We start from the raw sequence: 121896 nt of genomic DNA, 5'->3' as shown, positions 1-121896 counted from the left end.
AAATCTAGTGAGGTCAAAAATAAAATGCTATAAACTGTGATGTAATCCCAAACTGAGGCCATAAAAATGAGGCTGGATGAAGCAGAATGGCAAATCAGTGATACAGAAGACAAGATTATGGAAAATAATACAGCTGGAAAGAAGAGGGAAAGAAAGGTAATGGGCCACGAAGGTAGGCTTAGGGAACTCAGCAACTTATTAAAACATAATAACGTTCATATCACAGGAGTCCCGAAAGATGAAGAGAGCAAAAAAGGGGCAGGTGTTTTGAACAAATTATAGCTGAAAACTTTCCTAATCTGGGAAAGGACATAGACATCAAAATCCAAGAAGCACAGAGAACTCCATTTAATTCAACAAAAGTCAACCATTGCCAAGGCATATCAGAGTCAAATTTACAAAATACAGACAAGGAAAGAATCCTGAAATCAGCAAGGGAAGAAGTCCTTAACCTACAAGGGAAGACAGATCAGGCTCACAGCAGATCTGTCCACAAAAACGTAGCAGGCTAGAAGAAAATGGCAAGAAATATTCAATGTGCCGAATGGGAAAAAATATGCCGCAAGAAGTTTTTATCCAGTGAGGCTGTCATTCAGAATAGGAGCAATAAAGAGTTTTCCAGACAAACAAAAACTAAAGAAGTCTGGGAGCACTAAGCCAACCCTACAAGAAATTTTTAGGGGGACTCTCTGAGTGGAGAAAAAAAGACCAAAATCAACAAAGTCTGGAAAGGAACACAGAAAATCTCCAGAAACAGCGACTTTACAGGCAATACAATGGCACTACATTCTTATCTATAAATAATTATTATGAATGTAAATGGACTAAGTGTCCCAATCAAAAGACATAAGGTATCAGAATGGATTAAAAAAAAAAAAAAGACCCATCTATATGCTGCTTACAAGAGACTCACTTTAGACCTAAAGACAGCTGCAGATTTAAAGTGAGAGGATAGATAATGCTCTATCATGCTAATGGACATCAAAAGAAAGCCAGGGTAGTCGTACTTATATCAGACAAACCAGATTTTTTAGAAAAGATTTTTATTTGTTTATTTGACAGAGATAACAAGTAGGCGGGGGGGGGGGGGGACCAGACTCCCTGCCAAGCAGAGAGCCCAATGCGGGGCTCCATCCCAGGACCCTGGGATCATGACCTGAGTCGAAGGCAGAGGCTTAAACCCACTGAGCCATCCAGATGCCCCCAGACAAGCCAGATTTTTTTTTAAAAAGACTATAATGAGAGATGAAGAAGGGCATCATATCATAATTAAGGGGTCTATCCGTCAAGAAGATCTAACAATTGTAAATATTTATGCCCCCAATTTGGAAGCCCAAATATATAAATCAATTAATAATAAACATAAAGAAATGCATTTATAATAATGCAATAATAGTAGGGGATTTGTACACCCCCCTTACAGCAATGGACAGATCACCTAAGCAGAAAATCAACATGGAAACAATGGCTTTGAATGACACACTTACTAGATATACTCAGAACTTTTCATCCTAAAGCAGCAGAATACACATTCTTTTCAAGTGCACATGGAACATTCTCCAGAATAGGTTACATACTGGGTCACAGGTCAGGCCTCAATAAGTACAAAAAGTTTGAAATCATACCATGCATATTTTCAGACCACAATACTATGAAACTTGAAGTCAACCATAAGAAAAAATTTGGAAAGACTTCAAATATATGCAGTTAAAGAACATAAAGAGCCCTACTAGGGGCACCTGGGTGGCTCAGTGGGTTAAGCATCTGCCTTTGGCTCAAGTCATGATCCCAGAGTCCTGGGATGGAGCCCCACATCAGTGCTCAGTGGGAAGCTTCTTTTTCCCTCTCCCTCTGCCTGCTGCCCCCCATGCTTGTGCTCACTCTCTCTGTGTCAAATAAATAATTAAAATCTTCATATGATCTCCCTGATATGGGGAATTTGAGAGGCAGGGTAGGGGGTTTGGAGGGTAGGGAAGGAAAAAATGAAACAAGATGGGATCAGGAGGGAGACAAACCATAAGAAACTCTTAATCTCACAAAACAAACTGAGGGTTGCTGGGGGTGGGGGGGTTATGGAGAGGGTGGTTGGGTTATGGACATTGGGGAGGGTATGTGCTATGGTGAGTGCTGTGAAATGTGTAAGCCTAACGATTCGTAGACCTATCCCCCTGGGGCAAATAATACATTATAGGTTAATAAAAATAATTTTTAAAAAATCTTAAAAAAAAGAACATCCTACTCAAGAATGAAAGGATTAACCAGGAAATCAAAGAAGAAATTAAAAATCACATGGACGCAAATGAAAATGAAAACATGACAGTTCAGGGACGCTGGGTGGCTCAGTCAGCTAAGCATCTGCCTTTGGCTCAGGTCGTGATCTCGGTGTCCTGGGATTGAGTCTCACATCAGGCTCCTTGCTCAGCAGGGAGCCTGGTTCTCCCTCTGCCTGGTTCTGCCTTTGCCTGCCACTACCCCTGCTTGTGCACGCTCTCTCTCTGACAAATTAATAAAATCTTTTTAAAAAATACAAATAAAAATAAAAAATGGAAATACCATATGATCCAGCAATTCTACTTCTAGGTATTATCAAAAGAAAACAAAATACCAATTGGAAGAGATATACACACCCATATATTCATTGCAGCATTATTTACAATAGCTAAGATATAGAAGCAAATTTAGTGTCCATTGATAGATGAATGGATAAAGATGTGTCAGATGTGTGTGTGTATTTATATATATATGTGTATATATATATATGTGTGTGTGTGTGTGTATACACAAAACCATTTGCAACAACATGGATGAACTTAGAGGGTTTTATGCCAAGGAAAATAAGGCAGACAGAGAAGATTTCACTTCTATGTGGAATCAAACAAACAAACAAACAAACAAAACAAAGCAGACAGAGACTCATAGGTACAGGAAGCAAACTATTGGTTACCAGAGAGGGAAGGGTTGGGGGTGGGTGAAATAGGTGAAGGGAGTTAAGAGGTAAAAACTTCCAGTTATGAAATAAATAAGTCATGGAAACATAATGTACCGTATAGAGCATGTAGTCAGTAATATTGTAGTAACTTTGTATGGTGAAAGATGGTAATGAGATTAATGGGGATCATTTCATAATGTATAAAAATATCAACTCACTATCATGTACATTTGAAACTAATAGGGTATTGTATGTTAGTAACATTCAATAAAAATTTTTAATAATGGTATGAATTCACCATTGTTTTAAACAGTCCCCTATAGATGAGTATTCTAGTTATTTCCAATAAATTGTGACTACAAACCATGCTGTAATTATTAGCCTTGTGCTCACAGCATTTTATACCTATGCAAGCTGTCTTTAGGGTTCATTTCTATAAATGGAATATCTGGGTTAAGGAACACATGCATTTGACATTTAGGCAGACATTGCCAAATTCCCTTCCACACGCTGTCATCATTCTTTGTGCTCATCAGTTATTTCTGAGAATGCCTGCCAGTAGAGTGAGTTGTCAATATATTGGATTTTGCCACTGTGACAGGTAAGAAATTTCATTACCATTTCAGTGTCTGTTCTTCCAGATTTTTCCTGTCTATGTGCATACGTTAATAAATTTCTGAGGCCACCTTCGTACTCCTCCTCAGCCTCAACTCCTGCCTTTCCTTTTCCTCCCCATCAGCAACATCAGCTACCATTTATATCATTCCTACTACTGGCCGAGCTAATAGAAAACAGTGACATGTAAAACTTGGCTCCAAAGTCCTCTCTCTCCTCCACAGTCACGGTGTGTGAAACAGCGTGCAGTTCCATTGAGTTCATCTGGGAATCATTTCTCTTTCAAACGGTTCCCGATGGATCCAAGCCAGATGTCACAGTCTCAACACTTTTATGATTGCATTTAGCTCACTGATTTGTGATTATTTGCATTGCTCTCCTAGGGTTGGGGATGTGTGTTAGCATAGGAGCTCAATAAAATATTTCACGAGTGACACACCGAGTGTGAATGCCTAAAATGTCGACAATGGCCTCGCGCCCAAACAGGACAAGATCCGTCTGTCTTGGGAAGCAGCAGCCTTCGCGGCTCTCTCGTCGCTGGTCCGAGAGGGCCCCGCCCTCCAGCCCTCGATTCCGCTCGCCCTTCTGCCCTACGGCCACGCCTCCATCCCCGCCCCCATCGTCCCGCCCCCCCGCCCCGCCCACCATCCCTACGCTCCTCCCTCTAGGCCCACTTCCACGCCCGCCCTCCCCTCCACCCCGCCCACTGCCCGCTCTGGCCCTCCACGCTCCTCCTCCTTCGACCGCGCGGCTCCGGGAGCGAGGACGCTCCGGAGCCGAAGGAACGGCCCTAGACCTCTGCGCCCGCTCTGCGGCTGACGTCAGCACGCCGGGAGGGGTGGAGCTGGGAGAAGACGCGCGCGTCGAGAGCGTGGGCTCGACTGTGAGCCGGGGACCCGCGGCGCGGTTCGCTGGCTGCTCCGACCCGGTTCCCGCGACCCGAGTCCGTCCGTCGCCGCCTGTCCCGCTGCAGAGCCGCGCCTGCGCAGCGCCCCCGGCCCGAGCAGGCGGCGCCGGCGGCCATGGCGCACCGCTGCCTGCGGCTGTGGGGCCGGGGAGGCTGCTGGCCCCGCGGCCTGCCCCCACTGTTCGTGCCTGGCGGCCGCCTGGACCCCACCGAACGGTCCTGCCTCCGGACGGTGAGTCCCGGGGGCCCAGCGCCCTCCGGCCCCCGCCCGGCGCGACCCTCGGGCCTGCTTCCGGCCCGGGAGAGCAGGGCGTCAAGGTCACCGGCCCCTGGGCGCGCTCGCGCCTGTCCGGGCGTCTGGGGCGGGTTCCTCGCGCGAATGAGGCCGCGTGCGCTGCGTGTTCCGTGCCAGGACGCCCAGCGTTTCAGATCGATTTTATCCCGTGGTTCCCGTAAGCACGCTGTGCGTGTCAAAGCCTGGGTATAGAATTGGATTTTTGAAAACAGAATCAAATACTTGTGCGTCAGGGAGCTTCAAAAAGAATATCCGGGAGGGCCCTCTGACTTCATTCAGGACGAACCCATTTTACAGATAGAGCAAATGAGACCTGAGAACGTTAAGGAACTTGTCAGTCGTATCTCCAGTATAGGTTACCTTACTTTCACCTGCTCTCATGGTATTGGAAAGTAGCAGCTGTTGTGCGTGTGTTTAAGGGTTGGCAGCGTGAGCCTGATCTGAAAGCACAGGTTTTGGAGGTAAGCTACTCAGCCTTTCTGAGCCTCCATTTCTCCATCTGTAGAATGGGGCTATTGCTGCCATTCTGGGTCTGGCACATAGTAGATAATACATATTAACTATGATTATTAATAACATCATCTCCTCAGAGTAGAGAATGTGCTTTTTGTTGTATAAGAAGGCCTGTCTTCAGTTGGAGGCTGTTCTTCTGTTGGTAAGGAGCAGATAACAGGGCTCCCACGTGTGGGCTGTGGTAGTACGTTTTTCTGAAGTGATGATAGCCTGTTCTCACAGAACAGCAGCAGTAATCTGTCAAGTAAAGGTTCATGTCATGGGTGGGTAGTCAGTATCACCTATTTTAGCCACATGGTCTCTTGCTGTCTGCCGGTTTTCTAGAGACCAGCCTTAGCATTGGTTTACTTAGGGCCAAGGGGCAAATGAACACGGTGGTTAAGGCCCAGAGTCAGTCACAGGAACCTGTCACTTACTAGCCAGATGCCTTTGAGGAAATTATCTCAGCCTCTCCACTTAAAATGGAGCCTTCATGATTTTCTTTGAAAATCTTGCCAGTCTTGGAGTATCTTCATCTCTGTCTTACACTACTGACCTGCGCTAGGCTTAACGTTTGCATCACATCGTGTTGCCATCTTATTATGCCCTCTCCTTTTGTCCCTAGTGAATATTGGACTCTGACAAGTAAGAAGCAGATACGGATCTGCTCTTTGATTTTGCAGTTATGATGTCAGGAATCTTACCTGAACACCTTTTCTCTTTTGAGTGGCACTGTTGTCCTGTGAGTCTTGGATGCTTAGGTCTAAGGAAGTCCCCTGTGCTGACAGCAGTAGCTGATTGATCAGGGGTCTGTGACACATCCCTGGTGTTGCTTAGAAGATCTCTATGGGGACATTAGGGCATTGCTAGGGAGTCTGAAAGAACAGATTTGCCTTTAGGTTTGTGCCACTGTTAAAGGTCAGACACAGAAGAAGTATGATTCTCACAATTTTTCCGGGGAAAAGATTTTGGTATGAGATGTCCATTCTCAGATTTTATGCTCAGAGGAATAAGGACTGATGAAAAAGCTGCTAAACGGTGCTCATATTGGCAAACCTAAAAGCTAATCCTCTAATATGAGGTGCTCTAAAACTTAAATTTTGTGAGTTGGTATTTTTTCTTAGCCTTTGAATGGGCTTGGGTTAGATAAGCAGAGAAAAGTTTCAGTGATGGTGCCCTTAGAGAAAATAACCTCAGCGTTAAAAGCAGGTTCAGGATTGTTGCTAGAGGTATTCCGGGTCAACACGATTTGAAGATAGAAGGGAGTTTATTGGTCAGTAAATGTTTATGGAATATATGCCTTAAGCCCGATTCTGTACTTTACAGTGACAAAAAGACTTACCTTATATGGTGATGTAAAGAACCCTTACTCTCCAGTGGCTTTCAAAATAATTGGAAATGGTAATTTAAGTCAAAGTATCACCATACGATTTTAACAGTGCTTTTACATACATAACTACATTTGATCCTCATGATGGCATCCCTGGGAACTAGCTGTTTTCTCCTATTACAGATGTGTAGCTGAAGTTCCTAACATGAGATGTGTTAAAGATGTTCAAAAATTGAGATTTCTGGCTTTAACAAAATTAAAAGTTCTGACACCGTCTGCCTGGTAATTACAGGTTCTTTGAATCCCAGGCCTAGATGTTGCTTTTCTTAGGACGTCCTTAGGTCCCTTGAACATGTGATCACTTCCTCCTGTGCTACCTCTGTACTTGCATGGGCTTGGAGGTTTTGTAGTGCTGGTGTATTATACCATCCTTTAATAGATCTGTCCTCAGGACTCTCTCCCTTACCCTTCTGAGTTTCTTGGAGGTAGGGATCGATTCTGACTTCCAGACCCCCAGCACTTAGCAGCGCGTGGCCTGGAGTAGATGGTTCAGTGGATCATTGTGACTTACTGTTGCCTTATCCACCTTGCCTAACAGGTCATTTTAATCTTAATGGATTTGGTATTGGAAAAGCTTTATTTACTTTCTATACAGTCTTACTTATTATTAGTGGTGTTTTCTTAGGCCAAGTGCTCCCAGGGGTCAGGGAGGGCTTAACACAACAGAAGCTCCAAATTCTGTCAGACCAGCATTGCTGTCAACCAAGATCGGTGTCAGTGTTTCTGTCCTATTTTGCTTTGTAGCATTGTGTATTAATTTGAAGTTAAATCAGCTCATTCTTTATTACTTATTGACTTTTTTATTCACATCCCATAAAATTAATCATTTTAAAGTGTACAATTCAGTGGTTTTTAGTATATTCACATGGTTATACAACAATACTACTATCTAATTCCAGAACATTTCATCATCCCCAGAAAGAAGCCTTGTAACCAAATTAGAGTCACTTCCCATTTGTCTGCAGCCAGTTCTCTAGTCCTAGGCAACTGCCAGTCTACTGTCTTTGGATTTGTCTATTTTGGATATTTCATGTGGGTGAAATTACATAATATGTGGTTTTTGTGTCTGGTTTCTTTAAGTTAACATAATGAGCATAATGTTTTTAAGGTTTATCCATGTGGTACCATGTATCAGTGCTTTGTTCATTTTTTATGGCTGAGTACTATTCCATTGTTCAAGTATACCACATATCAGCACTTGATGGACATTTGGGTTGTTTCCACTTTTTGGCTCTTGTGGATAATGCTGTTATGAGCATTCATGTACAGGGTTCTGTGTGAACATGTTTTCCATTTTCTTGGGTTGGAGTGGACTGACCAGATCACATCGTGACTCTGCATGTAACATTGAGAATGCTGAACTTTTTCAAAATGGCTACACTGCTTCCCATTGTCACCAGTTCCTGGCGGCTCTGCTTTTTCCACTTTCTCTACATTCTCACCAGCACTTTTAATTGTCTTTCTGATTATAGTCACCCTGACAGATGCGGATTTGTGTTGTTCTCTTCCCCCCATCAGACCACAAATGAGGCAGTGCTGGTGGAGACTAATACAGATGAACTTCTCTGTAAATATTCTCATCTGTATTTAAAAGTTTGTTCTCAAAAATGATGAATTTTCACTTTGCCAGGGGATAGGATTTCTTGAAGTTTTTCCACTGCCACATTTGGATGTATCCCCTCAATGCACCTTGCTTTTAATTGTGAACCTAAAAAGTTAACAGGGAGTTTGTTCAGCTTGTTTATGTTACACTTCCAATTTACCTAGACAGTATTTAAAAAATAACTTTATAGCCAGTTATGTTATTTAAAGCAGAGATGTGTCTGTAATGGGACTTGCATAACCTGCATTCTCTCCAGGATGACAATGTATCAGGTATCTTCAGCAACTGTTACTAGTGTAAGGATTATCAGTAATGTGGACCATAACTTCCTCATCCTGGAATGAAGATGAATTTACAAGCACTGCTGTCATGATTTCAGGTGAATAGTTTTGGTTTCAGGTGAATAGTCTTGCCGTTTTATAAACCCTGCAAATGAGATAGCATGAAGGAGCAGATTTTCTATATCAGTTTGTCTTTTGAGTGCTACAAATTGTATAAACAATGCCAAGGTGAATGTGCTGGTGAAGAATAGTAATTGGGCCACAGTTCTAACTCAGGCAGGATTTTGAAGTGTTCTTGTCTTCCGGATCATAACTTACGTGTCTTGGTTCAGGTGATGGAAATAGAGAGGCACAGTCCCAGGCAACCAAAGTCCTCCCCTTCAAAGGGCGGAGTCCCCTATGGTAGTGTGTAAGCACCTGTTGAGGGGAGAAACATTTCATTCACTTTGAGATACTAGGAAAAGAAGTCCTTTCAAATGTTTTATCTTGATATAACTTTTATGCTTTCATGTATATGTTATGTTGCAGCTTTATCGATATGCTACAACTCAAGCAACAACCAGCAGAAATTCTCTTTTGACAGATGTAATTGCTACTTATCAAAGATTCTGTTCTCGACCTCCAAAAGGTAAACACACTCAGGTGTGATCGTAATGTTGTATAGTCTGTTAAAAATGTGCCAGGAGTAGAGTGTCTGGGTGGCTCAGTTGGTTGAGCATCTCCCTTGGGCTCAGGTCATGGTCCTGGGATTAAGCCTCATACCAGGTGTCAGGCTCCCTGCTCAGTAGGGAGTCTGCTTCTCCCTCTCTCTTTCTCTGCCTCTCCCACCTACTAGTGCTCTCTCGCTCTCAAATAAATAAAATTTAAAAAAAAAAAAATGATGTGCCAGGAGCAGGTGTTTACTAATAGATGCATAGCTGTTTCAGGTTGACTCTTAAACTTCTTTCTCCTGTAAACCACCCCCTACCTACTTCTGTCTGATTGCAGTGATGAAAATGTATTCCATTCAATTTTAACACTTTTGTAGGTAATGAAATTGGCATGCAAATGAGGCTTTTTTTCTTTATCACCTCAGGTTATTTACGCATTGAATTACTTCTACACATGAAATGCTGTGTTTTGAGCTTTAGCGTTTTAATGGTGTATCAGCTTTAAAAATGAACATGCATATATGAAACCTAATGAATTTTAGTTTGAGGGTGTGTTTTTTTTTCTTTCTCTAACAGGATTTGAGAAATACTTTCCTAATGGAAAAAATGGGAAAAAAGCTAGTGAATCTAAAGAAGTTACAGGAGAAAAAAAAGGTACCTTTTAAAAAGATTATGTTTAAGCTTACTACTTTCCTCTAGTATATAATGTTGTTGATCATTTTCCCTGAACAAAGGAAGTGTTCTCCTAAGGCAGTTGTGAAGTCGAAGGTTACAATACATGCAAAAGTCTACAGACCCTGTGTTTCATTTCACCTTACTTTTCTGTTCATTCTTGTCATTTTCAAATTGAATTAATTTAAGTGCACCTTAGAGATATTGATCAGTCAGTATCAGTCATATTTATTCCTTTTATTTTTAATGTTATGTTAGTCACCATGCAGTACGTCATTCTTTTTTGATGTAGTGTTCCAAGATTCATTGTTTACATATAACACCCAGTGCTCCATGCAGTACATGCCCTCCTTAATACCCATTACCAGGCCAACCCATCCTCCCACCCCACTTCCCTCTAAAACTCTCAGTTTCTCAGAGTCCACAGTCTCTCATGGTTCATCTCCCTCTAAATGCCCACCCTGCCCCCCTGCGCTTAATTTTTACCTACCTTCTCCCAGTGTCCTCCATGCTATTCTTTATGCTCCATAGGTAAGTGAAACCATATGATAATTGACTCTCTGCTTGACTTATTTCACTCACCATAATCTCCTCCAGTGCCATCCATGTTGATGGAAAAGTTGGGTATTCATCCTTTCTGATGGAGGCATAATACTCCATAGTGTATATGGACCACATCTTCCTTATCCATTCATCCGTTGAAGGGCATCTTGGTTCTTTCCACAGTTTGGCTATTGTGGACATTGCTGCTATGAACATTGGTGTGCATATGGTTCTTCTTTTCACTACATCTTTGGAGTAAATACCCAGTGGTGTAATTGCCAGGTAAAAAGGTAGCCTTATTTTTAATTTTTTGAGGAACCTCCACACTGTTTTTTAAAGTGGCTGTACCAAGTTGCATTCCCACCAATAGCGTAAGAGGGTTCCGCTTTCTCCACAGCCTCTCCAGCATTTGTTGCTCCTTGTCTTGTTAATTTTTGCCATTCTCACTGGTGTTAGGTGGTATCTCAGTGTGGTTTTGATTTGAATTTCTCTGATGGCTAATGATGATGAACACAGACAAATGTCTGTTAGCCATTTGTATGTCTTCTTTGGAGAAGTGTCTGCTCATGTCATCTGCCCGTTTTTTTGACTCGATTATTTGGTTTTTGGGTGTTGAGTTTGAGTTCTTTATACCTCTTGGATATCAACCCTTTGTCTATAGTGTCATTTGCAAATATCTTCTCCCATTCCGTGGGTTGTCTCTTTGTTTTGTTGGCTGTTTCCTTTGCTGTGCAGAAGCTCTTTATCTCGATGGATGAAGTCCCCAAAGTTCATTTTCGCTTTTGTTTCCTTTGCCTTTGGAGAAGCGTCTTGAAAGAAGTTGCTGTGGCCGATGTCAAAGTATCATTTGAATTTAACTGCAAATTTTGTCAATATATTTTACACATCTAAATCATTTTTAAAATATTTAGAAACCATATACATGCATATGTATCTGGCACATATTTTGATATAGTGCAGTGTTTTTCAGAATGTTCCTCAGAACCTGTATGAGCTTGGGTTTCAGATAGGGTTTCTTAGAGCTTGGTGGCTGGGACGACTGTGTAGACCCTGAGTCTCCTGTTCCCATTTCACATGTGCAATAACATTTAGCACAATGCCTGTCATATTTCAGTTGGCATCTTTGTTTTTAGGGAAATGTCAGGAAAATTATAATACAGTCTTTGTTTTTTTGGGTCAGCCAATGGAAAAGCTTTATTTTAACAACCACATACAGAAGGTGGGTTTTACTTACTTATTTTTATTTTTTTAGTAATATATAATGTATTATTTGTTTGAGGGATACAGGTCTGTGATTCATCTGTCTTACACAATTCACAGCACTCACCATAGCGCATAACCTCCCCAGTGTCCATAAGCCAGCCACCACATTCCTCCCACACCACCCTCCACTCCAGCAACCCCCAGTTTGTTTCCTGAGATTAAGAGTCTCTTATGGTTTGTCTCCCTCTGTGGTTTCGTCCCATTTCATTTTTTTCCTCTTTTCCCCCATGATCCTCTGCCTTGTTTCTCAGATTCTACATTTCAGCAAGAGCATATGATAATTGTCTTTCACTGATTGACTTATTTCGCTAAGCATAATATCCTCTAGTTCTGTCCATGTCATTATAAATGGCAAGATTTCGTTTTGGGGGGGCTTTTTAATGGCTGTATAGTATTCCATTGTATATATTTACCAAATCTTTATCCATTCATCTGTTGATGGGCATCTAGGCCCTTTCCATAGTTTGGCTATTGTGGACACTGCTGCTAAACATCGGGGTACACGTCCCCTTTGGATCACTACGTTTGTATCTTTGGGGTAAATACCCAGTAGTGCAATTGCTGGGTCATAGGGTAGCTCTATTTTCAACTTTTTGAGGAACCTCAGTACTGTTTTCCAGAGTACAGCCCTTGTTTTTAAATGAACTTGGTTCTAGTCAGAGAGACAAATACATGTTCAGAGAATGCAGGGAGTGAAAGCAAGGCCAGGGGCTAAGAGAAGGGAGCAGCACTAGTGTGGCCTGACTGGAGACATGGGCAGTTTGTATGTACAGTGTTTCCCAGGGCCATGGTGGCTCATCTTTTTATCTTGGTTTGGGGGTAGATTAAGGATAATAGGTCCGTTTTTGAAATAGAGCCTTTTGTGTTACATTTTCCACATGTGTTACACTCCTGTCCCGGTAGTAGGGAGTCTTCAAAAACAACTTTAGAAACGCACTGTACTTTGTTTCCCGGCCCTGCACCTCATTACAGGTAGGGCTTGCTTCTCTCAGACCCTGCCTCACCTAAGACAGATGTGCAGAAGCCCCTTGTGTCCGTGATGGTGGGGTGACCACGTCAGGAACTCTGTGCTAGGTAGCTGCAGCCTCCTGTCCTGCACAGTAGAGGGGTCGCTGCACGGTGGTTGAAGATGTTGGAGTAGTAGTTGTGATTCTATGAGAGGATAGAAAGTGGGGTGGCGGGATGTTAATGGCGTATTGGTTTCCCAGGGCTGCTGTAACAGAGCTGCACAGCTGGGTGTCCTGAGCAGCTCAAGTACGTGTCTCCCAGTTCTGGAGGCCAGAGATCCAAGCTCAGTATGTTGGCAGGGTTGGTTTTGTCTGAAGGTCACGGGGGAGGATCTGTTTCAGACCTTTCTCCTTGGCTTATAGGTGACTGTCTTCTCCTTTGCTGCCTTGTCTCTGTGCATTTCTGATTTTTTTTTTATAAGAATGCCCATTATATTGGACTAGGATCTACCCATATGATCTCATCTTAAACTTGATTATTTTCCCCTGAAGACCCTATTTCCAAGTAAGACCACAGTGGGCTAGGACTCTCAACACATGAGTTTGGGAGAGGACACATTTTCATCCCGTAACAGAGACTAATTTCAGATTGTTGCAAACTAATTTTAGTGGGTAAGGTTTTTTGTTTGTTTTTTTGGGTAATTATCAAAATCATGCCTCGCTTACAGAAGAAACTGTGACAGTATTCAGTTCAATGGAGTGGGAACAGGGAGCACCTCCTTTCTACCTACAAGTGGGAATTCAGAAATTCGTTTACGTTCACCTCAAACACAACTCTGTCACTCTCTCAATGTCACTTAACACTACAACCAGTTATTTACCAAGTTTCTTAAGCTACACTTTTTTAAATCTGTAAAATGGGTACAGTAGCATACTCCCCCAGATGTCGGCGTATTGTGCAGGTGTCACGGGATAGTGTGTGTAAAGTGCTGGCAAGCTTCCTCAAATGCTAACTCTCTGTCAGTCTCCTTTCTCACTGCAGACTCATCAGTTGCCATAAGCTATTTCGCAGGAAGTCCTTTTTTTGGATTTGTATAAGGTTTTGATTTTTTTCAAAGACTGAAACTTCCCTCTATTTTTTGATACTACCCTATAAAATAGGGAAGATGACATTATTCACATGTTACTGTTCCTATCTGACAAGAGCACAGAGAGATTAAGTAAAATCTCAAGGTGTCAAGGTGATTTGGAAACAAAACTGGATTCCAATCCCAGATATGCTTCTCATTCCTCAGTCAAGGTCAGAATGTGTTCTAAAGCCACAGTAACAACAAAATTAACGCTTCTGTCTCCCAGGAGTATGGCTGTTCTGTGCTCAATTATTTTTATGCTTGGTTTAAATCTAGTTGAGGTATAGGGTTAGATTGCCTTACAGAACTTCGATGTAACTATCAAATAATGAAGCTAACATTTAGTGTGGCCTGGTGAAAGTCTGCCTCCCTTGTTTTATAGTAACATCAAAGACATATATCTGAGTTGCACAGAGTGAAACAGTATTTCCTTCAGACTCATCCAGACTTTGAATACCAAGTGTTGTCACAACACTGTAACACACAGGCCGATTCCAGAATTTGCTGGTTGATGAGTACCTGAGACAAGGGCTGCTGAAGGGTTTCCTATTCCTGATTCCCAGAAATAAAAGGCCTGCGTGTATTTCTAAGCATACAATACAACACAGAGGTCACAGCTATTAATAGTTGGCTCTGGGTATATCTTAATGAAAAAAGATCAACAAGTTATTGTAAGAACTTTTGTAGTAAGTCTTTTATTAAACTATATTAATGGAAACTTTGTTGAGAGATATAAAATCTGCTGTGTTGGTATATGTGCTCTCTGTTCATGAACAGAATCAAAGCCAGCTGCTGCCTCACGCCCTTCTGGAGGAGGAGTTGGTGGTGGTGGAAAACGAGGTGGCAAGAAAGACGATTCTCACTGGTGGTCCAGATTCCAGAAGGTGTGATTCCAAACTGGGTATTAATTTGGAGGGTCTGGGGTGGCCGCAGGAGAGGTTGGTAGGGATTTGTGGCCAATATAGCCTAGATTATGTTTTGTGACATTTCAGTCTTGACAGAGACTGTCTCCTTCTTTGCCCAGGGTGACTTTCCATGGGATGACAAGGAATTCAGGATGTACTTTCTCTGGACTGCTCTATTTTGGGGTGGAGTCATGTTTTACTTCCTGTTCAGGAGTTCCGGGAGAGAAATCACATGGAAGGACTTTGTCAATAACTATCTTTCCAAAGGAGTAGTAAGTATTTTATGGGAGCGGTGGTTTTTAGTGGTTTCAAAGGTGAATTCAGTAGATTGCACCAATAAAGTAACAGTCAGCTAGTTATGCAGCTTGTCCATTGTAAAGTTACTATTTTCATCTTGATTTCTTTCTTTTTCTTTTTTTTTTTTTTAATTCTGGAGAAAGTACTTGCAACCAAGAACCCTGTTTGTTTTGGTCCAGTAATCCCCACATATACCACAAAATCCTTTTCTTTTGCTTCTGCTAGAACCTAGCTTTTGTCTTGCTCCCGCCATCCTCCATCTACTTTTCCTGTGTGCTCCTTGGTCACCTCTTCCCCCCTGCTATAGTGTGCCAGCCTCTCCTGGCTCTTTTATGCCTCCAGGGCTCTTAATCTCCCGTGGCTTTAGCATTGGGTAAGTAAGGGGCAGCGGGTGTTGAAAGTGAAAACAGGTGGGCTCTAAGCCCAGGCAGGGCTGCTCAGGAGCCTTTGTCATACCAGCAGGTCTGTACCCAGTGAGACTATATTCCAGTATCTTTGAGATGCTGTGGACTGTAAGACACGTTACTTTATGTATTCCTGCAAAAAATTTAGTAAGCTGCCAGTGAAACTATAAAATAATACCGGTGTCAAACATACCCTAATTTCTCAAGTTAAAATATAAAAAATGTCCACCTTAGAATTGATTAAATGAAGTGATAGTGAGAGAACCAGGCTGCTGTGTCACTGGGGAAATTTAACCTCTTGGTACTGGGCTTTTCATCAAAGAACATGGATAAAAATAAAGGTGAGATAGTGATACTGGTAGCATAAAGAATCAAAAGTTGTTTTTATTTTTTTTAAAGGTATTATTTATTTGAGAGAGAGAGAAAGTGTGCAGGGGGAGGAGCAGAGGGAGAGGGACAAGCAGATTAGCACCGAGCGCAGAGCCCAACTCAGGGCTGGATCCCAGGACCCTGAGATCACGATCTGAGCCTAAATCAAGAGTCAGAGAGGTTCAACTGACTAAGCCATCCAGGTGCCCCTCAAAGGTTATTTTTTCTTTAGGATTTTATTTATTTATTTGCCAGAGAGAGAGAGAGAGATCACGAGTAGGCAGAGAGGCAGGCGGGGGGTGGGAAGGGGGAGCAGGCTCCCCGCCGAGCAGAGAGCCCAGTGCGGGGCTTGACCCTAGGATCATGACCCAAGCCGAAGGCAGAGGCTTAACCCACTGAGCCACCCAGGCGCCCCTCAAAAGTTATTTTTAAAGGTTGTACAGTAAGGTGAGTATGGAAAAAATGGAAACAATTATTGACTCAGATTTTTGAGGCAAATGTTTCTTGTGGAAGCCAAGATATTTATGTATATATCCCAGATGTTGGGAGAGCCTGCTTTCTAAGGAGTGACTCGTGTATGTGTGTGTGTGTGTGTGTGTGTGTGTGTGTGTGTGTGTGTGTGTAGGGGGCTGTAGCCATCCTTCCGAGTGTGGTGAGAGGGCCTTGGGGGAGATTCTCCAGAGAGGCATCTCCTTTTGACCCCCTGGTTCTTTGAAATCTGTCTGCTGTTGTCCCAGAAGTTTTACGGGGAGTAGTCACTCCTTTCCAGATGGCGTGCCTTTAGGAACGGATAGTCCCCTGTCCCAGCTCCTCCTGGAATTACCCAGGGCTCCCTCACTTTCCATTTTTGACTTGTACCTTTCAGACTTCTGCCAAAGTATGCTTAATGACAGCAGGAAGCAAGCCTCTTCCAGAGGGCTCATGCTCCAAGTCAACTCTGAACTTCGGAGTGAGGATTTTAGTGTTCTTAAGAACCCTGTATAGTTGGGATGTTATAGAAAAAAAAAATAAAAGCTTATTTCATTTTATACCCATAGAATGGCAAAATGAAAGTCTTCTAATAGCAAGTGAGACTGAAGACCAATAGGAATATTTTGTTGTGCATTGTGAACTGGAGAGCAGGTTCACAGTGTCTAGTAAAGTACGTATATCACACAGCCCAGCCTTACTGTATCTAGCTACAGGTACACATCCAGAGATATTTTTGAAGATGTGCCTAAGAGTGTATATGCAGGACTGTTCGTAACAGTATTATTAGAGGTAGCAAATGTTTTGAAACAGCCTAAATGTCTATTAACAGGAGAATGGATAAATAACTTGGGGTGTGTGCATAAAATGGAATACTGTGCCGAACTGGCTGGTCAGCAAGGGTGTATCTCACAAATACGAGAAGAAGGGGGAAAAAAAAGTTGCAGAAGAATATATACCAAGCAGGACTGTTTTTAAAGTCCTAAAGACAGGCAACAGCGAGTGTATATTTAGGGTTTCATCTGTGCGTGGCACAAGCACCAGGACATGCTTTGGAACAGTCAGCACCTAACGCCGAGAATGGCCATCTCTGGGAAGGGGATATGACTGGGGGCTTCAACAGTGTTTGTGACGTTTTTATTTTTTAGCTTGGAAGGGGAGCATGGGTTTGTCATGCTTCTTTGTGTGCTTAAAATAACTACCATGCGCGGTTTTAATGTGCTTGAGAGACCATCTCAAGTCTCTTCTGTAAATTTATGTCTGAATATTTAACTTTTTAAAATTCCAGGTAGACAGACTGGAAGTCGTCAACAAGCGTTTTGTTCGAGTGACTTTTACTCCAGGAAAAACACCTGTTGATGGGGTAAATGATTTTATTAATTGATGTGGATTAGCTATAAATTAACTTCTCAGATCTAGAGTTGAAAAGCAAGCATTCGTCACATTGCAATAGCTCTGTGCACTGGAGATTCCAGAATTAGGCAGCACAGTGATTGCAAATTTCACTACCATGAGTGAAGATGTGAACGCTGTGTATGTAGCTGGGTTACAAAAACTGGGTCAGCTTTGGTTTGGTTTTGGTAATCATTTGGCTGTACATTTAGGAAACCGTGAAATCCATTTTTCAGTGTTCTGGTATCTATGATTTTTCAAGACTGAGTAAACAGTTGTTTGGTTAGGGAAAAACTGTTAAATCTGAATTGCTTATGTTTTGAGGTAGGTTTTTTCAGGTTGGTTTAAGAAGCATTCTGATCATCTCTCTCCCAGTTGTTATGTGATATTGGATTATTTTGACTTAAATTTTTTTCTGATTTCAAAAAGAATTTGTATATCTGGTCCAACCAGTTTGAACTCTACTATAGACACCCTAGACCAGGTCGAGGGGATTGTGGGGGAGGGCAGCAGAGGGGCAAATGAGGTTCCCAGGGGTCCCCAGCCTTCCATGGGCCTGCCTTTGAGGGCTATCCCTAGTCCCTTGGTGTTCTGCTGTCTTACCACCCTCCCCCAGGACCAGATCTCTTTACCAGGTTGCATCCCTCCTTCCAGATGATTTTGGGGAGACACTTAAGGAAAACTAGAACTGATGGTGACCCTCTCTTTCTGAAGCACATCAGTAAATAGAGGAGTATTTGTAAAGCTGTATGGCTCTGGTATTTCGGTCACTTGTAGGAGTACTTTTACCTGCCTTCATTTCTGCCCCTCTCCCCATTCTCTTTACCTTATGATGAAATGTGCATTAATAACCACGCTACTTTTTTTTCCCCCCAGAACTGTTCCTCAGAGTTTTAGTGCTGGAAATTAAATTGGCACTCCTTTCAAGAGGACAGTTTGGCAGTGTATTTATCAGCGGTTTTGAAACACACACTCAGTCATGTTGCTTCTAGGACTGTATCCTAGGGAAGTAAGGATACATGTAAAGATGTCTATGCAAGGATGTCCTCCAGAATGTTGTTTCTAGAGCAGAAAATTGGAAATCGATAAATGTCCACAGTAGGCCCCTGGTTATTGTTAGGGGCTCCTCATTTCTCTTTAGTCTTGCCGCTAGAGCAGTGGCCATAAACATTTGTGTATTGAAATTTATACTATTTTATTATAAATTGCTTTATTTTTGTCTCTCCTTTATATCGCAGTTAAGGTTTTATATGAATTTCAGAATTGTGCGTGTTTTAAGATCATAAAGGGGATATTATGAAATCTTGAAGGAATGGCATCAGAATTGCTAATAGTGTTTGTCTCTGAGTGTTGAGGTTACAGATGCTTCTTATTTTCTTTGTATTTCCTTAGTTTTCTACAGAGGGCATGTATTACCTGTTTTATTTATTTATTTATTTTTAAAGATTTTATTTATTTATTTGACAGAGAGAGAGAGATATCACAAGTAGGCAGAGAGGCAGGCAGAGAGAGGGGGAAGCAGGCTCCCTGCTGAGCAGAGAGCCTGATGCAGGACTCGATCCCAGGACCCTGAGATCATGACCTGACCTGAAGGCAGAGGCTTTAACCCACTGAGCCACCCAGGCGCCCTTACCTGTTTTATTTAATAGAAGACTTTATTTTGAGCTTTCAGAGGCAGAAAATTTTCAGTGTCCTGCTTCTAGAGTAGCAGTATCAGTTGCTGTGTTGTATAAGCACAGGCTTTGCACATTAACTCTCCTCTTGACTAGCTCTATGACCTAAGTCCCCTAAGCCTGGGTTTCTTTACTGCTAAGATCAGAACCGCAATAACAACTCTTTAGGGTTTAGTGCTAAATGAGATCATGGGCATCAGTGGCTTTTCGAACTTCAGTATCTGAAGAATCACGTGGAGGGCTAGGAGCCACCCTCAGAGCCCCTTAACTAGATCTGGTCTCCAGATCTGCTGCTGGTCCTTTATCTGCCCTGATTCTCTAATAGGAGTCATGCGTCTAGCACAGTGTCCAACTGGAAACAGGCGCTAAGTAAGGGAATGCTCAGTCACACGTACTTAACCTGTTACTGGCTTGTTGGGGGCTTGTAACCACAGGAATTTTGTAGCTTTGAAGTGAACAGCTTAGCAAGGACCGTTGTTGTATAATATAAAACTTAAGAAAAAAGTACATGTATTACAAAACTTACTCTCCATCTTTTGTTTTTCGATACTTGGAGAGAAATACCAGAGTGATATCCTCCACTTAGTAGCACTGGTTGGTGGGAGGAATATGGGATGACATGTTACTCTCTTCTGTGAATTGTCTGAGTTTTATATCCTAGATATATTATTTTGATGAACAAAAAAACCACTTTTTAAAGCGATTACAGGTTTAAGGAGGAACAGAGTCTTTTTGTGGTATAAAATGCAACTACTACTTGCTGAGTGCTTAGAGTGGGTTTTGGTGTATTAGAAACTCCGTAAGTGTGAGTTGTTGTGGTAAGTAGGTGTGTGGTTGTGGAAAAGGGCCGTGTGATGTGCCAGTTAGGGTCCCTGGCTCAGGAGCCAGACTGCTTGGGTTTGGATCCAGCCTCTTACTAGATTTGTAACAATGAGCAAGTGAAGTCACCCCTGTGTAGTTTTCTCGTCTGTAAAATGGGGACAGGAAGAGGGCTGATCGTCAGCCAGTAAACATTGAGCACAGCGGGGAATACTTATGTGCTGGTGCTGGAGGGTAAGTAGCCATTGCCTCAAAGCCTTCGGCTGTTCCTCCCTAGGGCCTCAGTAACTCGCCAGATCAGGTGAATAGGAGAGTAACATCTGGCACAGCGAGGTACGCCTCTGTTGTCGTAGGCTGGTGGGGGTGCCTTCCTAATGTTCAGATTTTGAATGTGACTTCTGACGATAGAACCTACTTCTTAGGGGATTTCTGAAGATGGAAGGAGTTCATGTATCTGAGGGACTAAGAGGGATGCCTGACATTTAGTAAGTGCTAAGTAAACTTTAGCTGTTGTTATTGTGTTATAGTTGTAGAACCACTAAGGAATATTGCTTAAGAAATGCTTATTGGCAAGGATTGCCAAGTGTTCTCACTGAGTGAAGCTTAATTGCTACATCATTAAAACCAGTCTTTTATTATCATTGGGTTTGTTTTTTTCAGTTTCTAAATTTTCGGTATTTCTGAGAAATCCTTTAAAAATTGAACCTTCCAGTAAATTAAACTTTGCTTCCCTTTTGTTCTTAGGATATTTTGTTTTTGTGTTTTTATAGCAATACGTCTGGTTTAATATTGGCAGTGTGGACACCTTTGAGCGGAATCTGGAAACCTTACAGCAGGAATTGGGCATAGAAGGGGAGAATCGGGTTCCCGTAGTCTACATTGCCGAAAGTGATGGGTAAGAAGACTGTTGACCAGGCCTTGTGCAGCTCACTGTGTGTTCCGTCACCAGGTGGGGGTACAGACAGCATTCTCAAACAGGCCTTTCTCAGTGTAGCCAGACTTCTTGTAAATCATTGGTAATTTACAGGGTTTTGCTCATGACTGATTTTCTACACATTCATATTTATCTTTGATTAAGCAATAGATTGGGGTATGACCATCCTTTAGTAGGATTTTAGCATAAAGAGTCCTTTTGTGTGAAAGAGTGGCGTCGCCATCTTTTAACCTTCATTTACATTTATGTTTCAGAGTTCCTCAAGAATTTTAAGTAGCTCTTATTCCTTTCTTGTCAGAACTTGCTTCTTCTCTTAGGGCTTGTCTTTAATATAACCACTTACGAGTCTTAGTCTTTCAGGAAGGGCCCATTGATTTTAAGAGTCACTTGTCTTTCAGTTCTTTGGGGATCATATTGTCTTTGGATACTTAGCCACATACTACACTGGGTAGATTTCCTCACGGTTGCTTCATTCGCATTGAGGTGTACCTCATTATGGAGTTACCAGTTCAAGAGCAAAAGTAGAAAGAAATCTTAAATTTTCTGAATATGTAAAAGAGCAGAAAAACAAATTGCTAGTGTGCTAATCGAGCTGATGTTTACTCTGTTTTAGAGACTTTCTTACGTCTCAGTTTCTGCAGACCTAGTTTCCCTCCATTATTTAGATCCACATAGCTATCGGGGTGGTTTCACATAGGCTGTGTCACTTAGCCGCCAGGGCTGTTGTATGATCAGTTAACTTTGCTGCTGAAATGTTACAGAAAGTTTTGTTGCACCATTTTTTAAACTTTTACTGTCAGTGTGTATTTTTTTGCCCTCTAGAAATAAACCAAAGGTAGTTTTCACGGTTCTTACTGCCTGCTGTAGGGGCATTTAAACTAGTGTAAAAAAATGAAAACTTAGAAAGTAGATCCTGGTTTTGGTTTTTGTTTTGTTTTTGAGCTAACTGGTCTACAAGGTTTTGACCCAAATTTCTTTGGGTAAGTTCAGCTAAATTGCTTATATTAACCGATACGAGTACAATCCTTACCCATGACTGTTTTGAAATTTACTAAGGCAAAAGGCATCCCCCAGCTTTACGTCCTCTCTGAGCAGGGTCGTCCAGAGCAGGCACGAGTCTGAAGGACAAGTGATTGCTCCCCCGGGAATCAGGCTCTTAAGTCTGAACAAGCTGCACAGCACTCATCAGGCGATAGCTGTCACCATTGTACACGGGACTTTGGAAGCTGATCTGCTGTTAACTTGGCAAGGATTTGATGTTTGGAAGACATCTCTTTAGAATAAGTCAATGTATTCCAATAAGAGAACTGGAATTTCTGCCCAAGCTAACACCAGATCATATTAAAAATGTTAAAATTTTTAAGTAATTCAAAGAAATGTTTTTGAGCTGTATATATAATGATAGTAAATTACAGTTAGGTCTGTATTGTGTATAAATGGTGATTATCGGGGTAGAAAGAAAATCTCAGTAGACATCGCATAAAGAACAGCTTTATCTTCGGTCTCATCTTCTGCAATTCTACATCAGCGGTATCAAGGCACTAAGGTTCTCTTCGTGCCTTAGACAAAATCTTAGAATAATTCAGTTTTTCTAAAAATAGAAAATCTATACAGTTAATATCCTAAGCAGTTATCAAAAAGTATATCTTACAAAACATTTACAAAGCCAAAGGTTAACAGACTTAAAAACATGTCAGTGTTGTGTGTGGTTTCCTTCAGCTCGTTTCTCCTGAGCATGTTGCCTACAGTGCTCATCATCGCTTTCTTACTCTACACCATCCGAAGAGGGCCTGCCGGGATTGGCCGGACAGGCCGGGGGATGGGTGGACTCTTCAGTGTTGGAGAAACCACTGCCAAAGTCTTGAAGGATGAAATAGATGTGAAGTTCAAAGATGTGGCTGGCTGCGAGGAGGCCAAGCTAGAGATAATGGAATTTGTGAATTTCTTGAAAAACCCAAAGCAATATCAAGATCTAGGAGCAAAAATCCCAAAGGTAAAGTGAACTTTCAGAAGATTATTTTCAACTGATTAACCCAAAAATCTTTTGAATTACTTCTTGATCTCTAAAGTTATAATTTTGTGAAGTTTGATGACTTAGGATAAAGTATCTGTTATTCTCCTTCTATCTTACCAGTCTTTGCTTGTTATTCCAGGGTTTTTTCAGGTCATTTATTCTGTGGAAATGTTTCTGCTTGCAATACAGTGTGTATATACCTGGAAAGATTTGTGTTCTCTCCCCTTGGAAGCCTTCCCTGATTTGCCTTTTTTGTTCCTCCAGTCAGATTTAGATAACCCATCTCTTGGCAAGTGTGCATGAAAGCACATTGTCCCCTGCTGTCACCCAGTTATCTCTCCCTGAGCAACTCTGAGCACACTCTGCCTGTGTGTGGCACCTAGACTCAAACTCACACAGGATTTGGTAGAGAAGAGATAGGCAACACTAATTCAAGTCTTCCCCCCATCCGAGGACTGCTGACGATGGGTTGGGCTTACTGACCTTTGTACTCCAAGAGCCAGGCTCAGTCTTTAAGTAAAAGAATCCAGAATGCTTCATTATTTAAAAAATCCATTAATAAAGTTTCCTTTAAAGGAATCCTTTGTAAAGGAAATCATGATTTCCATGTCCTACCTATATGGATTAAAAAAATCATATTTGATAATTTTTATAATTGGTTGTTAGTTTCTTAGTACCTGTGTGCATCGTACCTAAGCATCTCCACAGCTTAAATAATGCTGCTGTTCGAGCAAGCACATTTTCTCTTTTTAACTATGTTCACAATTAGTCATTAGATTTTTACTTCATTTGTAAAATGTTAAAGGGAAGAAAGTAAGCAAAATGTAATTTGGGAGTGTGTTGTTTTGTGTCTCCTTGACTTACTTAAGTAAACCTCAGTTGGTTTATTAGTAGATATTCAGCCTAAGTCTAAAGGTCTGGAAAAACAACACTAAAAGTCTTAGAAAACAGGCGAAGAATTTAAGATTTCACACTTACTAAGTTTTTAAAATGTCTCTAAATAATCCTTTTCTTACTAATATAAAAATGTTTTGCCATAGTTCAGATGTTTTAAAGAACATTTAGTATATGTCAGTAGAGTTTATAGACAGATTTATATTTCAGAATTGCCTGCGGATATGCAATTTACTTGTCTGAAATTCTAGTTAAAGATACTTTCCTTTTTTATATCTGAAGGGTGCCATTCTCACCGGTCCTCCAGGCACTGGGAAGACACTGCTAGCTAAGGCCACAGCTGGAGAAGCCAACGTCCCTTTCATCACCGTTAGTGGATCTGAGTTTTTGGAGATGTTTGTTGGTGTGGGTCCAGCTAGAGTAAGTCTTTTGTTCTGTTACAATGGCACAGCTTCCACACTCTTCCCCTGAGCGTCCCCCCAAATATGGAGTTGGTAATGATGACCCTGCCCCAAACTAGTGCAGTCTGTTAATTGGGTTGTCTTTTGACATTGAGTTGTGAGAGTTCTTTGTATATTCTGGGTAGTAAATCCTAACCAGATACATTATTTGCAAATAATTTCTCTCATTCTGTGGTTTGCCTCTTCTCTTTCTTGATAGTGAAGCACAAAAGCATTTAATCTTGATGAAGACTAGTGTATCCATTCTTTAATTTTTTTTTTGCCATTGCTTAGACTTTGATATCATTTTTAAGAATCTGTCACCAAACTCAAGGTCATAAATACTCACTCCTATGTTTTTGTCTAAGAGTTTTATAGTTTTAGCTCTTACATTTAGGTTTGTGATCCATTTCGAGTTAATGTGGCATAAAGTGTGAGGGTCCACTGTCACTCTTTTACATGTGTGTATCCAGTTTCCCTAGCACCATTTGTTAAAAAGACGATTTCCCATTGAATGGTCTTGGCATCCTTGACCAAGAATAGATACATGGGTTTAGCACCTGCACTCTCAATTCTATCCCATTGACCTGTATGTCTGTCTTTATACCAGTACCGCAGTCTTGATTACTATTGCTTTATAGTAAGTTTTGAAATCAGGAAGTGTGAGTATGGATTAACTTTTAAAGCAGCACTTAAATTTTTCCTCTTGTGTATTTCATTAAATGTTCAACTTTTTTTTTTAAACACCTAGGAGGGGTAAAGTGCTATCATAGTTGTCTTTCCAGACATCAGGATACAACATATAATCAGGTGTTATGTCATCAACTGGCAGCATTTAAAAAACTTTTTTTTAATTTTAATTTTTTCAGTTAATGGCAAATGTGTTAATGATACATCATACTACTGATGGCATCTTAGGTAGAGTAGGTAGATTCATATGGGTCTTGTCAAGCAGCTCTAGGGGAGTCTGAAGGTGTTGTGTTGCTGATGTTGGACTGTGGCATCTGATATGGGCCGGAGCATTGGGGGTGACTGACGACAGGAGAGGAGCTGTGGGTGGTGGGAAAGCAGTGAATCTAATGGAGCGGAGACCGAAGAGGAGCTGGCCGTCAGAGAGGCTTGAACCCATGAGCAGGCCAGACCGATGGGAGGGGGTCAGAGTAGACTGGGAAGCTGATTGTATAGGAAAACCTTGGCAGTGCTGGCCGTGGCAGAGCGGAACAGAAAGTGATTGAAATAGGTGCTTCAGGGGACCAACCAACCAGGAACCACTGAGAAAATAATGTCCAGTGGGGGTGGGGTGGAAAAGGGAGAAATCAGGCCCAGGGAGTACTATAACCAGGAGGGTAATGTCTCTGCCCCATATTGAGAACGTCCATGAGCAGGGGTTTTCCAGCAGAATTATTTTGGCAGTAGTCACAGCATATGAGGTAGACTTCAACTCTCACGGGCCTGGAAGGAAAGACAAAAACCCTTTCCAGTTGAGAGCTTTGCAGGGTCAGCCAAATTAAAATTTAGGCAAGAGGGTGAAGGAAGTATTTAGGAAAGAGTGTGAGATGGCTTATTGATCACATATCTGGAGTTGAGTGGGGGAGGGCCTAGGTAACATGAGTTACCCTAGAGGATATGTTCAGAGAAGTAGAGCTGTGAAAACCTGGAAGTCCAGGGAGGAAAGGGTGATGGGGAGAATTGGACTTTGGTGAGTGAGGGGAAGAGGAATGTGAGGCATAGGAGATTGTTTCTGAAACAGAACTCTTGGCGGGTGGAAAGGTGTGGGGGCAGCCATTCCTTCAACCCACCTGAACTAGTGGCCTGAAGGGACATGTTCAGTAGGACAGAATATAGGTGCGGGGGCCCTCACACCTGCTCCAGCAACAGCAGGGCTGAGGGCGGGACACTGTCTAAGGCTGCGGGGTGATCCCTATGGGGGTGTGGCTCAGTCACTGCCTTCGCTGTGTGTGTGTGTACTGCCTAGATCTGTTAGTGAGTGTCTGCTTGTTAGCAGCTGCCTTGGGCATGAAATGCAAACCCCAGAGTAGTTTGAACTTTTAATCTGAATATAAAGTCTACAGTTCTACAGCATTATCTTTTTTTATTTTTTAAAGATTTTATTTATCTTATTTATTTGACAGAGCAAGCCAGAGAGCACAAGCAGAGGGAATGGCAGAGGGAGAGGGAGAAGCAAACTCCTTACTGAGCAGGGAGCCCGACGCAGGGCTCGATCCCAGGCCCCTGGGACCATGACCTGAGCTGAAGGCAGAGGCATAACCATCTGAGCCACCCAGGCGCCCCTACAGTGTTAATCTCTTTGTAGGGCAAAAATGTGTAGTATTAAGCTGCTATAAAAATAACAGATATTGTTAGTGCCTATGATATATACAGTATCTTACGATACTGTAGAAATAATGTTTGCTTACCTTAAGACAGTTACCTACCAACTTTATTTGCCACTTCCTTGCTTATAACTTTTTAAATATGTACTGTACAGTATAGTATGTTAACAAAAATATTTCCTATTAGATGGAAGCATGATGTTTATTTTAGTAGGAGGAAAATAATATTCACTTGTCAAGTGACTCTAGTGTTTATATTTTTATCCAGGTCCGAGACTTATTTGCCCTTGCTCGCAAGAACGCCCCCTGCATTCTCTTCATTGACGAGATAGATGCCGTGGGAAGGAAAAGAGGAAGAGGCAACTTCGGGGGGCAGAGTGAGCAGGAGAACACACTCAATCAGCTGCTCGTGGAGATGGATGGTGAATATTCAAGTCTTTCGTATTTTATTTTATTTTTCTTGGTGTAGAACATTTATTCCATGAAACACTCAAAGTGTAGGTCAGAGGGAAATAATTTTAATCAAAGCATTATATGTTTTCTTTCTTTTTTTAAAAAAATTAATTAATTTATTTGACAGACAGAGATCACAAGGAGGCAGAGAGAGAGGGGAGGGGAAACAGCCTCCCCGCTGAGCAGAGAGCCTGACATGGAGCTTGATCCCAGGACCCTGGGATCATGACCTGAGCCGAAGGCAGAGGCTTTAACCCACTGAGCCACCCAGGTGCCCCTACATGTTTTCTTTCTACATATCTTGCTTTGTATTAGGAAATGACATTGCGGTCCATTTCACTAATGGATCACAAAAGTATTTACAAGAAAATATTAAAATGACTCAAACACAGAAGGCAAGATGGGGTGCAATAAACTTTTTTTCAGAAATCGCTACCTCAGTGCCCACCACACACTAGAAGAGAGTGAAATAAATAACAAGGTTCCCCTCAGTCACAAGTTTCCAAAGAATTGGAAAAGGGGAACAAACAGGATGAAAACGGTGTATGAGAGGGAGAGGATGTTAGCACTGCTTCAATAACCAGTCCGTTCTGAACGAAGTAATCCTCTCGTAGGTGCAGTAAATTCTGAACAGGGCTTAAACTTTAGGGCTTAAACTATCCTAAAGTTTAATTTAAGAATACCTTAACAGTCAAAGTCACTCTTTCACTGAGTGTAGTAAGAACCTCTTTCCCCAAACCACTGATGCAAACAGAAACCTGCTCCGGCATTAAAAGCTGTCGCAGTAGCTCTTCCATCCCTTTCATGGAAGCTTCAGAAATATCATCCTTAGCCTGTGCTGAGACAGGAACAGGTGGACCAGATTTGGGAGCTGCTTTGGCTAGAGGCACATCCTCTGACTTTCTTTGAGGAGCAGCAAATTTATTCTCCCGATGTACCCTCAACGCAGTGGGCACAAATCAGATAATTTCTGCCTTGGGATTAATGATCTGTGGCTTGGCGCTGATGGTTGCCGTGGCTTTCTTCTCATTGGTGGCTGCACTTGTATCATCCACCTTGGGTCGCTGAATCAAGTTGGGGGGAGCCCGGCAAAGGAGCTGGTGGGACAACGTAGGGCAGGTCCAAGTGGAGGCACCAAAGGTGGGTGCTTCATGCCGGGACTTGGTGGATGGATACCTGGAGGTGCAGGGGGAGGTGGCCTTGATGAGGGTCCCTGAGGAGGAGGTCCAGGAGACCAACCTGGAGGTGGGCCTGGGGGAGGGCCAGGGGGCTGTCCTGATGGTGGACCTGGAGGCAAAAGTCAGGGTAAAGATCCTGAGTCCCGGCATTCCAGGTGCTCTCAGGAATGGAGGAGCTCCCGGAAGCGGTCCAGGAGGTGGTCCTGGCATGGGAGGTGCTTGGGTCTGAGAAGGAGGGACAGACTAGAGGGAGGGCTGGCTGCGGTGATGTGCCATCAGAAAGAGATTCCTCTTTATGCCATTTTTGTGATTGCTTTTCTGCTTCAGAATCGTCAGAATCGTCCTTGTCCTCATCCTTGGAAAATTCTTCTGCTTCTTGTCCCTCAGGGATTTCCTCTTCTGCCATTTGAAGCATCATGGCTTGAAGAGGGGTCAGCTCCTTCGTGTTCTTCTTCTTCCTTGATTTTCCAGGCCTATGTATAAATCTTAACTCAGACCTGACTTTTTTTCTTCATTGTTGTCTCTCATCATCAGGGTACGCAGATTCACCGGCTTCACTCTCCCCATCTGATCTCTCAGTGTCACTGTCATCAGTACAGTCCTCATGCTTCTCTTGATCCGTGTCTTCAGGATACTGGTCATCTTGACTATTGTAGGAAACCTCATCATCATGACCCCGTTGAGCAAGTTTAGGGCTATTTGACATGTCTTCCTCCTGCCTACAAGGGGGAAGATCTAGGGCAAAGCCCCCTTTATGGCCATACTTGGGGAAGACTTGAGGTGGTGGGCTGGGGGGGGCAGGAGGTTTTCTGCCAGGGGTAAACTTGGCACATCATGTCCGAGAAGAGGAAGTATAGAAACTGCCCATGTTGGAGGTCATTGGCTGAGGTATTTTCAAGGATGGAGGGTGGCTGGACACCAGGAAGTGGAATGTCCTGGATCAAGATGCTGGAAGGAGCCTGTGCCAGAGCTGGGAAGGGAATGTTCTCCACTTTCACAGGCTGAGCATTCCGGACAGCATCAAAATACTGGCTAAGTTGAGCCCTCTTCTGTTCATATTCTACTTTTAGCTTTCTCAGTTCTTTGTAAATGTCTGAATTCTCATTTTCTTAGAGTCGTAGAATAGTATATTCAAAGGTCTTACCCAGCTCTTTACGCTTGTCTTTCAGCACCTTCGCATTTAACTGTGGTTGCTGCATGAGGTTAAACTCCCTTTCATCCGGGGCGCCTGGGTGGCTCAGTGGGTTAAAGCCTCTGCCTTTGGCTCGGGTCGTGATCCCAGGGTCCTGGGATCGAGGCCCACATTGGGCTCTGTGCTCAGCAGGGAGCCTGCTTCCCTTCCTCTCTCTCTGCCTGCCTCTCTGCCTACCTGTCTGTCAAATAAATAAATAATCTTAAACTCCCTTTCATCCAATTTCTCCATGTCCTGGATAACCCGTTTGGGATCCTTCGACTTCAAAGCTATAGCTCTTACCGTCATGCACTGTTTTTGTTCTTCTTTAATTCTCTCTTTGGGCTGCTTTTCAGGATTGGTCTGTGGCGTTCATAAATTTTCCACTCTTGGTGGATGATGTAGATCTCCGTCCCATGTTGACAACTTGTATGGTTTACTTGTTCATTAAAACAAAACAAAAACAAAAAACAAAACACTTCTGCTGGGCTCCTGGGATTGTGAGAAGTGGGGAGGGGAGGATTCTCTGCCTCTTCTACCTCATAGGGGCCTTCACCTCTGTCTGCCAGTCAGCCACCCAGCCACTGCCATCTTGAAGGTCTTCCATACTTTAAACTACACTCTCTAATTGTTTTCCACGTATCTAAAGTGAGGGGATGCCTGGGTGGCTCAGTCCGTTGGGCGTCTGCCTTTGGCTCAGGTCATGATCTCAGGATCCTGGGATTTGACCCCCATTGGGCTCTCTGTTCAGTGCGGAGTCTGCTTCTACCTCTCACTCTGCCTGCTGCTCCCCTGCTTGTGCTCTCTCTCTCTGTCAAATAAATAAAATCTAAAAAAATTAAATGAGAATCCTTATGTTGATAGTATAAATTTTTTTTTAAAGATTTTATTTATTTATTTGACAGAGAGAGATCACAAGTAGGCAGAGCAGCAGGCAGAGAGGAGGGGGAAGCAGGCTCCCGGCTGAGCAGAGAGCCCGATGCGGAGCTCAATTCCAGGACTCTGAGACCATGACCTGAGCCGAAGGCAGAGACCCAACGGACTGAGCTACCCGGATGCCCCAAAATATCCCTTTTTAAAAAAGTTCTGTACCAGTACACATAATAGCAAAATATTCTTACCTAGCAGCCTGCCATAACTTCATATTGGTATTAAGGTGGTGTTTGTACCTGGTGTTGAATAAGAGAAAAATTGGTGAAATGATCCACAGAGGAATCATAATTCCATTCTTTTTTTTTTTTTTTTTTAAGATTTTTTAGATTTATTTGGGAGGGGAGGGGCAGAAAAAATCTCAAGCAGACTCTGAGTTAAGCAGAGTCCAACATGGAGCTCAGTCATACGACCCTGAGATCATGACCCAAGTGGAAACCAAGAGTCAGATGCTTAACTGACTGAGCCACCCAGGTGCCCCTCTTTTTTCTTTTTTTTTTTTTTTGGTTAAAATTTATTTATTTTAGAGAGTGAGCATGAAGTGGAGGGTGGGGGAAGGATGGAGGGAGATGGAGAGAGAGTGAATCTCGAGCAGACTCCCTGTGAGTGGGGAGCCCGACACTGGGCTTGATCTCACGACCCTGAATGACCTGAGCCGAAATCAAGAGTCAGACGCTTAACCAGCTGAGCTGCCCAGGTGCCCTGATAGTCTCATTCTTAAAACCATTTATGATTCTGAAACATCAGGAAAACCCATGCATAAACAAGTGTAAATTGGGCAGATTTTGAATACTCCTCTTAAGAGAGCAGCAATCTTTCCACATTAGTTAGCTTTTTCTTTTATTAGGAAAGCTAGTTTGTAGAATGTAAGAATGCTCCCTGCTGTAAGATACATGAATGCTGTTGTGTGCTCAGAGAGGGCAGTACAGTGCTGAGTATTGAACTGCTTTATATGACTGAGCTGGCCATTGTTCAGGCACTCCTCAGAGATAACTGCAGGTTCGGTACCAGACCACCGCTGTAAAGAGTGTTATAATAAAGCGAGTTGAATGTTTTGGTTTCCCAGTGCATATAAGTTAGGTTTACACTATACAGTAGTCTAGTAAGTACAGTAGGTGTCTAAAAAAAGATGTACCTACTTTAATTAAAAAGTGCTTTACAGCTGAAAAATGCTGACCCTTATGTGACCTTTTAGTGATTTGTAATCTTTTTGCTGGTGGAGGATCTTGCCTCTGTGTTGACAGCTGCTGACCGATCAGGGTGGTGGCTGCTGAAGGCTGGATGGCTGTGGCAATTTTTAAAATTTATTAGAGAGAGCGCACAAGTGGGGCAAGAGGAGGGACAGAGGGAGAAGAAGGCTCCCCACTGAGCAGAGAACCCAATGCAGGCTCCATCCCAGGACCCTGGAATCAAGTGCCCCTCCCCCCACTTTTTTTTTTTTAAAGCTCTTGTTTTGGGGGCACCTGGGTGGCTCAGTGGGTTAAAGCCTCTGCCTAAAGCTCATGTCATGATCTCAGGGTCCTGGGATCGAGCCCCATGTCGGGTTCTCTGCTCAGCGGGGATCCTGCTTCCCTCTCTCTGCCTGCCTCTCTGCCTGCTTGTGATCTCTCTCTCTGTCAAATTAAAAAAAAAAGCAAAAAAAAAAAAAAAAGCTCTTGTTTTTCAGTAATCTCTGCACCCGTTGTGGGGCTCGAACTCGTAACCCCAATATCAGGAGTCTCATGCTCTACCAGCTGAGCCTGCAAGTGCCTTACTTTACTGTAATTTCAACAGTCTTCACGGCACCTTTACCGGGAATAGATTCTTCACTCATCCATAAGAAGCAACTCCTCGTCCATTAAAGGTTTATCATGAGATCACAGCAATTCATTACCTCTTCAGGCTCCACTTCTAATTCTAGTTCTCTTGTTATTCCCACCACATCTGTAGTTACTACCCCCACTCAAGTCCTGAGCCCCTTAAAATCATCCATGAGATTTGGAATCAGCTTCTTCCAAACTCTTGGCAATGTTGATATTTTGATCTCTTCCCATGAATCACAAATGTTCCTAATGGGGAATCCCTCCTTCCTTCCTGCTATCTATAGCAGCAACAGCCCAACAAAATGTATTTCTTAAAAAATAAGACTTGGGGGGGGGCGCCTGGGTGGCTCAGTGGGTTAAAGCCTCTGCCTTCAGCTCAGGTCATGATCCCAGAGTCCTAGGATCAAGCCCCATATTGGGCTCTCTGCTCGGCAGGGAGCCTGTTTCCTCCTCTCTCTCTCTCTCTCTCTCTCTCTGCCTGCCTCTCTGCCTAATTGTGATCTCTGTCAAATAAATAAATAAAATCTTAAAAAAAAAAATAAAAAAACTTAGGGGCCCCTGGGTGGCTTAGTGGGTTAAAGCCTCTGCCTTCGGCTCAGGTCATGATCCCAGGGTCCTGGGATCGAGCCCCGCATCAGGCTCTCTGCTCAGCGGGGAGCCTGCCTCCCCCTCGCTCTCTCTCTGCCTGTCCCTCTGCCTACTTGTGATCTCTTTCAAATAAATAAATAAAATCTTAAAAAAAAAAAAGACTTAAATGTTCAAATTACTCTTTGATCCATGGGCTACAGAATGGCTGTTGTGTTTGCAGGTGTGAAACAACATTAATCTCTACGTCCCCATCAGAGCTCTTGGGTGACCAGGGCATTGTCTATGAGCAGTAATATTTTGAAGGGAATCTTTTTCCAAGCTGCTGTCTCAACTGTGGGCTTAAAATATTCAGTAAACCATGTTGTAAACAGATGTGCTGTCCTCGGGCTTTGTTGTTCCATTTCTAGAGCACAAGAAGAGTTAGCATGATTCTTTAGGACCTCAGGATTTTCAGAATCGTCAGTGAGCTCTGGCTTCAATGTAAAGTCACCAGCTGCGTTAGCAACAAACAAGAGAGTCAGCCTGTCCTTTGAGGCTTTGTAGGCAGGCATTGACTCCTCCTCTGTAGCTATGAAAGTCTTAGACGGCATCTTCTTCCAATATGAGGCCGTTTGTCTACATCGAAAGGTGTTTAGTGTCATCGGCCTCTTGAACTGTCTCAGTGAGACCTTCTGGATCACTTGCTGCAGCTTCCACATCGGCTTTTTCTTCTCATCTTGCCCTTTTATGTTATGCAGCTTCTTTCCTTAAACTTCATGAACCACCCTGTGGCAGCTTCCAGCTTTTCTCTTGCAGCTGCCTTACCTCTCTCCGCCTTCACAGAATTGAAGAAACTCAGGGCCTGGCTCTGGATTAGGCCTTGGTTCAAGGGAACATTGTTGCTGGTTTGCTCTTCTATCCAGACCACTCAGACTTTCTCCATGACAGCAATTAAGACTATTTTGCTTTCTTGTCATCGTGTATCCACTGGAGTAGAGCTTTAATTTCCTTCAGGAACTTTCGCTTTGTGTTCACTCCTTGGCTAACTGCTTGGCACAAGAGGCCTAGCTTTCAGTCTGCAGTCTGTCTCAGCTTTCAACGTGCCTTCCTTACTGAGCTTAATCATTTCTAGCGTTTCATGTAAAGTGAGAGACACACAACTCTTCCTTTCACTTAAACACTTTGAGGCCTCTGTAGGGTAATTAATTGGCCTGATTTCAATATTGTTGTTTCAGGGAATGGGGATGCCCAAGGAGAGGGAGAGAGATAGGGAATGCCCAGTCGCTGGAACAGTCAGAACACACACAGTATTTATCAATAAAGCTCACTTATATGGATGCAGTTTGTGGTGCCCTAAAACTGTCACTATAGTGACATTAAAGATTACTGATCACATGTCAATGCAGCAAATATAATCATGAAAATGGGGTGCCTGGGTGGCTCAGTTGGTTAAGTGTCTGCCTTCAGCTCCTGGGCTCGAGCCCTAAGTCAGGCTCCCTGCTCAGTGGGGAGTCTGTTTCTCCCTCTGCCTCTCCCGGACTTGTTCTGTCTTTCTCTCAAATAAAATCTTTTAAATAATGATAATAATAATAATAATGAAAATGTTGAAATACTGCAATTACCAAAATGTGATAGAGACACAAAGTGAGCAAATACTGTTGGAAAAATGGCACTGATAGATTGGCTGAAACTAGGGTTGCCACAGACCTTCAGTTTGTAAGAAACACAGTATGTAGGGCGCCTGGGTGGCTCAGTGGGTTAGAGCCTCTGCCTTCGGCTCAGATCATGGTCTCAGGGTCCTGGGATCGGGCTGTGCATTGGGCTCTCTGCTCGGCGGGGAGCCTCCTTCTCTTCCTCTCTCTGCCTGCCTCTCTGCCTGCCTCTCTGCCTACTTGTGATCTCTGTCTGTCACATAAATAAATAAAATCTTTAAAAAAAAAAAAAGGAGGGGCGCCTGGGTGGCTCGGTGGGTTAAGCATCTGCCTTCGGCTCAGGTCATGATCCCAGGTGGTCCTGGGATTGAGCCCCGCATTGGGCTTTCTGCTCAGCGGGGAGCCTGCTTCCCCTTCTCTCTCTGCATGCCTCTCTCCCTACTTGTGATTTCTGTCTGTCAAATTAAAAAAAAAAAAAAGAAAAAAGAAAAGAAACACAGTATGTAAAAAGTGCAGGAAAGCGGAGTGCAGTAAAACAAGGTCTGCCTGTATCCAGACAAAGAAGGTAGAGCTCTTCCTTGCTCTGTGGTGGTCAGTCTGTGTAGAGCCGTGTTTTTGGGTACCAGTACCAGAGCTCTTTTGGGACCAGGGTCCTGAGGGTGAAGGCTCTATAGCCAAGGCATTGATATTTGCGAAGTGGCTGGTAGAACCAAGCAAGGTGAGCCTGGCTGAGAGGTTGGAGGTGGAGTTCCATACTTGTCATCAGATATTCATTGGGTTGTCCCGTGACCCAGGGAGGTTAGACAGATTGTTTACAAATTTAATCGTATTGATTTTATTTTTATTTTTTAAAAATTTTACTTACTGGGGAGAGAGAGCCAGTGAGCTTAAGCTGGAGGAGGGACAGAGGGAGAGAATCTCAAGCAGACTGCACTGAGCGCAGAGCTCAACATGGGTGGGGCTCGATCCCAGGACCCAGAGATCATGACCTGAGGTGAAATCAAAAGGCTGACACTCAACTGACTGAGCCAGCCAGTCGCCTCTAATCTCACTGGTTTAAAAATATTTAAAAAATGATGAAGGTCCCTGGGTGACTCAGTCAGTTAAGCATTGGCCTTCAGCTCAGGTCACGATCTCATGGTTCTGGGATCAAGCCCAGCCCTTGGCTCCCTGCTCAGTGGGGAGTCTGCTTCTCTCTCTCCCTCTGCCCCTCCTCCCACTCATGCACTCTCACTCTTGGGTGCATACTCTGTCTCTCAAATAAATAAAATGTATATTTAAAAAAAATTTTTTTAAGCATTTAAAAAAAATGGACAACATATTCTCAATTATAGTTATATGAATTAAAATCTTTCATATTTGTGTTTAGAAAAATGATGCTTTATTAAAGCTTTAAGTCTAGCATTTTTGTTATTGTCTCTTTAGGTTTTAACACAACAACAAACGTCGTCATTTTGGCAGGCACCAATCGACCAGATATTCTAGACCCAGCACTGATGCGGCCAGGGCGCTTTGATAGGCAAATCTTTATTGGTGAGATGATCTTCATTGGATTCAGTCCAATTCTTTTGAGGAGAGATGTGACTGTTTCACTGTGATTTTTTTCCCCCCTTAAAAATAATTTTTCAAGGACCACCTGACATAAAAGGAAGAGCCTCTATTTTCAAAGTTCACCTCAGACCACTAAAACTGGACAGCACCCTGGAAAAGGAGAAATTGGCCAGAAAACTTGCATCCTTGACTCCAGGGTTTTCAGGTGAGTAGAACAGAGCCTGCTGTGTGTTAGAAGTCCTTTAGGTCAGAGACATTTGCCAGATACCAGTTTACTTTTACCTCTCACCTTGGGCCTCTTCAGTGTATAATTATACCTTTTTATTGTGGGAAATTTCAAACATGTGCAGAAGTTGAGAAAATAGTGTGATGAACCCCTCTGCATGCATCACCTGTTAGCTTCAGGAACAATTATTAATTCATGGTGAACCTTCCTCCATACCCCACCCTCTTCCTTCTGCCTCTGGGTTATTTGTATGTGGGTTTTGGGTTTTTTATAGTTGTTAAGATTCATTTATTTATTTGTTTGAGAGAGCGTGCACGTGAGCCCTTGGTTGAGCAGGCAGGCAGAAGGAGGGAGAATCTCAGGCAGGTTTCCCAGTGAATACGAGCCTGCCGTGGGGCTGGATCTCACCGCCCTGAGATCACAACTGGAGCTGAAATCAAGAGTCAGACACTCAGGGGCGCCTGGGTGGCTCAGTGGGTTAAGCCTCTGCCTTCGGCTCAGGTCATGATCTCAGGGTCCTGGGATCGAGCCCCGCATCAGGCGCTCTGCTCAGCGGGGAGCCTGCTTCCCCTTCTCTCTCTGCCTGCCTCTCTGCCTACTTGTGATCTCTCTCTGTCAAATAAATAAATAAACTCTTAAAAAAAAAAAAAAAAGACAACCAACTCAGCTACCCAGGTTGCCCCATGAGGTTTTTTTAAACTTTGTTGAGACAAAATTCACATACCATAAAATTCATCTGTGAATTGTAAAGTGTACGATTCAGTGGTTTTTCATGTATTTACAAGGTTACACTGTAACTACTGTAGTCTCATTTTAGATCATTTTTATCACTGCAGAAGAATCCATTAGCAATCACTCACTCCACCCCCAGCCCTAGGCCACCCCTCACCTACTTTCTGTTTCTATTGATTTTCCTATTCTGGACATTTCATACAAAAAGAATTACACAACATGTGATCTTTTCTGCCTGGCTTCTTTCACTTGGCGTAGTGTTTTCAGAGTTCAGCCGTGTTGCAGAATGTGTCAGCACTCTGTTCCTTTTTCCGGCTGGATAATGTTCCATTGTGTGGCTAGACCACATCTTTATCCATCATTTGTTTCCATCGTTTGGCTCTTAGAGATAATACTGATTTGAACGTCGGTGTCTAGATTTTTGTGTGGATGTACGTTCCATTCTTCTGGTTATATACCTAGAAATAGTGCTGCTGAATCACTTTTTGAGGAGCTACCAAACTGTTTTCCAGAGCGGCTGTGCCACATTCTCGCCAGCAGTGTCTGCGGGTTCCAGTTTGCCACATTCTTGCCAGTGCTGGTCATTGCCTGTCTTTTTGATTGTAGCCACCCTGGTGGTGTCTCAGAGTTTTGATTGGCATTTCTCTAATGACTAGTGATGTTGAGCATCATGACATGTGCTTATTCCAGAGTTTTTACAGGTAAAATGTGAGCCTTTCTTAAAAAGGAACATGTGGAAAGTCTGAGAGGGTTATATACGGAAGTGTATGGTTAGAAGGTAGGCATCTTAAATGTCCCCAGGTCCTAATCTTTTTACTTGTTTTTATTCTTTGGTCTTTGGAATTTATAACATTTCAGTGTTTATCGAGTACATACACGTGTTGTAACTTATTTGAGTTAACCATATACTTTATCTGAAACATGAATTTTAAGAGACTTATGGGGGCACTTGGTGGCTCAGTTGGTTAAGTGTCTGCCTTCGGCTCAGGTCATGATCCTGGGGTCCTGGGATCCAGCCCCACATCGGGCTCCCTGCTCTGCAGGGAGTATGCTTCTCCCTCTTCAGCTCACCCCTTGACCCCCGGTCATGCACTCTCTCACTCTCGCTCTCAAATAAATAAGTAAATAAATAAATATTTTAGGAAAAGACTTACGGATATAGAAAGCATTTGGCAAGCTTCACATACTTAACTTTTGTTATTTAATTGAGTGCACTGCTTATGTTTTCATTATATTTCAGCATGTTGCCTAATATTCACATTAGTCACTCTCCCAGCATAGCTCATAGAACTAAGTTAATTAATGGGTATTTTTAAATAGTTAACTATTGTATGAGCCATATTGCCTATAAAAGTAGCTGCCCGTAATTATCTGCTGACTACTACTAATACTTGCACCTTAGTTCAAAGGGCCAGGATTGTACTACGTTATTCTGAATAATGCTAGAACATTATGAATCATATGAATTATATGAATTATAGTTATAATTCAGTTATGAATCAAACTGAATTATATTACATTAAACCTTTTTTCAGTCTATTGCTGGTTGAGAAACTGAATGTGGTCATCCATAATGTGTGACTAATCAGTCCGAGTGTATTTGGTGGGTAAGCTGTTCTGCACATTTGTTTTGTAGGAGCTGATGTTGCTAATGTCTGTAACGAAGCGGCTCTGATAGCTGCGAGACACCTCTCAGATTCCATAAATCAGAAACACTTTGAACAAGCGATTGAGCGAGTGATTGGTGGTAAGCAAACTGACTGTACCTCAAGTCAGAAGTCTGATAAAATAAGTTTGAGGCCATGGGTTTCTCTGTTTTGGCAAGATCTAGAAGCAAAGTCTTGCCCAGCCTGGGGTTACCATGCCCCTGCTGTGTTCCCTCAGTGCTGTGAGGGCGCCCCCCCCCCCCGCCCCTGCCACAGTCTGGTAGAGGTGGATGCTGTTGGTTTGGGGGAGTCTGAGACAGACAGCATCCCACACCACACCTGACATGTGCAGCAAGCAGCAAGGTGTCTGCCCCTGAATTTTACTGGTCTAGTGTTTTGAAAATGCTTGGAACCTTTCTGTTTTAAATTGTATTGCATGATTTAAATGTGCTCTCTGCTACGGGGATATATATAACATGTTTTCCCTGCTTTCTAGGGAGCTTATAATTTAAATACCTGTAAAAAGCTAGCAGTTCCAGAACTAGCAATTCCAGAACTTGGGCATTCAAAGAAATGAAGGGCACTGTGGTCAGGCAGGGCTCTGCAGAAGAGGCAGGATTTAAACCAGGCTCACCTGAAAGAAGAGGTTGGTGTCAGAGAGGCAAGAACAGAAGGCGGTTGGTAGCAGGGGAGGGAAAGTAAACCAATCAGGCTTAAGTTCCTTTGAGAAGGGAGTAAAGCTGGAAATAACTGCTTGGGTCTAGATTTTAGAAATCTTTGAATGTTAAGGTCAAGGGCTTTTTAAACTCCTGCTGTGTGTCCAGTATTGAACTAACGTGGGATTTTTCTGGAGTCATTGAGTAGCATAATCGGTGATATTTTAAATAAAAGGAGTCTTGGGGCGCCTGAGTGGCTCAGTGGGTTAAAGCCTCTGCCTTCAGCTCAGGTCATGATCCCAGGGTCCTGGGATCGAGCCCCGCATCAGGCTCTCTGCTCAGCGGGGAGCCTGCTTCCCTTCCTCTCTCTCTGCCTGCCTCTCTGCCTACTTGTGATCTCTGTCTGTCAAATAAATGAATAAAATCTTTTAAAAATAAATAAATAAATAAAAGGAGTCTGACATTGAAGAAGAGGGAAGCATCAGAAGGCAGAAAACCTTGTAGTCATTAACGTGAGATAGTGGATTTTAGCATAAGTGGTCCCAGTGGTAATAGGCCAAAAACAAAAGGACAGTCTCACTGGCCTTGGGAAGAATGGAGTGCTTCAAGAGGCAGCCAACTTGGCAGAAGATGAGATGGACAGAATTGGAGATGGGGCAGGCTGTCCATGTGGAACTCTGCAGCACCCCAGCACCACAGGGTGTGGTTCCCATGGCGTGGAGGTGGGTGAGAGCGCTCCGGGGGACAGGCCCACACAGTAAACACTGCCTGCATTTGGTGGCAGAGGGGAGAAAAGTGAGCCAGCAGAATCATCAGAGCTTGTGTATCACGGGCCCGGAGAGCGCATCAGGGAAAAAGACAAGTAGATGCCATGAAAGGAAACCCAGGAGGTCAGAAGAAATGGAAGATAAGGGCAAAGACACATTTATAAAGCACTTGTCAGTGGGATCAAGTGATGTGAGACCATTGAGGATGACGACCTTGGATTTGGCAATGAGATTCTTCTTGGTGACTTCTGACATGACAGTTTCAATTGAGTGGATGCCAAACTAATGGAGATTCCAGCAAGGATCTAGAGGCTAGTATAGCAGTGTGCCTGACCTGGATTAGGTGCTACCTAAATAACCCTTGAATGAATGAATGGACTACTTATTCTAGAAATTTGTTATTGAAAGGAAAAAATCTAAGTTGACGGAGTTGTTAGTGGAATTAAAGCAGTTCACTGTAGAGGCAGGTGAGAGCCGCGTATGTGTCTGTGCCTTTTAGGTGGGGGGAAGAGTCAGTGCTCAGTGTGAAAGACATCAAGGTGGCACACCCAGGAGGGGCCTCACTCTGAGGTACACAGACACCCGCTTGCAGCTCAGCTGCCGTAAACCAGCCACGAGCCGTTGTTCTGTAATAAGCCTCCTGGGAAAATGAAAACTTCCAGGGAGAAACTGGGGCGGGGGTTGGGGGGGTGATCAGAGTTCTTGTTTTTCTCATATAAGCAAGAACTGCTCGTCTCTACTTAGTAACTCACCTTTTGTCAATCTCTGCCCTTCTAGTTCTGTTATTGTCTTGGGTTAGGTCTTTCTGACTCAATATGTTATCATTTGAGAAATTCTGTCAGATGTGTTACCTTGAACACAACAAAGCTACTTTTGTCACAGTGTGACAATTTATGTTAGTATAAATGGGGTAGTTCATTTCTGTGGTACAAAGGGGCAAAAGGAGGTTTAGTATCCACCTTGATTCAGGCCAGAGAAGACTTGGATCTGGACTACGGGGTCCACCTGCTGTATAGTCAACACAGGGGGTGTCTCTTGGGTTTATTTTCTCAGTCTCACCTGCTGCTGGCTCTTGGAACCCCCTGGGTCAGTTGACTAGTGTGGCGGGTACCATAGCATTGGCCTGGCCAGCTTGCTGACTAGGTATTTTCACATCTTCAGCCGGCTCCGTTCCTCCTCTCTTGCATGCTTTCCATCAGGAACAGGCAGCAAGCAGTCTCCTGCATGTTTGTTTGCCCAGTGCTTGTTAATTCCAAGGACCTGGATTAAAAAGGAGATCATTCCAGACCTCTTTGTCTTCTCTGAATTTTATGTTTTAAGTTGACCTAAGTGCTGAATTTTATTTTGCATTTCTATTTCCCAAAACAAGTTAGATGGCTCAAAAGAGTGGGAGAGTTAGGAAGAAAGTGGGCCTCGGGGTCGTGAATGCATTTTGCAAGTGGCTGGGTGTATTTTGGAGTTGGTCTTTACTTTAAGCCTGACCGTGGTTGGGAATTTACAAATTATCATAGGCAGCTTAGTCGCTAAATCACCTTTTAGATAAGGCAGTGTGTAGATTGTATAACTGTCTTTTTATGTCGGTGCCACTGAGGCAGTGGTTTTCTGATGTTTCGATGTTATTTTATCAGGCTTAGAGAAAAAAACCCAGGTTCTGCAGCCCGAGGAGAAGAAGACCGTGGCGTACCATGAGGCAGGTCATGCGGTTGCCGGGTGGTACCTGGAACATGCAGACCCACTTCTAAAGGTAAAGCGGTTTGTGCTGAACAGTAGGCCAGCCAGCTGATCCTGTGAGCAGTTACCTGAGGAGAAGATTGCATTCCCACAAAGGATAGGTACATAAAATTCGGCCAAGACGTCTGGTAATGATGGTGGGATGAAGGGGTTATATAAACCCTCCTGCAGAGAAGTTACAAAGTTTGGAAAGAAAATTGGAAGATTGTTATTTAAAGGGACAGAACAGTGTCCAAAGCAGACCAAAGCTGGAGGAGAGTTTCCTTTTGCAAACCAGTAGCTGCAGTGGGTTAGAATTGGGAGCTCGTGGCTTCCTTGCCTGAGGGGTTTTTTCTAGGGCCACAGTGATGGAAAAAGCTGGTCTTACCTATACATTGAGGTGGCAGAGGAAGGAATTCAGAATTTGAAGAACATTGGAAATTTAATAGGAAAATCCTGGAAGCAAGAAAGCAACAGAGGAGTTAGTCCAAGTAGAAATTGCCCAGCTCCCTGGCTCACCACTACACTGTGCCTGCACAGGAGAACCCAGAGAGCCTGGCAAAAAAGAGAACAGAGGCCAAAGGGAAATCTCCTGAAAGATGGATGCACCAAGTGAGATTGGTAAATTTTTGCTTTTTCAACTGAGTGCGGTCCCCAGACTGGTGCAGCACAAGCAACAGGAAGCCATAATCTGACTTGCGGTGTCAGAGGACCTCTGGAAATGGAGGGAGATCCCCCCGAAGCAAGGGGACCACAGAGAAGATAACATTAAAGTGTGTGGAATAGGGGTACCTGGCTGGCTCAGTTGGTGGAGGGTACCACTCTTGTTGACCGTGGAGTCTTGAGTTCAGGCCCCATGTTGGGGTAGAGTTCACTTTAAAAGAATATATAAATACATACATAAATGACCACCCTAGATAATCTGCAGAGAAGTGGCTAGAACCAGTAAGGGAAATTAACAAGTTACAGAATTCAGGATCCATATACAAAAATCAGTTGTATTTCTGTATATTAGCCATGAACAATTAGAAAATGAAATTTTAAAAAATTCAGTTTCATTTACAGCAGCATCTAAAAACATGAACATGGCCAGGCCAAATGTATGTAGGGATACATTTATTGAGGTACTTGTAGGATCTGTACACTAAACGAAACAAAACCTAAATAAAAATAGAGATATAGGGACACCTGGGTGACTCCGTCTGTTAAGTGTCTGCCTGTGGCTCAAGTTGTGCTGGGATCAAGACCCACATTGGGCTTCCTGCTCAGCGGGGAGTCTGCTTCTCCCTCTGCCTCTTCTTCCACTCATTCTCTTGCTTGCTCTGTCAAACAAATAAAATCTTAAAAAAAGAAAGAAAGAGATATACTGTGTCCCTGCAATGTTATGATCACCGTTCTCCCCAGATTCATGTATAGTAACAGTGCAATCTCCGTTTTAAACGTAGCAGACTTTTTTGGAGAAATTGATAAGCAGATCTAAAATTTATACAGAAATCAGGTCAACTAGAATAGCCAAAACAGTGGAGTTCGAAGGAATTACACTGCCTATTTTAAGACCTTGTATATAGCTAGAGTAAAGAAGATTAGTATTGCAGAAGGGACTGAACAGATCAGTGGGTTGGAATAGAAATAGACCCAGAAATAGACCCTCACACATAATCGACTAATAGATTTTCAGCAGAGATCCCAAAGTAATAATTTAAGGTGGGGAGGATTGTCTTACCAACAAACGATTCTGGCAACTCAGTGTTCATGTGGGGGGAAAAAAGCTAACATTGACTCTTAGATCATATGTAAAAAATTAATTTGAAATAGATTATAATAGCTGAAACAATAAAGTTCTGGAGGAAAATGCAAGTCAAAATCTTTGTAACCGTAGATAGGCAAAAATGTCCTAGTACGCAAAAAGCATGAACCACAAAAGAAAAAGTTGATAAATGGGATCTCAGCAAAATTGAAAATGTTTTGTCTTTGAAAGACACTATTAAGAAAGTAAGAGCAAGCCACATACTCTGGAAAAACTTGGAATATAGGTATATGACAAAGGACTTGTACCTAGAATAAGTTAAAAAAAAAAAAAACTCTTAAAACTCAAAAATAAGCAACCCAGTGAAATCATGGGCAAAAGATCTGAAGGTATACAAATGGACATTAAGCACATGAGGATACTCAGTTTCATTAGTTTTTGGGAAAGTGTAAATTAAACCACAGTGAAATACCACCACATACCCACTGGAATGGCTGAAGTTAAAAAGTCAGTCCTAAGTGTTGGCGAATGTCAGTCTAGCTGGAGCTCTCATCCGTTGCTGATGGGAATGTGAAATGGTATAACCATGTCGAAAAACAGTTTGGCAGTTTCTTATAAAGGTAAACACTTCTGTACAACCAACCAGTCTCCTATATAATCACTCAAGAGAAATAAAAACATGTCCACACAAAGACTTTTACTGCTTGATCCATAATAGCAGTAAACTGGAGACCGCCCTGGTGTTCCTTGAGAATGAAACGGATGTTTGGTTTGTTTACACAATGGAATGCTACCCAGCAGTAAAAATGAATGAACTATTAATACACCTGGCAGTGGGGGCAAATCTCAGAAATGGTGAAGGAAACCAGACACAGTAACATACATACTGTAGGATTCCATTTATATGCACTGCCGGAAATTGTGACTAATCCATAGGGACTGGTCACACATCTCCAGCGCCAGGGCTGGAGTTGGTGGGGCTGGGAGCGGGGGTGGGAGTAGGTAAGACTGAGCAGAAAGGGGTACAAAAGAACTTTGCAGAGCAAAGACAAGATTTTCTGTCTTTGTTGTGGAGGAGGTTGTGTTTGTCAAAACTCACTGGACTATCACCTAAAATATAAACTATCCCTTAGTAAAGCTGATTTTTTAAAAATTTAAGGAATTTACTCTGTTGCAAAAAGCACTAGGAGAGAAAATAAAGGCGCTGAGCATCTAGGTCTGCCTTCCCCTTCGTCCTGTAAAGGAGGATATGGCTGGGGCTCCGTGAAGTTGAATGGCACCTAGCCCATATTTGAGCTGTCAGGAGTCTTCCCTCACCAGCTCTCCTTCCATCAGGATCGAATAATTTCAAGTGTGTTTTATAAAAAGACAAGAAATACTTTCTAGAACTTCAAGGTGAAGTTCTCCTAGGAGAAAATATCTCCCCAAATAGTCAACAGCTGCTGGATCTCGTCTTGCCAAGGCTAATGTGTTGCCCAGCTGCTGTGTTTGTGTTTCAGCAGCGAGCTTATTTATGTGCAGATAAACACCCTGGTCAGCATTTGGTGATGGAATCCCCAGCATCTTGTGTGTTTTCTACTTGCCAGGTCTCCATCATCCCTCGGGGCAAAGGACTGGGTTATGCTCAGTACTTACCCAAAGAGCAGTACCTGTACACCAAGGAGCAGCTCTTGGACAGGATGTGCATGACCCTGGGGGGCCGGGTGGCGGAAGAAATCTTCTTCGGGAGAATTACAACCGGTGCCCAAGATGACTTGAGAAAAGTAACCCAGAGTGCCTACGCTCAAGTAAGTGGATGAAATGGGGGGTTTCTTCCTTGCTCTTCCACATTTGCACAAGAAATGGACATTTGCTGTTGGCTCTAAAACAGTACTGTTGTGTTGAACTGGCTTAGGCTTTTCAGGCAAGAATTAATTCCTAAAAGAAACTTTTTTTTAGTAGTGTAACAATTAAAGTTTACGGATTTCTCCTGCTCTCTGAAAGTCCAGCCTTCCTATGAAACCTTTTGGGAGCCGAAATGGCTGAAAGCAAAGAAGCACTTACTGTTAATTGATATGGGAAAATTTCTGAAAGTTCCCAGACTGCAAAACTAGCCTCTGGTGGACCGCTCTGCTTCAGGACACAATTTCAGTGGGGCTGCAGTGCCGCTCACTGCCCCGGGGGGGCGTGCCGCCTCTGTCGCAGCTGCTGCAGAACCCGTGCGGAGCGCTGTTTTCGCCTTTTTTCATCAAAGGGAAACTCCTCTTTCAGTGTCACCCAGTTAGCAGAAGCAGGTGCTGCTGGAGGCCATAAAAGCAGAGTGGCCCGAATAAACTTTCGAAAGACGGGATACATGGACCAAGAGTCTCTAAAGCATATGTGCAGAGTTCAAAGCTCTGTTACAGGCCTCTGATCCCACAGTGCGGCATTGCCTGTACCCTGGGCTGTCCCTAAGAGCATCCCTTCTTCGTGCCCTCCCTTCCTGCTGGACCAGCCACTCTCCTGACTTGTTATTGTCATACCCACATTTTCCTTACCTATCCCTGGGGCATACATCCCCAAACAATGTAGTTTTGCTGTCTCTGAACTTAAATGACTTTCTTTGGAAACTCCTGTTACCTACCTGTATGTCAGCTCTTCTGGTCTGTCACTTTTTCAAATCTTTTTTGAGAGTGAACGAGCAAGAGAGCGTCTCTTTAAAAAAAAAAAAAAAAGTGTTTTGAAAAAGATTTGACGGGTCCCTGGGTGGCTCAGTCCATTGAGCGTCTGCCTTTGGCTCAGGTCATGATCCCAGGGTCCTGGGATCAAGCCCCATGACAGGCTCCCTGCTCAGCGGGGAGCCTGCTTCTCTCTCTGCCTCCCACCACCTTGTGTTCTCTAGCTCTCTCTCAAATAATAAAATCTTTAAAAAAATAATAATGATAACAAATACGGCTTCCTGATTTCTGAGTTCTCTTGGCTGTTTTCCTATTCTTCACTTTTATCTGGGCCTTTTAGTCAATTTGGATTTTCCAAATTCCAGAAACTTCTTAATGTGGGGCATTTTAGTTTTGGGGGCTCATAGGGTCCAGGCTTGACCTGGTGGCTTCAGGGAACAGGAAAATGCAAACGCCCTTCCAGGATCACTTGTTCTCAGGTTGGCACACTGCCCTTTCCAGGAAGAGCCTGGAGGGCTTGCGTTTTAAACTCTTCAGTCTGTCAGAACCTTCTTGCTTCTTTACCTCCCCTCATGCAGGGAGATATATCTTGCAGGTTTCATAGATGTTGTCTGTGGGCTTCTTGTCTTGTGTCCCTAGTTGAGTAGTTTAAAATGCTATCCGTTGCTGCACTGTCTACATAGAACACCCCATCCAGTCAGCCAGCACAAGGCTGCCATGTAAACTTTGCCCAGTTAAAGAGTGTATTACAGGGGTGCCTGGGTGGCTCAGTGGGTTAAAGCCTCTGCCTTCGGCTCAGGTCATGATCCCGGGGTCCTGGGATCGAGCCCCGCGTCGGGCTCTCTGCTCAGCGGGGAGCCTGGTTCCTCCTCTTTCTCTGCCTGCCTCTCTGTCTACTTGTGATCTCTGTCTGTCAAATAAATAAATAAAATCTTTAAAAAAAAAAAAAAGTAGTGTTACAGCGAAGTGTGTGGCATTAAGGCCGGTATGAAGACTTAGTGCCATTTTATAAGTCTGTCAGTGAAACCAGATGCGCACCACTAATCATGTGTTCTTTTTCAGATTGTTCAGTTTGGCATGAACGAAAAGGTTGGGCAGATCTCCTTTGATCTCCCACGTCAGGGCGATATGGTTTTAGAGAAGCCTTACAGCGAAGCCACCGCAAGACTGATAGATGATGAAGTACGAATACTTATTAATGATGCTTATAAGAGAACAGTGGCTCTCCTCACAGAGAAGAAAGCTGATGTGGAGAAGGTGGGTGCTGGTTGTAGGAATAATTTTCTACGTGGTTTTGCCAAAAAAAAAAAGAAAAAGGCTAAAGTGATGGATGTACTGTTTGGGTTGCTTTGTAGACATTAGCGTTTCCTGTGACTGGCTAACTCTTGGGTTCCTTTCTTCATTCTGGTTCTGTGTCTGCTCTGTCTCCGTGAGGAGGTGGGAGTGCAGGATTAATGGGATCTGCTCATAGCCACAAAACACACAACTGAGGCATTCCCTCCCCCCTACCCTGTGTTTTACCCGTACTCCTCAGTAAGGAGCAACAGTGGACTGACAGGAATTTACCGTTGTCTTTCACCTCTGGAATAAACAGGTACTGATGAAAGTGCAAACAAAAGCTAGCCCACATGAAATTGGCACATGAAAATTACCTTTGGTTTAATTATGAGCTTTGCAAGTAAACATGCTCTGTGTTTTCTGTCCTACTTCATATGACACCACCTACCAAAGGAAGGGTTTCCTTCTGAATTCAGTGGATTTCTTGCATCCAGTAAACTCTTAATTATTCAGAATCCATGCAACTCAAAGCAGAGTTTTTTTGTTCTTTGAACATTCCATACTCCTAAAGCACAAATGAGAAAGGCTTTTAGGAGGGATTGATACAGATAAAAGTATATTCCAAGATATGCTCTTCCATCAGGCAATCCGGAAGGATCTGTGATGTCTTCTCACAAAAGTGCCCAGTGCAGGCTGAGATTGCTGGCTCCCTCCACACTGAAAAGCACCCACAGGACCTTGGAGAAAGGGAGATCCAAGTGGTCAGCAAAGGCTTCGTGTAGAAGATAGAACTTAGGTTGTATGTGGAAGGGTATGTGTGTATAGATAGATATGTATAGATTGTATGTAGAAGGGTAGTCAAGTTACAGTGAATGAGTTGAGGGGAGCAGATGGTGGCGTGGAGGCCTGGGGAGCAGGAAGTGTGTGGGGAGCAGGGCAGGGCTGAGCGGAGAGTTGGGGGGAGGGAGCTGCAGCACCCAGCTTCTCAAAAGCTAGCTAGAAAAAGTTTAGAAACACAGTTTTAGAAATAAGAGTGACCTTCAAAATGATCTGATCCAGCCCCTTTGTTTTAGAGCGAGGAGTCCTTTAAGAGTGTTGAAATGATGAAGTCCGTCATTTGCCGGAGTGTGGTAACAGTGTACCCGCCCAGGGGAGTGGCAGAGACTGCCGCTGTGGGGCTCAGCCCTCCCACGGTGCTGGAACTAGCAGTGGAAGTAGGGCAAAGTCCCATCTGAAAAAAACTGGGATTTATTGGTTAAATGCACAGAGTGAATGAGAAGAAAGCCCTTGAGATGACTCCTAGTGGCAGACATGGGGTGGGGGTCACTCTTGAACCCAGGAGAACACGGGCTGTGGGCATTTGCAAATGAAACATGGACAGCAGGTCCAGGCTGGAGATAGGATCTCTTGGTGGTCCCCCCATAGCCAGTTGTGGAAAAGGAGGACCTGAGCTGTGGAAGACAGTGGAGGAGCTCCCTCGAGACCCCTGGCTGCAGGGGGACAGTGTGCATACATGGATTCAAGAGGAAGCTTCCATGTGCACGCCATAGGTGCCAAACAGTTTCTCCCAGTTGTCTGTCCTTCTGCATGTACAGTGCGTCTACTGACAGTGGTAACAAAGACGTGTGTGGGAAAGGGAAATTGGGTCAGCGGAGTGAGGATCTTGAAACACTGCAGAGCTCTGAAGTACAATTTGGCCCATTTGAGAAATTTAAATCTGTGAAGGGCAATGTTGAGCCAGCCAGGAGATAAGGAGCCGTCAAGAGGAGAGGTGGCCGGAGACTTTGCTGCTAGGACTAGTGTCCTCCAAACTATGGGCCTCACTTTACTCCTCTGCTGGACAGGACAATACAGAAGGGCTGTGCTTTCGGAGAATAAGAGTAACCGGCTAGCATCCACCCCGCATCTCATGTGCACCAGGCACTGCTGGAGATGGCTGAACTTCTCGAAAGCTCCCTGCAGCCTCAGGACATTGAAACATTATCATCCCATTTTACAGAAGAGGAAACTAGTACAGGCAGAGGTTAAGTAACTTTGCTTAAGGTTATGCAGTTGATAAGGAGCAAGACCAGGATTTGGACCCAGTGTCCTTCCTGCCTGCAGAGCCCTTGCCGTTAACCTCTGACCAAGCCTGTGCTGTTGAATGTGGCTGGTCCCAGTTGAAGTGTGCTCTGAGCACATTGGGTCTTGAAGACTTGCTATGAAAAAAAAAGAATGTAAAATATCTCAATAATTGTTAATGTCATTACAGGTTAAAATGATACTGTGTTTGGGGGCATCTGGGTGGCTCAGTCCGTTGAGTGTCTGACTCTTAATTTCAGCTCAGATCATGATCTCAGGGTCACAAGATCGAGCGCCACATTGGGCTCCGCGCTCAGCTCAGAGTCTGCTTGACATTCCCTCTCTCCTCTCCCTCTGCCACCCCCCCCCCACTTTCTCGCTCTCTAAAATAAATAAAATCTTTGAAAAATGATACTGCATTTGATATATCGGGTTAAATAAAATATCGGGTTAAATAAAATAAATAACATATTATTGCCGCATAAGTGGTTACCCACAACTGTGTAGTAGGCAAATTGAGAATTGATGGTGGTCTGAAAGACAACCTGGTTGTGTTTTTAACACAACCTGGTTGTGTTTGTGTTTTTATCTCTTAGAAATAAAGACAAAAATATATATGGATAAAATATGACAGCTGAGATTTTCTTCAGAGTAATCTAGGGGGTAGAGGAGACAAAAATGGCTCTAAGTTGGGGACTGTCGCTAGTGGCTGCATGGGGATTTGTTACCATTTTCTGCTTTTGTGCATATTTGCAGTATTCTGTAGTAAGGGTTTTAAAAGCTGATAAAACAGCATAAAATTGTTCTATTATTTGGTATCTTTAAGAAATGGCATCTAGTATAGAAGTGCAGATAAGTCAGATTTCTAAGTAGGGAGTTACCTTAGGAAATATATCTGTTTTATGAGGTCAGTTGATATTTTAACCCACTTTGCTGTTTTTTGTAGCGGTCAGATGCTCTGATAACCATTGTCCTGCCCCCAACACCCTCACTCACCTCCATACACACAGCTGGTCAGGTGTCCTGGTGACCTGTTAAGATGTGTACTGTCAGTTTGTGGTTTAAGCATAGAAATGACTAGAACTTCAAGATTCATGTTTTCATATAAACCTTCCTGGCTTCCTTTTGTATCTCTGCCCTTGTCTTTATTTTTCCCAACTAACTTTTTAAATTTCTTGCTTACCTATTTCTCCCCTTTCCCCCAACTTGCTCTCTCAGCCACTTTTGTAAGTGTATAATGTATCCTTCCAGAACTTTTCTTATGTACATATAAGTACATAAAAAGATATATATTTCTCTCCTTTTAAAGGCAAATGTAGCATACCATAAAAGGTGTGCATCTTGCTTTCCTAACTGAATATGCCTCTCCAAGCTGTATCTAGAACAGATTCTTCATTACAGGTGCATAATTGTTCATTGGGTGACTGTATCAGAATGCATTTAGCCCCTCACTTACTGGTGGACATTTGTTTTTCCAGTATTTTGTGTCTTTTACTCTAAAATCATGGGACCTTGTCTGTATCTTTTTCAGTGGTCTTAAATTCTGTTTTGGAGTTGGGTTAGCTATAAGTAAAAAAATCATTAGCTTTGCAAAGATTTTACTAAGTTACTGTGTTTAATGGGAATTATTCATGTTTCAGGTTGCTCTTCTATTATTAGAAAAAGAAGTGTTAGATAAGAATGATATGGTTGAACTTTTGGGCCCCAGACCATTTGCGGAAAAATCTACCTATGAAGAATTTGTAGAAGGCACTGGCAGCTTGGATGAGGACACTTCGCTTCCAGAGGGCCTTAAAGACTGGAACAAAGAACGGGAAAAGGAGAAAGAGGAGCCCCGGGATGAGAAAGTCGCCAACCAGATCCAAGAAGGGAGACCATTTTAGCTTGTGCCTTTGTCAAGGTCGACTCTGGCTCTCTCAGAGGAATAAGGACACTGTGGGGTTGATCGTAACCATCTGCTGACCTGGTTGAGATGGTGGGAAAGAGGGGTCCTTAGTCCTCAGCCTCTGAAGTCACAGCCTGGGTGGCAGGGTGACTTTCTGAAGACCCAGGAGAATGTGTCCCAAGCCCGCCAGGCTCTTGGACAGTGTCTGGGAGCATGGAGAGGGCACCCAGCGCCACTTCCTCCGCCATCCGTGGTGCCGGCTGGTGTGTGTCGGGCATCGACCGACCATCCATGGAGGCTCCCCAGTGTGGGAGAGGTGTATTTTTCTCTTCCCATCACCCACTCTTCATTCCTGTTTCCCTTCAGAGTTTCCCTCTGTGGATGAGCTGTGAAATTACATTGGAGCCCTGATAAGAATATTTTAATTTGACTTAATACTTAAAAGATTGAATCCAGATCACATGTTGCTGTTTTAATGGAATGGTTTTCTACAGAGAGCTGTAACATATCTACAAATATGAATGTATTATGTAAATACGGCTTCTTTACATCAAAAATAAAGTGTACTGTACTTTTTTCCTTCCGAACTCAACAGCGGGTCACTGTTTTGTGCTTGGGGTATTTTCTTTTAGAAAACCTAATGGGAAGGAATCAAGTTTTCTAACTTTGAAGAGAGGAATCCTTTAAGACCTCGGTCCTGCTGGTTCTTACCAGCTCCCCCAATAGGCTTGGTAATTTCCAGAGTCCTACATTCTGGAATGATGAACTCTGGATATAAAGTACATTGAAAAAAAAAGTACATTAATAAGAAGTCAGTGCAACAATCTGTGGCAACAGCATTGGTTTAGAGCCTCACGAGGCCGGTCGTTCCTGGCTTCTGGGTCTGGAAGTCAGTGTGGCATCAGAGCAGGTCCGGCAGGCTGTCCCACGCCATCCTGTTGGGTCTCGGTTACTTCAGCTTGCCTCGTGTGTTCTTGATACAGTTAAGTACGTTGTGGGAGCAACAACTTCTCAGCCTTCAGACACACATACAGGTGGCACCCCCAGGGCAGCACGGGACCAATGGGGAGGGCGGTGGCATGGGCAGGCTGCTCTGTCCCAGGACCGCTCCTCCGGATGGAGCAGAACAGCTGAGCTCCAGCTCACTGCACCACTGCACCGTCTGCAGACGCCAGCAGCTCTGTTCTGGGTGCACAGGAGCCCTCCGCTCACACTGCAGTCACTCAGCGCCTCTGGCCAGTGACCTGCAGATGTGACAGACTTACTGCCTCCCTTCCTCAGAGGATGTCTGTGGGAGGTGATTCAGTGAAGAATTATCTGGAGACGGTTAGGATTCACTTGACCATCAGGATGTCAGTGTGCTGTTCCCCACACAATCTGGAGACGAGGAGACTACTTCCTCGCGCTACTGCGAGGAGAGGCGCCTGCTAGTGCGGAGGTCTGGTAGGCCTTGGCTGTGAGGCCCCCTGAGTGGAATGATGCGGGATGAGCCACTTGAGTCAGGTTTGATTTAGTGAGAAAAGGGACAAAGCCATGCATGAGATGGTTGGTCAGATGCTAACTCATCTGCATTTCGAATTCAAGCTTGCGGAGTCTTGAGAGGGCAACCAGAATGGCCTGGAAGAACCACCACCGCCACCCTTGGGTTTTCTGATCTGCACAAGGAGGCCTGCAGCCCTGTGGTGGGCAAGACCCATGTTGGCTCCCACGTGGAGCTTGACTCACACCAGGGGCTCACAGCATGCATCCTTTCTCTCTTCCAAGGTCAGTCACACCTGGCCTATTTCCAGGGTAGATGTGGTTAGTAAGATACTTCAGATTTCTGCAGAAATGGGGCCTGTTTTCACCACAGTTCAAGTCACGCTGCCATGTTTAGTGAGTCCCTTTCTGTGTGCCCAAGGTTGGGGCTCAGCCCAGTATAGTTAGTTATTGGGTGTAAGCCACGGCATCACAGAGCTCAGGCCTTCTGTCAGGTGGGGGAGCTAGGTTACACTGTGGGGTAAACCCCAGACCAAAGTGACTCCAAAGGACAGTCCTTTCTTTCTCACTCCTTGTTCAACAAAGGTCAGAGGGGGCTGTGCTCAGCAGTTCCTGGGACCCAGACTGATGGAGAAATCTGTCAGAGGCAGATGAGGGTTGAGCACTAGCATTTAGACCCTTCCACCTGGAAGAGATGTGCTACTCACATTCTCTTGGCCAAAGCAAAGTCATGTTCACAGCTAACTTCAAAGGGGCAGAAAGGAGAAATAAACCAGAAACTGGTAAACAGCAATGTCTGCTAATTACTAATAGGACTAGCCTGGTCATGTCCTATGGAGTTTGGCTTTACAAGACCTCTTACAGAAGTTGTGTCAAGTTACCGAAACTGTAAAGTGGTGATTTGTTATATAGAAAATAGCCCTCAGCCTCCACACTGAACTTGAGCACTTCGGAAGGAAGCACACAGCTCTCTGAGCTGGCCCTGCCAGGTCCCCCCTCACCCACCAAGAGCTTGCGTGTCCCCCTGGCTCTGGCTGGAAGCCTGGAGGCCATTTTCTGTAGCTCCTCTGATGAATCTTGGCCCAACTGTTGGGGAAGGCTGGGACTTACTAGCCCAGACGTGACCCGGGAAGATGAAAGATTCTGTGGGAGGGCTAAGTGTTGGTTGCAAAAGGGGACTACGGGCTTTTATTTACATGTGTGCTACTCAGATGCTCAGGAAAATTCTGGCTGCCACCCGTAAGGTCTGCAGTTCAAGGAAAACCCTTCCTCTGAGCTCATTCACTGAGTGGCAGGAGCAGTTCACCCCAGAAAGAGACAAGGTACCCAAGTAACCATTATTTAACAACACAAAACGAATCTTTCAGGGAAACAGGCTGGAAGAGGCAAAGGAGCGGTTTTAGTGTTTTATTATGAATAGGCTGTTGTAAAGTTCCATATCGCATTTTCAGTATAAGGCAACACTGCACAGCTTCAGGTTTCATCACAATGGATGAAAAACACTGTTTCTAACTTCCTTGCTAATTCTCAGCATGGTTGAACACTTGACAGAAGGTGCGGTCAATTCATTGCGCCCTCTGTCGATGGCCTCTTTATCTTTTCAAGTCCTCCAGTAGAAAATTGGGTAGGACTGCCGATTCTCTGCTATTCCGATGTACTTTCTTGGTTCAGATGACTGACGGTGCAATTTTGTTGCATTGGTGAGGGGCCTATGCCCACATATTTAGAGCAGAGCACCACGGGTGGCCATCAGAGTCACGATGCTCCGGAGTTAAAGAAACATCATCTGATTTGTGGTATGTGAGACTGGGATGCATCTCTATTCGTTGATCTCCTCTTCATCGTCCTCAAAAGCTTCCTCGCCATCGTTGGCCGTGGCTTCTTGATACTGCTGGTACTCGGACACCAGGTCGTTCATGTTGCTCTCTGCTTCTGTGAACTCCATCTCGTCCATGCCCTCGCCCGTGAACCAGTGCAGGAAGGCCTTGCGCCGGAACATGGCGGAAAACTGCTCCGAGATGCGCTTGAACAGCTCCTGGATGGCCGTGCTGTTGCCGATGAAGGTGGAGGCCATCTTGAGGCCACGCGGCGGGATGTCGCACACGGCCACCTTGACGTTGTTGGGGATCCACTCGACGAAGTAGCTGCTGTTCTTGTTCTGGATGGCCAGCATCTGCTCATCCACCTCCTTCATGGACATGGGGCCCCGGAAGACAGTGGCCACGGTCAGGTAGCGGCCGTGGCGCGGGTCGCAGGCGGCCATCATGTTCTTGGCATCGAACATCTGCTGGGTGAGCTCGGGCACCGTGAGCGCGCGGTACTGCTGGCTGCCGCGGGCGGTGAGCGGTGCGAAGCCGGGCATGAAGAAGTGCAGGCGCGGGAAGGGCACCATGTTCACAGCCAGCTTGCGCAGGTCGGCGTTGAGCTGGCCCGGGAAGCGCAGAGAGGTGGTGACCCCGCTCATGGTGGCCGACACCAGGTGGTTGAGGTCTCCATACGTGGGGGTGGTCAGTTTCAGGGTGCGGAAGCAGATGTCGTACAGGGCCTCGTTGTCGATGCAGTACGTCTCGTCGGTGTTCTCCACGAGCTGGTGCACCGACAGCGTGGCGTTGTAGGGCTCCACCACCGTGTCCGACACTTTGGGTGAGGGCATGACGCTGAAGGTGTTCATGATGCGGTCAGGGTACTCCTCGCGGATCTTGCTGATGAGCAGCGTGCCCATCCCAGACCCCGTGCCCCCGCCCAGCGAGTGCGTGAGCTGGAAGCCCTGCAGGCAGTCGCAGTGCTCACACTCCTTCCTCACCACATCAAGCACCGAATCCACCAGCTCGGCCCCTTCTGTGTAGTGGCCCTTGGCCCAGTTATTGCCTGCGCCTGTTTGTCCTGGGACAAAGCACAAGAGAGAGGTACACGATTTCAGTAGGTCTGCACAGGGTTGGGGCGACAGGGGGAGCTCAATCCTATTCATGCTTATAAGAGGGTGATGAAAACAAACACATCTTTCAGCCCCAAACAACTGGATGGGAAGCAGCATTGGAAACAGGCGGAGTTGGCTCATTTTTCTCTTCTGTTTCTGGGAGAAATCAAAAGGCTTTGCCACCAGGACTTACCGAACGTTGCCTCTTATACGGAGAGGCACTTGTTTTAATCCAATAGACTTGGAAAGAGTTGGGGAAATGGAAATACTAGTTCCAAAACAATTTTGCCAATGTAATTTTTTAAAAGATTTTATTTGTTTATTTGACAGAGAGAGAGCACAGGCAGGGGGACCAGCAGGCAGAGGGAGAGGGAGACACGAAGCTCCATCCCATGACCCTGGGATTATGACCTGAGCCGAAGGTAGATGCTTAACAAACTGAGCCACCGAGACACCCCCGCCAATATGATTTTTCATTTAAATGTTTTAAATAATTTTTACTGGAAAGAATTTTTAGGTTGAAGCTTAGCTTATCCCTGTTATAAAAAATGTAAGTCATATACTCTAATTGGCAAAGACAGTCCTAATCATCAGAGCAATCCTCCAAACTGGACTTATTTTCTTAAAAAAAAAAAAAAAAAAGATTGCATTTATTTATTTGACAGAGAGCGAGCGCACAAGCAGGGGGAGCAGCAGATGGAGAGGGAGAAGCAGATTCCCCGCTGAGCAGGGAGCCCAACGTCGGGCTCTATCCCAGGACCCTGGGATCAAGACCCAAGCAGAAGGCAGACTCTGCCAACAGAGCCACCCAGGCGCCCCTGGGCTTTCTGTCAGAAAAACATGACTTTTTCAATCCAAATGAATACGTTAATACACATTTCAAGGATAACTAGAAACACCACTTAGAACTACATTCTAGAGCACACTGTAGGGTAAATGATGAAAAGCAGTGAAGTCAATGCTCAGTGCTGACCTCCTCAAGCTCATGATGAACATGGTCCCTTTCCCCCACCTCCATGCCTGGCTTTGCCCCTCGGACATTGAGATATAATGTATCTATTTAGTAATAAACTTATCAAAACAAAGTGCTGCTGTTGCTCCTCATTTTAACTGGTAACAAGGCAATGTAATATACAGCCCAAATCACGAATTACTGAAGAAGCAAGGAAGATTATGAAAAGGCGTTGTGTTTATTTAGTAAATTGGTGTATATCAAATCTAGCTCTTAAAAAAATGTATAAGCAATTAAAAAATAAATCCATTAGCATCCCTCTCAAACTTTCCCTGCTTATTGGATGAAAAGGACCAGGATGCACCATAGGAGCTGGAGAGTGACCTGATTGCGTCAAGTGGACATAGAAAACAAGAGACCCCAGGGCTGTTTGTCCTTCCGATCTGAGCTAGGACAGGGCTGGAATCCTACTGGAGAGACTCCTCTCCACTTATTCCAAAGACGTTCACTCGATTTTTGTCTACACCCAGCTGGTGGCAACAATCCACAACCACCATCCAGTGACCAGCTTCTCCGCTCTGGGCTGGCAGGTCCATACCTGACACGGGGCACACCAGTGGGAAGCCGAGCCCGAGAGCTGTAACACCACTCGGGTTGCCTCCCAGGAGTGGCCCAGCGCTACATCAGGTAAGACAAGCAAATGGGAGACATTTGTGCACTTCGCGCTGGGGCCCTCTTACTGAGCTCTGCTGCTGGTCCCCTTCTGGATTCTGCCGTGGACTGTGGGTGTGGCCTTACACAAGGGCCTACTTTTGGAGGAACGGGTGTTATCTCAAATATCCTTGAGTCTTCTACAGCATTTGTCAGTGCTAAGCACTGTGGGTGTTAAGTGGAAATCTGTAAAATAAGAAAAACCACCAAAATCCTGTGGTTCTTCAGTAAGCTTAGAATGTGGACTACTAGTACTTGTATCGCATACAAAGGGATACGCTCCTAAAAGATCTATAGACGTCCTTACAAATAGATAAGGAAAATGGTAACTTTTGGAAAAACGGGCAAAGGATATCAACAGTTTACAGGGAAGGAAATGCAAACAACTTAAATATTTGATGCATTCTTTATAAGAGAAATGCACATTAAAACAAGGAGATGCAACGTCCCCCCTGTGAAACTGACAGATCAAAAAGCTGGCAAACCCTGTTGGCCAGAGCTGGGGAAAGGCCCCTCCGTACACTGGGGCTGTGCGGAAGGCATAACACAAGGACCAGCCTCTCTGGAGAACAGTCTAGCATATCTTTCAAAATTAGCCCCCTTAGGCTCAGCAATTTCACTTCTAGAAATTCTAGACAGGTGTATGCGCACAGGTGGAAAATGGCATGCAGAGAAATACGCGCTGAGGAGCAGTTTGTAATCCTAATAAAGAAAAAAGGAAACAAACCTAAATCTCTTTTAACAGAGGACTGGTTGAATCCGTGATGGTTTCTATGCAAAGGAACACAGCAGCCATCAGCCCTAGCACTGAGATGGTAAGGTTTTCAAAGTATATTGCTAAGGGGGGAGAAAAACCCCAAAGTTCTAAATGGTGTATGCAGTTGGCTGTCATTATATGCATGTTCCAGAATGACCACAGGAATCCTAGAGGGCTGCCTCTGGGAAGGAGCCTGGGTGGGCACCAACTTGGGGTTGGAATGAGACCACCTTTTCACTATACACTGTAACACCCCATTGTTCCCTCTGAGTCCTGGGCTAAGTGAATGTCTTGCCTAGCTAGCAAACAGAACATTATAACCCTTATTAAAACACTGAAAATGTATTTAAGAAATGAACTGGAGAAACACACAGTGAACTTATGAATAACCATGGTTGTCTCCAAAAGATGGGATAAGAGGATAGTTAAATTTCAACATGACATACTGCTTATAAAATTTTAACTCAACAAACATGTCTCTGATGATAATCAAGAGAAAATTAAAATATGAAAACATGCTTTTAAGGGAAGTTTTTAAAATGTCAGTAAGTGGGGGTATTTCTCCATGAGGATAGCCACTCAGCAGAAAGGCACTGTGACGGTCGCACGGGACGTCCCAGTTACTCTGACGAACTTTTCAAAAAGCCACAAAAGGGTATGTGTGGCATGATCCCATTTTCTGAAAGCCAAGTCAACTGCCTGCCTCTGTGTGTGTGTGTGTGCGTGCGCATGTGTGGGTGCACAAATGCACGTGTACATGGGAAGAGGCGGGCACTGTGTATAGCACTAGTTATGCCCAGGGAATAAGATCTCAGGGTCATCTGTGCAAGAGGTGAGGAGGTTCCATTTTTATACTCCATCCTCACGTGTTTGAAAAACACACGTGCCATTTTAACTTTACGATTCAAACAATAAACACATTTTAATATTCAATAGCAACATGTCCCGGAGAGCAGAAGTGCCCATCAGGATGAGACACAACTGGCCCCTTGCTCAGCTGTCTTAGCCCCTCCTCCCAAGGGAGCTCAGCCTCTCACTCCTGTTGTCTTTGTCCCATCAGCTCAAAGATCCCAAGATGATGGGCGTGGCAGCACCGTGGCTCCAGGAGGGGCCAGGCTGGGCAGGAGCAAGACCCTCTAGGCTTGTAGCACCCCTCCCCCCCAGAGGGCATCGGCCCCTTAGCCCTCTGGGTGGCCGCTTCCTTGTCTAGGAGGTGACTGTATTCTCTCTTATAAAGATTCTATTTTTTCCCCCGCCCGATGGACTCGAATATGGCCACTGTCCTTCCTATGCCCCCACTAACTTCTGTCCACCCCTCCCCACCCCACCCAGCAGGAAGCAGCCCAGCCAAACGACCCAGAGGCATGGGGAGGAACAAGGGCAGGGCCAGCCTCGCAAGCAGAGCTCAGTGTAGGACTAGCACACCTTCACAAAGGTAAGAATGCTAGTGCAATTGTCAAAAAGAGGCAAAGAGAGGAGAGGGGCGCCTGGGTAGCTCAGTCGGTTAAGTGGCTGCCTTTGGCTCAGGTCGTGATCCCAGGGTCCTGGAAATCCCAGGATCCGTGGGAAGCCTGCTTCTCTCTCTTTTACTCCCCCTGCTTGTGTTCCCTCTCTTGCTGTGTCTCTGTCAAATAAATAATAAATAAAGTCTTTTAAAAAAAGTGTTAACAGACTAGAGTAGAAATCAGCTGCGGACAGCAAGGTAGCTTTGGCAGACATGCAGCCACAGTGCGACAAGCTGAACTTGACCCTTCCCCGGCTCACACTGATCACTTGGCTTCCTATTTCAGCACGAATAACCATGCGGTTTTCTCCGCCCTTGACAAAAGGAAGAAGCTAGTGACTTCCAAAAATATTTTGCCACTGTCTCATAGCAACAGATGTTCCCAGTTAAATATTTGGGGGTCATGAGTTGAACACGTTCTGTAATGAGCTGTTGTGACATTAATCAGCGGCTCAGGCCCATAGAACACAAGGCTGCAATCTCCAAGCTTTGGCAGGCAGGTTGCAACAGGTCCCCAAGAGTTTTCTCAGAATCCGGCCTCGGGTCTACCTCTTGCTCACACTGGGTAAGGGATTAAGTGCTCCCTGACCCCCTCTAGCCCCAAGTCTGGAAGGGAAAGTTACATGTGCAGAAAGAGGCTTTCTGGAGCTCCATTTTCCCCCACAAAACTTCCTCCCACTGTCTCTGGGCACGACTGCTATAAACCGGCAATTCAACCAGCAATTCGTTAAGAAAAAGGTTTTGGGTTTTTTTTAAAAGTATATTCATGTTCAAAACTTAAATGCAGATAACTTTCACTTTAAAAATTAAACATTACTTCAAATCAGTGTTGTTGTTTTTTTTAAAAACCACTCAGGGGCGCCTGGGTGGCTCAATGGGTTAAGCCACTGCCTTCGGCTCAGGTCAAGATCTCGGGGTCCTGGGCTCGAGCCCCACATAGGGCTCTCTGCTCAGGGGGGAGCCTGCTTCCCCCTCTCTCTCTGCCTGCCCCTCTGCCTACTTGTGATCTCTCTCTCCGTCAAATAAATAAATAAAATCTTTAAAAATAATAATAAAAAAAAATAAAAAAAAACACTTCAAACCATACCTAGAGATGGAAAGACACTGGTTTACTATAATTGACCAACTCTGAAACAGGGAGCTCAGAAGCTCCTGGGGGATGAACCACCTCCCAGGCAATTCTGCCTCTTTTTTTTTTCTTTTTCTTTTTAGAGAATGACTTATAAACAACTGTTTCCTCAAACGGTATACTGTGTTTATGCACTCTGGACACCTCCCCATTCCCTGTAACAAGCATGCTATTTTAACAAAATAAGTACATTCATTTAAACAATTCAGGGTTCTTAATTAAAAATAGTGTTGGCTTAAAAAAAAAAATTTTTTTTAAATAGTTTCCATGCTAATGTGGGGCTTGAAACTCACAACCCTGAGATCAAGAGTTGCATGCTCTACCAACTGTGCCAGCCAGGTGCCCCAGTGTTGGCTTTAAAAATTACTATTAAGGGGTGCCTGGGTGGCTCAGTCATTAGGCATCTGCCTTTGGCTCAGGTCATGATCCCAGGGTCCTAGAATTGAGCCCCATATTGGGCTCCCTGCCCATCGGGGAGCCTGCTTCTCCCTCTCCCACTCCCCCCTGCTTGTTTCCTCTCTCGCCATCTCTCTCGGTCATAAATAAAAAAGATCTTCAAAAAAACAAGAAATGAAAACTACTATTAAAGCCATTTCACATCAGTACAATCTGCCAAAATTTAAAAATATTCCGAATCAAAAATCGGGATGCATGTTCTAACAAAGAAGCAGATACAAGAAGCAATCCTAGAGACAGTTTAAAAGCCAGATGTCGTTTCTAACATTCTTGAAGGTTTACAAAGGCAGTGGATTCGATCATAAATGGTCACTATGGGTCTGTGTCAATTTGTTCTTAATCTTTTTTTGTCCCACTTATTGACAACTAGAAAGATGAGTCCAGAACCTTTCTTAGTCTCTCTCATTTTCAGTTCAAATAAATTAAACCAAAAGAAACTTCCACCATCACTGAAGTGGCTGCCATGAGAAATTAGCTTAGCACAACTTCAGTGGTTTGATCCAAATTCATAAGCCTCTTTTTTATTCGTGTATATTTTTTGTTTCATGAAGACTCTTTAAAAAGTTCCACATGGGGCGCCTGGGCGGCTCAGTGGGTTAAGCGTCTGGCTTGGGCTCAGGTCATGACTCTGGGTTCCTGGGATCAAGTCCCGCATCGGGTTCCTTGCTCAGCGGGGAGCCTGCCTCTCCCAGTCCCTCTGCTGCTCCCTGTGCTTGCACTCCTTCTCACTCTCTCTCAAATGAATAAATAAAATATTTTTTTAAAAAAGCTGCACAGGGGGGCACCTGGGTGGCTCAGTGGGTTGAGCCTCTGCCTTCGGCTCAGGTCATGATCCCAGGGTCCTGGGATCGAGCCCCGCATCGGGCTCTCTGCTCAGCGGGGAGCCTGCTTCCTCCTCTCTCTCTGCCTGCCTCTCTGCCTACTTGTGATCTCCGTCTGTCAAATAAATAAATAAAATCTTTAAAAAAAAAAAAAGCTGCACAGGATGGGGCGCCTGGGTGACTCAGTGGGTTGGGCCTCTGCCTTCAGCACGGGTCATGGTCTCAGGGTTCTGGGATTGAGCCCCGCATTGGGCTCTCTGCTCCATGGGGAGCCTGTTTCTCCGTCTCTCTCTTCCTGCCTCTCTGCCTACTTGTGATCTCTCTCTCTGCCAAATAAATAAATAAAAATCTTAAAAAAAAAAAACAAAAAAAAACCCTGCACAGGTCCTCGACTGCACAGGAGTGATGGCGGCTGAGGGAGGCCTGACCCTGAGCAGACGTCAGGGCTGGGTGAGAAACAAGTGAGGTGGGGAAGGCGCATGGCTTCCAGGGTCCTATCAGAAACCTTCTCTGGCAAGCGCATGGATAAGGCCTCGTCCATGCCGACATGTCTCAGGATAGACCAAACCGCATGTAAAAAGCTATGAAACAGACTTAATATCTATACGCCTGCCACCCATTGTAAGAAATAAAACACAACACGGTTCCCATGAAACTTCAATGTAACAAGTAGGAGTCTGAACCTCTTAAATTTAAACAATGTACAATTATGTAATGTTTTTCTATTCTCTCTCAAGAACCAATAAGGGCTCTGTGTGTGTGTGTGTGTGTGTGTGTGTGTGTGTGTGTGTGTTTCAGCTAACCGCCCCTCCCCATGGGAACAAGGTTCACTGAGTTGTATTTTAATGATTGGGTCTTCAGGTTTCTCGATGTGTGAGTCCTATTTATGGGAGTGCAAGTTTCTCTTTTCTTATACTGACAATTTATACAGACTTGCCAAGTTCAGAGTTCTTCTTCCATTTCCTCTAAAGTATTTCTTTTTTTTTTTAAAGATTTTATTTTTTTTATTTGACAGACAGAGATCACAAGTAGGCAGAGAGTCAGGCAGAGATGGGGGTGGGGGGAAGCAGGCTCCCTGCTGAGCAGAGAGCCCGATGAGGGGCTCGATCCCAGGACCCTGAGATCATGACCTGAGCCGAAGGCAGAGGCTTAACCCACTGAGCCACCCAGGCACCCCTCCTCTAAAGTATTTCTTAAAGCATTGTCAATTATAGTGCTCAGAGCCCCTCAGTTGATACGTTTCTTTAAAAGTTTAATTTCAGGCAAAAACTGTGCTCTCAACACTGTCAGTGGCATTAATCCAACGGAAAGATTACAGCAAAATGTATAATGGACCTAAATATGTTCACAGGCTCTGGCCCAGTCATTTTACTTTTAAGGATCTATTCTGTGATCAGAATTAGAAACCCAGACCAATTTATGTGAACAGAGATGGGAGCGTCTAGATTCTATATTAGTACATTCTTTCTTTTCAATTAAGTAAGCTCTATACCCTAAGATCAAAAGTCGCACGCCCCGCCAAATGAGCCGGCCAGGCGTCCCTATATATTATATTCTCTCTTAGAGCAAGATCTGCTAAGAAATGACTCCTTGATTATTGGCCATTGTGAAGATTATAGATTTTAAAACTATAATTAACATGGAATATGGCTTAAGTATAATACTCAGTGGGAAAAAAAGATCTAAGTGATAGTGTTTACAAATAATGAAAATCAGCAAACAGGAAAGTTAGAAAAATACCTCAATGCCCATGATGATTAGGTGATGATGATCACACAGAATGCTTTTACCCCAGTTCTTAATTTTTGATAAATTTGTTGAAAAAAGCAGTGTAAAAATCAAATAAATAAACACAAATAATGTAAAATGGAGGAAGAGCTCCCTTTTTAGGAGTAGTATAGTCCCCTTCATGATAGCCACCATGTCCTGGCTTCCTATGTTGAATGTAATTGCCAGAAACCCAGAGAGTAAATTAATTCTCAGCTGCAATTGAATTAACTCTTAGTTCACTCTCTTTTAAACGGCCACGTTTGATGGCTGTCTTTACTGTATGTTGTCTCATATCCTTCCTAGAAGTGGGAAAGCCATGTGTTTCACATAAATAGATCTCCACCATGTGTTCATATATTCAAACTCCCAGGGCTCCTGGGTGGCTCAGTCGGTTAAGCGTCTGCCTTCGGCTCAGGTCATTATCTTGGGGTCCTGGGATCGAGCCCTATGTCGGGCTCCTCGCTCCGTGGGGAGTCTGCTTCTCCCTCTGCCACTGTCCCTCCCCACCCCCTGCTCGTGCTCGCTCTCACACTTTCAAATAAATAAATAAATAAATAAAACATTTAAAAAACAAACAAACAACTCACAAGCTCATGTATTCGCTTCTAACATGCATATGCCCCAGGAAGGCCTCCTTACACGGTCAGCAGCAGGACCTGGCCTGCTGGGAGGGGACTAACTGGACAGAGGAGGGAGGGGCCCGCTTCCCACTGAACATGCCTTCCGCACTTCTGCATTTCCTACCATGCATTGTCCATCAAAAATCAAGTACAGCTGACCCTTGAACCATGGTGGGTGGGCTTAAACTACATGGGTCCAATTATGCACAGAATTTTGATAAATTAAGTACAGTACTAAGTGTATTTTCTCTTCCTTATGATCTTAGTAACATTTTCTTTTCTCTAGCTGACTTGATTATAAGAATACAGTACAGAATACACAGACTATACAAAATAGGTGTTAAACGAGTTTTATGTTATCAGTAAGAATTCTAATCCACAGTAAGCTATTAATAGTTAAGTTTTCGGGGAGTCAAAAATTGTAAGTAAATTTTGGACTCTGCAGGGGGTCAGCATGCCTAAACCCGTGTGTTGTTCAAGGGTCAACTGTATACTTTTTTTTTTTTAAGGTAATTTTTTTTTTAAGATTTTATTTACTTATTTGACAGACAGAGATCACAAGTAGGCAGAGAGACAGGCAGAGAGAGAGGAGGAAGCAGGCTACCCACTGAGCTGAGAGCCTGATGCAGGGCTCCATCCCAGGACCCTGGGATCATGACCTGAGCAGAAGGCAGAGGTTTAACCCACTGAGCCACCCAGGTGCCCCTGTATACTTTTCTTAATAACGAAATCTATTAATTTTGTTTGGTAAAGTTTACTAAGACTGAGGCAGATTCCGCCAACTGTAATCCAGGTTCAAGAAACTTTAGTTATCCTCTCAGACTCTTACCAAAAGTCAATTAAACCTCCAAGGGAAGGCACCTGGGTGGCTCAGATGGTTAAGTGTCTGCCTTTGGCTCAGGTCATGATCCCGGGGTCCTGGGATCGAGTCCCGCATCAGGCTCTCTGCTCAGCGGGGAGCCTGCTGCTCCCCCTGCTTGTGCTCTTTTGCTCTCTCTCAAATAAATAATCAAAATCTTAAAAGACAAACAAAAAAACCTTCAAGGGAAGAAACTGAGCAGAATTCTATGTGCAGGTGTATCTCTATGCATGTGGGGGAGACAGGCTGTTGCTTCCTTCAGATTCTTACAGAGGCCTGGATGCTTGGGGGCCCTTCGTTCCTCAGACCGTCAAGCCGAAGGAGCCCCGAGAAGGTAAACTGATAACACCAGAGGTGGCAGAGCTGAAATGAGCTGCCAAGTCTCCCTTCCCCCCATTCAGTTCTCTCTCTTTTTGGTGCCCCGAACTCAGTAACCCAGCCAAGCAGTGCATCCAGGAAGATTCTAAAGCTGCTAAGAATCTATACCCCTTAGTAAGAGAAAGAGAAAGATGGCGTTGATCTGTGTCAAGACCAGTGCCAGGGGGAGGTTGTCCTTTTTTCCTTTTGGGCATACAGACTCTGAATGTTCTCCCAGTCAAGGCTGCATCACAGGTGCCGAGGGAGCAGTCCATGGAACGGACCGAGACGGACGCCAGCCAGTGCTAAGAGCGAGAGGGCAGGGGGCGGGCAAAGGGGTCCAGCTCTTCTAGAAACCAGTACGCAATGTTCATACTGCATGTGCAAGCATTTCTTCAGGACAAATTCCTTGAACTGAAACTGTTGAATCGGGATTCCTGAGTTGCTGAATCCATTAAGCTGCTCTCTGACAAGGGTCACAACTCTGTCTCTCCAGACAACCTAGCTAGCTGTTGGTTTTTAAAGTACCACCCAGGGGCGCCTGGGTGGCTCAGTGGATTAAGCCGCTGCCTTCGGATTGAGCCCCGCATCTGCCTCAGCATCCCTGCTGAGCAGAGATCCTGCTTCCTCCTCTCTCTCTGCCTGACTCTCTGCTTACTTGTGATCTCTCTCTCTGTCAAGTAAATAAATAAAATCTAAAAAAAATAAAAATAAAGTACCACCCAATCTGTTGGGAGAAAAATGTCTTTTTGACATTTGTCTTGTTTGACAAATGTCTTGTCTCCTCCTCATTCCCAATTACTGGTAAATTTTGTCCCTAGGTATTTATAACTTTCACTGCTACTGTGAATAGGATATTTTCCCATTATATTTTTGTAATTGATTATTGCCTTGAAGGAGATCAATTTGTCCCAGTTTTCTTGGGACTTGACCAGTTTCAACACTGAGCAGGCAGTGTCCTCAGAAGCCCCCCAGTCCCAAACAAATCAGGACAGTTGGTCACCCGATAGCAATAATGTCTATCTTGTGTCTAGCTGCCTTACCAAGGTCTTGTAAGTGCCAGTCACTGTTCATTGGACAGCCTATCTGGAAAATCCCAGAGAATCAGTCTACCTTCAAATAACAATTCTGTCTTTTCCTTTAAATGATCCTTATCTCCTTTCCTTCTCTGGTCTTCGTGTACCAGCTAGAACCTTCAAAATATGGACTAATCGTAGGGGCAATGACATCTCTTTCTCATATGTGACTTTGCGTGGAATACTTCTAATGTTTCACCAGGGAGTATGACATTGCTATGGATTTGGTAGATAATTGTTAAACAGAGGAAGTATCTGTCTACTTCCAGCTTGCACATAAGGGTTTTTGTTCTCAACAAGTCAGGAACACATACTGAATTTTATCAAATATTTTGGGTTACCTATTAAGATGTTGTCTCTCTTAATCTATTAGCGGACTTCTCCATGTTGAATCATCCTTGCCTTCCTAGGATGTTGCTAATATTTATCAAGCACTTACTTTTTTTTTTTTTTCCAAGATTTTATTTACTTATTTGACAGACAGAGATCACAAGTAGGCAGAGAGGCAGGCAGAGAGATAGGGGGAAGCAGGCTCCCTGCTGAGCAGAGAGCCTGACGCAGGGCTCGATCCCAGGACCCTGGGATCATGACCTGAGCCGAAGGCAGAGGCTTTAACACACTAAGCCACCCAGGCACCCCATCAAGCACTTACTGTGTACAAGATAATCTAGATATATAGAGTTTAAATAGGATTGCCTGTAACCCTCAATGAAATCGTCTCTATCCGGTGCCTTTTGAAGAAGGGGTTTGAAAGTAGATCTTTGATAGATTTAATTTCTATATCATGGTAACTTTAAGCCCTGAATCAGCCTTAAGAGTCTCTCATTTCAGGGCACCTAGGTGACTCAGTCGTTAAGCACCTGCTTTCAGCTCAGGTCATGATCCCAGGGTCCTGGGATGGAGCCCCGCATCAGGCTCTCTGCTCCGCAGGGAGTCTCCTTCTCCCTCTCCCACTCCCCCTGCTTGTATTCCCTCTCTTGCTGTCTCACTCGGTGTGTCAAATAAATAAATAAAATATTTTTTAAAAAAAAGATTCTCTCATTTCCGTGTAAGACACTTTGCCTTTTACGGACACTGAAATTGTGCTTGGTTGATTGAAGTACTTCTGTCGGTTAAGTAGTATTTTTCTCTCTGGGCACATTTCTTACTGAATTACACTGGTAATTTTTGAGAAAGAACATCAGTGAATCTAACTGAAGCGGTATGTAACATTGAAATAAGCCACTGCCTGACTCTGCTAAGAGTCATCAGTTTGTGTGCCAATAAAATCTTTCAGGATTCTGTCTCTACTTGCAGATTTTGAATATTCCGACTTTGAGTATCTGCCAAGTAATCTTGATTCTAAAAACCATGGCTACAGGGTGATGGAAGCCAGTAGCACTAACGGTGTCACTTCATTTAATGTTACATAATTTTCTTTGGGGGGCACCTGGGTGGCTCAGTTATTAAGCATCTGCCTTTGGCTCAGGTCATGATCCCAGGGTTCTGGGATGGAGCCCCGCATCGGGCTCCCTGCACGGCAGGAAGCCTGCTTCTCTCTCTCCCATTCCCCCTGCTTGTGTTCCCTTTCCTCTCTCACTGGGTCTCTCTGTGAAAAAAATAAAATCTTAAATTTTTTGTTTTCCTTTTGGAGTATGCAGAGGGACAGGTGTTTTATCATGTCTTAGGTAGAAGAAGGGACGGAAGGATTTACCCAGTTTTAACAAAACAAAATTCACACGGTACCAGCCTTTGGGAAGAAAGGAGAGTAACTGCCTCGAGGTAATGAAAAAGAAACATGGGTATAAACACATTGCAATTGAAAGATGAGCAACACAAGAACCAAAACAAAGGATTATCATCATATTATGATCATTTATAAGGGGAAGAAAGAAGTTAATGTCTAAAAAAATCTGTTAAACCAAGAACTATCAATACAAGCATTTCCTTTAGCAATATAGAGATTACTTTCCTAAAGAAAAGTCGAGAATTAAAAGGCACAGCCCCCTGGCATGACACTGAGGACTGCTGATTTCCATCCTAAGCTTTACTTTGTCTTTTAATCTCGAGCATGTATCAGTTTGATGTGTGGAAAAAAAGAAAAAAAAAAAAAAAGAAAGAAAGAGGCAGAAGGAAGCAGGAGAGAGGGAACCCACCGAAGATGAAGTTGTCGGGCCGGAAGAGGTGCCCGAAAGGCCCAGACCGCACACTGTCCATGGTGCCCGGCTCCAAGTCCACCAGGGCAGCCCTGGGCACGTATTTCTGAGCTGGAAGAGAACAAAGCCCACGTCCAAGGTCACTTTCTAGTCTCCAGAGTCATGGGCTGCCCCACAGTGAGTCCCCCCAGCACAGCTGCCCAGATGGTAGGAAGCAGGGTCTCTTCAGAGACAGAATCTTAGTGCTGGGAGGGGACCTGGGGAACACCGTCCCAGCTGATGTCCCGATGAAGAAACCAGCCCAAGCATGAATGGGCAGAGGAAGTACCAGAAATAAGCAGGATGATAAATCAGGTCTCCTGACTTCCTGCCTTCTGTATTTTCCACTTCACCCTGACACCTCTTTCCTGTTGGGAAGCTTTACTTTTTGAGCTCCATGGAAATAAACTGTCTCCGTTGCAGCAAACCGCTGTGTGGCTCTGACATTCTTTCCACTTTTTGGCACCTCCCTCATGCACACACATGCATGAATCCAAGCTGTAGTCTGAGCGCCTGGTTATGGGGCCATTTCTGGGATGCACTCTCATTCATGAACGAGTACCTATTGGGCAGGAACTTGGGATTGCACACAGGATCTGCCCTATAACTCCTGTCCCGCTACACACACACACTCAGACTGAAGAGAGGAAGTTAACAAGCTGGACCTAACTGGAATTTTCCTTAGGGCTATCTTGAAATTTCATATTCTATGCCCTGCTGGTCCAGATCTTTCCTTCTAGCTGCTAGATGGATAAAACCCAGTGATTTACGTATCCTGCTCTTCACAGCTCTTGTGTGGACAAAGAGCAAGTGACTCCAAAAACGGGAGTAATTCTTTCTGGGGACAAATGTCATGCATCTGTCATTTCCTGGGTGTTCTTTCAAAGTCTTAGTGTGTTGTTGTTTAGTGAAGGACACATCACTTTTATAATAAAAACTGGAACAAATAACGTATACATGTAGCCACAATATATACCTAGGTACCCAGAGCAGAGGTGAGATTATTCCCAAACTTGGATATGCCACAGCTTGGAATTTTTACTGCATTCCACCAATGATCCAGAATTGAGAGCATAGAACGCTTTTGGACGTTGGTAAAAGGTCAGGTAAGTCATTTAACGGGGGTACTTTTCAAATTTTTAGCCAAGAATCTCCATTAGGAGATATATTTTAAACTGAAAAACAGAACAAAACAGAAAGTCGTACGTGACCCAGTAAATGATTTCACAACAGTAACGGGTTGTCTGGTTCAAGAGTTCAGACCCCGTGATAGGCCAAATTCGGTTGTTTGAAAGAAACTGACGGCGGATTTCCCGCCCCAGGGCGAGAGAGGAAGGAGTCGGGCATCCTGCTATATCCCGGGAAAACTTTCGAGGGCAAACTACCCTCGCTCGAGGGCGTTATCCTGAGAGCTAACCTTGGATCGATCGAAGACTCGGGAAGGTCGGGGTCCCAGAGGGGGTAGGCCGGGTCCGGGAGGGGAATGGCCCAGGTCCAAGCGGGGCATTGCCAGGGTCCAGGCGGGGGTGGCCGAGGGCCCGGGGCGGGATGGCTAGGGTTCCTGAGGGGTGGCCAGAAACCGAGGTGGGGACGGCCAGGGTCTGGGCGGGGACGGCCGAGGGTTTGGGAGGGGGACGGCGGGGTCCGACCGGGAAGGGCGGAGTCCCAGCGGCGCCGCGCTACTCACAGGATGACTCATTGTAGTAGACGTTGATTCTCTCCAGTTGCAGCGCCGAGTCACCCACGTAGCCTCCGGCTGGGTCGATACCGTGTTCATCGCTGATCACTTCCCAAAACTTGAGAAGGGCAAGGCGGAGGAACAGACGGTGAGAACCCGGAGCCTAGGGCGCCCTCCCCCGCGGCTCACGCCGCGGCTGGCCCGGCGGGGCGGGGTGCTCGGGGCCCGGCTGCCGAATTCCAGGCGCGCCTGAGCCGCCTGCCGCCGCTCCCAGCTGGGGTGGGGGTAGGGTGAGGGGCACGGGGGTCCCTGGCTATGACGCCCCCTCCTCGGCCGCGCCACTCCTCCAAGCACTTCCCGGGTGCAGCGCAGGGCAGGACAGGGCTCCGAGGACCGAGGCGCACAGAGGGTGCGCACCGGGGCGCCCGCACCGAGGGGTCGAGCCCCGACACCCTAGACCTGCTCGCTGCCCACCCTCAGGGAGCCCGATGCCCGGCCCACCTTAGTGCCGATCTGGTTCCCGCACTGGCCCGCCTGGATGTGCACAATCTCCCTCATGGCGGGCGCCGGCTCTGCGCTCGGGGCACTGGCTCTTCGGACCGCGGTGGCGACTGCGGGCCCGCGGCGCGCTCCCCGGGACTCGACCCTCTGCCTGCTCTCCACCCCCGATCCTGGCAGCCCGACCAATGGCCGCGGGCCTCGCCCTCCCCGGCCGCGCCCCCTCCGCCCCGCTCCCCTCGGCGCCTCCAGAGCCCCCACCCCCGGGCCTCGCCCTCCCGGGCCGCGCCTCCTCCGGTCCTGGCGGGCCTTGGGCCTCCCTTCTCTCCCGGCCTCCGCTCCTCCCCGCCCAGGCCTCGCGCCCCGGGCACCCCGCTGCCGGCGCCCCACCTCGGCTCGCCTCCCCCTGGGCCATCTTCCCGGGGCCGCTTCCACGCGGTTCTGTCCCAGGAGGGAGAACAGAAAGGGGAACTGAGGAGCCCTTGCTGGGGAAGTCAGGCCGGGAAAAGAGCCTACTGAAGCGGGTTTGGGGGCGGAGATAGGGTTAGACGTTGGGGACTTTCAAAGTGGGGAGGCGGACGGGAAGAACACGGTTCTGGCCGGTCGCCGCCCCCATTTTGCTGCCCACACCCCTGTTGCTGACCCTCCCGGGAGGGAGACCCTTCCCGCTGAGCCGTCGTGGGCAGGCGGGGGCCCACCCGGAGCCCGGCGGGGCCAGGCCGGGGCGCTCGGCAGCCGTGGGTGCTCACAGTCCCCCCGCGCCCCCCGCCCCGGCTCCCCGCCCGCGCTGCGGGGCAAACCCTGCAGGGAGACGGGCTTTGGGACACGAAAGTGGAGTGTTCGGCGTGAGTCTGACACTCGCCCTCCGCACTGAACCTAGGGCACTGGCTCTTACGGCCTTGCTTTCCTGCCTGTGCGTCTCGGAATACAGGTACCTTTCGATCCGGACGACCCCGATTCTTTTGTAGTGGGATTTAGTTAAAGTGACTCCCTGGCTGGGTCCGACAGCGAACACACACGCGCGCGCGCACACACGCACGCACACCCCTGCACAGTTGTCTACGCAGCCTCTCCATTGGGAGTGAGCGATGAAAAAACTCTTTGGCCCCAGGAGGGGCAGAGAGTTGCCTTCGACCTCTGCTGGCCCCTTCACCTTCCCTACTCCTGGGTGCTGGGGGCTCCCTTTTGCTCTTCTGAGCGAGGTGTACCTGTGTGCCAGTTCTTTAAATGCAGAACGAGTGAGGACGCTAGAGGGAAAGTTTAATCACACGGGTCTCTCTCTCCTCCAGGGGCCACGGAAAGGCAGGCCAATTCAGCAGGATGAACTAAGCCCTCTCTGGGGACTTGGAGACAACTCTGCCTCTGCAAATCATGGCTCCATATTTCTTTTATAACATGGTACAGCCCTGACCTCTCTCTGAACGCCAGTCCTCCCGCTTCCCCATGTTTGCTGGACAGTCCCTCCTAGGCACCTGCTCCCTTCTCACTCTCCAGCAAACACAGTCCTCATTTTAGGGGCTGGCAACTGGGCCCTCTGGGCTCTGGCCCCCTACCTGTCCCTCCTCAGTTGCCCTCATTCTGCCCCCACCCCCTCTGTTTGCCCCACCCAGCCTGGGCCCCTCTGCTGCCAGCCCTCTCCATAGGCATGCCCACCACGGACCCCCACACACCTAGAACTCTCTCCAGTTCACTCCTATGGACACTTCTAGCTGGCAGGGCTCGCTCACTCCTGTACCCATGTGGCAGACACTTAAGGCATGCCAGGGGTAATCAAGGTTACTTCTGGGCATGAATTAGGCCCTCAGGGAGCGATAGTCCCTCTTCCAGGCCGTGTTGTGTGGTAGAAAGGAATGACCACTGGGTGGTGAGTCAGGGTGACTTGGAATTCAATTCCGGTTCTGTTTCCAATTAGCTTTGTGTTCACTCCAATTCTCTGGGCTTCAGTTTATTCATGTGTAAAGCGAAAGGATTATCCTAGGGGCTCTGGTTCTGTGGCACCTTCGTTTGGAATGTACATCCACCAAAGACTTCTGCGTGAGTTTCCCTGTGTGAGCACTTTAAGTGGGGAGACTCTGGAAAGGCCGGACTGCGCCCCCTCCCCGGCCAAATGGAAATGCTACACAAAGAGGAAGGGACAACGCTCCAGCACCCGCACCAGCAGTTTCTTTTTAGATACAAGGAAACCTTGGGGAAGTCCTCACGAGTGTGTGGTTGGAAAGAGGCAGAGAACTTGAGAGGTTTTTTTCGTTTGGAGTTTTCCAAATGTTCCCAATGTTAAGGATTATTTTCTTTACCCTTTGCATCCCTGGCCCTGGTCCCCTCCTGCACCTTCTCAATGCCAGAGGCCACAGCCTTGCCCACACGCCACCATCAAACTTTCAGCCTAAGGTGACCTGGCTGTCCTCTTCCGAGTAGCTGGCACTCTTACTTAGGCTCTTTGTGGCCATTGTTCCATTTAATTATTGACTCCAAGTAAATGTTCCCCTCTTCCGTCTCCTGGGACTGAGTTCAGTGTCGGGAGGTGGGGGAGTGGAAGGCCTCGGGTTCCTGGGAGAGCCTTTGCTCAGCTCTGGTCCCACAGCCCCTATGGAATCAAGCCACTAAGTAGCTTAAAGAAAAGTGTCTTCTTCAGCAGCTTTGGCGGTTTGTGGCGATAACCCTGTTTTCAATGCTAGTCCTTGGGTGGGGATTTAAATCCAAGATATTTGAAGGAACCAGAAAGTAGGTGTCAGTGGCTTCAGGAACACGGCTGGTAACAGGATTCGATGGTGGAAAGTTGATTTAGTGGAGTTTCTGATGGACACTCCCTGTTGACCAGCCTACTGTCCACATCAGGAGGACGAGTAACTAAGGTGACTTAGGCTCACGTCCGCACGCTTTTCCACAGAATTTATAGAATCATCACAACATCCCTCCAAGGCAGATGTTAGTGCCAATGAGAAAATCGACGCTCAGAGTGGGCGTCACCTTGCTGGCAGTAGGTGACAGGATCCCAGCCCCGTGGCTAAGGACCTCACCATGATGGGGCTGGAGCCACAGGACCCCTGTGCCTGATGTAGGAGTTATAAATTAAGCCTACAAAAGTTTTAAAGAGTTCATTCTGTCCTGCCTTTTCCTGTCTGGCAAGCCAGGTTCCAACGTAGGATTCTCAGAGGCCTCAGGGATGCGCATCAGGAGTGGCAGTGGAGTGGGGAGGGCTCCAGCCTCCAGCCCCAGCCCTCAGCTTGCCCCCGTCTCTCCCCCTCCAACTCCATCCCACGCTGGGACAGGCCTCCTGTGTTCCTGTGAGCACCCCAGCACCCTCTCCGCCCCCACACAGCCATCCCTTTGTGCACATTAGTGTCACCATCCACCATGGGGTGGGGAGGTGGCCCTGGAAGCGGGTTGGGACGTTTGTGCGGGGGCCTTCTCCCGTTCTGGCTGCTGAAACACTGGTGTGGGCACATCCCACCCAGCAGCCATGCCTAGAGCGGTACCGCCCAAGGCAGAGACTGTCTTGTCTATGGCAACATGTTTGGCAATAGGTGTTCATTTGATTTTTGTATTGGCCTTTCAACTTTTCTATAGGTTTGTAAACTCCTCAAATGAAGGGGTGGGGGCCGGGAAGTACCAATGCATGAAGGAGCCCAGTGAACAGAGGGCACAGACAGCCTGCCCACAGTCTCAGTACCTGCTGGTAAAAAGCTGCCTTCTAGAGTATGGTGGTGGCTGTTGTCCCTTCCCTGGGGCACAGAGATGGGATGGATGAGCAGAGAGTTCCATGCGGCTGAAAACAGGGCCTCTAAGGGAGGAAAAGGACCTCCAAGAAGGGCTTCCAAAGGCGGGAGGTCTTTGAAAACAGGGCACCCTCTCTCTCATCCCTTCTGAGTCAAGCGAGAAGAGAGAGGGAGGAGGCGAATCCCCATTCACTCTAGAGCTCTGGGTGGGGGGCCCCTGTGATGTTGGCGGGGTAGCTGGGGGCGCAGCTCCTTTGGCTCTAACCCCAGCTCCCCAACACTAACTCAAGGGTCATGCGTGCAGGAGCCCTGCTGGTTTGGGAGCCAGGAAGCTGCGGACGCTGCCCCATGAAGGTGGAGGGATGGCTAAGAGAAGCGGCAAAGAACAGGCAGGCACACACGCACACACGTACGCATGCGCACACACAGCCCCCAGCCCACCCCACTCGGAATTTCCATGATCGGGTTCACGTCGGCAGTGGGGATGGTCACGTGACATGATGGTGCCCATCCTCCAGCCTCGTTTGTTTTGGCTTGGGAACAAAAAGAAAGATCCAGTTTTATAGGCCATTGCTAGACAATACCGGTTTGGGATGTGTGATTGGAGAATATCTTTGTTTTTATGGAAAGCCGTACTCCCCGGAGTGCCACGGGGAGCCCCTGTGGGGTAGGGCTGCCGGCAGCCTGTCCTGGTCTAGGTGGGAAGTGAATCGGAAAGTTAACTGTGCCTCCTAACCCTGCATCCTGGAGGTTCTGGGTTTAAATAAAATCCGTTTCCTCATCAGCCAGGGTTAACCAGGTGATCTTAAAATTCCCTTGCAGGGGGCACCTGGGTGGCTCAGTGGGTTAAAGCCTCTGCCTTCGGTTCAGGTCGTGATCCCAGGGTCCTGGGATCGAGCCCTGCATGGGGCTCTCTGCTCAGTAGGGAGAGCAGGGGGCCCGGGTGGCTCGGAAGGTTGGGAGTCTGCCCTCGGGTCTGGTCATGATCTCTGGGTCCTGGGATTGAGCCCCACAGCCAAGCTCCCAGGGCGATGGGGAGCCTCTTTGTCCCTCTGCCTCTCCCCCTGTTTTTTCTCATTCTCTCTCTAAAATGAATAAATGAAATCTTAAAAAAAATATAGTGAGCATATATCCATAAAGTACACAATGAAGAATAAACATTCATGCATTAGAACTGAGTGTAGCAAATCAACTTTGTAACAAATATAACCTGACAGCCACCTGCTAGTAATGGAAGTGTTGCCCTGTTGTGTGGCAGTGTGGCAAAAATGGCAGCATGTCTTGCTGTAGTCAGATGGCTTTACCCAGCCCAACCTAACTTTGTATTTTCGCAGTCATGGAATCAGCTCCAACGCTGACCATTTTCTCTGATTCTGTGCCCAATATAACAGTCTTCAGTCTGTTCTAGAAGGAAGGGCTCTGTGTGAGGTGACAGAATCCTGGGCTCCGATCCCCGATGTGAACTTCAAGTCTCAGCTTCTTCCTCAGCAACATGAGGGGGTTGAGTGACCAGATGCAAAGGCCGTGAGTCCAAACATCCAGAGGTTCCCCGGCACCCCAAGAACACACTCAGGGGACCTTTCCCTCATTCTCTCTCACCCTGACCCCTTATCTTGACCACACACACTGCAGGGTGTGTGGGGTGAGGGGCTGAGGCCCCAGCACACCCAGGTGCTATGGAGGAGGGGAGAGAGGAGCTGAGAGGGGCAGAGGCCCTGATGGGGAGCTGCCTGGGGGAGAAGGGGCTCCGGAATGTTCCAGCTAGGTGACTTAGGCTGGAGGCCAGAGACAGGTAGGAAAGACTCCTTCATCCTGGGATTTTTAAAACCAGCTGAATCAGGACAATGTTCAAGGCTAGCCTTGCGTACTTTATATTTTTAAAAATAATGGTTATATTATTTTCCCATTAAACACTAGTAGATGAGTTTCGCAAGTTGAACATTCTGGAGATCTGTTGTACAACACTGTGAATATACTGAATGCTTCTGAACTGTATGCTTTAAAATAGTGAAGATGGTACATTTTATGTTGTGCCCTTTTTTTAAACCACAATTTTTAAAAGGGGTGGGGTGGTAATAGACAAGCTTCACAAAAGTTGGAAAAAACTGAAAAGTAAACAAAAAACAAAATCCAACCCCCAAAACACCATTAATTATTTAATTAACATTTGGATGCATTTCCTGGCAGTCTTTTTTTTAATTAATGTATAGTGTAATATTAGTATCAGGTGTAGAATTTAGTGATTTCTCACCTCATACAACAGCCAGTGCTCATTACGAGTGCCCTCCTTAATATCCCCATCACCCACCTCCTCCCTTCCAGCAACCCGTCCTTGCAGTCTTATTCTACAACCAGTTTTCTTTTTCTTTTTTTTTTTTTAAGATTTTATTTATTTATTTGACAGACAGAGATCACAAGTAGGCAGAGAGGCAGGCAGAGAGAGAGGAGGAAGCAGCCTCCCGGCTGAGCAGAGAGCCCGATGTGGGGCTCGATCCCAGGACCCTGGGATCATGACCTGACCTGAAGGCAGAGGCTTTAACCCACTGAGCCACCCAGGCGCCCCTCTACAACCAGTTTTCTTAAACTTAATTAGGTTCGTGTGGCCCGTGGGCTTTGAAACACTGAACTTTGAAAGCGTATCTTTTTCACATTTGTATGGTGCTCCATAAGAACCATCCTTTTTTTTTTTTTTGAGATTTTATTTATTTATTTGACAGAGACAGAGACAGCTAGAGCAAGGGGAGTGGGAGAGGGAGAAGCAGGCTTCCCGCTAAGTAGGGAGCCCAATGATGGGCTCGATCCCAGGACCCTGAGACCATGACGGGAGCCGAAGGCAGACACTTAACGACTGAGCCATCCAGGCGCCCCCGTATAAAGACCATCCTTAACGACTGCACAGCATTTTATAGAATATTCTAATTATTCCCTTCTGTTTGGCTATCCGCGTTGTTTCCAGTTTCCAGCTACTGTCAATAATGCTTCAACAAACATCTTTGTGCATGAAATGTTTTTGAACTTAGAACTGAAGATTGGTCCCTAAAAGTGGAATCACTGGAGCAAATGCTATGATTCAAAGGATTTTGATCTTCATTGTTAGCCCTCTTTCCAGAAGAGAGGCTGAGAGGAGCAGTGCAGTGCTCATTGCAATCTGAGGCTGAGAATCTTTTTGAAAAGGGAGATCCTCACCAACCGCCAGACCTCCTCTCCTGGTCTCTGGATGCCTGGAATTCTTTGAGAGAGAGACAAAGCCTGTGCTTTTCCCTTAAAGAAGAAATACCTTAGAGGCTCAGCTGGCAGGGGCTTGAGGTCTGGTGTGTGTGTGAATGAAGATATGGGGCCCTGCCCTGATTAGTTGGAAGTGGCCCCTGGAAGGCCCCCAGCCTGTCCCTGAGAAAGGGAAGGACACTTCCGCCACCTCTACCTGGAGTCAGCCCTAACGTGATGGGAGTCACTCCAATAAAAGTCTGTGTACCCCACCTGGCCACTTTACTCACACCCATCCTAAGGGGACCACCCCTGACAGAGTCATGTGCAAAGTGTTCTCTGTCCCTTTCTACGTGACTTCTGCAGTATCCGCTCCTTGGGAATGTTAGAGCAGAAAACTGTCCCGCTAATAAAGTGTGGTGGCTAGGATTGGTGCCTTGTGGAGCTTTGAGATTGGACAGAATAAATTTAGTTTCCGCTCTGCCACCTGGGGAATTGGGGGGTATAACTCCAGGCTTATCTGATTGTTAGGCAGATTATGTGCTGGGGATGTAAAGGTCTTTACTTTTGATGAGAAGGTTGCCCGAGGGCAGGCACTCAGCACATTTGTCTTCAAGTATGTACCATATAAACGCATTAATCTCTCAGTTCTAGAACTGCAGATGACAACTTTGTTTTGTTGCAGTCATAGGGCTATAAAAAATTTATGTTATATGAAATAGAAATCGATTTAAGTGATAGTGTGATTTAGAAGGTTGTGTGTGAGAGAGAGAGAAAGAGAAATAATTACCTATTTATTTTTAAAATTTAAATTCAATTAATTAACATATAGTACATAATTAGTTTCAGAGGTAGAGTACAGTGATTTATCCGTTGTATATAACACCCAGTGCTCATTACATCACGTGCCCTCCTTAATCCCCATCACCCAGTTACCCCCACCCCTCCAGCAACCCTCAGTTTGTTTCCTATGATTAAAAGTCTCTTAGGATTTGTCTCCCTCTCTGATTTTGTCTTGTTTTATTTTTCCCCTCCCTTTCCCTACGATCCTCTGTTTTGTTTCTTAAATTCCACGTATGAGTGAGATCATATGATAATTGTCTTTCTCTGACTTATTTCGCTGGGCTTAATACCTTCTAGTTCCATCCACATTGTTGCAAATGGCAAGATTTCATTTTGTGATGGCTGAGTAATATTCCATTACGTGTGTGTGTGTGTGTGTGTGTGTGTATTACATCTTCTTTATCCATTCATCTATCGACAGACATCTGGACATCTGGGCTCTTTCCATAGTTTGGCTATTGTGGACATTGCTACTATAAACATTCTGGTGCAGGTGCCCCTTCGGGTCACTACATTTGTATCTTTAGGGTAAAAACCCAGTAGTGCGATTGCTGGGTCATAGGGTAGCTCTATTTTTCAACTTTTTGAGGAACCTCCATGCTGTTTTCTGGAGTGGCTGCACCAGCTTGCATTCCCACCAACAGTGTAGGAGGGTTCCCCTTTCTCCGCATCCTTGCCAGCATCTGTCATTTCCTGACTCATTAATTTTAGCCATTCTGACTGGTGTGAGGTGATATCTCATTGTGGTTTTGATTTGTATTTCCCTGATGCCGAGTGATGTGGAGCACTTTTTCATGTGTCTGTTGGCCATCTGGATGTCTTCTTTGCAGAAATGTCTTTTCATGTCCTCTGCCCATTTCTTGACTGGATTATTTGTTCTTTGGGTGTTGATTTTGAGAAGTTCTTTATAGATCTTGGATACTAGCCCTTCATCTCATATGTCATCTACAAATATCTTTTCCTATTCTGTCGGTTGTCTTCTGGTTTTGTTGACTGTTTCCCTTGCTGTAATATTCTTCTTGATGAAGATTCTTCATTCTTCTTGATGAAGTCCCAATAGTTCATTTTTGTCTTTGTTTCCCTTGCCTTTCGAGACGTGTCTAACAAGAAGTTGCTGTGGCCGAGTTCATAGAGGCTGCTGCCTGTGTTCTCTAGGATTTTTTTTTTTTAAGATTTTATGTATTTATTAGAGAGAGCACAAGCAGGGGGAGCAGCAGGCAGAGGGAGAAGCAGGCTCCCCACTGGGCAAGGAGCCCGATGCAGGACTTGATCCCAGGACTCTGGGATCGTGGCCCAAGCCAAAGGCAGACGCTCAACCAACTGAGCCACCCAGGGGCCCCTCTCCTCTAGGATTTTGATAGGCTCCTGTCATCAAACAAGTATTTACCTCGTTGATGAACAGTAAGTGTTCAGTTCTATCTGTTAGTCAGGGAAGAGAAAGGAGAAAGCAGGAAGAGGACAAAAAGGAAGAGACAGACCGCCATGCATAAAAGGAAAACAGGAAATACAGAGAAGACCCGCCATGGGTTCCCGCAGACGGATCTGCCCCTGGGGTTAGCGCCCATGCCTGTCTCTCCCGCACTCTCCCTCTGCCTTGCTGGACCGGCTCCCCGGCAGGGCCTGGGGGATCAAAGCTCCAAGGTCAGAGCCACATCAGTCTGCTCTGTCTGGTTCTGTCCTAGGATGCTATTTTGAGTGTTGATGATTCATTGATGTATTCATCCTTTTCTTCAACAAATGTTGAGTGTTTACCGCATCCAAAACACTGAGCTACGACTGATTATAATTGTCACGAAGTTTTAGTAACCTCTGCAACAAATAAGAAAAAGAAACAATTATAATAACTTGATATGCTGGGAATAAACAGTGATTGCCATCGTTCTTACTATTAAATGACTTGGAAACATTTTTTTTCATGTTAATATTAAGGAAGAAAGTGATGGAAGTTGAATGAATGAGTCTGCCCATAAGTGTGCGAAGAAGGGCAGTTATATGGGAACCATCAGGGAAGGAGAATTTCAATGGGACTTATTTGCACAGGCAGAGCGGACCACCCCCCGACACCCTCCCTGCGCTGCCCCAGGAAAGCATGAGAATAATCGACTAGATGCCCAGGACCCAAAGGGACCGTGTTAATGAGATTTGGGGTTGCCCAACAAGGCTGGGAGGCCCCAGCAGTGAGGGTGACTGCATGATGCTTCCAACCCTCCAGGCACCACATCCCAGTTAATGTGCACCACATCCCAGGAACCAGGGTTTCTTGTGACCCCCGCCTTCTCCTCCTGAGGTCGACCAGAGTTGCTAGCATCTTGTTCGTGATGAATCCAATGAGCATTTGCATGCCTGCCAGGATACATTTTTTTGTGACAAAAATCTTACAGGTCTGAACTTGTGTCCATTGATTCCTAGAAAGAAGATCTAATTTAATTCATTGCTGCCCTGAACTTTGACCCTTGGTTCCCGCCTCGGAATTTTATCTCCCTCTGACTTGGACTCTGCTGTGGGTCCCCCAGCCCGAGCCTCCCGAGGACCTGGAGACTCTCCCCATGCAGCTTCCTGGTCCTTCTTGCTTCCTGCCCCTCTCAGCATCACCTCTACCTGCATCTTCTGCTTGGAACTCTGGCAATCGGCTCCATCCACCTTTGGGACTTCTTTTTTCCTTTTTTTAAAGATTTTATTTATTTATTTGATAGAGAGAGACACAGCAAGAGAGGGAACACCAGCAGGGGGAATGGGAGAGGGAGAAGCAGGCTCCCTGCTGAGCAGAGAGCCTGATGCAGGGCTCGATCCCAGGACCCTGGGATCATGACCTGAGCTGAAAGCAGATGCTTAATGACTGAGCCACCCAGGCGTCCCCACCTTTGGGACTTCTGCCTGTTGCCTCTGTCAGAGCCCCTCAGGCCACATCCCTCGCCTCCTCCTGACTTGTGTCAGCTGGCCTCTCCCTGCCCCGGAACGTGTCTGGGACGTTTGGACCTGTTCATCCCTTCTCCAGCCCTTCCTATCACTCACTGAGCTGTTATGTAATGAAACAGTGCCAGGAAAAATAGTTAAAGCTCTGCTACACTTTCCCAACTAAAAGCACAAATGGGACTGTTGGGGTTTTTGCTATTTACCCCTGTGGCTTGGATTAAATTAAGTTAATGTGCATCACCCCCACCCCCGGGTTGGAATAATTAGATGATGTGCTCTTTTTCTGGTCCTAGATTCCCATTGGACATGACATCACCACACAGGTAAGTCAGCATTGAACTTTCAGTCTGCCCCAACCCCAGTATCATGCGCTCCATCTCCATGATCATATTCTCCAGGTGTCCTACATTTAGAATTCTTCCCTCCTGGACCAGACTGTAAATTCCCAAGGTTAGAGACTAGATGTCCTGTATGCAGCACTCAGCACACGGCTCATTAGGCACTTGCATCCAGTAAATTATTGGAAATGAAGAACGTAGAATGCAAGAAAATTTGCAGTGCAGAAGGCTTCCCTTTTCTAAAGGGAGGGCCCAGAATATCATAATGGGAAATGAGGAAAATTTAGCCTTGCCTTCCTGAACAAAGATGTGTCCCCCAGGGTTTTCTGAGAATTAAGTGTAAATTTAGATGGCGTTTTAAAAGCAGAGTCAGAATGGTAAAAAAAAAAAAAAATTAAAAATTTAAAAAAAATAAATAAATAAAAGCAGAGTCAGAATGGTTTACAACTGATTATAATCAACTGTGCCTAGTTCTCTCCCCGCCCTACCACCCCCGGGCTAGTTAGGGACTGAGTTTTCATCTTAGCTGTGGACGTGGACCTGGGTGCTTCTGCAGGTGTAGGGGGAGGGCATCTGGGAAGGCAGGAAACAAGCCCCCGGGGCCTCTGCTCTCGGGCTCTGGAGTAGGGTGGGTCTTGCTGGGAGCACCTGACGTAATAGACCTGAAGATGCCCGCAAACCTGAAAGTGCCAGACCCAAGCAATGTGACGTTCTTATCCTTCCTCCTCTGTAGTAGGAGACTGCTTTGGAGAGTTCAGCTCAGTTCAGACTGGGGGCCACCCGCTCCCAGCTGTCTCAGCTGTCCTCAGGAATTTCGTGGCAGCCCCTCCCTCGCTTCTCAGCTGGCCTGGTGATTCAGAAAGCATCGCTCTCCACCCACCCTGACAGCTTATCTCCCAGTTCTTTAGCTTATCCCTCCTAAAATGTCTCTGTGACTCACCGCCCAATATAGGCTATAGGGCTCACTCACTTGATCAGGAGAGATGAAGCCATGTCTGGGGCTGTGTCCACAGTGCTCCGAACAGGGAGCATCGTGCTTTAAGCAATGTATCTCGTTTAAGGCCGTCCTTCCCGAGGCAGGTCTTAACGCTCTGCTACAGAGGAGGAAACCAAGACCGAGAGAGGCCAAGTAACTTGTCGTGCCCTGTGACTCCTTCTTCAACTCTGACTGCTGCTTTTTCTTTCCTCCTTTCACATTTTGTTGTATAATAAGAGCCCTTAAAGTGAGATCTACCCTCTTAGCAAAGCATACACTCTATCATTATTTTTTTTAAGATTTTTATTTATTTATTGGACAGACAGCGATCACAAGCAGGCAGAGAGGCAGACAGAGAGAGAGGAGGAAGCAGTCTCCCTGCTGAGCAGAGAGCCCGATGCGGGGCTCGATCCCAGCACCCTGGGATCACGACCTGAGCCGAAGGCAGAGGCTTTAACCCACTGAGCCACCCAGGCGCCCCAGGAAGACCTCTTTTGTCCGGCATTTATTCCAGGGAGCGCTGGGGTCACAAGGCTGGAGAGTGAGATTGTCCCCTCGCTCTTCCTGTTCATCCTCACTGGGCGAGAGGCTGCACTCAACCCACCAGACAGACACACTGAGTGCCAGCCTCCACTTCAAACAGAGGCCATGCCTTGTCCCCTCTCTCATCTGGCTTCCACTCAACAGAGCAGCTGGAGAAGTGGCACCTCAAGGGCTCCCCAACTATTTTTATGTGGCCATCTGCCTTCTCAACAGGGCCTCGCAGGCAGCAACCGCCCCGAGGAATGCCACAGCAGGTGGGTGACGCCCAGACAGCTGCGGATGCCCAGCCCTGCCCTTGACTGTTGTTCTGGGGATGCTGGAATTGTGACGCAAGGATACCAGCAGGAAAAAGGAAGCCTTTTTCATGTAGTAGCTGGGGGGTGATGTGGGTGCCCTTCTGTTCTTTTTCCATTTCTAGAACAAGCTAAGGGCAGTTCTGCCCTGCCATCGCCGGGACCCGGGTGGCAGGGCTGAGTGGGGAGCACAGTGTGGGGGGCAGCAACGTGGGCCACCTGCTGACCTCAGTGCTGTCAGAGGAGAGAGCACAGCAAAGAGGGTCTGCAGAGGGGAACGTACTCAGTGTAAGCCTCAGGCTTCAGCTGTAATAAGACCCCGGGGTGTCCCTGCAGCCCACCCTGCCTGAAAGCTGAACCTGGGGCCACATGGGGGCAGGTGGGGCTTTTCTCCAGAAACGTGGATTGGCCGGGGACCATGGTCAGATCTGTGATTAGTGAAGGGCTTCCTCACTCATAGTTCCCGGGAATGGAGGAAGCATTAAAAATCAATCAATAGGAGTGCCTGGGTGGGTCAGTTGTTAAACGTGTGCCTTTGGCTTGGGTCATGATCCCGGGGTCCTGGAATCAACTCCCTGCTCTGCGGAAAGCCTGCTTCTCCCGCTGCCCACTCCCCCTGCTTGTGTTCTCTCTCTCGCTGTGTCTCTCTCTGTCAAATAAATAAATAAAATCTTTTATTTAAATCAATCAATAAAACCCCTTTTGGCAATGCAGAAAGTTTTAAAATATGCAAATTATACATAAGATCCTGAACCCAAGTTCACGTGGAAGCATTTCTTAAAGAAACCTTGACCGTCCACTTCTTTCCTGAGAAAAGAAAGAGAAGGGTGTGTTCCTGGCAGATTTATAGTAAAGGCTTAATTTGCCTTTTCCAGGACGAAATGGGAAAATAAATGGGTCAGTATATTGAATTTCTGTTACGTCTTTCTTTCTCCTCAATGTAAAAGATGTTTCCTTCCCAGGCACGCATGATGCCTGCTACCTGCCAAACCCCTTTCCAGGTCCATGTGCTGCACCAATTGCAACAGCTTCCACAGGCTCCTGGGGTGCAGGAAGAGGTGGATCAAGGCCTCTGGAGCCCTGGGCTGGTACTGGTGGGACTTTGAGAAAGGGAGTGAAATTCTAGATTTTAGGCTTCCTCATCTGCAGGGTAATCATGATAATGAGCATCTTAATCACTATTTCGTAAAGATAAAAACATTAAAAAAATTTATAGAATGTGGCACGTGGGTGGCTCAGTCATTAATCGTCTGCCTTCGGCTCAGGTCATGATCCCAGGGTCCTGGAATCCAGCCCCACGTAGGGCTCCCCGCTCCGCAGGAAACCTGTTATTCCTCACCCTCTCCCCCTGCTTGTGTTCCCTCTCTCTGTGTGTCTCTATCAAATAAATAAATAAAATCTTTTAAAAAATTTAAAGAAGTTATTTGGGGAGCACCTGGTTGGCTCAGTGGGTTAAGCCTCTGCCTTCAGCTCAGGTCATGCTCTCAGGGTCCTAGGATCGAGCCCCACATCGGGCTCTCTGCTCAGCGGGAAGCCTGCTTCTCCCTCTCTCTCTCTGCCTGCCTCTCTGCCTACTTGTGATCTCTTTCTCTGTCAAATAAATAAATAAAATCTTTTAAAAAAAAAAGTTATTTGGGGGTGGCTCAATTGGTTGGGTGACTGACTTCAGCTCGGGTCATCTTCCCAGGATCCTCGGTTCAAGTCCCACATCTAGCTCCTTGCTCAGCAGGGAGCCTGCTTCTCTCTCTGCCCACTACTCTGCCTGCTTGTGCGTGCTCTCTCTCTCTCAAATAAACAAATAAAAATTCTTAAAAAAAGAAAGAAAGAAAGAAGTTATTTGGAACATAACTGACCCAACAGGGGGATCAGAATCCTTGTGGGCGTCTAAAACTCCCCTCCGTTCAGGAGAGGTTGGACAATTGAACTGAATTTTTGCCCTCCCTGCGGCAAGGACTCTGGTTGCAAATGGCACATGGTCAGCCAGATGCTGGGGCAGGGTGGGGGCACTGGTTCGGAAGCAGAACTCTTCCTTTTGCTCCTGCTGCCCTGCAGCACCCAGCAGACCCACTCGGACCCAGATCAGGGGCACCAGAGCTCAGGCAGCCCTGACTCCAACCCCCCCGCTGATGTGAGCACCTAATTCCCTGTGCGAGACCCTTCCATGCTGGAGCTGCCCAGGGCGGCTGTTGTTCCTGCTTTGAGCCCTGCCCTCGATGGCGACTCAGAATGAGAGGGGGGGCGGTACAGTCAGGAGCGGCTATGGGAGCAGAAAGGGCCCCGACCCCACTACCTCTGTGCTCGTCCTCTTGTTTCCATGAGGCTTGGTCTCTTGGGCATTTTAGGTGGCAGGGACCACGGATGCCGCTAGACCAGCCTGGGCCGGGCGACACACGGGTAGTTTTGGGTTTGGCAGCTCCATCCAGACATTGGAGAGCCGAGCACCAGCTGTTGCTCAAAGAACGATGTGTTTGTCTCACCTGAAGAGCAGGAAGGGGCGCTGTGCAGAGGGAAGGGGCCCCCACCATGGCCAAGACAACCGAGACGAGCACGGACTCCGGCACCTGGGGGTGGCATTTGCTTTTGCTGAGAGATGTCCACAATCAACTGCCCCAAAACACAGTGGCTTGAACAACAGGCGTTTTTTTCTTTTCTTGTCCCTCTACCCCCGCCCCTGACCTGGCTGACAACTCTTCGTGTGGCTCCAGGCTGGGGGACTAGGGGAACCCTGGGCCACTGCCTCACTCTGGGGCCCTGCCGAAGGGGTCGTGGTTACCTGGTCATGTTCTCATCTTGACCAACCTGAGACAGCCCAGGGCGGGCCAGGCACACACACTGAAGACTTGGTGTGAATATACCAAACCGCCATCATGGGGCTCCAGAACCCAGCAAGACCCTCTGCCCTAGCAGGGAGGAAAATCTCGTCTCCCCAGGAGCCTAAGAGATGAGTCAACTTTGAGAGGAGCAGCGAGGAAATTGTTGCTCATGTGTGATGAATTGAGTTCATTTGAGTGTCTGTTTTTGCTTTGTTTTTGTTTTTGTTTTTAAATATTTTATTTATTTATTTGACAGACAGAGATCACAAGTAGGCAGAGAGGCAGACAGAGAGAGAGGGGGAAGCAGGCTCCCTTTTGAGCAGAAAGCCCGAGGCAGGGCTCAATCCCAGGACCCCTAGATCATGACCTGAGCCGAAGGCAGAGGCCTAACCCACTGAGCCACCCAGGTGCCCCTGAGTGTCTGTTTTTATAAAGTATTTTGCTCATTTGTGACCTGCCTTTGATATTTTTATTAGTATTTTTGTTATTTTTTCATGCTTTCAGGAACTATGTGTCCTCCTGCCATTATTTAATAGAACCTTACTGTTTGTGTTTATATTAATATTTTCAGTCTGTTTTAGCCTTGTCTTATTCAATTCTTATAACATTGCTCCTGGGAAGGAAAAATAACATTATACCCGTTTTACAGAGGAAGAAATGAAATCTGAGCAATATCAGTTAACTCCGCCAAAGTCACCACAGCTGGTAAAATAAAAGAACTTGGAACTAGCACCTGCATTTTGTAGGCGTCTTCAAGAAAACATGTCTGTCTTGCAATATACATGTCTCCCATGTCCTCTCCTCTACCCTCCCACCTGTTTGTGGACACAGCCTTGGCATCCCTTGTGTATTAGTCAGCTCTGTTGCAGTAACAAACAACCACATGCTCAAAACCAAACCAAACCAAAACATGTTTGTCTGGCAAACACAGGGTGATATTAAAAAATGGCAGGCAAATTGTCAAATAAATAAATAAAATCTTTAAAAAAAATGGCAGGCACTGGTACTGTGAAACTCGACTCAATCAATCAAAATACAAAATGAAGGGCACCTGGGTGGCTCAGTAGGTTAAGCACCCAAGTTGATTTCAGCTCCGGTCATGATCTCAGGGTCGTGAGACTGTGCCCCAAGTCCAGCTCAAGCTTAGCACAGAGTCTACTTAAGATTTTCTCCCTCTGCCTCTCCCCTCCCTTGTGCACATGCATACTCTATGTCTTTCAAAGATAAAATTAAAAAAAAAAATACAAAATGATGTATTTTTATTCCTAGTTAAACAAAACTATATATTATAAGGGATGCCTGGGTGACTCAGTTAAGCAACTGCCTTTGGCTCAGGTCATGATCTCAGGGTCCTGGGATAGAGCTCCACTTCAGTTCCCTGCTCAGAAGGAAGACTGCTTCCCCTTCTCTCTCCGCCTGTCACTCCCCCTGCTTGTGTTCAGTCTCTGTCAAATAAATAAATAAAATCTTTTTTAAAAACCTATATATGATAAAACTCCCAATCATGTGATACAAGTTGTAGCATAATTTGTCAAATCATTTTAGTAATTTTCAATCACTTTTTGGTTTTTAGGAAATGTTCATGTGACCTCCCTGTATGACTTGGTGACTGCTAGTTAAATGACGCCATTGTCTGAGCCATGGTCTGACCCAGGGAATGACATCGATAGACATTGGGTGTCTTGTATGGAGAACTGCTCTTCGCCTCAGTGGTATTTGCTCTTCATACTCATGAGTGCTACAAAACCAACAGTAATTCCATTCAAAAGACTTCTAGACTTCTCTAACACTGCCTGAGATTTTATACAGTATCTCCGTCATTAGCCAACCTGTGAAAAAACTCTATTAGAATGCCGTTATTTAGTGTCTTCCTCTTGTTGATTTTTCATTTTCAAGCCATGGAACATAATTCAATAACTTGAAATAATGTAAAACATTGTTCCATTTTTCACTTTTGTCATCAAACCACAAGTGTTTTGTAATGTAATTGGTTAGACATAATCAATGGGAAAAAAACAGTTTTCTCCTGGAGTTTGTGTTTCATTGTTTGTATCCACAAATGGTGTTTCCTGTGCCTCCATTTCAACAGTGTCCTCTCCTTCAAGCTTGGTTTATTTTATTTTTTATTTTTTTTTAAGATTTTATTCATTTATTTGACAGACAGAGATCACAAGTAGGCAGAGAGGCAGGTAGAGAGAGAGGAAGGGAAGCAGGCTCCCTGCTGAGCAGAGAGCCCGATGTGGGGCTTGATCCCAAGACACTGGAATCATGACCTGAGCTGAAGGCAGAGACTTTAACCCACTGAGCTACCCGGGCGCCCCAAGCTTGGTTTATTTTAAATATTTGATCAATTTTATAATTTACAGAATTAACTTGTTATTATTTTTTTAAGGTTTTTTATTTATTTGACAGCGAGATAGAGAGCACAAGTAGGCAGAATGGCAGGGATACAGAGAGGGAGAAGCAAGCTCTCCGCTGAGCATGGAGCCCAAGGTGGGGCTCGATCCTAAGACCCTGAGATCATGACCTGAGCTGAAGGCAGACACTTAACCAACTGAGCCACACAGGTGCTCTAATCTTTATTTTTAATAACAGAAAATGTTCTTTCTGATAAAATCAAAAGTATTGGTGCTTCTCCTAGACTATAATTTATAATTTTCAAATATCTCTTTTAAATATTTTTTAAAAGATTTTATTTTTTCATTTGACAGACAGAGATCATAAGTAGGCAGAGAGGCAGGCAGAGAGAGAGGAAGGGAAGCAGGCTCCCTGCCGAGCAGAGAGCCCGATGCAGGGCTCCATTCCAGGACCCTGGGATCATGACCTGAGCTGAAGGCAGAGGCTTTAACCCACTGAATCTGCCAGGTGCCCCTATTTCTTTATTTTATTTTACTTTATTTTTTAAAGATTTTATTTATTTATTTGACAGAGAGATCACAAGCAGGCAGAGAGGCAGGCAGAGAGAGAGGAGGAAGCAGGCTCCCCACAGAGCAGAGAGCCCGATGCGGGGCTCGATCCCAGGACCCCGAGACCACGACCTGAGCCGAAGGCAGAGGCTTTAACCCACTGAGCCACCCAGGCGCCCCTATTTCTTTATTTTAAATAACAAATTTATTGCACTGTAATTCACATTCTTGTGGCTCACCCATTTAAAGTGCAACATTCAGTGATTTTTTTTTTAAGATTTTATTTGAGAGAGAGAGAGAGAGCAGGTGTGCAAGCACACAAGCCAGGGGAGTGGCAGCCAGAGGGAGAAGGAGAAGCAGGCTCCCCGCTGAGCAGGGAACCCCACATGGGGTTCAATCCCAGGACCCTGGGATCATGACCTGAGCTGAAGGCAGAGTCTTTAACCCACTGAGACACCCAGGCACCCCTAGATATTTTTTAATGTTTTTCTCTTCTAAAATGTTAAATACTTCCATTCCAGTTGTGTATGACAGTGAATATACACAGCATGATGCATTTTCACTCTGCTTTTCTGGCTCGAGCCCCACAGGTTGCCCACTGAGGCTCAACCTGTCTTCTTACTTCAGTTTCCAGCTTGTCAGGCACATTAGATATTTTACTTTATTTTATTTTATTATTTTTAAAAGATTTTATTTCTTTATTGAGAGAGGGAGAGGGAGAAGCAGGCTCCCTGCCCTATGTGGGACTCGATTCCAGGACCCTGGGATCATGACCTGAGCTGTAATCAGACCCTTAACCAACGGAGCCACCCAAACACCTGGAAAATGCCTGATTTTTAAACACTTTTTATTATGGAAAATATTAAACATAAAGAGAAAATAGCATAATGAACCCCTCTGGACCCTTGAAGAATGGTCAATTCATGAGTACTTTTGTTTCAGCTATATTCTCATTTACTTCCTGCCCCACTCCAAAGTATCTTGAAGCATATCGCAAATATCATTTACTCCATATGTGAATAGTTTTGTTTGTAGTTCTAAAAGGTAGGGAGTTCTTTTGGGAACATAACCATTATCATGCCTAAAAACTAATTTTTAAATCTGTTTGTTATTTTAACCATATAATGGACAACCCTAAGAAGTTTGGTGTCCTTTAAATGCTTTCCATTTGCTTTATCAATTTCCTTTGATTACATTTTTGAAAGTTTTCATTATTATAAATGTCTTGAAGTGTGAATGGTTTTCCTAGCAACAATTACCTATTTTCTTTTAATTCTGAGCTTTGCCATACCATGATTGCCATTCTGATAGATATATATGATTTTAGTATTTTCAACTTGAATGAATCAAAACTTATGTCACCATCAGTAATAAGCCACATCTTGTTGTTGTTGAAATGTCTATTTTTCATCCCAAAAGTTAAATTGAAGGGAATAGGAAAGAATGCACTTGGCACTGACTTCTGCCTTTTCTTTCTTCCTTCCTTCCTTTCTTTCTTTCTTTTTGAGATTATCTGTTTATTTATTTATTTGACAGAGGGAGCACACAAGTAAGGGGAGCGGCAGGCAGAGGGAGAGGGAGAAGCAGGCTCCCTGCTTAGCAGAGGCTGGATCCCAGGGTCCTGGGATCAAGACCTGACCCAAGGCAAAGCTTAACCTTAACAGACTGAGCCACCCAGGGACCCCTGTCTTTCTTTCTTCTTAAATTCACTCTTCAGCAAGATGGGAAGAAGCTTCATTCATCTTCAGGAAGCTGAGTCATTCACAACTGAATAGCTCCCATTACTTAAAAAAAAAAAAAATTCTCACATTCTTTGTGAAGTTTCACCCTTGCCTGAGGTCTGAGATCTGATTCAGAGTGAGTGGTATTTTATTTTAATTATACAGATTCATAATGTTGCTCAGGGAAGCTGTGCCCTGAGTCAGGCAGAATGGCAGGTGGGCAGGGGCGCCTGGGTGGCTCAGTTGGTTGGACATCTGCCTTCAGCTTGGTTCATGGTCCCAGGGTCCTGGGATTAACCCCGCATCGGGCTCCTTGCTGGGGAGGGAACCTGCTTCTCCCTCTCCCTCTGCCTGCTGCTACCCCTGCTTGTGTTCTCTCTCTCTCTCTGGCAAATAAATTTAAAAAAAAAAAAAAAAAAGAATAGAGTCAGGCAGCCAGGTAGAGGGGAGAACAATGGTTTTCCCCAAAGCCAAGCTTCTGAGTGGGCATTGGATTCCCACTCTTGGAAGTTTTATATCATATTTCAACTTAGATGATCATGTTATGCATCATATGAGCATTTCCGTGTTCTGTGTATTTTTGTGCTTATTATTGTAGTGTGCCAAATAATTCTCCAAAAGAAAAGAGTAGAGGAGAACTTTCTCCCTTTACTTATTTATTCCATTAATTAACAAACATTTATTGAGCACTTTCTATGGGAAGATGCTGCAGGGGGTGCCGGCAGGTGGTGGGACAGTGTCTGGTGAAGGGAAACTTTGCAGGGATCTGAGCAAGCCCAGAGTTCTCATCCAACAAGTCAGCGTTCCACTGCAAGCCCCAGTTTAACTTAAGCAAGCATCATCTACATTATATTAAAGCTGTGAACCGGGATTTAGTGGTTGTTTCCAGTTTTGTTTATTTTTGTTATGTAAATTTGAAAAAACAGTTGAATGGAAGCCATCAGAATAGAGGATTCCTATCTGATTTTGTTTGTACATATTTAAATAATGTTACAATGAAAATAATAGACCTTCTTTGGGCTCTCCCTCCCCTCCTGCCTTTCACACGAACTCTTCAGCAGTTTCAGGTCTCCCCCTTAACCACACAGGTGCATGCAGGCACACAGCACGGGCACACAGCCGTGCAAACAGCATGCACACGCACACACCATGCACACGGCATGCACTCACACACCTGCATTAGCACACGCACTCCAGAGGCCCTGCTGGAACCCGCAGGAACCTGGCAGGGGATCTTCTCTCCCTCCCAGAGGTTTACAAGTCGCCCTGGGAGGGATCCTAGAGCTATCCTTCCTGCACCTGCTGCTCAGAACACCCCCCCCCCCCAGAGGCCCCGCCCCCTGCCCAAGGTCCCGTCTCCTGCAGGACGCCCCCTCCTCGCCCTGCCACGCGGAGCACTGGCCCCAGACTCCTCCCGGGCTGCGCACTCTGAGCGGGACCCCCAAGTCAGCAACACCATCTGCTTTCGTTCTGCTCCTTCCTAAAGCTTGTACTTTTACGAGCTTGTACCAGCCACCCTGGCAGAGACTGCAGGCCAAGTCCAAGTTGACGAAAGGAGGCTGCGCTCCCCGGAGCGCTCCCTTCCGGCCTGGGACGTGGGGCCGCGGAGTCGGTGCGGGGTTGGGAGAGCCGAGTGGCCCGGAGCGGGGTGGGGGGGGTGGGGAGGGCTGGGAGGAACTACAGCCCGGCATCCCGGGGAGATTAAAGGCACTGGGTGGCGAAGTAGGTAGGATTTGTTTTTTATAACTCAAGAGGACAGAAGCAAAACCTGTGAGCGCAAGTCTTAGGGACCCAGATATTTGACATAAAAAAGAAAAGAAAAGAAAAAACGAACAAAACTGTCCACAAATAGAATGAGCTGCCTTGGGAGGGGATGTGACCCCCTGAAAGTGTTCATACCAAGGATGAGGGCAGAGCACCAACATCCTGGGTCGCGGCTGCCCCGCCCCCCACGGGGGACATCTGTGACTCATGTTGAGACAACAGCTTGGCCCTCAGGGGCCATCGTCCTGACCCAAGCGCCCTCATCTGCCCTCACTCAGCCCTTGCCCAGAGAGGTGATCATTTCTAAAGCAAAATGCCATTTGCAGTGGTAATTCACCCTGCAGGGACCAGTGGAAGCCGCAGCCTTTTAGATTTCAAATTGTTTCTATATTTGGGGTCTAACTGTTATGCCTGAATAATGGGTCCGTGATTAAAGGAGAGAGACTGATACAAAGCGAAGGTCAAGCAAAGCTTTATTTCGTGCCAAGCATCAAGAATCAAACTGGCCGGCCAGGGCTGCACCTCTTACAGAGAGGGTGACCCCGCTCCCCTTTACGGACTAGCTTTTAAGGGCAAAGGCCTTGCGGTTGGGCCTGGCCACGCCCAGGGGGCCAATGCAATTGTAACGCACAGAGAAAACTGCACAGTGTTGCTAGGTGACCAATTGAATTACAATTTCACCTTGGTTAGGATTGGCGCCCAAAAGGCTCCCAAAGGGCAGGGCCCATACTCCTTGGTACTAGGGAGACAGTATGCAACCCCCCCCCCCCCCACTGATCGGATATTTCCACCTGGCCTGACCCATCCTTGTATCTGTGCTTTGTTACCTGAGGCTGGTTTTCGGGACTTGTTTTTAAGTAAGTCCCCTGGGGGAAGGGGAGCAGGGACAGTTTAAGGGTTAAACAACAAGGTTATTGTTTAACCTCAATGGAGGCCTCTGGCTAAAATATAAAAATATAAAATAGGTCCTTACACTAACTAAATACCAACGAGACAGGTGTTGGCAGGCTTGAGTGTCACCCCATCTGAAATGTCCCCTCACTGAGTTCCCGTGAATCACGTCCAGGTGGACAAGGAGAATGTGCGGCTCAGCCTCAGTGACCAGGCTAGTGATTTCAGCGCCTGGCTGCTTTTTCGGCACACACCCTCCCCGAGCCTTCCAGGGAGGGGGCTGAGTTTGTACCCTGGCCTTTGCGCTTGCTAAAGGGGTAATAGAAGTAGAAGCTACACTTAGAAAAGATGGAATCCTTTTAGGAAGGGTCAGATCCTGGATCCTAGATCCTGGATCCCAGATCCTGGAGTCAGGAACCTGGGGAGCTGACATGGGCATAGACCTGTACCCCCTCTCCTGGTGGAGCCTGGAAGCCAGCACACCTTGGAATTGTCCACGCCTGGCACGGGTCGGGAGCCCCAACACCACAACTGTTGTACGGTGGCGGAGGGGACGGCTCAGGTCCTGGCCAAGCCTGGGAAGACCTGATTCCGGGCAAGGGAGGCGCGAGGACTCCGCGCAGGTGCGGCAGGGAAGATGCGGGATGACCTTCAGAAGCTGAGCTCCAAAGCCAGTGGGCAACTTGGGGGAGGCCTGGGTGGGACACGGGTCCTGAGGGCGCCTTGACGTATTAGCCCCAAAGCACCTGGCATGAACTCCTGGGGTGTGAGGTGAGGGCACCGCTCAGTGGAACAGAGGTTTGAAGCAAAAAGTAGTGAACTGACGATTTGGTTCAAAAAGCCAGACTTGGGGCGCCTGGGTGGCTCAGTGGGTTAGGCGTCTGCCTTCGGCTCGGGTCATGATCCCAGGGTCCTGGGATCGAGCCCCGCATCGGGCTCCCTGCTCAGCGGGGGAGCCTGCTTCTCCCTCTGCCTTCTGTTCTGTCTACTTGTACTCTCTCTCTGTCAAATAAATAAATAAAATCTTTAAAAAAAAAAAAACAAAAAAAAAAAAAAAAAAACAAAAAGCCAGACTTCTTTAAATGTCATGTGTGTTTTCTCTCCCCAGTTGGCCATCGCTACAAAGCTGAGGGGGAAATCTCCTCTCCTTGTCCAATCATCTGTGTCCCGGGACTTAAACCTGCTCCAAGAGTTTGGGGCATCAGTTGTGCAGTTGGGAGTCTGTCCGTGGCATGTTTTGACCTTGGCCTCTCTCTGAGGCCGGGGAAGGAGCTCCCTCGGAGCTGGGCTTTTCTCAGGGTGTGACAAACACAAGGAACCCCAGAACAAGCCTGGTGTTCGCAGGTATTCATATGAGGGTGTTTCCAACTCCCTTGTAGAAGCTAAGATAACGGTAGCAAGGAAAGGAAGAGGGAGCAAGAGAAAGGAGAGGGAACGAGGCAGGACCCCCTGAGTGGGAACAGCACTCCTCGGATGTGGGGGCAGATCACTGTCTGTGGCTCCTCCCCGGGCCATGAGCACGCCGGGCGTGGCTTTCTGGAGAAAGGGCACATCTCCTAGGCCTGGACACTGAGGGAAAGCAACCCCGTGTCCCCAGGCGGGCCAGGCGCTGAGCCAGACTGTGGCCCTCTCGGTGAGGGGGGCAGCTCTGACGGGCGGCCATGCACACCTTCACTGTGTAAGAAGGAAAGCAAACAGCTGCCGTGCTGTGTGAGGAGAAAGAGAACTTGCCTTGGAGGAACTGATTCTGGTTTTAAGATCCTTGTCTGACAAGTCCCTGACTTGGGGTCCCGGGGCCAGCAAGCAACAGACAATTTCCCGGGTGGGGGGGTGTTGGGCAGAAGAGTAGAAATGTGGGGAATTGGAAAGTGCCAGGCTGACAGAAGGCGCCCTGTTAACATTTTTCTTTTCTTTTCTTTTTTTTTTTAAGGTTTTATTTATTTATTTGACAGAGATCACAAGTAGGCAGAGAGGCAGGCAGAGAGAGAGAGGGAAGCAGGCTCCCCGCTGAGCAAAGAGCCCGATGTGGGGCTCGATCCCAGGACCCTGGGATCATGACCTGAGCCGAAGGCAGAGGTTTTAACCCACTGAGCCACCCAGGCGCCCCTGTTAACATTTCTCAAACCCGTGCCGAGAACACCTGTCTGGGAATGGAATTCCCGGACCACCTCATTTTAATCTTCATTGTACAAATGCAGAGTCCTGTGACAGGAAGTCTGCTCACAGCCGGGTGATCCTAACCAGAGTCTGTCTATAGCCAGGGCAACGCTCTCAGTCCATGCCTGGCTCGGTCACCCAGTGGAGATGGCAGGACGGGTGGGGACGTGGAGCTGTGTATGTGTGACTGAGAAAGGGGGCACACTAATAAACATTGGGGTGCACACCGAAGTGGGAGGTCACAGACCCGGAGTGCCTAGGCATGAGTTCCCGTTTCTGAATTGTGCTTCTAGAAGTCAGTAAATCAAGGGCACAAGGAGACACCCTGAGCCCTTGCGAGGGACACATGACACTGGAGCAGCTTCGGCCAGTGACTTCGTTATTGGTGACATCTCAAACCTTATATTTTGCTCTTTCTCTGCAAGGTCTACACTGGGGGGAGCTCCAGGGAGCAGCCACAGCGACCCCACCGTTCTCCCAGCCAGCGGACTAAATGTGGGGTGTGGAGATACTAAGATTAGAACAAGAAAGTGTCACATTTGGAATGCGTGTCGCCTAACTCAAACCGGGGACAAGAGGGAGGCACACCTGTTGGGACCCCGCCCAGACATGAAGCAGGTTTTAATTCTGCTAGTTCTCTCCCATCAAAAGCCTCATGAAGGGCCCTCGGGAGCCTTTGATGTTTGCAAAATCAGCCTTTGCCTCCCCTCTCCGCAGGCCTTGAGCATTACAGCCTCGAGGCCGGAACCCCGAGGCCCGAGGCCCGGGTTTAGCCTTCCCTGAGAGCTCTGTCAGGGCTGCTCCAACACAGGCCATCCCAGTAAAGCACCACACAGCATCAGGGGAAGAGAAAAGCCCCCAGACTCTAAGTAGTCCTTCTGAATGGATCCTTTTCTGATGGTGAGGCAGCATTTCCCCATCATCCTTTTGCTTAACTCCCCTCCCCCCAAAACAGGCCAGGGTGCCCTGTGGACACGGTGAGGAAAAGGACACACCGAGGGAGGGCGCCGGCTGAGTCAACAGGATCAGACACATCAGGGAAAATTCCTTTTTTGGAAGCCGGGCAGTCTCTTTCCAGGACTGCAGAATCCTGGGGAAGTGACGCAAGCCCTCAGTCAGGGAGAGGCAGGGCCAGTGCTGGGCTCCTCTGAAGGTGCTGGAAAGAGGGCTTAGCGAGTGAGATGTGAGCAGTTTCTGGGGCCTTCTCCTTCCTCCTGGAGCACCCGGCCCAGCCCCAGCCGCAGCCCCAGCCCGCAGAGGGCAGGCTCCTCAGCAGAGCTCCTTATATAGCAAACCTTCACCAGGAGGCTTTTATGGTCCCTCAAAGGCACTGTTTCTGAGCCTTCCCTGCGAAACAGCCTCTATGTCCCTGCAGCGTCCTATTCTAGAAGGAGAACAAAACAGAAGGGAGCAGGGAGTGCTCCAAGTGCCTCTTTTGTCACAATGCTAAAAGCAGAGGCTGTGTTTTGAGGAACGCTGCCATTCCGCATCTCCATGCCAGGGAAAGCCTTTCCAAGTGGGCAGCTCAGGGCTGGAGAGACCCCGGGATGGAGCAGACCTGCCTACCGGGAATGTGGGAGGATCTCTGGACTGTGTGTTAAGGCAGCGAGGCGGAGACCCCCGGGAAAAGGCTGGGCCTGGGGCAAGAGCCGCAGAAACCATGCGGGACATTCTTTGCTGGGGTTTCTCCTCACGGGACTGTCGGCCAGGAAAGGAGAAAGGCCTCCAGGGTAATGTTTCCTAAGAGGAAAATCACAAATTTGAGTAGGAGAACAGTTGTCTCCTAGCATCTTAGGAGACAAATCATGTTCCCCCTTATTCTAGTAGTGGCACCCCCATTTCCTCTGGGGAGTGACGTTGCCCCGACCCCATCTGTGTGGTTGGACTTATCCTTCTGAGCCTGCCAGACCTGGTGTGTGGCCCCACATGTCACACCCTCACCCCTGAGTCCCGGAGACCATGTAGCCCCAGGATTTCCTGCTCGGGGGGCTGGCATCTCACTTTCATGTGGGGAGGGCCCCCTAAGAGGACACTAACTCAGAGGGAAGCAGGACCAAGATCGAGGAGTACAGATTCCTGTCTACCTCACTTGAGGGCCTGTCCTCAGCAGTGCCTGCAGTGAGAGCCACCCCCTCGGCTCCCAGTCACCTGGGTCAGGGGTCCCTCCTGATAACCCCGGTGACATTAGGAACCAAAGATGTAGTCCACTAGTGCCATGCATCATCAGGTCTGGGTTTCAAGTAGTTTTGTGGGGTTTTGTATGATTTTTTGTTTAAGCTATAAGCATGGGTTGAAGACCTCCAGAACTTCAGCTTCTTAAGATTTGGGGTCCCTTTGGGCTCATTCAGGACCTACAACTTAAACAAAACAAAACAAAACAAAACAAAACAAAACAAAACAAAACAAAACACGGGGACGTCTGGGTGGCTCAGTCGGTTAAGCGTCTGTCTTCGGCTCAGGTCATGATCTCAGGGTCCTGGGATCGAGCCCATTAGTTAAACAAAGACTTAAAAGTGATTATATCTGTTAGCAGAGCACTTCTGGCTGAATTTTGCTTATATATAGAAGTTTTGCTTGTTTGGAACATGAAAGAGGCACAAGGAGGCATTACCCGTATGAAAAGTAGCTCTTGGGATTGGTTTATTGCAGGAGGAGAGGAGCTCAGAGACCCAGTGTGTGTTTGTGTTGCTCGCCCTCCGAGGCCCCTCCACCTCTCCTGCCTTCGGGACATCCCACTGGGCAGCCCCCATCTCATGGGCCGTCAGCTCCTTCTTCCCTGCTGGGTGCCACTCCCAAGCACGGGTGCCCGCGCTGTCCAAGTGCGTGTGGTTTAGAACAGAAGCGTCTTCAAAATATCATTCGAGAGGGAATGTTTGGGTCAAGAGCCAGCTGGGTCCCTGCAGCTGGCCTCCCTAACCACATGTGAACCCCCGTCTGGAGTGTGACCTGCGAGGAGCCGGCCCTTCCGTGTCACCCAGCAGCTGGAGCATGTATGAGCCGGTGTAGATGAGCAGCTGTCCAGTCACCTGGGCGGCATGGGACACGAGTCGCAGCAGGCTCCTGCAACAAAGGGGACAAGGGCACACATCAGGCCAGGTGTTCTGGGCCAGCCAGGGGCAGACGTGCAGGACTCCTCACCACTCTCCACACATGGGCTCAGAGCAGACCCTGCTCGTGTGTGGGTGCTTTAGGGAACCACCCCCAGCCCCCCAGGGCTGGCTAGCGGGCAGATGCTGACGCAGGAGGCCTGGGACCACCTTTCCTCCAGCCACTTCCAAACGTGGCCTGTTGTGCAGTAATTAGGAACCACAGGGAAGGCTCACGGTATGTCCTGTCCTTTGCCTGCTTGCTTACTCTGGCCACCTTGGGTGGGTTTGGGGGGCTTGTTATTAAAATCAGGCAAGTCAGGTGTGAAAGGAACACCAGGCTGGAGGAGAGTGACCCTGTGACCCAGATTGCTTAGGGGAGCTGGGACACCCCACCGGACCCTGTTCTGGCATCTCAGCCCTAAGCCTGAGCCTGGCCTTCCTATTATTCCAGGCTAAAAAAGCGGCTTTAACTCAAATCCTTATTCTCTACTGAGTCCAAAGCAAAAGGATTTCCTTCCAGTTTTAAAGGTCTGTCATTTCGCAAGGCCTGGGCATCAGCCACGCTGGTTGGGAGAGCCCCGGCCCCTGGGGTCCCATGACAGGACCCTGGTGTGATGCTTTCAATGTGGGGACCTTGATGACTTCTGTGGCTCCTTGTGGGTCCATCAGATCTCAGATGGTAAAAATTAGGGATACGAAGGCCCCTCAAGAAAGATTTTGCTGAGGCAGGATTTGGGGTGAGATTTACTTTCTTCATCATACTTTTCTAAGTTGGTATTAAGTCTCCTGTCTCACTTTAGAAAAATCAAACAATCAAGCTCTTTTCTCCCATCTCAGGAGGGAGGAGGAAGCTCTCCTGGGAGTCAAGGTTTCAACACGGGGACAGAGACAGTTGTCTGGGGTTTGGCCCCTGATGGGTCCGAGTGGGAAACAGAGGCCACCCAGAAAGCACTGCGGGAGCCAATTCTGTGCTCATCAGGGGAGACCAGCCTCATTTCCAGAGCATTTCTTGCCCTGCGCTAGGGTTCAGGGATGATGGGGTCTGTGAGGAGAAGGAGCCCATGCCCTTGGAGAAGCAGGGGCCCCTGCCCTGAGCGGCTGTGCCGGGACTTTTTAGACTAGCTTCAAAGACCTTCTGCCACTGTCAGTCTCTCCCCTCCATCCATCCCTCCACAGGAATTAGGTATTTACAGGATCAATCCGACTTTACTAGAAGACAGAAGGAGGTGTGTTTAGAGCCAATGCAATCATAAAGAACTTGGAAGCAGCCTTGTCATTTTAAAGACGTTAGAACTGAGGCTCAGAGGGGTTAAGCTGCGTGTTAAAGGTCCCACAGCTGGCGGCTCCGAGGCAAGGCTGGGAGAGAGGGTAGGGGACCCTCCGTTCAGGGCTTGGGGGGACGGGCTGTCTGGTCACAACCACAGAGCATTCCTGGGGAATACACAGAACGTGTTCAGACAGTCCCCTCGTTTTTTAAAGACATTTGGTTCTTCTCTATACTTATTATTTAGTTTCTGTTTCCATGTTGTATTTAGTGGTCTCTGAAGGACAAAAAAAAATATTTTGGCTCAAGGCTTTCTGTTCCCTGACTTAAGTCTGTGGCATAAACTACCAGAGGGCAACATGAATTAGTGAAGGTCAGGTCAGGGCCTCCACGGGGCTGGGCACGGCAGCGCAGAGCAGTGGGCTGGGGACGGGTCTCCCCACCCCCCCCGCCAGCCAGCGCCCATGCAGCTCCCAGACCCCTAGCCGCCCCCCGAAGTGTTACCTCAGCAGGGCCTTGACTCCCGTACACCGGATGTCATAGGACACCGAGTACATCTCATACATAGTGGCCTTCACGTTGAGGCAGCCAATGACATCCTTGGGGTTCAGCTTGTACAAGTCGAAGGTGACCCTTGCTATCCCCGCTTTCTTTGGCTGCTGGCGAGCTGAGATGTAGTTGCCACCCTAGAACCAAGGAGGGAGGGAGGGACTTCAGGAACATCACCAGCTGTGACACGCGCATCCCATAATTCTAGGTTTTTGCCCGTCTTGACTCTGCTGGCTTCAAATCTGCTCGTGACTGAGCTGCTAATTACTTGAGGCATGTTTCTGGCAGATCAGTAAGTATGCTCCCACTGCCCCCATGTCCTAACCCATAAGAAACGATCCTTCCCCAAGCTACTTTCACAGTTTAGTGACTCGGGGTCAGTGTGGTTTGGCTCCAGGGCCTGGACTGTAGGATGACTGCACTATTGACATGAGGTACTGAGCACATGCAGCCTGGTCCCTTAGGGTCACCCATGGTGACTTGATCGATCGGGACAATCTCATGAGTATAGCACGGTCTGCTCAAAGAGGAGCAGACAGCTATTTCCATTCCACAAGAGGCTGCCAGGCAGGAAGTGACTAAAGCAAGGGGCATGGTGTCTGGGGAGCTCAGTCCGTGAAGCCTCTGCCTTCGGCTCAGCTCATGATCCCGGGGTCCTGGGATCAAACCCCACATCGGGCTCCTTGCTCGGCGGGAAGCCTGCTTCTCCCTCTCCCACTCCCCCTGCTTGTGTTCCCTCTCTTGCTGTGTCTCTCTGTGTCAAACTAATAAATAAAATCTTAAAAAAAAAAATTAAGCAAGGGGCAGGGCAAGAACTTCCCAGGGCTGCCTCTGCTTTCTAGTCACTGCCTGGGATGAACACGGACCTCCTGGGGACACAGAAAGCTGTCTGGTTCCAATAGCCATGGAGGTCCTCGTGAAACATCAGTAGACCCTTCAGGTCAGGGGAGAAAGCCAGAGACCACTGTCAGTCCCCAGGTTTACAAAGAGCCCTGGAACGTCTTCCCCACAGAAAGCTTTGCAAACAGCAAGAACGGATGGACGCTGTGCCAGGGGCAACTCTCCCTAGGGCTGGCTCCACGCAGGGATCCTGCAGGATACAGGATTCAAAAGTACACAATCAATCCAGTTACTACGTCTCAGGAACCTTGGGGGTTGGGAGGAGTTGAGGCAGGAAATGTTAAATTCACCAATGACAACAATGGCTCTAGGTGAAGGTAAAACATAAATTCCCCAGAAGTACCCACTTCTTGGTGGAACCACTCTTCTCTCCTCCCACACAGGACATACACAACAAGTTATTTAATGCACAAGGGGTCCAGCTGCCTCTTTAGGGGGTACTAACTGTCCAGCATTTAGGAAATGTTATTATTATTTCTTAAGTAATGTGGAGCCCAATGGGGACTTGAACTCATGACCCCGAAATCAAGACCTGAGCTGAGATCAAGAGTGGGACTAACTGAGCTACGCAGGCACTCCTAGGAAACATATTTTTTTAAAAATTAAGATTATAGAATGAGGGGCGCATAGGTGGCTCAGTGGGTTAAGCATCTGCCTTCAGCTCAGGTCATGATCCTGGGATCCTGGGATCGAGTCCCACATGGGGCTCCTTGCTCATTTGGGAATCTGTTTCTCCTTCTGCCCCTGCCTGCTGCTCCCTCTGCTTGTGCTCATTCTCTGTCAAATAAATAAATAAAATCTTAAAAAAAAATTACGGAACGAAAAGGAGGGTTTTACCTAAAATCTGGCCACTGTTCTTTCTCACCGCTTCATGTTCCTTTTTGGTATCTTTTCCTTTTTGTATCTTATTCCCCCTAAACGTCTTCCTTGGGTTTTGGTCTTAAATCAAAATCAGCCCTCACAAGCTCCATGGTGACAAGGATTTCTCTGACCTGCTGGCTAAGGAAGAAGAAAGGGTCGCCAGGCAGCCTGGTCCTCGGGCTCCCTCCCAGGCCTCCCCCCTGCTCAGACTGAAGACAGGCGACCCCTAGTGGCTATTCCTTGGGGAGGCCGTTCTCCTTGGAGTTAAATACAATTGGCTTCACCGATTTGGAAAAAAAACAAAAACAAAACCGCACCTACAAGGTGGGTAGGCTCTTAGAATCAGCTTGGAGGTGCACATTTCCACTAGAGGGAAGAAGGTTGAAAGGCCTAAGTCAAGAGACGACACGGGTCCCAAGTCACTTGTCAAGCAAGCTGTTGGGAGCTGCGAGGCCTCCTGCCCCCTTGAACACACCACCCCACAGGATTATTTGCGCCCACAGCCTCTCAGCGCCCTGCTCTCCGGCTCAGTCTCCCGGCGTCCACCCAAGCCGAAGTCCTGCTCCCCCACCGGCTCCCCCAGGGTCTGTTACAAAAACAAACAGAAAAACCGCCCTTCCCTTCTGGGCTAGTTTCCTGTTGCTCTTGTAACAAATGACCACAAACTCAGTGGCTTGAAACAACGGAGATGTAGACCAGAACAATCTGGAGGTCAGCAGTCCAGTGAGATGGCAGAGCTGTTCCTTCTGTAGGCTTCCGGGGGAGACAGTGGCCCCCTCTCCTTCTCCAGGTTCTGGATGTGCCCTCGTTCCTCGGCTGCTAACCTCTCCCCTCCTCTTTCCCTGTGTCTGGCCCTCACTCTGACCCTCTGTCCCTGTAAGGACCCCGTGATGACACTGGTGCCCAGGTTACCCAGGCCCATCTCCCCAGCTCAAGATCCTTAACTTATGGGGCGCCTGGGTGGCTCAGTGGGTTAAAGCCTCTGCCTTCGGCTCAGGTCATGATCCCAGGGTCCTGGGATCGAGCCCCACATCGGGCTCCCTGCTCAGCGGGACCCTGCTTCCTCCTTGCTCTCTGCCTGCCTCTCCGCCTACTTGTGATCTCTGCCTGTCAAATAAATAAATAAAATCTTAAAAAAAAAAACCAAACTTGTTAAAAAAAAAATCCTTAACTTATCCACACCTGCTAGGTCCATTTGCCAAGTAAAGTAACACCTTCACGGACTCCAAGGTTTAGGCTGTGGGCATCTCGGGAGGCTGTTATTCTGTCCACAACATCTTTCTCCAAAAAAAGGCCCAAGATGGCCTTTTAAAAGATTTGTCTAATTCACTCTATGCTCTTCCAATCCTGCAGTAACCCTCCCACCCCAGTGTGGCCACAAAAATGTCTTTGGATACTGCCAAATGCCTCTCAAGGGTTAAGACTGCCCCCTGGTTGAGAACCTCTGCTTGATGGAGATCTACAGTTCTACTGAAATCCACATAAACAAAAGCTATTGGGGATCATCATTCATTCTGAAGAGTGTAAAGGGGTTCTGAGGTCAAAAAGCTTGAAGATCCCTTGCTTAATGGATTATTCTGATATTTTCACTGAACAGAGGTGATGAGATTTATCCATTGAGATGCCCAGAGCTGTATGTCCTGCATTGTCACAGCTGAAGACTTCCATTCAATGAAGAGACCCTAGAGTATTAGTTTGTGTGTACTGACATAGAAGCCCATGGCCGGGGGTCTGCAGGTAGGGTGTATGTCTAGGAGAGGACTGCCAGGGTCGTAGATGGTGCTTCAGTTCTATGGGATAAAGGGACACCGTTTTAGATAACTGCTGGTGGGAGTGGAAAGGGTTCATTGCTCCATAGCTTGAAAAACTGGAAAAGCCTCAGAATACCAACTCTAAGGGCATAAAACAGTATCCTATTATGGTCTTAACTTATGTTTTCCTAATGACCAATGAGGTTGAAGATTTTTTCCCTAGATTTTATTGTCCATTCTGCAGATACCGGTCCCTGTTTTTTGCCCATTTTTCTACCAGATCATTCATTGTTTCCATAACTGATTTCTGGGACATTCCTAAATTTATCAAATACTAATCCTTTTTTGGATTATGTCGAAAACACCTTCTGCCCACTTGGGGCTTATTGTTTTACATACCTTATAGTATCTTTTGATGAACAAAATTCTTAATGAAATGTATCTTTTGAAAAGTGATTTATGCATTGTCTTGTTAAAAAAAAAAATATCCTAAGAACGTCAAACATCTCTGAGACCCTTTCAGTCCTGTCTCCAACTTCCTTAATGGTTTTCACCTCTACCTTCTTGTGCTGCATCACAGAACCTTCTTAAGTGGTCTCTTCAGTGCTGCCTGTCTCAACTGACTTTAATTGCATTTCCAGAAATTCCATTTGAGTCTTTCAAGTCTACCTAGTCCTGATTACCTCTTGTCCCTTCTTACTTTTGATTAGCTTTGGATGTTTTAAATACACTTATTTTATTTATTTATTTATTTATTTATTTATTTATTTATTTATTTGACAGGGGGGGGGGAGCGTGTACAAGCAGGGGGAGCAGCGGGCAGTGGGAGAGGGAGAAGCAGGCTCCCTGCTGAGCAGGGAGTCCGACACAGGACTCAGTCCCAGGGCCCTGGGATCACAACCAGAACCGAAGCAGATGGTTAACTGACTGAGCTACCCAGGAGCTCAAAATACACTTATTTTATACTCTGCCTGATGATTCCAACACCTGAGGTCTTTGGAGGTCTGACTTCATTATTTCTGCTTACTCTCACATAAGTGCCTTAAGTCCTTACATTCTATGATTTGACTGTGAACTCACATTTGTTGCAATTTTAGGAATGGAAACTCTCTGATACCCAGATCAGTGCTCATTCTGAGCCTATTTGCTCCCACTGGTTACATGGGGACCCAATCAACCCCGGGACTCTGGGGCTGGATGGAGGGACCAGATGAGCAAAGAAAACTCAATGAATATACTCCTTTTCTTGATGCTTCCCTCCCCAGGGCTCTGGAAACTAAACTCTCGGCTTGGATGTTTTTGGAATCAAGAGTCCTTAAAACCTCATGAGGGCAGCTTGTGTCCACAGATTCTTAGGAGAGACTAAGATTCTCTGCTTTATGTGGGCATCTCTAATCTGGCCCCTTACCCTGTGTCAGCCCAAAGCTTTGTCTCCTGTCCTGCTGGCACCTGTCAAGACTGCAGCCCTCAGTCACTGCGGCGAGTGGATGGGCACAGGTGAGACGATCACAGGTAAGCTGCTTCTCTAGATTCTGGCTCCCATAAAAGTTTTGGCCTCTGAGCATTTTCCTTTGTTGAAGGTCAGTAAGCATATACAATACGTTTTAATATTTTGCTTTACACTTTTGGGTGTTTTATAGTAGGATCCAAGAGATATATAATCTGTAGTTTTCCTGGATATGGAAACCTTTATTCAACTTTTTTACCTTTCTAACTCACCGTACATTCACACACACACACACACGCACACACACATCCCTACTCAACTGCATTGGCTAAAGGAATGGCCACCGGGTCACATCTGCGTACTTTAACAGGATCTGTAGCTACTTATTGGCCTAAACCTGTTCCTCAGAATTATTTGCTTTAAAGCTGGTGCAGCCACTCTGGAGAACAGTATGGAGGTTCCTCAAAAAGTTGAAAATAGAGCTACCCTGCAACCCAGCAGTTGCACTACTGGGTATTTACACCAAAGATACAAATGTAGTAATCAGAAGGGGCACCTCACCCCAATGTTTATAACAGCAATGTCCACAAGAGCCAAACTATGGAAAGAGCCTGGGTATCCATCAACAGATGAATGAATAAAGAAGATGTGCTAGAGATACACAGTGGAATACTATGCAGCCATCAAAAATGAAATCTTCTCATTTGCAACGATGTGGACAGAACTAGAGGGTATTATGCTGAGCGAAATAAGTCAGTCAGAGAAAGACAATTACCATATGATCTCTCTCATATGTGGAATTTAAGAAACAAAACAGAGGATCATAGGAGAAGGGAGGGAAAAATAAGACAAAATCAGTGAGGGAGACAAATCCTAAGAGACTCTTAATCATAGGAAACAAACTGAGGGCTGCTGGAGGGGCGGTGGGTGGGGGGTTGGGGTAACCGGGTAATGGGCATTGAGGAGGGCACCTGATGTGATGAGCACTGGGTGTTTATACGACTGATGAATCACTGAACTCTGCCCCTGAAACTAATAATACACTATATGTTAATTAATTGAACTTAAATTTTAAAAAATTATTTGCTTCAAATCATATAGCTTAGGCTCACTAAGATGCTAAATTTCCTAGAAATACTTTGAAGCAACTGGTTGAGGGTTGCAGATCTGGTTATTAGGGGAAACAAAGTATATATTTAGAAAGAGGGCAAGTCAACACCAAATCAGGGAACGCGTTTTGTGGGTAAAAAGTCTACCTAGTAGCTGTGCAGGTAAGTGTTTTACTTACCGGTGTCCACTTCTGCCCTTTCTCCAGGATCATGAAATGCGTGTTGTCTTCTAAGGTCTGAAAGAACTCTTCCGTATCCACCACGGTCCCGTCTTCCTCCAGCACCAAACTGACCAGTCCGCTGGTGATAACCAAGGCTTCCAGGGTCTGTACTGGCAACGCATCAGAGACATGGAAGAAAGCAGGAGATACTGTTTTGAGCCCTCAGAGCCACTCTTTAAGTTATAGTTTCCAAAGTCCTGTCTGATCTTGCTAAAATTTTAATGGTAAAGGTCTACCTTAACTGGGGTGTAGGACTTAGTCTTTGCTTGGAAAAAGAGAATTTTAGGTTACTTTATTTTTTTTATTTTTTTTTATTAACATATAATGTATTATTAGCCCCAGGGGTACAGGTCTGTGAATCGCCAGAATTTCAGGTTTCTAATGGATCTCTCTTTTTCAGAGATTTCAATGACATGAGACAAAGGAAGACATTGAGTCATACAGCTTCTATAATTACTGATTTTGGCAAATAAAATGAATAAGGCAGCAATACAATAGAGAGCCATCTCTCTTGCTATAAGGTCTGCGTGTGGGATGCTCATTTATTTCCATGGGTGTCTTTGTCTGGGTTATGCCTCCATAACCCAACTCCACAGACTCCGGATTCTTCCTTTTTTGGTGATCTAGGACACTGTTTTAGATTAAAGACTATTCTTTCCTGGGACTTATAACCAAAAACAGATTTCCCAAGCCCACTGCTTCCCTGTATTCTCCCTTGTCAACGAAGTCAGGCTACATTATCAGTTTTAAGGCCTTTGTTTCTGCAGCTAAATCTTTTATGGTCCAGAGAAGTGCTAATATTCCCTTTCATTCTTTTCTTCTCCCCTTAGGGTCTCTGAGGCCATGACATTTCTGTCTCGGCACTGGCTTAGTACCCAAGACCAGAGCCACGTGTGCAGTCAGGGGCCCTCCTATGAGCGGTGGGGAGGGACTGCCTCCTTGCACCTTGCTGAGAAGGTCCTTCAGACTGGTGGCCATCACCCCTCGCCGGCTACTTCTGTCGTGGTTGGAGACCCGGAAAGGGCGAGCCGAGTGCATCAGGGGGGTTAGTAGGACTCTCTTGGTCTGTGATCCCATAAACCTCAGGGGCCTAGAAATGGAGGAGAAAAGTAAAAATATCTCAGATGTAACCTTCAAAAGAGTCTTTTAAGAGAGGTTTGTGGGGCATCTGGGTGCCTCAGTGGGTTAAGCCTTTGCCTTCAGCTCAGGTCATGATCTCAGGATCCTGGGATCGAGCCCCACGTTGGGCTCCCTGCTCAGAAGGGAGCCTGCTTCCCCCCAACCCCGCCTGCCTCTCTGCCTACTTGCGATCTCTCTCTCTGTGAAGTAAATAAATAAAATCTTTAAGAAACATATAGAGAGGTTTGAAGTACACAAAATTAAAACAGTTTTCATATTTGCATCTGAAAGAAAGAAAATCAATAGTCAGGAATTATTGAAAATTTTATATATATACATATATATCCTGACATCCAAAAAACAAACGAGTAATAGATATATCATTAAAAAACACAACCATTATATTACTACACCCATTTTACTAGAACATTCAAAGTCCTTGTAGTAACTATGTGAGAAAGAAAACTCAAACAAGAAATAAGAATTCTATTCTGCAAACGTGGATTTTACAGCTGAAAAAATCTTAAAAGAGAAAAGGAAAGAAAAAGATTTCCAGAGGCAATGCAGTGACCAAGCAGAGTCAAAGAATTAGGTACAGGGGCGCCTGGGAGGTTCAGTAGATTAAAGCTTCTGCCTTGGGCTTGGGTCATAATCCTGGGTCCTGGGGTCAAGCCCCTTATTGGGCTCTCTGCTCAGCAGGGAGCCTGCCTCACCGCCCCCCCCACCCCCACCGCCTGCCTCTCGGCCTGCTTGTGATCTCTGTCTGTCAAATAAATAAATAAAAAATCTTTGGGAAAAAAAAAGAATTAGGTATACACACTCACAGAAAAGTTACTTATTGTACAGTAAGACTAAGCCAGGAATGGAAAAGCCAGATATTGGTCACTAGAGCAATAAACTCATTTGTAGAAATTAACTTAGAATAAAGGAGTAATAGGGGCACCTGGGTGGCTCAGTGGGTTAAGCCTCTATCTTCGGCTTGGGTCATGATCTCAGGGTCCTGGGATCGAGCCCCGCCTCGGGCTCCCTGCTCAGTGGGGAGCCTGTTTCTCCCTCCACCTGCCGGTCCCCCTGCTTGTGCGCTCTCTCTCTCTGACAAAGAAATAAATAAACAAAAACTTAAAAAAAAAAAAAGAATAAGCAAGGAACAACAGAACACTATAATAATTGTGGTTGGAATAACGAGAAGGAAAGTAACTTTGGGCCCTATGTCACATGACCCTTCGGAGTAAGTTCCACATTAAACAAAGAATTAATTCAAAGTTTCACTATTAAAAAAACTAACACGAAGAAGGAAAGTAACTAACAAAACCAACTCAAGACAATTTTCTGAGGAAAATAATCTCGAACCCTTGATTATCAAATTTTAGTTACCTAGCAAATACTTTCTCTCTCTATATATATAGTGTATAAATAATTGGGGATAAATGAGAAGCTCACAGCTTTGGTAGTTATTTAACAAACACTTTTGTTGTTAAAGATTTTATTTTTAAGTCATCTCTACACCCAACATGGGACTTGAACCCACAACCCCGAAATCAAAAGTTGCAGGCTCCACTGACTGAGCCGGCCAGGCACCCTGACAATTGCTTTGTAAATATTACTTACTTACTCCTCAGAAAACTCTGTCTTATAGTCCTTTCTCAACTTGCAGAGGAGGGAGATCAGGCCGGAGAGCTGCCCCAGAGCTGGGAGGAGCCAGAGGGGGGATTAGGACCCAACCGCCTGTTCTTGACCTCACAAAGTTTGTCTAGACGCCGCACACCAAAGAATAAGACAAGTTTGCATATTTGGGGACATAGGAGGCTTTCGATAGCAATTAAAGAAATGCAAAGCCACCTTTGACATACTACCGCATGCTTTTAAACAAACATGCAAGAATTTATTTAAAAATAACTCCATGAGGAGAAACAGATGCGTCCTGCTGTGGCACTAGGCGTGGCTTCAGTCTCTTTGGAGATCAGTCTAGCAATGTGTAGCTTCCACCCAGCACTAGGGACGGTTTTACATTTAGGAATATATCCATAAAGAAATTATTTAAAAGAATATAAACAGGGTGCCTGGATGGCTCAGTCGACTAAGTGTCTGCCTTTGGCTCAGGTCCTGGGATTGGGCGCTGCATTGGACTCCCTGCTCAATGGCGAGTCTGCTTCTCCCTCTCCCACTCCCCCTGCTCATATTCTCTCTCTCAAATAAATAAATAAAATCTTAAAAAAAAAAAAAAAGAATAGAAACGTAAGTTAGGAACATGTCAGGTGGGTCTTGCCTCATGTCAGGTGCTGGGATAAGTGACACATGACCTCATTTAATCTCCACAGCCCCTGGGGTAACAGCATGTATGGCTTCACTCTCCCCAAACCTGAACGGTGCCTACCGATTTCAGGTGCTCAAAGAGCTGTTGACAATTTGGACAAATAGTCTATACGGTGACATTCAGGAGAATGAAACAAAGGGTTTTATTTTTTAGGGCAACCTTGTAGAAGATACAAAGTGAAGATACAAAGTGCAGAGATACAAAGTGAGATCACTGTTTTCTGACACATAGTATCTTGTCTAGATTAACCCCATGAAGGCTAAAATTCTAGAGACTTCTGTACTTTTTGTGAATGCCTATTGCCTAGGATTAATACTTTATTTTATACATATACACACACATACATTCATAGCTACACATATATTGTTATTTATTTATCTGTGCTTTATTTTCCCAAACAGAATTGAATTTCCGTATGGACAAGGTCTTCTTTGTTGTATCTCCCATAATGCCTAGACTAGCACTAAACAATATATGTTTTAAATAGTATGTGGTCTAACTTGAAACTCTACAAAGGGACGTAGTGAAAGTTCAGTGATTTACTGAGTTATTTTCTATATGAAAACCCGGTAGTATAGCAATGAGCCAGCTCTCAAAATTTGTCCAAAATTTGTCAGGTTAAGCTCATGCTCATAGCATGATCGGCTAGTTTCAGCAAGGTTTCCAAAAGAGCGAGCACCTTATCCCCATGCCCCGACAATAAACTGGTGTTCTAGGAATCAGGCCTGGATTGTCAGCTCCGATTTGATGCGTCCATTAGTGTGTCCTCACTGGTCACATCCAAGCACTCGCTATGCCCAGCTTGTGCTAACTCTTAACATATTACTAATTATCATCACAACTTTACAGGGAAAGCATCATCCCATTTCTCAGGTGGGAAAACTGAGGCTCAGAGTGTTTTCTCAAGGTCACTCAGTTAAGAAGGAAAAGACAGCTCCTTTCCCTTCCAGGCTGGCAGAGTCCATGCATTTTCTCTTCCTAGTGAGGCAACTGCAAGGGGACTGTGGTGCCCCCATTAGACTGAGCAGAAACCCGATGAGTGAATCAAGCCTTGAACTGACACAGCAGTGAAACCAGCAGACGGCCTCTGAACTTTTGCCCTGATTACAAGAAGTTACACCAGGTTCTTTGGTTACACAACCCCATGAACAAGATGCCTACATTATGCTGAGCTGACGTTGCAGAGAACCCACTCACAGTTCCATCTCTGGCGATCTGGTGGACTGGGCAGTGAGGATTTTCCATATTACGCTTTACATTTAGGATTGGGCTTTGGTGGCAACCTACATATGGCAGCTGAAACTTAACAAATCTGGGGGCCAATTCCCTATGAGAAGAGAAAGATACTAGTTCCACTCAGTGCCCGACACTGGGCACATTAGTGCATTACTTAACAACTTGGCAAGACAGATGTGTCAGATGAGCAAAAGGGAGGCTCAAGAGGTTAAGAAATGAATAAGGTCGGAGCTAGCAAGTGCAGGACAGGGGTTTGAGTCCAGCTCCCATTCTTACCATGGTGTCTGCCCCAAATGGTGAAAACCCTCCTATGGGACAGGGCCACCCTGGACTCTCCCGCAAGAGCCCCTCTTCTCCCCACAAAGCAGGAACTCATTGCTATGAACCAGGAGTCCTTCTAGAATCTGTACTCACTGAGGCCAGGGTCTTTGTGTCCATTTTCTGGCTTCCCCACAGCCCCTAGGCTACTGCTGGCATGTAATCTATTCACGGAGTAAAAAACAGGCTAAGACAAGATCAGAGAAATGGGAGACCAAAGTTCATGTCCTGGAATCTTAGGTCCAGGCGCTAGAGGCCAATGGCACACCTTGTGGGCACAAATAGCTTTGACCTACTTAGTTGTGGTCTTACACCTCCTCATTGGATGCAAGCAATCACGCCTTAGTGAGCACCCGTGCTCCAGTGACGTAGTGTAGCTGATCATACAGAGTCCTTATTGTCTTTTAACTTCGGACAAGGTAAGTGCTGGCAGTGATTTCTGGTCCTCCCTCTCCACGCTGCCCTCAAGATAGCCACCCTCAGTAAAAAAAAAAAAAAAAAGGGTATAGAGTCCATGTTCTTCCTACCCATTACGTTTCCTAACCGGGAAGTGGCTCATTGTTGGAGCACAACTAAAAAAATACTCAGAGACGTGAAAATTAAATCCTGCCATTCCCTTTAAGGAACAAGAGGAGTATTTGATGTATCAAATTATATAAAATTGAGACTCTCTTATGGATAATAAAAAAAGGGGTTAGGTGGAATTTTATGTACACTAAACTGATTTAACAATTATTGTAGGATTATTTACTTTGTTCCAGCTAAAGGAGCAGCGGGGTTAACAAGGTAGCTAATTGAACAAAGCAACGTACTGATCCAATTCACTCCTGGTCCTCCTAATAGGAAAATCTAGGTCACTGGCTATCAGCATAATGTCTAAAATGTGTTGCCATTCTCCCCTCAATATCTTAATATATCAAAGTCGAGATAGGAGCTCTGAGAAGCCTTGGATTAGATACATCACACGTTAGTCACCCTCTTTTTTTTTTTTTTTTTAAGATTTTATATAATTATTTGACAGACAGAGAGAGAGTCAGCGAGAGAGGGAACACAAGCATGGGGAGTGGGACAGGGAGAAGCAGGCTTCCCGCCGAACAGGGAGCCTGATGCGGGGGCTCGATTCCACGATCCTGGGATCATGATCTGAGCCGAAGGCAGGCACTTAACGACTGAGCCACCCAGATGCCCTTTTAAAAAAAAATTTGTATTTATTTATTTGCCAGAGAGAGTGGGCAAGAGCCAGAGAGAGCAAGCAGCAGGCAGAGGGAGAAGCAGGCTCCCTGCAGAGCAAGGAGCCCAATGCGGGACTTGATCCCAGGATCCCAGGATCACACCCCGAACTGAAGGCAGACGCTTAAGCAACTGAGCCACCCAGCATCCCACAGTCACCCTCTAATTCCTGGGAAAGTGCAGACAAACCTATGAAGCAGGAAGGAAACAGCTCACTAAAAGGAAAAGAAAAACCAAGAAACAGGTTGTTCTAGGAAACAGATTGTTTTGGGGAAATCAAGACAAAAAGAGAAGTCAGACTTCATAGAACATTCTTAAAAACTGGGAAGGGGCATAATTCCCAGAAGTGAGGAAAACAGAGAAATCTTTGTGTTTTTCCCTGAGGGAACAGAGGAGGCTCAACTTAGAATAGGGTGGCAAATAGAGCAATGAGCCAGAAACGGACAGATGTGAGCTTTGCACCAGGAAATGGAAGCCAGCCCCCACAGGGCATAAAAAAAGCATGTTTTTATGTCACCCAATGGACTTACGTTTCTTCCAAAAGTGGAAGGAGGAGGAAAACGGCAGGCCTGGGAACAAAGTCTCCCCCAGAGAGAAACATTTTGGGGTCAGCCATGATGAGGTGGCCCTGTCAGGCCATGTAAGTGACTCCCCGGGGAACATCCGGAGTGAAATGAATGTTTTGGTGTCTGAGTGGCCCCACGTTTTCTTGTTAGGTGGAAAGAGGAACCCACCCGAGAGTAAGTAAGCGCAGACACGGGTAGGCAAGTCAACCAAGCACTACCACCAAAGCCTGGTGACAACAAAGACATTAGGGAATGCAGTGGTGATGTCCAATACAGCAGTGCAGAGATAGACAGGATTGAAAATCAGTCATCAGGTCTGGCTGGATCTGGGTGAGCAGTAGGGACAGTGTCAGGGTCTAACTCAATGGCCACAGCTGGAGGAGTATCCCAAGCCTTGTTCCAGGCTTACACACATGGACACCGCGGCCCTATAGGTACTGTGCCCGGCTTCCATCTGGGCCTTGACCAACCTATTGAAATGCTTGATGCAGTAAGAGGATTCAGTGTATGTATGACCATGAAGTCTTTCGACACTTTGAAATATTATTAAAACAACAGTTTAGACCCACGGAGGAGTAAGTGTCAGTAACCAAGGAGATTTACTTGTAGAAAATGCAATTCCTTGCTTAGGTCACTAATAAGACGGTGTGAAATGTGTCCTGAAATGCCAACTATCCACAACCTAGAGATCCTTGTTCAAGCAAAGAAAAGATGTACCAAATAGCAACAAGCGCAGCAATTTTGCACACAGTGTAGTATCTATCGGCTCTGTAACAACTTCAAGGTCGGTGGGAATGCTTTTGCTCCCAGACAGACACAAAGGCTGAGCAGCTTCATCTATGACAACACACGGGGGTGTGGGCATCCTTGACGTCCAGAGCTCTGTTAAGAGACCTCAAGCTGCTTTCACCATGACTATGACCTTGAGGGATCACAGACAATTAACAAACGAAAGACTGGATTAAGATTTTAGAATTGCTGACCTTAAAAAAAGATGAGTATGTAGATTAAGTTATTTCTTTGGCAGAATGCAGTCATCTACCAATGAAAGAGTTAGGGCCATCTAGGTTAAAATGAAGGAACAAGTAGGAGACAGAAATCCAGCAAGACTGTAACTAACAAATGTGGCCATCACCTTGTCTGTGACTCACATGGGTCTTCAGCCTGGACATGGTTCTAAAGGACGGGGAAGAGAAGTGTTTTCCTTTCAACAAGTAGTATGGATTGTTTTTCTTCCAGTTTAGTTTGGAAGCAGGTGGATTTTTTTTTTCCCAAAGAATTGCACAGTGTGTCTCTAACAAATGGTCACTTACTTTTAGATTTTGCCAAGCTCAGAAGGAATGTGTCTTCGAGTAGACATTTCCTTTTTTTTTTTTTTTTTAAAGATTTTATTTATTTGACAGAGATCACAGGTAGGCAGAGAGGCAGGCAGAGAGAGGAGGAAGCATGCTCCCTGCGGAGCAGAGATCCTGATGCGGGGCTCGATCCCAGGACCCTGGGATCATGACCTGAGCCGAAGGCAGAGGCTTCAAACCACTGAGCCACCAGGTGCCCCTCTCCTTATGTTTTGATTTGCCAACATTTCACAAACAAGTGGCTTCCAGACACACTTGACCCAGTGGAAGCCTCGCACTGCTGCATTTTGGATCTGAATATCCCGTTGTAGGAATCAGGGGGAAGGGCGGGTCAGCCCTCATTCTGCAGGCATCTCCTGCTCCAGGCAACACCAGCGAGGAATTAGTGCCTACTTACCTGTCCTTAAGACTCAACCTGCCACCTCCCCAGGGCTCACAAGAAGTTGCAGAATGTGTGTGTTTGCATATTTGAGAATTGCACTCCAAACTGTCAACAGGTGTTACCCCCGGGACAGAATTGTAAGAGGGGAAAGAGAGGAACAAAAAAGGAAAGAAACCCAAGGCTTTACCTTTATACTTGCATGCGTTAGTGAAGACGCATGAAACAAGTCTGTTTCTCACCCTTCCTGGTTCCTACTACTTGACTTCTGTTTTTTTGGAAATTTTTTTGTTTATTTTTAAAGAGAGAGCCAATGCAGTTCAGACAGACCACATGTACATTTTGGAAGCTATTTTTTCTAACCTTGAGTGTTGCACACAGCAAATTCAGCCCCCTATAAATCACACTGATTTTGCAAAGTGGTTCTCCCCTGCCACCCTTTCCTTTCAACCTACGCTGTCCCTCTGTCCTTTCCTACAAATGGGATCAGTCACCTTTGAAAACCTGCATTTTAAAGAACTCAAGGGCTTCTCTATCCTTTTTTGAAGCACCTCGAAGATCTTCAAAGAAGCACTATCCCTTCCATTAATCTATACTTAAAAATTACTTCCATATAATATTTGGATTTTATTAACAAGGACAGGATAGGGTATGTCAGATATTGAAGTGGGAAAGAAAAGCAGAAGAGACATTATTAGGTTTCCTTACTACCCACAGCTCATTGACAAGCCTTTAAAACAGGCAGAGTGACATTCCTCTAGGGACTCAACTGTCTGAATGTTAATGCTTTGCTAAGGGCAAAAGACAATCCAAGCCCAACCCCCCTTCCTCCCGTCTCCTCCCCTAGGATCCTATAAGCCTACTTTAACATACAAAAATTTCCTTGGGAACTTCCTTTAGATCTACCCCACAAGATACATGTTGGCAATCATCCCCCAAGTATATGACCCACCCATAAACATCTGAAGGGTCTCAGGACAGAGTTTCTACTAAACAGTAATAAAGGACCTTTCCTAATAATACTAGATAATAATAATAGATCCTAGTCCCCTGGGGATCCAGGAAACCTTGTTTCCAAAACACCTGGAAGGCCCACACCATCCCTAAACCCCTCCCCACTTGAAAGTATATAATGGGCCACTCCTCGTGACCCTAGTACAGCTCTTTCTGCCCACGGATCCTGTCCCCCTGCTTTAATAAAATCACCTTTTGCATCAAAGACCTCTCAAGAATTCTTTCTAGGCAGTAGGCTTGGAACCCTAACGTTCTTTCCTACATCAGTATGAAGATGAACAGAAGCTGGGTTGGGGTGCTATAAAGTGCTGCGCTGACGTCACCCCCCCCACCAGCGGGTGGCAAAGCCCGGGGAGAGCGGGCGAGGACTCCGAAGGCTTCTCGGGGCCCCTGGTCCCTCCGAGGGTAGCGAGAGCGCTCTCAGATGCGGCGAGAAGGGGAGCGCTTCCCTCCAAACACATCCTTACAAGTCTGGGTGGATTCATCAGGCAGGGGTCACGGCGCATTCTAAGCCCAAGGGGTGCTCTCGGCTCAGCCCACCCTCCTCTTGGAGCTCAGAGCCCTCCCTCATCTTTAGGGGTAAGCCTGGACCATCCCAAAGCCGCCGAGTGTCCCCACCAGGGCCCCAGCTCCCGCTGCGATCCCGAGGTACCCTAGAAGTCCTGTCCCGCGCACCGTGAAGGCGTTGCCCGGGTTTCCCGCGACTGGGCCCGAGGATCTGCACGCGTGGCTGCAGCACCAGCTAGAAATTCAGCCATTCCCGCATTCACCACTGTCACCTGTTCCGTGGATGCCCGCGCAGCTCGGGAGCGCCACACCTGGCACTTGCAGCCAGCTGGAGGAGGGGAAGGAGCCCTGCCGCCGTCTCGGGCTCTGCCCGCCCGCGCTGCCCGAAGGCTTGGGCACCAGAGGTGAGGCCTAGGGGAGTTGCGGGGCGCAGGGGTGCCGGGGGACCCCGGGTGCAGGCAAGCCGAGGGGCTCACGGAGATGCCAGGCACAGGGGGCAGCAGAACGCCCAGGGCGTGGGGGGACACCGGGCGCCGGTGGGACTCAGAGCGCACGGGCGCAGGGGCGCGGGACGCTCCGGGGTGCGGGGTGCTTGAAATGCAAGGCGACGCGGGGCGCAGAGGGGACAAGGGGCCCAGGGGGATGCGGCGCTCAGAGGGATACGGGGCGTGGGGGGACGTGGGGGCGCGGGGGGACGATCGGGCGTGGCCCTGAGCCGGGCTCGCGCCGCACTCGCCTGATGAGGGCTCCGGCGTAGTCCCGGGCGGTCTCCATCGCTAGGGTCCCCCCTCACAGGCTCCGCTTCTGCCTGCCGGCGCCCTCTTAAAGCTCTGCCGCCAGCCCCGCCCCGGCCCCCGGCCGGCCCGCCCAGCGCAGGGCGAGGAGCTTGGCAATGGGCTCTCCGCAGCCGAAGGTCGCGGCTTGGCCTTCTGGGAGTGCGCCCCGGTCAGTGCCGCCTCGGGGTTTCGGGAAACAGCTCTCGCTGCACCCAGGACTCTCGACCCCCAGCTGTTCCTCGGGTCCCCGGACGGTCGTTGTTAGCCTATGCTTGCCTTGCGCGTTCTGGGAGTTGGAGAAATTGACGACATCGCCAGCCAGGAGAGCGTGGCTTTGACTGTGAAAAGGCAGATGTGTTGTTTTCAAACCCAGACCGTGCGGGGAGAGGCCAGGGTGGGATAGGAGAGGAGGTGCGGGAGGAGTTACCCCGAGGGACAGCTGGGTTGCAGCCCACGACGTCCTGCTCCAAGCTCCGCAAGCCAGTTGGCAAGGTGAGGAGGTTCCTGCAGACACCTGGACACGTAGCCCTTCAGGTGTTTGAGGGGAACCTTGGCTCCCTTCCTCTCAGGTTGCTTCACGGCTGTATCGTGGGCATTTGGGGCCAGTAAGAAGCGTGCTCAGATCGGAGAGGTAAAGGAACCGCTGGACTTTGTTAACAATATTTTAGCTCTAATTAAGGGATTTTCTCAGAGTAAGGAAGGCAAGACAGAAGCCGAGCCAGGGCGGAAGGGGATTTTGTTAAGGGCTTTCTGGCACAAATAACCATCCTAGGAGACGCACTCTGGCTTGTTGTAGACCTCGGAAGCCGGCAGGGGGCTTGTCAGGGATTCCCCAGGGCTCTTACCTACAAAATGGAAGCAGAAGCCTCTAGTAGATTACGGTGTGACGCAGTCCCTTCATTCCAGCGCTTTAAAAAGTGGAAACTTTCTAGGATATAGAGCTGCTAGTGCTTACTGTCCTGCACATAGTCGAGTGACTGGCTCCATAAATTATTGGTAACTGCTGGCTGCCCTGTTGTGAGCGTGTTTCCCAAGAGCTGTACCCTGCCCTGTGCCTCCCTTCTCTTGACTCAACTCCGTCTTGGCACATTGACTTGGTTACCCAAAACACAGCTCCTTCTGTCTGCCTTCCTCAAGTCAGCTCACAGAAACAAGCACACCCTTCATCCTCTTCAAGGTCTGTGGGGTCAACAAACCTCATTTGTGGGCGCCTGAGTGGCTCAATCATTAAGCATCTGCCTTCGGCTCAGGTCATAATCCCAGGGTCCTGAGATGGAGCCCTATGTCGGGCTCCGTGCTCGGTGGGGAGCCTGCTTCTCCCTCTCTCACACCCCCTGCTCGTGTTCCCTCTCTCTCACACACATACACACACACTCTCTCTCTCTGTCAAAAAATAAATAAATAAAATCTTTAAAAAAACAAACAAACAATAAAAACAAACTTCATTTGACTTGCTGGAAGGTGCGTTGAAGCCAAAAGCAATTTCCTTCCAGAGTTCTGGATTCGAAAGGGCCTGCTGGGAACTCCCCAGCCACAGAGCACAGAACTGTGTCTTCTGCTGGATGCCACTGGGGTTGGGGCTTCTCCCGCTGATACCCTGCTGTGACCTGAATGTATGTGTCCCATCCCCAAATTCATATATGGAAGTTCTAATGCCCAGTGTGATGGTATTAGGAGGTGGGACTCTGGGAAGGTGCTTCAGCCAGGAGGGTGCGATTCATGCCTTCTGAAAGAGGTTCCAAAAAGATCCCTAGCTCCCTCTACTGTGGGAGGATGCAGCAAGCAGGTCCCAGTTGTGGACCAGGAAGAGAGCTCTCACTAGCTCTCATCCTGACTTCTCAGGCTTCCAGCCTCCAGAACTATGAGCAGTAAATTTCTGTTGTCGATAAGCTAGCCATTCTGGGGTATGTTGGTATAGCAGCCCACAGGGACGAAAAAGCACACCCCCAGACTGATAGATGAGAATGGGGTCCAGGCAAATCAACTCAATTCACTTTGTAGAAAACTTTTTTTTTTTTTTTAAGATTTTATTTATTTATTTGACAGAGAGAGAGAGAGAGAGAGCATGAGAGGGAAGAAGGTCAGAAGGAGAAGCAGGCTCCCTGCAGAGCTGGGAGCCCCAAGCAGGACTTGATCCCAGGACTCTGGGATCATGATCTGAGCCGAAGGCAGTTGCCCAACCAACTGAGCCACCCAGGCGCCCTTAGAAAACTTTTTATTCTGAAAAATTTCAAATATACAGACGTAGAGGCAGAACGTTTTGTGAGCACCCTTACGCCCAGGGCCTGGATTCAACCACTGTTAACATTTTGACGTATTTGCTTGTTATTTATCTGTATTTTTGTTGAGCCCCTTCACATAAAAGTCTTCAGCTTGCATCTCTGAAGAAACAAGGGCCTTCTCTCACATACCACAGTGACATTAGCACTCCTAACAAAACAAAAATGATCTCACAATCACACCTAACACTCAGTGTATAGTCAAGCTACCCAAACATCCCTACCTTATGTGTAAGGCACTTTTCTTGTGCCCGAGAGATAAGTGTATTAGACCTGTTCTGGAACAGTGAAGGTCATGAAAGTCAAGATTACAGGAGATTCTGATAGACCAGTAACCAAGCAGGCCACTAGGTGCAATTGATTTGCATATTTCTAGGGTCTGGAGAAAGCGTCTGGATCCTAAGGCACTCGGGGTGGGCCTGTTAAGGACTGATGAATGAATAAGGTGTTTTGTCAGACTTACTATGTGAATGCAAATTGCAAAGGGAACAAAAATGAGGAATTCCACCTGAAGGGTGTCCAGGAAGGGTCCCTGGAGCTGAGGCTTGAAGCATGAGGGAGCATGTGGTGTATGGGGGGGCTCTATCCTGCATTGCTTGGTGTGTCTGGCATCCTGGGGGTGTGGGGGCTTTTAGAGGAGAATGTCCCATGACCCCTCGGGGCAGCCATGCTGGAGTCAATTTGCAAAGCTCAGAACGCACAGCGACCATTGTTCTCAGTGGGGAACGAGCTGAGGAGGTGGGGGTGACCTGTTCAGACACAGATTTGAGAGGACCACTCCGGGGTGACTCAGAAGCCAGACTGGGCCAGAGGGCCTGTAGGAGACCCACGTGACAGATGTCAAGGACACTGACAGTTGGGGAGGGGGAGGGGATGGGGCTGGGGCGGGGCAGGGAACATTTCACAGGACCTGATGGTGGACAAAAAGGAAAGCAGCTGGAGAGACCCTGATATTTCAGAGTCTGTAGCTGGAGAGGCAGCGAGGGCCTTCCAGAGAGGGGAAGCACGGGAGAGCAAGCAAGGTGGCAGCTGAGATGGACATTAGGCTGAAACCCACTGGCCTGTGAGCCCACAGACAGAGATGTGGGCTGGGACCTGCTGCTGGTGGCTCACACTCAGATGCCCTCAGGATGAGGTCCCGGCTGGAAGCCAAGGCTGGCCAGCTCCCTGTCTGCTCCTAAGTGGGAACCTGTGCCCTCAGAGGGGGTGGGTGGTCGCAGGAGGGCATGTGGAGCGGGAGAGAAGGGCAGGGGCACGTGTTGCTCCTAAGCGTGTGGCGGCCAAGCCCAGGAGACGGTGGAGAAGGAAGTGGGTGAGAGACCTCACGTGCGGGCTGTGAGGGAAGTGCCTTTCTAGCACGTTCCCAGCCTCCGGCTTTCACACAGAGCAGGTTTGGGTTCTGGTGCCCCCGAAAGCAAGTCACAAACACAGAGAACGATGCCTTGGCCATGAGCCAGGTAACAAGACTT

General features: G+C 46.4%; 3 protein-coding genes and 1 pseudogene across 7 annotated transcripts; 1 reads left to right on the top strand and 3 right to left on the bottom strand.

Moving 5' to 3' along the window:
- Window positions 1-4279: 4279 nt before the first annotated feature.
- Window positions 4280-51897, top strand: AFG3L2 (AFG3 like matrix AAA peptidase subunit 2). The gene is made up of 17 exons (XM_080821023.1): window positions 4280-4683; window positions 9041-9140; window positions 9739-9816; window positions 14495-14601; window positions 14742-14894; window positions 17449-17523; window positions 20815-20939; window positions 22698-22971; window positions 24169-24306; window positions 26928-27081; window positions 35838-35945; window positions 36043-36168; window positions 38558-38668; window positions 41619-41734; window positions 45034-45234; window positions 47146-47340; window positions 51063-51897. The coding sequence occupies exons 1-17, from the start codon at window positions 4567-4569 to the stop codon at window positions 51303-51305; spliced, it is 2421 nt and encodes an 806-aa protein (XP_080677149.1). The 5' UTR covers window positions 4280-4566; the 3' UTR covers window positions 51306-51897.
- LOC308353929 (WW domain-binding protein 11-like) lies at window positions 28072-29879 on the bottom strand (annotated as a pseudogene). The gene is made up of 3 exons: window positions 29660-29879; window positions 28289-29483; window positions 28072-28209 (listed from the first exon to the last, which is right to left on the bottom strand). The product of its transcript is annotated as a WW domain-binding protein 11-like (transcript).
- A 2280-nt stretch (window positions 51898-54177) lies between the features above and the next one.
- On the bottom strand, window positions 54178-71516 carry TUBB6 (tubulin beta 6 class V). Of its 3 annotated transcripts, none has more exons than XM_080821424.1 (4): window positions 71069-71221; window positions 70577-70685; window positions 68851-68961; window positions 54178-55669 (listed from the first exon to the last, which is right to left on the bottom strand). In XM_080821424.1, the coding sequence occupies exons 1-4, from the start codon at window positions 71123-71125 to the stop codon at window positions 54606-54608; spliced, it is 1341 nt and encodes a 446-aa protein (XP_080677550.1). In that variant the 5' UTR covers window positions 71126-71221; the 3' UTR covers window positions 54178-54605. The 3 variants fall into 3 exon arrangements, with proteins under 3 accessions (XP_080677550.1, XP_080677551.1, XP_080677552.1); XM_080821425.1 differs by lacking the exon at window positions 71069-71221 and adding an exon at window positions 71456-71516 and having other exon boundaries at window positions 54179-55669; XM_080821426.1 differs by lacking the exon at window positions 68851-68961 and having other exon boundaries at window positions 54185-55669; window positions 71069-71240.
- A 27236-nt stretch (window positions 71517-98752) lies between these two features.
- CIDEA (cell death inducing DFFA like effector a) lies at window positions 98753-118192 on the bottom strand. Of its 2 annotated transcripts, none has more exons than XM_080821423.1 (5): window positions 118109-118192; window positions 108280-108424; window positions 107293-107439; window positions 101001-101182; window positions 98753-99203 (listed from the first exon to the last, which is right to left on the bottom strand). In XM_080821423.1, the coding sequence occupies exons 1-5, from the start codon at window positions 118144-118146 to the stop codon at window positions 99056-99058; spliced, it is 660 nt and encodes a 219-aa protein (XP_080677549.1). In that variant the 5' UTR covers window positions 118147-118192; the 3' UTR covers window positions 98753-99055. The 2 variants fall into 2 exon arrangements, with proteins under 2 accessions (XP_080677549.1, XP_080677548.1); XM_080821422.1 differs by having other exon boundaries at window positions 117541-118172.
- Window positions 118193-121896: the final 3704 nt, after the last annotated feature.

The sequence above is a fragment of the Martes martes genome (assembly GCF_963455335.1).
Source record: "Martes martes genome assembly, chromosome: 13".
NCBI classification, from domain to species: domain Eukaryota; kingdom Metazoa; phylum Chordata; class Mammalia; order Carnivora; family Mustelidae; genus Martes; species Martes martes.
This window is presented reverse-complemented; position numbering and strand designations above follow the sequence as displayed.

What these genes read in the sequence shown, in the direction of transcription:
- AFG3L2 (XM_080821023.1), top strand. Translation starts at nt 4,567, where the DNA reads ATGGCGCACCGCTGCCTGCGGCTGTGGGGCCGGGGAGGCTGCTGGCCC. An exon ending in AGTTACAGGAGAAAAAAAAG is followed by an intron (nt 9,817 to 14,494) that starts GTACCTTTTAAA and finishes GTTCATGAACAG; the next exon opens with AATCAAAGCCAGCTGCTGCC. An exon ending in CCCAGAGTGCCTACGCTCAA is followed by an intron (nt 45,235 to 47,145) that starts GTAAGTGGATGA and finishes GTTCTTTTTCAG; the next exon opens with ATTGTTCAGTTTGGCATGAA.
- TUBB6 (XM_080821424.1), bottom strand. Translation starts at nt 71,125, where the DNA reads ATGAGGGAGATTGTGCACATCCAGGCGGGCCAGTGCGGGAACCAGATC. An exon ending in GGAACCAGATCGGCACTAAG is followed by an intron (nt 70,686 to 71,068) that starts GTGGGCCGGGCA and finishes GCCCTTCTCAAG; the next exon opens with TTTTGGGAAGTGATCAGCGA. An exon ending in CTACTACAATGAGTCATCCT is followed by an intron (nt 68,962 to 70,576) that starts GTGAGTAGCGCG and finishes GTTCTCTTCCAG; the next exon opens with CTCAGAAATACGTGCCCAGG.
- CIDEA (XM_080821422.1), bottom strand. Translation starts at nt 117,623, where the DNA reads ATGGCTGAATTTCTAGCTGGTGCTGCAGCCACGCGTGCAGATCCTCGG. An exon ending in ACCCGGGCAACGCCTTCACG is followed by an intron (nt 108,425 to 117,540) that starts GTGCGCGGGACA and finishes CTCCATTTCTAG; the next exon opens with GCCCCTGAGGTTTATGGGAT. An exon ending in TGAAGGACCTTCTCAGCAAG is followed by an intron (nt 107,440 to 108,279) that starts GTGCAAGGAGGC and finishes TTGCCAGTACAG; the next exon opens with ACCCTGGAAGCCTTGGTTAT.